Consider the following 138,547-nt stretch of genomic DNA (forward strand, 5'->3'; position numbering starts at 1 on the left):
TTTCAAGCCTAAATTTCCTGACTGACAATTTATATCCGTTTGTCCTCGTGTCCACATTAGCACTGAGCTGAAATAATTCCTCTCCTTCCCTGGTGTTTATCCCTCTGATATATTTAAAGAGTGCAATCATATCTCCTCTTATCCTTCTTTTGGTTAAAGAAAACAAACCGAGCTCCTCAAGTCTCCTTTCATACGACAGGCTTTCCATATGAACACACAGGCCTAAGATATATTTTGGCAGTGGAACCATGAACCCACCAGCAGCTGGAATTTGAGAGAGCAATGCAGTGATACCATGAACTCACCACCTGCTAGCTTAAGAGATATTTTGGCAGTGTTGCCATGAACCCACTGCCAGCTGGCCTCTGAGATACAGCAGTAGTAGTGCTATGAACCCACTGAATGATTGCCTCTGAGATACAGAAGCAGAAGTCCCATGAACCCACGACAGGGTGGCCTAAGAGATACTCTGGTAGTGATACCATGAACCCCCTCACCTGCTGGCCTAGGAGACACTCTGGCAGTGGTACCATGGCCTGCTAGCCCGTGAGAGACAGCGACAGTGGTGCCACGAACGCACTACCATCTGGCCTCTGAGATACAGCGCAATGATTAAATTAATCCACCACCTGCTGGCCTAAGAGATAGAGAGGCAGTGGTACCATGAACCCACCGCCTGCTGGACTGCGAGAGACAGCAACAGTGCCACCATGAACCTAACGCCTGCTGGCCTAAGAGCTATAGAGGCAGTGGTACCACTAACCCATCGGCTGCTCGCCTCTGATATACAACGGCCGTGGTGCCATGAAGCCCCTGCATGCTGGTCTAGGAGATACTCTGGCAGTTGTACCATGAACCCATGGCCTGCTAGCCTGTGTGAGACAGCAGCAGTGGTGATATGAACACACCACCGATTGGCCTCTCATAAACAGCAACAGTAGAGACATGAACCCACCGCCTACTGGCCTAAGATATACTTTGGCAGTGCAACCATGAACCCACTGGCTGCTGGACTGAGAAAGACAGCAACGCAGTGGTGCTATGAACCCACCACATGTGGTCCTCCGAGAAACAGCGGCAGTGGTTCCGTAAACTCATCTCCTGCTGGCCTCTGACATAAAGCTGCAGTGGTGCCATGAAGCCACTGCCTTCTGTCTTCTCAGATAGAGCTGCAGGTGCAATGAACCCACCGGCTGATGGACTGAGAGAGAGAGTAACGCAGTGGTGCCATAAGCCCAATGCCCATTGCCTTACAATACTTTGGCAGTGGTACCATGAAACCAATGCCGCCCGGCGTAAGAGATATTTTGGCAGGGTTGCCAGGAACCCACCAGATGCTGGCCTCTCAGATACAGTGGCAGTGGTGCCATGAACCCAATGCCTACTGGCCTAAGAGATACAGCGGTAGTGGTGTCATGAGCCCACCGCCAGCTAGCCTCTGAGATCCAGCAGCAGAGGTGCTATGAACCCACCGTAGGCTGGCCTAAGAGATACTTTGGGAGTGATACCGTGGACCCACTGCTTACTGTCCTCTGAGATACAGTGGCAGTGGTGCCAGGAACCCATCACATGCTGGCTTAAGAGACAGAGAGGCAGTGGTACCATAAACCCACCGGCTGCTGGCCTCTGAGACAGCAGCAATGGTGCCATGAACCCCCTGCTTGCTGGCCTAGGAGATACTCTGGCAGTGGTACCATGAAGCCACCGCCTGCTAGCCTGTGAGAGACAGTGGCAGTGGTGATAGGAACCCACCACCTACTGGCCTAAGATATACTTTGGCAGTGCAACCATGAACCCACTGGTTGCTGGACCGCGAGAGACAGCAACGCAGTGATGCCAGAAACCCAACACCTACTACCTTAAAATAAGTTGGCAGTGGTACCATGAACCCACCGCCTCCTGACCCTAGAGATACTTTGGTAGTGGTGCCATGAAGCCACCGCCTGCTGGCCTAAGAGATACTTTGGCAGTTCTACAATGAACCCACGGCCTGAGGGACTGTGAGAGACAGCGGCAGTGGTGATATGAACCCATGGCCGATTGGCCTTTGATAAACAGCGACAGTAGTGACCTGAACCCACTGCCTGCTGGCCTAAGATAGCAGGTCCTCAAGGAATCAATTTTGAAGCACTTAGAGGAAAGGAAAGTGATCAGGAACAGTCGGCATGGATTCACCAAGGACAAGTCATTCCTGACTAACCTAATTACCTTCTATGAGGCGATAACTCGGTCGGTGGATGAGGGGAAAGCAGTGGATGTGTTATTCCTTGACTTTAGCAAAGCTTTTGATACGGTCTCCCACAGTATACTTGCCAGCAAGTTAAAGAATTTTGGGCTGGATGAATGGACTATAAGGTGGATAGAAAGCTGGCTAGATCGTCGGGCTCAACGGGTAGTGATCAACGGCTCCATGTCTAGTTGGCAGCCGGTTTCAAGCAGAGTGCCCCAAGGGTTGGTCCTGGGGCCGGTTTTGTTCAGTATCTTCATTAATGATCTGGATGATGGGATGCATTGCACTCTCAGCAAGTTTGCAGATGACACTAAACTGGGAGGAGTAGTAGATACGCTGGAGGGTAGGGATAGGATACAGAGGGACCTAGATAAATTAGAGGACTGGGCCAAAAGAAACCTGATGAGGTTCAACAAGGACAAGTGCAGAGTCCTGCACTTAGGACGCAAGAATCCCATTCACTGTTACAGACTAGGGATCGAATGGTTAGGAAGCAGTTCTGCAGAAAAGGACCTAGGGGTTACAGTGGATGAGAAGCTGGATATGAGTCAACAGTGTACCCTTGTTGCCAAGAAGGCTAACGGCATTTTAGGCTGTATAAGTAGGGGCACTGCCAGCAGATCAAGGGACATGATCATTCCCCTGTATTCGGCATTGGTGAGGCCTCATCTGGAGTACTGTGTCCAGTTTTGGGCCCCACACTACAAGAAGGATGTGGCAAAATTGGAAAGAGTCCAGCGGAGGGCAACAAAAATGATTAGGGGGCTGGAGCACATGACTTATGAGAGGCAGAGGGAACTGGGATTGTTTAGTCTGCAGAAGAGAAGAATGAGGGGGGATTTGATAGCTGCTTTCAACTACCTGAAAGGGGGTTCCAAAGAGGATGGATATAGCCTGTTCTCAGTGGTAGCAGATGACAGAACAAGGAGTAATGGTCTCAAGTTGCAGTGGGGGAGGTTTAGGTTGGATATTAGGAAAAACTTTTTCATTAGGAGTGTGGTGAAGCACTGGAATGGGTTACCTAGGGAGGTGGTGGAATCTCCTTCCTTAGAGGTTTTTAAGGTCAGGCTTGATAAAGCCCTGGCTGGGATGATTTAGTTGGGAATTGGTCCTGCTTTGAGCAGGGGGTTGGACTAGATGACCTCCTGAGGTCCCTTCCCACCCTGTTAGTCTATGATTCTATTACTGTGAACCCACCACGTGCTGTCCTCCGAGACACAGCAGCAGTGCCATGAACCCACCGCCTGCTGGACTGTGAGAGACAGCACATTGCCACCGTGAACACAATGCTTGCTGGCCTGAGATACAGTAGCAATAGTGCCATCAACCCACCACCTGCCAGCCTAAGTGATATTTTGGAAGTGCTGCCAGGAACCCACCCCCTTATGAATTCTGATATACAGCGGCTAGGGTGCCCAGATGTCCCAGTTTTTGGGTCTTTTTCTTATATAGGCTCCTATTACCCCCCACCCCCGGTCCTGATTTTTCACACTTGCTCTCTGGTCACCCTAACAGCAGCATGGTACTATGAGCCCGCTGCCTGCTGTCCTCTGAGATACAGCAGCAATAGGGCCATGAGCCTGCCGCCTCATAGCCTCTGAGATACAGTGGCAGTGGTGCTATGAATGCACTACCATCTGGCCTCTGAGATACAACTTAGATAATTTTTCTTCAAGGTTCCCAAGACACAGACCAGGTTTTCATCTCGAGGCCAAAAGACCAATAATATCAATTGATCACGGCCTTGGATAGGCCAAGAGACTACTCACCCCATCTGAGCTCAAAAAGCATAGCACAATGAACCCACCTCCTGCTGGTCTAAGAGAGAAGATGGAAACGGTGTCATGAACCCACCGCATGCTGGCTGCTGAGATACAGCAGAATTGGCTCTCAGGGCCTTTTGCTGGCAGGCCACCTAGGTCCATGGCTTCCAGGCTTATGATACACAAGCATTGGCAGGGGCGCTGGAACAATTTTTATAGTGGGATGCTGAGAGCCACTGAACCAAACTGCAAACCCTGGATATAATGGAACCCACTTCAAGTCAGGGGATGGCGCTCCCCCCACACCTCTAGTGCCAGCATCTATGGGCACTGGAACCCAGGCTCCATCCCTGGCCTGCCTCGCAGAAGGGAAGGGTTTGGGGAGAGGCGTGGTAGTAAGAGAATCAGGGCGACCACTCCTCGCCCACTTCCCCAGCCCTCACCAGTCGCAGCGCACGGCTCCCCGCGCCTGTGAGCCGCGGCCCCGGGGCGGCTGGGGGTCACTCTAGCAGCGCGTCCTAGCGGCAGGATTGAGGGCGGAGCCAACAAACGTGTCAACAATATCGCGCCGTTTTAGAACGTCACCTATTTAAACGTTTTGCTGGTTTGGCTTGTTCCCTGGTCACGTGGTTTCGAAAACGATTGGGGTTGCCAGTCACGTGTGAGTCATGTGACTCCGTTCCATGGCGATGAGGTCATCAGCGGTGGCTCCTGATCACGTGATCACTGCCTACGCGCGGTGGGGACGGGTGCAGATGGCGGACGCAGAGGCCGAGGCGTCTCCGCGCCCCGATATGGAGCGGCCAGTGGTTGCGCTTCGTGCCCGTCTCTGGCAGTTACAGGCGGAGCTGCGTGAGCAGGAGGTTTCGGAGTCTTCGTCTCGGACCTACTGCCGGGGGTTCTGCCAGGTGGGAGCCGAGCCGAGCCGGGCCCGGCGGGCGGGCGGCCGGGCGGGAGCCGCGGGGCCCGGGGGTCCCGCGCGGAGCATCGCGGCCGGGGGCTGTGGGCCCGAGCACGCAGTGGCTAGAGTCCCTTGTAGAGCGGGGCAGCCTTCGCCTTAGGCCGCACAGCGCTTGTCTGCCTGGTGTGGGGCGGGAGCCTTCTGGCCGTGGGAGCGCGGCAGCTCAGCGGGGGTGTGTGGGGAAAGCCTGTCGCCGCCAGCGCTGCAGCGCAGAGGCGTCCATCCGGGCGAGTTAGGCGTTTAGAAATACCCCTTTTTGAGCTTTTGTGTTGGCGAGTGTAACCTTGCTTCCCAGCCAGCGGTGGAGGAGAAGTGTGTTGTTTGGAGTTTCTTCCTATTCTAATGCATGAGATACTTTGCATTTAAAGGGTTAAATTTGTGCGCGCAATTGAGCAGTATTGTTTGTGCGTGCTGTGAGGCTGTATTTTTGCCCTCGAATGGGTGCCCCCGAATGTAAGCTTTCTTTTAAGAGAAAGTGTTTCGCTTTTCCCTTGTCAACTTTAAGTGTGGCAGTGTTGTCTTAGTTAATAGTTCTGAGGAAGTTTTAAATCTCAAACGTACAATTTAAATGTCAACATTGTTAACTATTTTGGTGCTCATTTCAGGTGAAACATCTAGCTAATGCCATTACCTGTAATAGCTAACTGCATGCTTGGGTACAGAATTCTCCAGATGTTTCTTTGAGTATTAATGTGGTTGTGTTTGTTGTTACAACAATTTTGCATCATATTGAAAATGCAAGAACCTAGTAAGATGTTTTTAATATCAAAGTAATTAAATGAATTTTGTTCTCTTTGTAGTCAATATAAGTAAAATTATTTATTTAAAGAAAATTGCTACAGAATTTCTAGCCTGGCATCAGAGTGCTAGAGCACTCGGGCAATTTGAAGCAGAATACATCCATTTTGCTGTGGATTATTGCCTTGTCATCAAACCATAGCCAGCTTTTGATCTGTGAACTTGACATGACAAATAGTTTGGAGATGGCTGTGTGGATTTTGGAAGGTTCTTGGATCAGAAGATCAGAGATACTATTTCTGTGTTCAGTATCAATTCAAATTTTGTATTACACCTGTTGTAATTGGCAATGGTTAGGGAAAGAATGAGTCAAAACAATTCTCTAACTACTTTTGAAATAACAAATACCTATTTAAACCTTCTCACTATGCATTCCAGAATGTTAGTATAGTATAGGGGTGCAGTTACTTGATAAAATATATAGGTTCAAAGATTTTTAAGGACAGCAAGAACTATTGTGTTGATCTTTTTTGACTTCCTGCATAATGCGGGCCATAGAATTTCTCCTAGTAATTTCTTTAGCAAACCCATAATGTCATTTTGAAAGATACAGGGGAGCTTTGTCCTATAGAATTACTTTGTTATAACTACATCACTCAGAGGTGTAAAAAATAAATGTACCTGAGCGACATAGTTATACTGACTTATGTTCTGATGTAGACAGCACTGTGTCATTGTGAGAGCTGCTTCTGCTGACATAGCTCGCTTCCTTCACCATAGTGTGTCTTCATTAAAGCACTACAGTGGCACAGCTGCATTGATGCAGTGTTTTAAGTGTAGACTTGCCCACAGTCTCAGTTTAAAGACTTCAAGTGGAGAATCCACCACATCTCTAGGTAAATTGTTCCAATGGTCAGTTACCCTGAGAGTTAAACTTTGTACATTATTTCTAGTCCAAATTTGCTTATATTCAACTCTTAGTCTTTGGATCTTGTTCTGCTTTTATCTCATAGGAGAGAGCTCTTTAATTTGTCTTCTCCTCATGTGTCTGTATTTCTGTGGCTGGATCCAAGCTGTGCCTGCGCAGCCTCTTCTCCCCACAGACTGAGGAGATCCAACACCTGAGCACTCCGGATGGGGAGTGTGTCTGCAATGTGTAGCCAGTATGGTCAGTTGGGCAAACAGGAAATAGAATTTCAAAAATTCACAGGGCTTTAAAGTGGAGTAGTGTGTACCTGGCCATTAAGCAGTGGAGTTCAAAACAGTGACCAGAGCAGTCAAAGTGGGGCATTGAGACACCTCCTGGAGGCCACTAAAATCAATCTAAGTAACACTATCTAGATCTACACTATACTGCATCAACCTAACTATATTGACTACACCGCTCATGGAGGTAGAGTTAAGTCAGCATAGTGGGTGAGTTATGTCAGCGGGAGTGAAACTTTAGTGTAGGCACTTATGTCAAAGTAAGTTGCCTTGCATCCAATGAACTCTAGGTTTCAAGTTGGCTGTATTTAGGCTTTGGACTTTTTTTTTCTTTTTTTAATAATTTCAGTGGGTAATATCAATGTTTATTTTGAAGCTTTTTTTTATGAATTTGAATTTTCACAGTTGTGGCAGATTGTCAGACAAATATTTAATGACATTCAAAAAGTTAAAGCTTTATAATGGATAAAAGACACATCAACATCACGTGTTAAAATATACAAAGTAAATATCCTTAAATCAAACTCTTAAGTTCTCAAGCAGTATTTTTCTTTCTTTGCCTATCTGTAAATTTTGATTGTGTATATTGTGAAATCAATGTTTAGCAATAAATATTTACTCACTTAAAAAAACCCCAACCCTCTAATTGTGGTAGGCCTAGCTGTATTGCATTGCTCATGCACAAGGTGGCAGAGCTATGGATGCATGATTCCTCTTTGAGAAGTACCGCTTAACAGTGGCATCACTTTGGGTTCTATGATGATTCTCTACCAGTGACTTTGTATCCATTTTGTGAAGGTGATGAAATGTTTATACTATCTAATAGCATTGTAATCTTGCTCTGTAATTTTAAAGTATTTTATTTTGCTTGTGAAATCTCACTAGCAATGAAGATCCTGCTCTGTTACTCTTGGGTATCCCTGTTGACTTCAAAGGAGTTGCATAGTGAAGTTGAGGGCAGAATTTACCCCTGCTACTGGATCTTAGTTAACAGTTCTTCTAATTCATGAGTCACTATAGAATCTAGTTCACTCTGAAGTAGATAATTTGCCATGCTAACAGGATTAAAATTAGTAAAAGTAATTCAATGCTTATTTTTAATATTTTTTATCTTACGAGACTACATATGGAAAACTTCCGTTGAGCAAAAATTTGCCATTTTCCCAGTCACTTTTTATAGTGGAAATTTGTCTTTTCCGTGATTTTTTTATGAAGTAGTCTTAATATTGCTATAATGTATATTTTTGCATTTAGATATAAAATTTCATATGAAAACTTTAATAAAAAAACTTGTTTTCTTTCAGACATTATTACAGAATGCTGGAAACCGGGGTGCAACCGAACATATTTTGCCTTTTTTGGAAGTGTATCGAATCTCCATCCAAAGCTTTGCTAATGCACGACCATACTTGACTACGGAATGTGAAGATGTCCTTTTGGTACTTGGCAGGCTAGTACTGTAAGTTTTTAATTTGGTGTACTAATCTCTTAAAATGAGTACAAAATAGAATCTCATTACTTTGCAGATTACCAAATTTTGCAAATCTGTGAGTGAGCAATAAAAAAAAATTGTTCTTGTACTTAAATTTTAATTTGATAATTGTAGTTCTAATTATGCTCAATGTATTTCAGTATATTTTGCTAAATTAAGTATCTTCAACCCCCACCCCCAGGCCAGCTGCAGTGTCTCCCCCCCCCCCCCCCGCCCCTCCAGCACAGACACTCACACCCCCTACCCTCTTAGAGCCTAGCTATGGTTCTCCCTCCTGCCCAGACACTTATACCCCCTTTTCATTATTTCTTGTTGGTAGTGATTTTCACTTCCTGTCTGATGTGATGCGGTCACTAACATGAGGCTCTGATCTGAAGGGAGTTCATGTCTGTGTTCTTTCCCAGGTTTGCAAAAGGATGCTTGCATATGGCTGTTGCTGCAGCAACAAACCTGAAACTGTTGAAAATAGAGACAGGGGAATGCTTGTGTGTGTCTGGTGTGGCTACTGAGCTCACACAAGGGATAGGAAAAGCCTTCTAATATCTTTTTACAAAGAGATTTAAATGCTACATACATTTAAATGGAGGATCTTTACCTTTACAAAACCCCAAACTGACTATGACTTCACTGTATGAAGTGGAGTGCAGTTATTGAATAGGATAACATATTTTGAACAACTGTTTGTTTTTTAGTTTTGTTCATAAAGAATCATGCTTAGGCAGAGACCAAGTCTGGGAAATGTCAGCCAGACCTGAAGAAGAGCTCTATGTAAGCTCCAAAGCTTGTCTCCTTCACTAACAGAGTTTGGTCTAATAAAATGTTACCTCGCCCACCTTATCTGTCTAGCCTAAAAGGAGAAAGTGTGGGCAAGTTCTGAGCACTTCTTAAAACATAAGACTAGCCATACTGGGTCAGACCACTGGTCCATCTAGCCCAGTATCTTGTCTTCTGACAGTAGCCAGCGCCAGATGCTTCAGAGGGAATGAACAGAACAGGGCAATTATCCACTGATCCGTCCCATCGTCCAGACCCAGCTTCGGCAGTTGGAAGTTTAGGGACACCCAGAGCATGGTGTTGTCCCTGACCATGTTGGCTAATAGCAATTGTTGGTCTTTCCTCCATGAATTTATCTAATTCTTTTTTGAACTCAGTTGTACTTTTAGTCTTTACAACATCTGCTGGCAATGAATTTCAGTGGCTGACTGTGTGTTCTGTGAAGAAGTGCTTATACTGAGCCTTTATACTGGAAATAGTCAGGCAATCTTAATTGTAGCTGTTGCTTTGCGCTTCACGTATTTGCAAAATTGTAAGTGTTTTGGGTTTGGTTGCATGTAAGCATAAGAGTACCGGAGGCAGAGTTAAGTGTAGGAAAAACTACATTTTTTTTTTCAACTTTATCGTAGACATTTTCTGATTTTTTTTTTGATGGCTTAACTGTACAACTTTGTTAAATTCCCATAGTTTAATTTCCATTAAGTAATTAGAAGGGAGAACCAGATGTCACTAGTCCTCTAACAAGCACCAGCTAGCAAAGACAATAGATGTCTGTCTGATGATCTGTGTAGAAGTAACAGAAATCAAAGGTGAAACAGGGCCTTAGTATCATAGGGACACTTTGTATCATACACATTTCCTTCTCTATATGTTATGGATCTTAACTGCATACAACGTCTTGGCCCTTGGTCAATTCATTAGGCCTCTTGTCCCTTTCACCTGCTGTCTTCTCCCTTTCCTTCGCACATAATTTGTTTTAAAACAATTCCTTGCCATTTAAATAATCTGTGGCCTAGTTAGGGTATGTCTACACTACAAAATTAGGTTGATTTTCTAAAAATCAACTTCTATAAATTGATTTTATAGTTGATTGTGTATGTCCCCACTAAGCGCATTAAGTCGGCGAAGTGCGTCCTCACTACCATGGCTAGCATCGACTCACGGAGCGGTGAGCACTGTGGGAAGCTATTTGACAGTTCCCGCAGTTTCCGCTGCCCATTGAAATTCTGGGTTAAGCTCCCAATGTCTGATGGGGCAAAAACATTCTCGTGGGTGGTTTTGGGTACATGTCGTCAGTCTCCCCTCCCTCCATGAAAGCAACTGCAGACAATCATTTCGCATCTTTTTTCCTGGCTTACCCGTGCAGATGCCATAGCATGGCAAGCATGGAGCCTGCTCAGCTCACCGCTGCTGTTGAGAGCATTGTAAACACTTCACACATTATACTGCAGTATGTGCAGAACCTGGCTAAGAGATGGCAGCATGAGGACGATTGTGAGGAGCACATGGACACAGACGTTCCTGAAAGCACGGGATGTGGCAATTGGGACAACTTGGCGGCAGTAGGGCTGGTTGATACAGTGGAATGCCGATTCTGGGCCCGGCAAACTAGCGCAGACTGGTGGGACTGCATAGTGTTGCAGGTATGAGATGATTCCCAGTGGCTGCCACTTTCCTGGAACTCTGAGAGTTGCTTTCCCCCACCCTGATGTGCAGGAATACCAAGATGAGAGCTGCCCTGATAGTTGAGAAGCAAGTGGCAATAGCCCTGTGGAAGCTTGCAACACCTGACTGCTACCGGTCAGTCGGGAATCAATTTGGAGTGGGCAAATCTGCTGTGGGGACTGCTGTGATTCAAGTAGCCAATGCAATCACTGACGTTCTGCTATCAAGGGTAGTGACTCTGGGAAATGTGCAAGTCTTAGTAGATGTATTTGCTGCAATCGGTTTCCCTAACTGTGGTGGGGCGATAAACAGAATGCATATCCCTATCTTGGCATTGGACCACCTTGCCAACCAGTACATAAACTGCAAGGGCTACTTCTCAGTGGTGCTACAAGCACTGGTGGATCACAAGGGACGTTTCACTGACATCTACTTGGAATGGCTGGGAAAGGTGCATGACACTCTCATCTTTAGGAACTCAGGGCTGTTTGAGCAGCTGCAAGAAGGGACCTATGTCCCAGACCAGAAAATTACTGTTGGAGATGTTGAAATGCCAATAGTTATCCTTGGAGACTCAGCCTACTCCTTGCTTCCATGGCTCATAAAGCCGTACGCAGGCAGCCTGGACAGTAGTAATGAGCAGTGCAACTAGAGGCTGAGTAAGTGCAGAATGGTGGTAGAATGTGCCTTTGGACGTTTAAAAGCTCCCTGGCACTGTTTGCTGGCTAGGTTAGACCTCAGTGCAACCAATATTCCCATTATTACTGCTTGCTGTGTGCTCCATAATATCTGAGAGTAAAGGGGAGAGATTTATGGCAGGGTGGGAGGTCATGGGATAAAAGGGAAGGTCCTTTCATGGATTAAGAACTGGTTAAAAGACAGGGAACAAAGGGTAGGAATTAATGGTAAATTCTCAGAATGGAGAGGGGTAACTAGTGGTGTTCCCCAAGGGTCAGTCCTAGGACCAATCCTATTCAATTTATTCATAAATGATCTGGAGAAAGGGGTAAACAGTGAGGTGGCAAAGTTTGCAGATGATACTAAACTGCTCAAGATAGTTAAGACCAGAGCAGATTGTGAAGAACTTAAAAAAGATCTGACAAAACTAAGTGATTGGGCAACAAAATGGCAAATGAAATTTAATGTGGATAAATGTAAAGTAATGCATATTGGAAAAAATAACCCCAACTATACATACAATATGATGGGGGCTAATTTAGCTACAACGAGTCAGGAAAAAGATCTCGGAGTCATTGTGGATAGTTCTCTGAAGATGTCCACGCAGTGTGCAGAGGCGATCAAAAAAGCAAACAGGATGTTAGGAATCATTAAAAAGGGGAGAGAGAACAAGACGGAGGATATAGTATTGCCCTTATATAAATCCATGGTACGCCCACATCTCGAATACTGTGTACAGATGTGGTCTCCTCACCTCAAAAAAGATATTCTAGCACTAGAAAAGGTTCAGAAAAGGGCAACTAAAATGATTAGGGGTTTGGAGAGGGTCCCATACGAGGAAAGATTAAAGAGGCTAGGACTCTTCAGCTTGGAAAGAAGACGACTAAGGGGGGATATGATAGAGATATATAAAATCATGAGTGATGTTGAGAAAGTGGATAAGGAAAAGTTATTTACTTATTCCCATAATACAAGAACTAGGGGTCACCAAATGAAATTAATAAAAGGAAGTTCTTCTTCACGCAGCGCACAGTCAACTTGTGAAACTCCTTACCTGAGGAGGTTGTGAAGGCTAGGACTATAATAATGTTTAAAAGGGAACTGGATAAATTCATGGTGGCTAAGTCCATAAATGGCTATTAGCCAGGATGGGTAAAAATGGTGTCCCTAGCCTCTGTTCGTCAGAGGATGGAGATGAATGGCAGGAGAGAGATCACTTGATCATTGCCTGTTAGGTTCACTCCCTCTGGGGCACCTGGCATTGGCCACTGTCGGTAGACAGATACTGGGCTAGATGGACCTTTGGTCTGACCCGGTACGGCTGTTCTTATGTTAAGGTTGAGGCAAATCGCCTTGCTGCCAGTTTTGAACAGCTAGACACCAGGGTGATTAGAAGAGCACAGGTAGGCGCACTGCGCATCAGAGAGGCTTTAAAAACCAGTTTCATGACTGGCCAGGCTATAGTGTGACAGTTATGTGTTTCTCCTTGATGCAAAACCACCCCCTTCGTTGATTTTTAATTCCCTGTAAGCCAACCACCCTCCTCCCTTCAATCACAGCTGGCAAAGGAAATAAAGTCACTATTCAAGTATTAGGGGGTAGCTGTGTTAGTCTGTATCCACAAAAACAACAAGGAGTCTGGTGGCACCTTAAAGACTAACAGATTTATTTGGGCATAAGTTTCATGGGTAAAAAAACCTCACTTTTTCAGATGCATCTAAGAAGCGAGGTTTTTACACACACAAGCTTATGCCCAAAGTCACTATTATTTTGAAATTCCTTCTTTATTAAAAAAACGTGTGTGTGTGTGGGGGGGGGGGGGGGGAGGATAACTGATAAGGTAACCTGGGTGGGGTGGGGGAGGAGGGAAGGACAAGGCCACATTGTTTATTGTAGCCACACTACAAATCAAAACTGTTTTGAATGGCAGCCTTCTGTTGCTTGGGCCATCCTCTGGAGAGGAGTGGCTGGGTGCCCAGAGCCTCTCCGCTCCCGTCCCACCCCAGCGTTCTTGGGCGTCTGGATGAGGAGGATATGGAACTTGGGGAGGAGGGCAGGCAGCTGTACAGTGGTTGCAGCGGTGGTCTGTGCTCTTGCGGGCTTTCTTGCAGTTCCACCAGATGCCTGAGCATGGCTGTTTGTTCCCCCATTAGCTTCAGTATTGCATCCTGCCTCTTCTCATCACGCTCATTTAATGCTTTCCTGGACTCTGCCACTGAATGCCTCTATGCATTCAGCTGTGCCCTTTCCGTGCAGGAGAACTGCATGAGCTCTGAAAATGTCATCGCCAGTGCATTTTTTTCACCTTCTAATCTGCGATAATCTCAGGGACCGAGATGATAGGGGGAACATAGAAACATTTGCACCTGCAGGGGGATAAAAAGGGAGAGTAAAATATAAGATACATTTCTGAAAACAAAAGGGAAACTCTTTCACAGTGAATCAAGCAATTCACAGCAGACAGCACATGTGCTTTAGGTACAAGATCACATTTTACCTTTTTATATTGAGCGCCTGCCGGTATGGTGACACATCACACTCAGCTGGACAACAGAATTAGGTTTCCAGGCAGCCATAGTAAGCCAAAAGGTACATGGATTTGGCTTCCAACGCCTTCATAACATGTAGGAATGTTTTCAAACTGCAGCGCCCTCCTTTCCCATAGCAAGTAATGCCGGTTGGGTTTGCCATTTAAAAGGAGAGTGCACTTTTCGGGTGGATGTGCCACTCCTCTGCGTGGCTATTTGGGATGATCTCTTCACCCCTTCCCCCGCTGCATGGCTATTCTCAGAGATGATCCCTTTTAGCCAGGTGCAAACAGCCCATTTCACTGTGACTAGTTTGGAATGTAAGGCTGTGACCATACACTTCCCAGGTTATGGCTGCCTCTGCCACTTAGCTGAAGGCCTTAGCCTAAGAACAGGGCCTCAGGCTGTCACAGTAAGAGAAGGCACTTACACAGACAGACAGTGACTTTTTGATTCATTCTTTTATACCTCTATAACTAGCTTAGTGATAAGAATACACCTAAATTCTTAAAGGGGTCCTTTTACTGTTCCCTTACAAAAAATCCCCTATTTCAACCAGGTGAGCATGAATAATATCACTCTCCTGCGGCTAACACAGAAATATTGCTTGAATGCGACCAAAACCCAGGACCATTTGCTGCCATGCTTTGTGCTGCAATGATTCCAGACTACTTGCTACTGGCTTGGCGTGGTAAAGTGTCCTACTGTGGAGGATGAAATAAGGCAGCCTTCCCCAGAAACCTTCTGCAAAGTCTTTCAGAGTACCTCCAGGAGAGCTTCATGGAGATGTCCCTGGAGGATTCCCGCTCCATCCCCAGACACGTTAAAAGACTTTTCCAGTGGCTGTACTGGCCATGAATGTATCTCAGTCTTCAGGGCAAATCAAACATTAAACATTATTGCTTTTAAACCCTGTACTGTAGTTACAAATGTGCACTCACAGGAGGTGCCTTTTCCACCTTCAGGGTCAGGGATCCTTGGGAGGGTATTGGCTCCAGGTGATGAAAAGGTGCTGGCTGCCAGGGAGAACTGATTCACCACTTGCCTGCTGTGCATTCTCTTCCTCCTCTTCCTCATCCACAAAATCCTCCTCCGTGTTGCATGGGACTCTCCCCTTGCAGGTGTCCATGGACAGTGGTAGGGTCCACCCCAGAATGCTGTGCAGCTGATCATAGAAGCGGCATGTATGGGGCTCTGACCCAGAGCAAGCGTTTGTCTCCTTTGTTTTTTGGTAGGCTTGCCTGAGCGCCTCAATTTTTTTTCACGCGGCACTGCTGTGTGTCCCTGTTGTAGCCTCTGTCCATCATGCTCTGTGCAATTTTGACATATATATTATAATTTCTTCTTTTTGATCAGAGTTCGGCCTGCACAGATTCTTCTCCCCATACAGCAATCAGATCCAGTGTCTCCTGTTCGCTCCATGCTGGAGCTCGTTTGCGATTGTGGGGGGACTGCATGGTCACCTGTGCTGCGGAGCTCACCACACTGACCAAACAGGAAATGAAATTTAAAAGTTCTTGGGGCTTTTCCTGTGTACCTGGCTAGTGCATCGGAGTTGAAAGTGCTGTCCGAAGCAGTCACGTTTGGGGTAGTGCACACGCAAATTCTACCCAGCAAGGTCAATTTTAGCACTACTCCCCTCATCGGGGAGGAGTACAGAAGTCGATTTTAAGAGCCCTTTAAGAGCTTCTGACTAAGAGCCCTTTAGATCGATGGAACAGGGTTGCTTAGACCTAACACGGCTAAATTTGACTTAACCCTGTAGTGTAGACCAGGGCTTAGTCTGGTGTGGACATGAATTTTTCCAAAACAATATAATTGTGCATCAGTATTCAAATCTCCAGGTTTGGGATTTCATCACCATAAAGAATCTGGCAAATCACTGTGCCAACTGTGTTGTAAATGGGTAAAGGTGGGAGGTCGAAATAGAGAGAATATTTCTCTTAATTTGTCTTCCATGTTCAGTAGAATAGCTGTAGAGACTTGTCTGCTAAAGCCTTATTTACCCTTCTTGGCCTTTACCTCCATCCTTTCCTGTTGTTTTTTCTCTGCTGAATGGAATGACGAGGCTGCGGAGAAGCAGCTTTGAAATGCAGCAGTGGTGCTTCAAAAGGAATGAGCCAGGGATTCTTAAACTTAATTGCACTGTGACCCCCTTCTGACAACAAAAATTACTACATGACCCCAGGAGGGGGGACCGAAGCCTGAGCTCGCCCGAGCCCAGGGGGGCCAGAGCCCAAGCCCCCCTACCCCGGGCTGAAGCCCTTGGGCTTTGGCCCTAGGAAGTGCGGCTTGGGCTTCAGCTCTGGGCGGTGGGGTCAGGCTTGGGGTCAGTCTAATGCCAGTCCTGATGACTCCATTAAAATGGGGTTGTGACTCGCTTTGGGGTCCCAACCCACAGTTTGAGAACCAACTTATTTCCCTCTGCATCCAAGTTGTACTGCTCAGCAACAACTAGGCTGCTTTAAAGTGAAGTTTCCCTATGGGGAAAGGGAGAGGAATACAGAAGAAAAGTAACAAGATATAAGAGGGAAGAATCAGGGAGGCAATAGCAATTTAAAAATTCCCCCTTCTACCAGGAGCCCAGCTGTTCTTTCAGCAACTTTGTTTGCCCACTGGCCACTTTGTAGTTTTTACCATATGAGGTGATCTCATTGGGCTCCTGATATTTTCTCATTAGAAAATGAGAACTGAAAGTAATTGCTGTGCCACAGTCTGCTGCTGAAAGTATAGCCAGGGTTGTAGATGGAAGGAGAATGGGTCTAAATAGTGCAGATAGCCTTAAAAATTATATGGGGAGCTGGTAGCGGTCACTATATTTAGGTTCTCTAATACTTTCCAATGTAAAATATTATTGAAAGTTTTTTGAGAAGGTGTCAGCACCTCATTTGTATGCAACTGGTCTTTGAAATAATGCAGGAATAAATCCTTGGGGCTTTTTGCATGTCCTGTGAAACTTTGTTCAGGTTTGGCTGAGTTATAGGTCTTGTCTATATGACCACCTAATTCTTGATAAATAGGGGTATAAATCTACCTCATGTTAGCTTCACGTGAACTAAGTGTCTGTGTGGACCCTGCTGCCGCAAACTGAGAATTCTGTAGTGTGCTTAGATCAAAGCACCCTATGGAACTTTTAATGTGTAGTAGCAGGATCTACATGGATACTGTGTGTCCAGGAAGCTAGTGTGGAGTAGATTTACACCTCAGCCTGCTTGCAAGCTAAGCATTCATATAGCCCATACATTTTGAGGCCAGAATGGACTGTTGTGATGATCTAGTCTGACCTATATAACGTAGGCCCTAGATCTTCACTGAAAAAACTCCTCTTAGAATTAGAGCATATCTTTTTGAAAAATGAATCTTTATTGAAAGATTTCCAATAATTGAGAATCCACCGCAACCACTGGTAAGTTGGTCCAAAGGTTAATTACTCTCACTGTTAAAAATGTACATCTTATTTTATCTGAATTTGTTTACTGTCAATTTTTAGCCATTGGATCTTATTCAGTCTAGGGGGGTAATGTAGTAAAATCTCATTTTATGAGCAAGTTAATGAATGAAAGGTAAGTGGGGGTGTCATTTGATGCATAAAAATCTACATAATCATAATTTCAGTGGTGTCACGCTTTGCCATATGGCAGAAGGGACATGCTCACTGATTCCCCCCCCCCCCCCCAAATCCCTTTCTCCCCAGCTCCATGTCCTGCAGTTGGTGGAAATTTTGATAACCCATTTCCGATGACATTGTACTGAGTTTGGTATAATTTGAAAGCCCTTTGTTCTACGAAAACAATGATACCAAACATGACAAACCTAGAACAGTTAGGTAGATATATCTGTTAGGGGGCTTATTCCTTCACCCTCTCACTTCCCTGGTCCTTCTTGCATGAATAGAGAGCAACAATACCTGAAGTCTGAAGGTGCAAACAATTCGATGTTTGTTGGGGTGAACTAACAGCAAGCATGATTCCAATTTCCTTTCTCAGTGTCCCCTTTCCCAGCTCTGACACCACAGAGCCTTGCCTGTGTCCCTGTTCCCATTCCACCCCCTTACTTCCTGATTGACGGCAGATTATATAGTAAAACCTGAGTTCTGCTTAGCTATACCTTAACCAATCATTTTACTGAAATTTAACCAACCAATCCTAACACATTGTAGCATAATTATTTAACCAATTATATTCCACCACCTTAATTGGTTTACACCCAACAAAGTTAATTATACAATAGACAGAAACAGTCATAGAACCAGACAGAGATTATACAGACTAACAATAGGGAAATGGGGACTCGAGTGATAGAACAACAAAAAGATGAGGATTTCACATCCCAGCTATTGATAAGTGAGTTCTTGCCAGACAGGATGCTATCAAACTAAGTTTCCTTTTACATCTTCTAGGCTCTTCCCTTTCTCTGGCAGTGATAAGCATTATCAGGACAGGACTGTATTCCTAACAGCCCAATAGCACTTTATTTCACTGTGACTAGTTTGGAATGTAAGGCTGTGACCATACACTTCCCAGGTTATGGCTGCCTCTGCCACTTAGCTGAAGGCCTTAGCCTAAGAACAGGGCCTCAGGCTGTCACAGTAAGAGAAGGCACTTACACAGACAGACAGTGACTTTTTGATTCATTCTTTTATACCTCTATAACTAGCTTAGTGATGATAATACACCTAAATTCTTAAAGTATAGGCCTTTGCAGAAAGGCCTGAATATCTATATCCTAACAATATGTTCTAGGAAATTTAATACCAGTATTCTTTGCTTATGTAAAAAAACCCACATTGATCTTGGCTAATCCAAGGGAAGTTGTCCGTGACATGTAGGACTAAAAACACTTGTTTATCAAAGTCATAATTGGTGTCATAATCAGTAGGTCACCACTGCTAGACACACTATCACGCTGATCCTCATCCACGCTGCACTTGTACTCTCCGTACAAGGCAGGCTGCTGGCCAGACATTTGCAGGGTAGTGAGAATCTGGTCTTTGTACAGAAGCATTTGATTAGCTGAAGGATTGATTTGCGACCACATGGTATTTCACACATAACTGGTGTGATAAATCCATCCCTCCAAAACCCATTCATGCCTTATAGGGGAGGATAGTTTTGGATGTGCTTAATCATCCCTGACGTGTTCTGTTGCTTGGTAATTTGCCCTTCTAATGACAAGTATAAATTCACCCTATGTCGGTGGCATATTTTTTCATTTGTCTGCTTCTTGAAAAACATCCACCAGCATAGCTCTGCAAATGTTGTAATGTTGGTCTTCAAATGTTAAACTACATATGAATGCCTCCAGTGCATTTATGTCCTCATCAGTGACTGTCTCAGCTTTTTCCAAGTACCTTCAGAGTGAGAAGGAATCTTGGGAGGCTGAATCAAATGGCTTCCAGTAAGATAATTTGGTCTTTCCAGTCAGCCTTACAGTAATGTCACATCCTGAAGTGGAGTCGAAACCTGGCAGTATGGTTGCTTTTAACGGGCCAAGTGGTAGGACCAAACCCTGAGGGATATACAGTGATTCTGTTCCTCAGAACCAGGCAGAAATATGGAATCTTGTGGAACTCGTTGGTAGCATCTCTCAGAGAGCACTAGAACATCTGTCTTGTGCCAAAATCCAGAGTAAGCACCTCCCTGTTATGTTGATGGCATGCAAGATAATTTTAGTGTCAGCCTCCTTATGGGAGCTAAGAAGAAACTCCACTGAACAGTGTGAGGCAGCAGCTTCATTACACCATGCAGTGATGAAATTCTTTGAGCAATTCACTTGCTGGAGCATTTTTCTTGCAAGGCAGTATGTGGTTAACTCGTATTTGTGCATGCATTTCAGATGCATAAGGAAAATTAACTGAACTGAGCAACCAGGCGGTATGATTGGCATGATACGTACAAGGATAATTTATTCTGGCACCTTGCGTAATGCTGATGTAAAGGCTGACCATGCTGAAATGTACCTTTCTCCTGAAATGGTGTGGTATGATATTTCCTGGGTGTCCAGATCATTTGAGGAAATGCCTTCTGTCTCTTTAACAGAAGCCATTCTTAGTGATATTTTTTTTCTTTTTTTTGCCTCGAGTGCATCACACTTTTGTATAATAACAAAGCGAGGTCAAGGTTAGTGAATGTAAAAAGCTCTACTATAATCAGTTTAACTGCTGCTTCATTGAACACTGCACTTCTTGGCTCAAAAATTTTGGACCTTGGTAGGAAAGTGAGTTAGGAAGCTCCTTCTGGGAATGTTTCTTTGCTGGTCCAGACAGCACTCGAGGTTGGGACTGGTCCCTGTTAATATGCTCCTGATAGCAGACCACAAGAGTAACATGAAGGGTACCGTTGCTATCTGTTGTACGTTCAAGGAAGTCTAAGTTATTGGCAGCACAAAATGTAAACCTACCCATGGTGAATTCTGGGGAAATGTACAACCCTTCATTCAGTTCCATGGGGTGAAGAACCCCATTTGCAACTGCAGTCTCCAGGTTGAGTACTGTGTTGAAGTCAGTTGAGGAGCCAATGCTGTGGAATTTGCTGCAGGTTTTAGAATGAATTGTTAAACCAACAGCCACTTGTGGTAGATCACACACATGCCACACAGTTGTCATATATGTATTGGAAGCCTGACTTTCTTCAAGCACTAGTATATGAGGCATTGTGACAAGTTGGCAGGCTTGTATTCCACTTGCTTATCATACTTCCTGGTGCTGAAGTCACTGCAACCATGGATGCACTGCTTGAAGTAGTAGTACAGATCATGTGGCATTATCGTTTCAGGTTTGGCATCCACATACTGCAGGAGAAAATGCTTTTCTATAAAAACTTCACAGCTGCAAACAGTCTTCATATTACTGTTGACACTGGTGTTTTCTTCCACTTTTGATAGTGTCCTGTGATTTGTTTCTGAGGATAGTTTTTAGCAATCCTATGTCCCCATATCCTACAGTTCATCTTCAATAAGTGCTTTCAGAGCCTTTCTGCTGAGCATTTTTTCCTCCTCAAAACAGATATTTCTCTGTACTTGGCTTCTGCATTGGCCATTGCAACCACATTCCTGTCCCATCTTCAAGGCAATTTATGAACTCCAGCTGATTTGCACAGTTTGCAGTTGTAAAATTGGTATTTTTCTATTGCTTTTACCTTTTGGTACTATAAGTTCTCGGTGTAGCACTCGATATAATACACAATGTCATATGCATGGGTGTCTTGGGTCAATGCACTTACCTAACTTTACTTTCCATGCAACGTTCTCTCTAATATAGCTTCTCTTGTGTTAAAACAGTGCTTAATGGATGGCTGTGGCCTTACGGCAGAGGAAGCAGGTGTTCTTCTCGAAACACAAATGCTGTGGGACCTAGTACAAACCAAGTTTCACCCCCTACTGGCACTTGTCCTGGCATTTTTCAGCATTTTCCTGATGCTCAATGTACTTTGTCTCCAACCTTGCCAAATTTAGTTTGAGAGCACTTACAGCATGTAAGGCGCACTTGAGTGTTGTGTTTAACCAGGTCCTCCACGGTGTAAAAGATTCAGTGGCTAGTTATCTTCCCATTGATGCTTAAAAACGATGAAGACCAAAGTAAATGCAAGAATTAAAAAAAATTATTTTGGGATTGTAATTAATTGTCATGTAACTGCATACCATTTCTGGCTGGAAGCTGACGTCTTAACCAGTGCCTCATTATAACTCTTTTGGCGTAATAAACAAAGCTGATAATCAGTACCACTGAACTGCTTCTTTTTTGCTGATGAGGACAAATCAACTTGAAGCACTCTTTCCACTTGTAGTAGCCTGTAACATTTTAAAAAAAGTAATTGGATACGATGCAATAAGCAGCACTTTTAGTCCTGAGCACAGAAAGACTAAATAGACTTCAAGCCCTTATTTTACAAGAGGCCTTGGCAGCTAGACCTATTAAATCTGAGGTTTAAGTGATGTAACATAAGTATACTTGAAAGGATTAATTGTCAATAAATGTCTAAACGTTGATTTCACTGTACACTCAAACCGTGAAAAATATTTCCAATGATAACCAAAATGTACAGATAGGCAAAGTAAGAAAATTTTGCTTCAAAATTTATTAAAGTTTGGTTTGTATACTTTCACGTATGGTGTTGACAGTTTGAGTTTCAATGCTTATACAGCTTTAACTTTTTGAATCTGTGCCTACTGTCATTAAATAATTGTCTGAAATCCATAATTTCCTGCAACTGAAAATTTAAATAGGTAAAAATCTAAAAATATGCTTAGAAATAAGATGAAATCTTCCCATCTCTCTCTTATAAGAGAGCTTCTCGGATGCCTTTTTTCCACCACTGAAGACACCATTAGGTTCTCCTATCTCCTCATTCTGTTCTTCAGATGTTGTCATTGGTCACTTCTCCAATAATTTCTTTATCTGATCCAAGATTGGATTGAGTCAGAGCTACGGAGGTCTATTAGCTGCTTTAATCAAGACTTTTGTGCCTCCGAAGGCAGTCTAAAGTTCTCTCACCCCACAGGAAATGATACAGTGCCAGAGTTTGGTAGCTGGCAGGATTGGCATATGCCATATTTGGTGGCTTGATCATATTGGCCTTCACCTAGTCACCCTTTTCATGGAGAGCATTTTTCTATCCTAGTGCCTGATACGCTGCTAGAGGAGGAAGAAGAGTCTGTGACTCAAACTGATTATGTACAACAGATCAAGAAATAGAAGGGAAATGTTCCACTGATGAAAGTGTTGGTGTGGCAAGATCATTGAGTCTCTTACAGCCTTATAAAAGAGAGACTCCTGGTCCCATGTTCAAGTTACACAAATAATTTTATTTGCTGTTGTCTTCATCCTTTGTTATGGCTAGAGGAGAAAATATTAACAGCAACAAGTCATCAGAGGGATAAATACCTGAGGCTGAGGGCAGCCATATTGACTTTAACCAGGGGGCTACCATGCCCTTGCCGCATCCCCAGGATGACGAGGTGTACTTGCCCCACGACACACCCTTACAGAGGTTTTCATGTAGCATGTGAACAATGCATGACAAGTTCCTGAATCTTTCCTCTGGTGGTAATACACTGCCTCCCTAGAAATCTAGAATCACTCTAGAATGAATTTTTTGTTGGAAAAAGTATGGACTTCATTTATTAAGGAGCCTAGCCTCTTGAATAAGGAAGATGTAAACTAAAGTTTGTAAGACCTTCTCTGGCTTTGAGAAGCCAAATCGTCTAAACAGGGGTAGACCAAAAATACCATGCCTTCTTAAATGGGCTGCTACTGCAGACAGGCATTTGGTAAAAACCATAGGCACAGTGGGAAGGCCAAATGGTAGGACCTTGCTCTGAAAATGGTCTTGACTGAATGCATAATGAAGATACTTCTGGTGTGATGGTGTATAGAAACATGCATCTTTCAATCAGAACTGCAAACCAATCTAGGGTGGAAAGAAAGAGAATAATAGATGCAAGAGTGAACATTCTGAATTGGAATTTCATGTTCTAATTGTTGAGTTTCCTTAGATCCAGTATTGACTGAAGCCCTTCATCTTTTGGTATCAGGAAATATCAATAAAATCCATGGTTTCTGAATTCTCTTGGGACACCTCTATGCTCTTGCTTGCATCAGGGCACCTTTTTTCTACTTTTACTCTCATAGGAGGGATCCTTGAATAGGGAAGTATGAAGGGCTGAACAGAAGAAGAGTATCTAAATTGAATGGTTTTGTGATGTTACACTCCATATTCTTTATGGAAATATGCTTATGATATGGCATAACAGATATATTTTATGCAAGATGGGTCTTGTAAGATATCATTGGAAAGGTTATAATTTACTGAATATCACATTCAGTAAATTATAGCCTTTCCAATGATACGTTATCCAATTTATATGCATGTACCATTTCTGTATCTAAAGTTACGAATATTGACTATGTAACAATTACAACTGAGAGTGTGAGATCCCCCCCCGCCCCCACCACCACCACCACCACCACAACAGACCATGAGCCTTGATGGGCCATTAGAAAGAAACAAGGCTTTGAAGATACTTCCTGAGAAGCTTCCTGGGGCATTGCTTTGACACTACAAGGTCAGATGGTCATGTCAGTAGGTACTAAACACCACCTTGGACACTGCTGGTACTTTTCCATTGGAAACAATGGCTTCCTGCCTTATGTAAATTCTATTTAAGGATGGAGAGTAAGGCAAACAAGACTCTTCTCCACTATTCCTGCCTTAGAAGAAAGACTGCTGAAAGTATCTGAAGAGACAAAGGAACTGAGTGGTGGGAAAGGCAGGGGCTGAGTCCAGAGTAAGTCAAGAGTCTAGTCTGTGAGGAGAAATAACTGGAACTCTAAGCTACAGAAATGCTGCAGCTTGCCTAAAACAATATTTAGGGTGAGAAATTACCTCTTGAAAGCACTCTATAAGATCTTAAGCTTGGTATGTGTGTTTTGTTTTATTTTCTTGGTAATCTGCTTTGTTCTGTTTGCTATCCCTTATAATCACTTAATTGACCTTTTATAGTTAATAAACTTATTTTTTGTTTATAACATAACCCAGATTGTGTAATTCTTATCTGGATGGGGGCTGGGGCAAGAAGCTGTGCATAGCTCTCCATATTGAATTTTTATAAGCTTGCGCTGTGCAGATCTTGCTATACAGCACAAGACAATATTACTTTGGGTTTACTCCCCAAAAGGGGATGCGCACTTGAGTGCTGGGCAATTTCCTAGCTGAATTTCCCCATAGAAAGCTGCTGGCAGACTCTGTGTGATTCTACAGCTGGTGTGTCCCTACATGCGTCTGCGTGCTGCCAGAAGCCGGAGAGCGTGATTCAGCAAAACAGGGAGAGGGAGCCCAGGTTAGTGGAGTAGGCTGGCTCAGTGAAACCCCAGCACTTCAGGCGGCATCCTGGACAGCGGGGTGGGGGGTCCCACCCGTCACAGGTATACCCTTCCTTTATCTCTAAAATCCACTTGCCTAAAGTGATGGACATCCATTCATAGTAGAAATAAGACCGGTCAAAAAGAAGGTCAGGAAGTAGGTAATTCATGAATTGGCTTGCAACGCTTGATTCTTACGTCAAACCTGTGACCTAACATTTGACAAAGAGAGCATAATCAAAGGATGCTTTATCTTCATTTGAGGTTTGAACACGCTAGCTGAAACTATGAAGATCATAGAATCATAGACTTTAAGGTCAGAAGGGACCACCATTATGATAATCTAGTCTGACCACAGAATGCACACAATGCAGGCCACAGAACCTTATCCACCCACCCACTCCTGTATCAAACCCCTAAACTATGTCTGAGTTATTGAAGTCCTCAAATCGTGGTTTAAAGACTTCAGGGTGCAGAGAATCCTCCAGCAAGCGACATAGAAACATAGAACATCAAGGTTGGAAGGGACCTCAGGAGGTTATCTAGTCCAACCCCCTGCTCAAAGCAGGACCAATCTTCAGGCAGATTTTTTTTCCCCCCAGATCCTTAAATGGCCCCCTCAAGGATTGAACTCTCAACCCTGGGTTTAGCAGGCCAATGCTCAAACCATTGAGTATCCCTCCCCTCCTTGCCCCATGCTGCAGAGGAAGGCAGGAAAAACTCAGAGCTTCTGCTAATCTGTCCTGGAGGAAAACTGCTTTCTGACCTCAAATATGGCGATCAGCTAAACCCTGAACACGTGGGAAAAACTCACCAGCCAGCACCCAGGAAAGAATTCTCTGTAGTAACTCAGATCCCACCCCATCTAACATCCCATCACAGACCATTGGGCATATTTACCTGCTAATAATCAAAAATCAATTAGTTGCCAAAATTAGGCCATCCCATCATACCATTCCCCTCCATAAACTTATCTTGCTTCAAGACTAAGCTTGATATGTCTTTTGCACTCACACATCCCATTGGAACGCTGTTCCAGAACTTCACTCCTCTGATGGTTAGAAACCTTCGTCTAATTTCAAGTCTCAACTTCCTAGTGTCCAGTTTATATCCATTTGTTCTTGTGTCCACATTGGTACTAAGCTTAAATAATTCCCCTCCCTCCCTGATATTTATCCCTCTGGTTCCACTGCCAAAATATATCTTAGGCCAGCCACATGTGTGTTCATATCACCACTGCTGCTGTCTTTTACAGGCTACCGGGCCGTGGGTTCATGGTACCACTGCCAGAGTATCTCCTAGGCTAGAAGGTGTAGGGTTCATGGCACCACTGCCGCTGTATCTCAGAGGCCAGCAGTCAGTGAGTTCATGGGACCACTGCCACTGTCTCTCACAGGCTGTGGGTTCCTGGTACCACTGCCAAAGTATTTCTTAAGCCACCCTATGGTGGTTTCATAGCACTACTATTGCTGTATCTCAGAGGCTAGCGGGTGGTTGACTCATAGAATCATAGACTTTAAGGTCAGAAGGGACCATTATGACCTACTGCACAATGCAGGCCACAGAATCTCACCCACCCACTCCTGTATCAAACCTGTCTGAGCCATTGAAGTCCTCAAATCATGGTTTAAAGACTTCAGGATGCAGAGAATCTTCCAACAAGTGACCTGTGCCCCACACTGCAGAGGAAGGTGAAAACCTCGCAGAGCCTCTGCCAATCTGCCCTGTCAGCAGGTTGGGGGTTCATGGCACCACTGCCAATGTATCTGAGAGGACAGGAAGCAGTGGGTCCATGGTATCAGTGCCAAAGTATCTCTTAGGCCACTGTGTGGTGGGTTCATAGCACCTCTGCTGCTGTATCTCAGAGCCAAGCACTCAGTAGGCTCAGTGGACTACTCCTGCTGTATGTCAGAAGCTAGGAGGCGGTGGGTTCATGGCACCACTTCAACAGTATTTCAGATGCTAACAGGTGGTGTGCTTATGGTATCACTGCTGCTGGATCTCAGAGGCCAGCAGGCTGGGGGTTCATGGTTCCACTGCCAAAGTATCTCTTAGGCCAGCAGGCGGTGGCTTCATGGCACCACTACCAAAGTATCTCTAGGGTCAGGAGGCGGTGGGTTCATGGTACCACTGCCAACTTATTTTAAGGTAGTAGGTGTTGGGTTTCTGGCATCACTGCATTGCTGTCTCTCACGGTCCAGCAACCAGTGGGTTCATGGTTGCACTGCCAAAGTATATCTTAGGCCAGTAGGCGGTGGGTTCATGTGTCTACTGTTGCTGTTTATGAGAGGCCAATCGGTGGTGTGTTCATATCACCACTGCTGCTGTCTCACACAGGCTAGCAGGCCATGGGTTCATGGTACAACTGCCAGAGTATCTCCTAGACCAGCATGCAGGGGCTTCATGGCACCACGGCCGTTGTATATCAGAGGCGAGCAGCCGATGGGTTAGTGGTACCACTGCCTCTATAGCTCTTAGGCCAGCAGGCGTTAGGTTCATGGTGGCACTGTTGCTGTCTCTCGCAGTCCAGCGGGCGGTGGGTTCATGGTACCACTGCCTCTCTATCTCTTAGGCCAGCAGGTGGTGGATTAATTTAATCATTGCGCTGTATCTCAGAGGCCAGATGGTAGTGCGTTCGTGGCACCACTGTCGCTGTCTCTCACGGGCTAGCAGGCCATGGTACCACTGCCAGAGTGTCTCCTAGGCCAGCAGGTGAGGGGGTTCATGGTATCACTACCAGAGTATCTCTTAGGCCACCCTGTCGTGGGTTCATGGGACTTCTGCTTCTGTATCTCAGAGGCAATCATTCAGTGGGTTCATAGCACTACTGCTGCTGTATCTCAGAGGCCAGCTGGCAGTGGGTTCATGGCAACACTGCCAAAATATCTCTTAAGCTAGCAGGCGGTGAGTTCATGGTACCACTGCATTGCTCTCTCAAATTCCAGCTGCTGGTGGGTTCATGGTTCCACTGCCAAAATATATCTTAGGTCTGTGTGTTCATATCACCACTGCTGCTGTCTTTTACAGGCTACCGGGCCGTGGGTTCATGGCATCACTGCCGCTGTATCTCAGAGGCCAGCAGCCAGTGGGTTCATGGTACCACTGCTGCTGTATCTCAGAGGCCAGCAGCCAGTGGGTTCCTGGTACCACTGCCAAAGTATTTCTTAAGCCACCCTATGGTGGTTTCATAGCACTACTACTGCTGTATCTCAGAGGCTAGCGGGTGGTCGACTCATAGAATCATAGACTTTTAGGTCAGAAGGGACCATTTTGACCTACTGCACAATGCAGGCCACAGAATCTCACCCACCCACTCCTGTATCAAACCTGTGTCTGAGCCATTGAAGTCCTCAAATCATGGTTTAAAGACTTCAGGATGCAGAGAATCTTCCAACAAGTGACCTGTGCCCCACACTGCAAAGGAAGACGAAAACCTCGCAGAGGCTCTGCCAATCTGCCCTGGAGGAAAATTCCTTCCCGACCCCAAATATGGTGATCAGCTAAACCCTGAGCATGTGGGAAAGACTCACCACCAGCCAGACACCCAGGAAAGAATTCTCTGTAGTAACTCAAATCCCACCCCATCTAACATCCCATCACAAGCCTTTGGGTATATTTAATGCTAATAGTCAAAGAGCCTAATTTTGGCAATTAATTGGTATCTCAATCTCCTCCATAAACTTATCAAGCTTACTCTTGAAGCCAGATATATCTTTCCCCCCCACTGCTCCCCTTGGAAGGTTGTTCCAGAACTTCACTGATGGTTAGAAACCTTCGTCTAATTTCAAGTCTAAACTTCCCGATGGTCAGTTTCAGTAGCGTAGGTGGGGGGAGCAGGGGGAGCAGCCGCTCCCGCACTGAGCACAAGTGGCACCTTGTCAATTTCCTGGTGCCTTTGTACTCACCCAGGGGAACAATTTAAAAAAAAAAAAGGCGCCACCTGCTGCAGCACTTTTATTTTACTCACCCGGCGGTGCCCTGGGTCTTCAGCGGCACTTCAGCGGTGGACCTTCAGTGCCACCGAAGGCACCTAGAGCAAGTGAAGGGCTCGCCGCCGAAGACCCGGACCGCCGCCGAGTGAGTAAAAGTGGCGCAGCGGCTGGCGCTTTTTAAAAAATTATTATTGCTCCACCTGTTCCCTCCACCTGGCTACGCCACTGGTCAGTTTATATCCATTTGTTATTAATCCCTAAATGCATGACCTTGCACTTTTCACTATTAAATTTCATCCTATTACTATTACTCCAGTTTACAAAGTCATCCAGATCTTCCTGTATGATATCCCGGTCCTTCTCTGTATTGGCAATACCTCCCAGCTTTGTGTCATCCGCAAACTTTTTATTAGGACATTTTTGTGCCAAGGTCAGTAATAAAAAGATTAAATAAGATTGGTCCCAAAACCGATCCCTGAGGAACTCCACTAGTAACCTCCCTCCAGCCTGACAATTCACCTTTCAGTGTGACCCGTTGTTGTCTCCCCTTTAACCAGTTCCTATCCACCTTTCAATTTTCATATTGATCCCCATCTTTTACCTTTTGTAAAACCATGTTGTATTTTTGTCCCAATTACCATTAACCTCAATGTCCTTAACTACTTTCTCCTTCAAAATTTTTTCCAAGACCTTGCATATTACAGGTGCCAAACTAACAGGCCTATAGTTACTCGGATCACATTTTATTCCTTTCTTAAAAATAGGAACTATGTTTAGCAATTCTCCAGTCATACGGTACAACTCCTGAGTTTACCGATTCATTTAAAAATTCTTGCTAATGGGCTTGCAATTTCATGTGTCAGTTCCTTTAATATTCTTGGATGAAGATTATCTGGGCTCCCCGATTTAGTCCCATTAAGCTGTTCGAGTTTGGCTTCTACCTCGGATGTGGTAATATCTACCTCCATATCCCCATTTCTATTTGTCATCCTACCATTATCCCTAATCTCCTCATTAAAGACTGAGGCAAAGTATTTGTTTAGATATTGGGCCATGCCTAGATTATCCTTAACCTCCAGTCCATCCTCAGTGTTTAGCGGTCCCACTTCTTCTTTCTTTGTCTTCTTCTTATTTATATGGCTATAGAACCTTTTACTACTGGTTTTAAATCAGATCCCGGCGGTCTGTAGCACACCCCAAGCACTATCTCAGGGGAGGCTCTAGTAGCTTTCTTCCCCAGTGTGATTTTTGCCCAGACAGACTCTGTCTTATCAATTCCATCCCTTCTTATTTCTTTACAGTCTGCCTCATCTTTGATATACAATGCTACTCCACCACCTTTGCCTTTATTTCTGTCTTTCCTAAACAGCACATACCCTTCAATACCTGTACTCCAGTCATGATTACTATTCCACCATGTTTCTGTTATCCCTATAACATCCGGTTTCATTTCCTGCACCAGTAACTCTAGTTCCTCCATTTTGTTACCTAGGCTCCTCTTAATCTTAATTCTTGCTGTTTGGCTTCACTCACATTCTTTACCCGATTAGGCCCATACATTCCACTGCCACTATCACCTATTAGAATTGTATCTACAGTACTCTTCCTCTATATGTCCAGTCTCCTACCCACGACAGCATCCTTTCTTAAGAACATAAGAACGGCCGTACCGGGTCAGACCAAAGGTCCCTCTAGCCCAGTATCTGTCTACCGACAGTGGCCAATGCCAGGTGCCCCAGAGGGAGTGAACCTAACAGGCAATGATCAAGTGATCTCTCTCTTGCCATCCATCTCCATCCTCTGATGAACAGAGGCTAGGGACACCATTCTTTACCCATCCTGGCTAATAGCCATTTATGGACTTAACCACCGTGAATTTATCCAGTTCTCTTTTAAATGCTGTCATAGTCCTAACCTTCACAACCTCCTCAGGTAAGGAGTTCCACAAGTTGACTGTGCGCTGCGTGGAGAAGAACTTCCTTTTTATTTGTTTTAAACCTGCTGCCTATTTTCTTGCTCCATTTTCTTCCCTCTCAATGTTAAAATCCGGCGTGGAGATTACCTGGACATCTCCCAACCATCTCCCCTCAATTCCTAGTGTAAAGCTCTCTTAATCAGTTGTGCCAGGCTCCATCCTAGAAGTCTATTTCCCTCCCTACTCAGGTGAAGTCCATCCCAAAAGAACAGTCCTCTGTCCATGAATGCCTCCCAGTGGCCATACATCCCAAAGCCCTCCTTATAGCACCACTGCCTGAGCCATCTGTTGATCGTCATAATCTTGTCACACCTTTGTTGCCCTTCTCTAGGGACAGGCAGAATCCCACTGAAGATTACCTGAGCCTCAATTTCCTTAAGCGTCTTCCCCAGCCTGGCATAGTTTTCCTTGATATGTTCCAGCAAGAATCTAGCCGTATCATTCATTCCCACATGAACGACAATCGGCGGATTCTTTCCTGCTCCCATTAGGATCCTCTTCGGCTTCAGGTCCACATCCCGTATCTTAGCACCGGGCAGACAGCGCACCCTTATGTTCTCTGGATCAGCTCTGGTTACAGGCCTGTGTATTCTACTCAGTAAGGAGTCCCCAGTCAGGTAGACCTGCCTTTTCCTGGTGCGATTCTCCGGTGTATCCCCTGTTCCCTCTGGTTGCAAGTCCTCTCAATTCCTATTCACCCTTGCAATCCTCTGCAACCCATCCCATATCCTCCTGGGGCTCATGTTTGGTGTCATCTCCATTGACTCATCCCCTCTCCTTATAGAGCTAGCTGCTCTCCTCCTCTTCCTTATCCTCTCACCTTCAGCGACCACCTGCTGTGCCCCTTCTTCATTTTCCAACTCCGCAAACCTGTTCCTGAGTTCTATGGCTCCTTCACTAGGCCGTCTTTTCCTCTGCCTGGTTCGCTTAGTCACATGCTTCCACCGTCCACTTTCCTCACCCAGCAGTCTCCCCTCAGAGTTCTTTGGTCCTGCTTCCATCTGCAAATCTGAGCTTTTCCCTTCAGCCTCATCATGTCTTTGCTCCAGCACCCGCTCGAACCCCCTTCTAAACTCGACCAGAGTTTCCACCTGCATCTCCAATCCTCGGATCTTTTCTTCCATCAGCTCTATCAGGCAGCACTTCATCCAGACAAAACTCTTTTCAGGTACCCCCTCCTGGATCATGTACATGCCACAGCTTCCACATGCAGTCACCTTCATTGTGTCTTCTGCTGCTTGGATCACTACAACTGCTGCCTCTGTATCTCTCATAGGCATCCCACCTAAATCCTGTAAATCTGAGAAACACAAACCAACCCAAAACACCACCACCCACAGCAAAACAAACCCCTAACAAGCACCAAGACACTGCTTGCACACTCCCTTCAGTAGCCTGTGTTCCTCTATATGCCTCTTAGTCCTCCCCTTGTAAACTCCCACTCAAACGCCTCTGTTTACAGCTCTGTTTGCTGGCTCCTGTGCCACTGCAGCTGTCTATTCTTTGGTGAGCTTCCCAATGCACAGGCCTCTCTGCCTGCAGAGCTCGACCAGGTCCCGCTTAAGGCGGTGTTTATACATCTTCCTGCTGTTCCCAAGTTGCTGTGGACTCGCAGGCCTGTGTGCTCTCAGCTCCCCATGGTTTCCAGGAAAAACCCCCTACTGTGCCAGCCCTTCTCCAGGTCGCCACCTCTCTCCCAGGGTCAAGCTGCAGACTCCTCCGCCCCTGTAATCACTCACCAGGGGGACCCTGTTCCTGCAACAGCTCTTCTCTCTTCTCAAGCTGCAGACTCCTATACCTCTGGAATCACTCACTGCGGTTCCCAGGGGGGACCCCATTACTGCAACAGTCTTTCTTGCTGGTCACACACTCCCAGGGGTTAAGCGTAGCGCCTTGCCCCATGAATCTGCTCCTCGCTGAGCCTTCAGCAGGCCTGGTCCTCGTCAATCTCCGTTCATTTTACTGCTCCCCACTCACTCACTGCAGGAAGCGCCAACCACGGGGTGCAGTAGATCCCATCCCTACCACCAGTTCTCAGGGAGTGTGGGAGAGTCAGGGCCGTGCACTTCCTGCGATTCACCAGGACTCTCAGCCAGCCCTTAAAACAGAAAGTTTATTAGATGACAGGAACACAGTCCAAAACAGAGCTTGTAGGTACAGACAACAGGACCCCCTCAGTCAGGTCCGTCATGGGGGACAGGGAGCCTAGACCCTGGCCCTGGGTCTCCCTCCATTTTCCCAGGCAGCTCCAAACTGAAATCCCCTCCAGCAGTCTCACCCAGCCACACACCCCGGTTCTTCCTCCAGTCTTTGTCCAGTTTCCCAGGCAGAAGGTGTCACCTGGCCCCAGCCCCCGCCTGGTTCAGATTACATGCTCAGTTATTGTCCATCAAGTGAAGTCACACCCTAATATCCCATCATCAATGCAGACAGTACCAGTAAAACTCCCAGGCAACATTCCCAGAGCAATCCTCCCTACTCTGTCACATCCGGGCTGTGATCAATGGCTCAATGTCTCGTTGGCAGTCGGTATCAAGCAGAGTGCCCCAGGGGTCAGTCCTGGGGCCAGTTTTGTTTAACATCTCCATTAATGATCTGGATGATAGGATTAATTGCACCCTCAGCAAATTTGTGGATCAGACTAAGCTGGGAGTAGAGGTAGATACTCTAGAGGGTAGGGTTAGGGTCCAGAGTGACCTAGACAAATTGGAGGATTGGGTGGAAAGAAATCTGATGCGGTTCAACAAGGACAAGTTCAGAGTCCTGCACTTAGGAAGGAAGAATCCCATGCACCGCTACAGCCTGGGAACCAACAGCAGTTCTGCAGCAAATTCCTAGTTTATAGCTCTGTTAATCAGTTGTGCCAACCTCCATCCTAGAAGTTTGTTTCCCTCCTTATTCAGGTGAATTCCATCCCGAGAGAAGAGTCTTCTGTCCATGAATGCTTTCCAGTAGGTAAACATCCGAACATTGAGAGCCACTGATCTAGATTACATAGGCTGGATGCTAAAAGAAAGCATTGTCCCGCTATTTGAGTAGGACAGAGGACTTCACAGCCTCTCAAACTTTTCATTTCTTATGTAAGGAGTGGGCTGTTTTGGCCCAATTGCTGTCCAGATGGGTCAGACAATGCATAGAGGAGAGTTTTATAAAAATTCTTCCAATTTTCTCCTCTGTAGTATTAAAATGCACTCCCCTAGAGCAATGTACTTTTTTTAGCATGTCTTAGTGTCCCAATTGTTAGACTTGCAAGGCTGCTACTTGGAGATATACCCATGCTTGTATGAAGCATTATGCTTTAGATTTGTCATCTATCTCTGATGCTGTTTGAGAGATGTATTCCATGACACTGTTTACCAAACTATCCCAAGAGTTGAAATATGCACAGGGCACTTGGAGAAGAAATGGAGCTTACTTACATGTAAGCAGAGTTCTTCGAGATGGACTCTGCATATTCACCCTTCCTGCCTATCTTCATTTCTTTTATTGTTTTCTAATTAGTTCTTAACTCTGCAGTAGTGATGGAAGGAACTGATGCTGCAGGCAACACTTCACCCTCAGAACCTGCTTGAATGATAAGGGGAGAGGTAGGAGGGGCTATCTAATGGACACGGTTGCTGGGTTTCGCTGTCCAAACTGCACCTGTCAACACACCCCAAGAGTGTGACTATGCAGAGTCTATTTCCTACTCCATTTACCAGGTGAATAACCTCCATTCTTCTTAGTGATGGTCCCTGTTGAATTCCACTTAGGGTTATGCACATGTGCCTGAAGCAGGGGTGGGCAAACTTTTTGGGCCGAGGGCCACATCTGGGTATAGAAATTGTATGGTGGGCCATGAATGCTCATGAAGTTGGAGTATGGGAGGGGTGAGGGCTCTGGGATGGGATTGAGGGGGTTGGAGTGCAGGAGGGGGATCAGGACTAGGGCAGGGGGTTGGGGTGCAGGAGGTTGGCTCGGGGTACAGGCTCCAGGCGTGCTTACCTCAGGTGGCTCCCGGAAGCAGCTGCATGTCCCGCCTCTGGCTCCTACGCAGAGGCAGCTCTGTTGCGTGCTGCCCAGTCTGCAGGCGCTGCCCCTGCAGCTCCCATTGGCTGCGGTTCCTGGCCAATGGGAGCTGGGGTGGTGGTGCTTAGGGCGATGGCGGCAGCATGCGGAGTGGAGTCCTCTAGGTGCCCCTATGCGTAGGAGCCGGAGGGGGGACATGGCACTACTTCCGGGAGCCACACAGAGCAGTCCCCGTCCCTGCTCTCCGGCTGGAGTGCCAGAGCAGGGCAAGCCTCAGACCTTGTTCCCCAGTGGGAGCTCAAGGGCCAGATTAAAACGGCAGGCGGGCCATAGTTTGCCCACACCTGGCCTGGAGCCAGAGTTTTGGAAAGTAGTACTGTTCAGCAGTTGGCGTGTGTATTCCTGCATTGCCTCATAGGTTGAGCCACGTGTGTCCAGTTCCTTCTCACTGCTGCATGGCCCAAGTCAGAGCTTCTGCTATGCTCTCGTCCCTGTGATACATTTTTCAAAACTTTTAGAAAAATGGTTTTTATTTGTGTTCATAGTTCAGTTTTTATTGTTTGGGTTTTTTTGTTCTAAATTTTCTAGTCTCAAGTTGCTCTTATAGGATTAAGGAATTGGGAGACCGCTTCAGTGTTTTCCTGCCAAACATCTTCCCCCACCCCTACCCCAAAAACAAAAACAAAAAACCTCAGGCATGGTTAATGGATTATCCCACAAACACGAGTTTAAAACCTGTGCTTTCTGCCCTTGCTTATTTTCCATCAGTGACTAGCACCCATGCTATTTGTACTGCTTAGGGGAATTCCACCTTGCATCCAGGTGTGGTATCTGCCTCTTCTTCCCTGCCTGTATGCAAGAATATCAGGCTCTCTTCCTCAAGAAGCACCTCCATGGAGGCTACCATGTGGGACCTGAATCGGATACTGACGGGGTGAAGGACCGAAGTTCCCTCTGAGCTGTGCGGCCGCACAGCAGGCTATGAAGGGCCACATAGGCAGGAAGAGGCGCCCCTTCCCTCAGCTCAGCCCAGCCCCGCTGCCACGGCCTGGGGAGAGGTACTCTTCACCCAGCCCTGCCCGGGCAGAGCTGCAGGGGAGGGGGGTGTGGAGTCCTTTTTCCCTGCCACAGCCCCGGGCAGCCTGCATCCCAGAGCCCGCACCACCAGCCTTGAGCCCTCTCCCACACTCTGAACACCTTGGCCCCACCACATATCACCTCCATATTGGTGCAAATAACAAAATTCATTCCTCATGTGGACATAAAAACATAGAGAGAACATGGGGGGAACCCCCCAGTATATCTGCCTGAGCAGACTTGGAGTGCTACCCTTCTGTGGAGCCTCTATCGGGCTCCCCTGGTACCAGTGCTAAGGACACCATGCTGGCGCCTAGCCATAAGCGAAGGAAACGTACGCATAAGCATGGTAGAAAGTCTTCCAAGTCTAAGAAGGACTTGGTACTGTCCACAAGTTCTGGCCTCAGAGGATCCCATGAGTTCCAAGGGCCACAGGTGCGAGGAAAGGCCACACCAATTGCGGTGTCGGAGAAAAACTTAGTTCTCACTTTTTGGTTGGGTACAGCAAAGTCAGATACTTTATTCTGTTTAGCAGCTACAGCAGGGAGAGAGTGCACTAAGACATAGTCTCCCCTTCCTAGACAGGTCTCTCAATAGGTAAACAATTACAGCAAGCATTTATACTTTTGTTACAGACAATAATAAGCAACAGCTGCATTTTGTTTATACATAGGTCATCCTGGTGTCTTGTTTTTCTCCCTTCTAAAGAGACTCCAGTCTACATTTCGTATTATCTACACATTATCTACACAAGGTCGAAACAACTTCTCTCACAGTTCTTTTCCACTCTCCTCACACAATCCTCACTTCCACAAATCTTGCGTTGTTAGGGTTACAGTTAGCCTAACTCTTGCTAACAGAGACTGTCTTGCATTAAGATCCCCTACAAATCCCTGTCAGTTCTTTCTCTACTTCCACAGCAGGATCCATTGGTTCTGGTCATGGATACTGGTACACCACCTACTTCAGCTCTACTGGTGTTCCATGAACCGTTGGTTCCCAGAAAGTTGCCTCTACTGGTCCCAGACCCGTTGGCGGACCGGATACCACTCACCCCAAGGAGAGTCAGAAGCGCTGCGGGTCCCCACGAGCTGTGTGCATGGGAAGGACTGGGGTTTCCACGAACCCCATTCCGCTCGGTGGGCTGCTTCTCCTGCTATGTTTCTGCTACCCCCAGTTTCAGCAGCTCCAATGACACAGTCATTCATGGAGGTCTCTGGAAACTGGCCGTTATCTTTGAAAACTCATGGCGAACGGGGGAGGTCCCGGATGACTGGGAAAAGGCTACTGTAGTGCCCATCTTTAAAAAAGGGAAGAAGGAGGATCCAGGGAACTACAGGCCAGTCAGCCTCACCTCAGTCCCTGGAAAAATCATGGAGCAGGTCCTCAAGGAATCAATTCTGAAGTACCTAGAGGAGAGGAAAGTGATCAGGAACAGTCAGCATGGATTCACCAAGGGCAAGTCATGCCTGACTAACCTAATTGCCTTCTATGAGGAGATAACTGGGTCTGTGGATAAGGGGAAAGCAGTGGATGTGTTATTCCTTGACTTTAGCAAAGCTTTTGATACAGTCTCCCACAGTATTCTTGCCAGCAAGTTAAAGAAGTATGGGCTGGATGATTGGACTATAAGGTGGATAGAAAGCTGGCCAGATCGTCGGGCTCAACAGGTAGTGGTCAACAGCTCCATGTCTAGTTGGCAGCCGGTTTCAAGTGGAGTGCCCCAAGGGTTTTGTTCAATATCTTCATTAATGATCTGGAGGATGGCGTGGACTGCACTCTCAGCAAGTTTGCAGATGACACTAAACTGGGAGGAGTGGTAGATACGCTGGAGGGTAGGGATAGGATACAGAGGGACCTAGATAAATTAGAGGACTGGGCCAAAAGAAACCTGCACTTAGGACGCAAGAATCCCATTCACTGTTGCAGACTAGGGACTGAATGGTTAGGAAGCAGTTCTGCAGAAAAGGACCTAGGGGTTACAGTGGACGAAAAGCTGGATATGAGTCAACAGTGTGCCCTTGTTGCCAAGAAGGCTAACGGCATTTTGGGCTGTATAAGTAGGGGCATTGCCAGCAGATCGAGGGATGTGATAATTCCCCTCTATTCGACATTGGTGAGGCCTCATCTGGAGTACTGTGTCCAGTTTTGGGCCCCACACTACAAGAAGGATGTGGCAAAATTGGAAAGAGTCCAGCGGAGGGCAACAAAAATGATTAGGGGGCTGGAGCACATGACTTATGAGGAGAGGCAGAGGGAACTGGGATTGTTTAGCCTGCAGAAGAGAAGAATGAGGGGGGATTTGATAGCTGCTTTCAACTACCTGAAAAGGGATTCCAAAGAGAATGGATCTAGACTGTTCTCAGTGGTAGCAGATGACAGAACAAGGAGTAATGGTCTTAAGTTGCAGGTTGGGTATTAGGAAAAACTTTTTCACTCAGAGTGGTGAAGCACTGCAATGGGTTCCCTAGGGAGGTGGTGGAATCTCCTTCCTTAGAGGTTTTTAAGGTCAGGCTTGAGAAAGCCCTGGCTAGGATGATTTAGTTGGGAATTGGTCCTGCTTTGAGCTGGGGGTTGGACTAGATGACCTCCTGACGTCCCTTCCAACCCTGATATTCTATGATTCCTCTGATTTGGAGGATGTGTGTGTCCGATGTGACCCACCCCTCCTGTTCCAGAAGCATGACTACTGCAAGGTTCCAGCTGCACTGTGGCAGTTCCCCTCCTTGCCTTACCTTCAGAGGTGGTATATGGCCCCCTGGTCACATGCTCAGCAATCGCAGGATCAACGGTGTTGGCCATACTGGAGCTCGTGGCCATAGTAATCACCTTCTGAATGGTCCCGCTTGTTTCGGGAGGACTCACCTGCATTGCCACCACAACCCTCATCAAGTAGACGCTTAGAAATAGTGTTAGATGATGTACTGAACAGCCTGGTTCCAACAGGTTCGGAGAGGCTTCCCTCATCTCCTCCTGACATGGCCATCTCATCAATCCCTTCCTCTCCACCAGACAACTATTGCCGGTTCCAGGAACTGCTGTGGAGAATAGTCGATGCTCTTGAGATCCCATTAGAAGTAGTATAGGACAGTCAACACCAGTTACTTGACATCCTACAGACATTGGTACTGGCAAGGGTGGCCCTACTAATCAACGATGCCATCCTTCACTCGATCACACCATCCCCAAAAGGGGCTGAGAAGAGGTACTATGTCCCCTCGAAAGGGGTCAGAGTTTCTAGTCTCTCATCCTCCATCCCACTCACTACTCATCTATGCAGCATCAGAGCGGTCCAAGCAACATCTGTGCTCCACCTTGACAGACAGGGAGGACAATGGCAGGGAGATGGTATTGATGAGACCGTCACAGGAACTAGACACAGTATTCCAGTAAACACGTAAAGTTGACAAAAGATTCAGAGAAGAGCTACAGAAATTATTTGTCTGGAAAACCTGCTTTTACACTGACATGCTTAAGAAGTACAGTATATTTATCAAAGATTCTTGATCACAGCTTATAAGTACCTACTACATGGTGAGAAGGTTTCTGATAGCTATGTAACCTGGTGGACAAAGGCATTATGTGATTCAGTGGCTGGATGTTTGAGTTAGACCAATTCAAACTGGAAACAAGACAGTTGTGTGTTTTTTTGTTTTTTTTTAAACATGAATAAATAACCATTGGAGCAATTTACCAAGGGGTATGGTGTATTCTCCATCACTGTAAATTCTAAAATAAACTAGCTTAACCAGAAGTTATGGGCTTGATGCAGGAACCATTTGACTTTTTTTGACCTATGTTAGGCAGGTGTTGAGGCTGATGATCATAGTGACTTTTTCCTGTTAATCTAAAGGCTTGGCTACACTTGAAAGTTGCAGCGCTGGGAGTTACAGCGCTGGTCATCCAGCTGTGCAGGGCCAGTGCTGGTGTGTGGCCACACTCACAGCTACCAGCGCTGGTGTGTGGCCACATTTGCAGCATTTGCAGCGCTGTTGGGAGTGATGCATTATGGGCAGCTATCCCAGCATTCAAGTGGCAGCAACGTGCTTTTCAAAAGAGGGGTGTGGGGTGTGGCGTACTGTGACAGGGAGCGGGCGAGAGAGAGAGAGTGGATTTTTGGAGCCAACACTGTGTGTTACCTTCCTGCCTTGAAAAATCAGAACATGTTCCCGATCCCTTACCCTTAACTCTTAACTGCAAACAGCCTGCAGCCAACGGACTCCCTCTCTCCCCTCTGCCCCGTTTCTGTCAAGCAAACACTCCCTGCCTGCCTGCCTCATTATCTCATTTGATTGTTCACAGATTGATCACAGCAAACAGGAGCTGTGTTTGTAGATAAGCAGCTCCCGGATCAACGGAGCTCCGAGTTCACAACAAAACAAAGAGAGGCTGCATAACAAAACAAAGAGTAATTTATAAAAGCATTCTGGGATATCTGCTAATACCCTGGAGGCCAATAACAGCGCTGGTGTGTGTCCACACTTGACGAGCAGCGCTGGATCACCAGCGCTGCAATCGCTACACCCCAACCAGACCAGGTGTTCAGCCAGCGCTGCAGCCAGGGAGTTGCAGCGCTGGATGTGCCTTGCAGGTGTGGACGGTTACTAATTGCAGCGCTGGAAAGCCTCCACCAGCGCTGCAACTTTCAAGTGTAGCCAAGCCCTAAGTAGCAGCAGTGAATAGGTGTTTCACTGGGAGTCTGGCCCCTTTCCTGGTCAGTGATGCCAGTGATCTGTATTGCCTTTGTTAGGCAGCTCTAGGATCTGCTGCAGTGTGCACTGAAGGAATTCAGCTGCCTTAACTCTCCATTTCCTCAGGGAATTGAGTTGCAGCACTGAGGTCTGTTTTGTAGATCCACCAACCTTTGCTTTGGTCCCATTGTCTTGTGCAGCTGAGGATTGATTCTTCAAAGCTGAAATCTGCCCTTCATCCTCTGCTGTCCATGCAATCAAGATACTGCAGGGTCAACTGGACATTGCCCAGAATGGAATTCATACTAGCTAGGTCTTCTGACATAGCTTTGAGCAAAATATTTTCTTATGACCATGTTGCTGAAATTCCTTGTATCTTAATTTTCTCAATACACTTTGCCCCAGTGTAGATATAGAGGGTCTTATTGCTATCTGTGTAGTTAGAAAACCTTTTTAAAGGCTTTGGGTTGATCAGTTGCATAAAAAATCAGTCTGTGTGGAACTTGGTCACAGCTCTGTAGCAGACAGCCATCTTCCTTTTCCAATTAATGGGGAGTCATTAATGGGATGACAGGAAGAGCTGGTGCTGAAGATGTTTCAGGAGCATGGTCTCCAGCAGCTGCCCACGCTACTGACTATTGGTCTGATCTTTTGGCACAACTCTGACCCTCTATCAGTTGTCAACAGTTATCAGTTTGTCAATGATCAATAGCCAAATTATTGATAACTACATAATTGATAACATATTTAACTTTGATTATATTAGTTCAGTAATAACAAACCTTGGATAAATCAGCATTGATTGGATTTATTGATTAACAGTAAAGACAGCACATACCAGAGGCATACAGTTAGCAACAGCTGAAGAATACCTCTCCTATAGTTCACTGATAGTTTGTGGCTAGACTGAAGATGGTCTTACTTCCTCTGAGTTTGGGCAGTTATACCTTTGTCACCTTTATTAGGTATCATTCTGGTCATCTATTTTCTCTTTTTGATATGCACTTCTTATCTTAGGCTATTTCGAAGGTTCCTGTGCCATTGCAGTTCATTTTATATTTTGCTTTTAGTACATTGCTAAAACATCACCATTTTTGAAAATTATGCTAGGGTTACTGCTCAGTAAAATTCTGTTCTCTAAAGTTAGCTTCATCTTAACTACAAAGCATCATGGGAGCCTTGTTCCTAGGAAAGCCTTAAAAAATCTTTCTTGGCCTATATTAAGTGTCAAAACATCTCTTCCCCTGACCCTCCGTGCACACTCTGACTCCATTCTTTCAGGAGGCTCTTCTTGCAGCAACTCCAGCCTGTGGTTCCCTAAGTTCAGGCAAACTTTCTGTGGTGTAGAGCTGTTCTTGAGGCAGCATCACTCTATTCTTCTTCCTGCCTTTGAGTGCAGGAGGATGAGGGGGCATTTACCCCAAAAGCAATCAGCTTCCTCAGCTGGCAGTCCCCTTGTGGATCTCTGTCAGTGAACTGCTGGTTTGAAATGCTGCAGGAGGCTCATCAAACAGGCACTGCCTGTGGAAGGAACTTGTATTTTCTAATGCTAAGGGAAGTATTGAAAGAATCTCCTGGAGAAGGGGGCGGGGCAGGTATTTGCCTCAGATGACTGTAGATTAGAGAGGGGTGGCATCTCTACCTGCAGCAGTCCTGTAATACAGGAACTGCTGAGCCATGCTGGGTGGGCTGCCTTGCTTTGTGATTAACAGGAGCCTGGACACAAGGAGAAATCTTGTTTTGTTCTAGAGCAGGGCTGTGTGCTTTGGTATTACCTGCACTCTGGCTGTGCTCTTGCCTTTTGTCACTGCAAAGACAGGGCCATGTGCAGCAAACTGCCCGTGCGCTAAAGACCCAGGTTGTCCACAAGGGAAACCTGCCATGCAGAACTCAGTTGCTGCAGTACTGCTGTAGACAAAAGAACCTTTTCCCCAGACAGGAACCATTTCTGAAGGGTCCCACTTACCTCCCTCTGCCACACTCCTGTTTAACCCTACTTGCCCGCATCTTGCCCTACATAGAATGTGTCGGGGCCTTCCTTGTTCTCCATGCAGGTATCCAAATGCTACCCACAAGTTGGGAGGAGGAAGTGACTCTCCTTTGCCCAGGCAGTATTTGTGTGAGCGTCATGGGCCTTGTCAAGTCAATAATCCACTTACCTGCTGAGAGCAGCTCCTCAGAGAATTACAGAGCCCAGTACACACATACGTGTCAGAGGACGCCAAGTGTAATGGGGGAAGGCTTCTCTGTGAGGCTTCATGAAGAGTGGCGCAACAGACAGCTTACCTAATTGGCCATCTAGCTGTTGATTGCTGGGCTGGTGAGCCCATGACCAGGAACTCCATTATCACCTCTGGTACAACCTCTTGTAGTTGGTGTGTGTGCTTTCAGTATGCTGCCACAACTATGTGCAGATAGCCGACACAGCAGACCTTGATCAAACTGCCCAATAAAACCACAGAACTGTTTCAGTAGTGAAGGCACCCAACTATGTTTGTTGTTGACGAAGCACGGTCCTAGTATGCCGTATACTCGACAGGACCACTGCGACATGTACACCTGTAACAATGGACCAGCTCATTGAATGATGGGATTTTCCATTCCCGCCTCGGCTGGCGAAAGACAATTCCTCTGAGACCCCTCTTTAAACACCAGTACAGACAAATTACATATTGCCCCTCTGATGTGGTTAGTTATCACCTTTTATCTTGTACACGTTGATTCGACCAAAACATCTCTATCCATCACGCTTTCATCCTGACCTTATCTCTAAGAGAGGTGAGAGTGTTCCTGTTATTTTTGAGGAGTGTGTACCATATGGGTATCAGGGTGTTCTGATACCGTCCTTACAGAATATGCTTACATGAGTGTCCTGTGCCTAGCATGTCTTAAGAATGAGTGTATTTTGCAATACCAGCCCTGTTCTTAGCAGCTTCTGTGAAGTTGTGCGGAGGCAGGCCCTGACTTTTGCTAACTTAGCTTTATATTAGCAGGGCCTGACTGCCACTTTAGTTCAGGCCTCTACTACCAGGCCTCATGTCTCAGGCTTTCTCCTTGGACTACACCTCTTTCAACTCCCCCCCCCCCCCCGCTCCTTTATTCCCTGAGCTGTGGGACATCACTTGTGGCTAGAGGACGCTTCTAGACTATTAGCCCGTCCCCCCCATTCCTCCCCTATCCGCTTCCCTGATCATTCCACCCCCACACCACAATTGAAACATGCTTCTTCCAGAGACGCTTTGTTTTAGATTTCATTGTACTGTGTGGCAAACTTTCACACAAAGCACTTTAAGTGATATTAAGGCTCATGCCGGACAATAGTAACTTGACCTTAATTTTTCTCTTTAGTGATGTCACAAGGAGGGGGGGATATTAAATCTACTGTGACTCTTAAAAATCAGTTTAATGAAGCCTGGGATCACAAACACTAAAATCTCTCAGTCATGTTATGGTTATTTCATGACATCACTATATGGCAGAGTTATGGTTGTTTGAATGTCTTAACTGTGCATTTCTTACTTTTAACATAGTTTGGATTTCTCAGAAATTTAATATTAACTCTGAATTTTCTGGGTTTGTAATACTTGGTTTTGTGATGATTATTACATCCCTGTAACTTTTTTTTTTTTTTTTTTACTCTTAAGCTACTAAGACATGATTTCAACTATGGCTGCATCTTAATATAGTTTCATGTCCAGGAATAAAACAAGACCTGCCACTTCCTAATGCTGCTACAGCAGTGTTTTAGCTATCTTACTTATACAGCTCTTTTTTGTTACAGGAGTTGTTTTGAACTACTGCTTTCTGTGCCTGAAAGTGAATTGCCATGTGACACATGGTTAGGATTCCATCAGTCTATACAGGTAAGTGTATTTCCTTAAGTTGTAACAAGATCCAATGGTTGGAAGTTGAAGTAAGCCAAATTCAGACTGCAAATAAACCACATATTTTAAGTTAGGATAATTAACTATTGCAAGAAATTACTAAAGGTTGTGGTGCAGTCAGGCGCGGCTCTATGTATTTTGCTGCCCCAAGCACGGCAGTCAGGCGGCTTTTGATGGCACGCCTGTGGGAGGTCCGCTGGTAACATGGATTCAGTGGCATGCGTGTGGGAGGTCTGCCAGTCCTGCGCCTTCGGTGTACCCACTGCCAAATTGCTGCCGAAACAGCGGGACCAGCGGACCTCCCGCAGGCATGTCGCCGAAGGCAGCCTGACTGCCGTGCCGCCCCAGGCTCACACTTGGTGCGCTGGTGCCTGGAGCCACCCCTGGGTGGAGTCTCCATCACTAGAAACCGTTGGATGGATTTCTAAAAGATAAGCTCTATTTTAAACAGGAATTAATTCAGGGAAGTCCTGTGGCCTGTGTAATACAGGAGGTCAGATTAGAAAATCACAGTGGTCCTTTCTGGCCTTAGAATATATGAATTTGTGTATGTATAACAGAATAAGTGAGTTTATAGGTGGGACTTGAGTGAGAGGGTGGTGTCATGGAGAGCAGGAATTGCAGGTGCAGCATTATGCATGTGGGCATCATGGAAAAAGGCATAGACAGAAGTGAGTGAACTAAACTACAAGGCTGGCATCATTGGCTAGGGATGTGGAGATGCAGTAAGTCCAAGATGTAGGCTAGGGCATAGTTGTACACGGCCTTGTATTTGTGGGAGTTAAGTCAGAACTGGGAAAGTCAGTGGAGGAATTCCAAGATGAGAGTGATTTCAGCAACATTGGTTTGGATGGAGTGAGTGGGATTGGGCCATGTGACAACTAGGATTTGACAGGTGGATAACAAAACTTATTTTGCTTCAAGTATTCTAAGGCCTCTTTGTAAAACAGGGTTTTACACAAAATCTACTGAGAATAAATGCTTTATTTACAAATGTTGAGTAGTGGTGGTTAGTGAGAAGATGCTAAATCTTCCCCTGCAATGTTAAAATGTGCATAACAACACTGATCACTAGTGCTGAGAACAACAAAGTGGTTTATTGTGCAATCTAGAAGAAATGCAAAATTCTATAAAAGCAAAACTAACTAAATTTCAGAGTAGTGGGCAGTAGGAGTCTAATTTTTGTACTCTAGTCACTAGAGGGATGTAACTTACCTGCTTGCTGAAAAATAGATTGAAGGATTTTATGGTCTGAGAAAAAGGTTTCCCAATATTTCTTGTAAACTGCAGAGTAGAAAAGTTGTACTTTAGGTTGAGGATGTAGTTCCTCCATGTTTAAGGTTAATAGGTTGATAGATTGCAAGACAAAGCTTAAAAATGTGAACTGAAGTAGTGCTGTGTGCCTGAGTCTGCAGATAGCCTTCAAGTATGTGGCAGCACGGATTGTGCTGTAGGGGCACATGCATCTCATAAGCACAAGATCAGATTTTTTTTTTTTTTGAGTACATTGCATTTGATTGAATTTCATCCTATTTACTTCAGACGATTTCTCCAGTTTGTCAAGATCATTTTGAATTTTAATCCTATCCTCCAAAGCACTTGCAACCCCTCTCAGCTTGATATCTGCAAACTTTGTAAGTGTACCCTCAATGCCAGTGGTGCACAGACTGCGGGTGGGGGGAGTGCCCTCCTGGGGGGCACATGAGGTTCTCTGGGGGGGTGGGAAGAAACTAGGATTCCATTGGTCCTGCAGGACCCTCTGCCATAATAGTGGGAGCAGGATAAAAATAGAGTGGATATTTTGGGGCGGGACCGTAGCAGGATTAAAAAAATAGTCCTCCCATGCCACAAACAATGTGAACACCCCGGCCAGCAGCAGCTGCTCTCCAGCTGCCCAGCTCTGAAGGCAGCGCTGCTGCCAGCAGCAACGCAAAGGGGGCTACTTCACATTACAAGTAGTTTGTGTGTGTGGTGGGGGGGGGTTTGACAAATTCCATGAATGGTAAGGGGAGTGCAAATGGAAATGTTTGTGCACCACTGCTCTATACTATTATCTAAATCGATGAAGATATTGAACAGAATCAGACCCAGTACCAATCCCCATGGGATCCCACTCGTTATGTCTTTTCAGCATGACTGTGAACCACTGATAACTACTCTCTGGGAATGGTTTTCCAATCCGTAATGCACCTACCTTCTCTGTCTAGGTTTCATTTCCCTAGCTTGTTTATGAGAAGATCAGTTGAGACAGTGCCAAAGCCTTACTAAAGTCAAGATACATCACATCTACTGCTTCCCCCCTCCTCCCTATCCACAAGGCTTGTTATCATTTCAAAGAAAGCTATTAGGTTGGTTTGACATGATTTCTTCTTGACAAATCCATGCTGTTACTTATATCTTCTAGGTGTTTGCAAATTGATTGTTTAATTATTTGCTCCATTATCTTTCCAGATACTGAAGTTAAGATGACTGGTCTATAATTCTCCAGGTTGTCCTTTTTCCCTTTTTTATAGATTGGCATTATATTTGCCCTCCTCCAGTCTTCTGCAATCTTTCCCATCTTCCATGAGTTTTCAAACATAGTTGCCGATGGCTCCGAAATCTCCTAGGTCAGCTCCTTGAGTATCTAGGATGTATTTCATTAGGCCCTATCATGAGTCCTCTGCAGAGATCCATCACAGAGCGGATAGTTCATTGTTGGGTGTGGCGGAATGGCTTCCTATGAAGACAGGCTCTCCACCAAATGCCAAAACTTTTGTTCCACCGGGGTCATGAGCCTGGCGTCATCAACACACACCTTCCTTTTGCTGTGGAAACCAGGCATTCTTCATGCCCTTCCACACATTTGCCTGATCCCTAGGGTGACATCCAGAATCAAAAGGGACGAGGCCACAGTCATTCTCATACTCCTATCATAGTTGTGAGGTTAATGGCATCTCTGGCCCCCGAGACCTAAAAGTGCCCCTTTAGATCTCAGATCTCTTTCTGTGGGCAGGGATCCAAATTCCTATTCCTCCAGACTGGGGATTTAGGCTTGCAGTCCCCCTGAAATTTGCTATGTATCCCTCAGGTTGCTGAAGGGACAATGACAGTATCTACTAGTGACCAGCCAGCTTTCACAAAGCATAGTATACATTTATTTTAGGACAAAAGCATTACAGGTAAAACATCATAAAATTATATTGTTTTGATATTCCTGATAAGCTTAGCTGGTGTCTCTTATTTTCCACTTAAAGACCTTGGCAAGATCCAGTTCTTCAAACTCTTCTGGGCAGGGTTTTACCCCGTTAGCTACAATCACATCAATTTTTAAATCAAAATGAGGTTCATAAGTCAGTTCATGCCAGCCTGTTGTACCAGACGCCCGTCTTTGTCTGCTTGGCCTCTTGAACATGGTCTGAACCAGTATATGTAACTGACTCAAACTTCTCTGGAGTTGTTTACCTGATCTTGAATTTGCAATAATTACCTCCATTGATTTTTAGTTCCTGGCAAAAGTTTGGTAACCCTCTCCCTAGAGGAGACAGAACACAGACCCAAGCTGACAAAGATACATATAGCATTATAGACACAAAAGTTTGACTAATCCTTCGGCCCTTAACATTTGGCACATCTCACTATAATAGTCTTTTGAAGTTTCCACACTTCCAGGGTGTCTCATCTGTCACAGTATGCTACTGGGTAAAGCAGTTTTGGTTGATAGTCTGCCACAGATGTCCATTCAACTCCCAGGCGGCCCGGATCTGATTTCACAGCACCACAGTCAGATACTCCATTCACATTTGAAGTCCCTGTAACATCCAGGGTGTTGGCTGGTTAAGTACCATGGATGGGGATTGCTATAGGCAAGTCCAGGAGATCCTGATACAGAAGATGACTATATCCACCAGAAGGACGTATTTGTCTAAATGGAAGAGCTTCTCAATATGGGTGGCTCATCGTAGTGTGGACCCTGTGCAGGCTTGGGTTCGGAAGATCCTTGAGTATTTGCTGCCTCTGAAGTACTCCAGCCTGTCTTCCAGTACCTTTGTGGTATTTCTAGATGGTATCACTTTGGCCAGGAGAGAGAGTGCCAGCCAAGCACTCATGATGTTTCATAGGGACAATGTGGTGCTGAAACCTCCCCCTAAGATGGTCCTTCAGGTGGTTTCAGAATTTTGTGTGAATAGTTAACCTGCCTGTCTTCTTCCCAAAACCCACTCTTCATCTGGATAAAAGTTTTTAATCCTGGGAGAACATCTGGTGTGTCGTCTTACTACAGCGACAGTTCAGATTATTTTTCCCCCCCGCCCTCCCCCCCAGTTATTTCTAGCTCCAAAGACCAGGCCATCACATCACAAAGAATATCTAACTAGCTAATGCAATGTATCTCATTGTTACCAGTTGGCTGTGATGTTCTCCCACCGAACATCAAGACTTACTCTACTAGAGCTCAAGGGACATCCTCCACCTGCCTCAGAGATCTCCAATTTGCACTGCAAGGCAGTGACATGGAGCGTAACACTAACTTTTTGTCAAGCATTATGCATTGGACTTAGTTGCCTGAACAGATGCCAGGTTTTGGAGAGTAGTGCTATGATCCATGTTTGACTGATGCAGCTGATATGCCTCATCCCATCATCCAGAAGTGGTATTGCATGCCAGTCACCTATCATGGGGGTGATCCACACCAACACATACAAAAAGAGAGTGGTTACTTATTCTACAATAACTGTGCTGCTTCATGTTGTTGTAATCTGTGAATCCCATAATCTCACCTCTGTCCATGCTTTAGGAGTCCTCAGCTAACACGAGCTTTGAATTGGGAGGGAACTGAGGGAAGGTTATGATCTCATGCCCTTTATGCTCTCGCATGGGAGTGTGAGAAAGTTGAGTGCATGAATCTCCTGTGCACAAGGCACATGCACTCCTATAGTGGGATCTACAGTGTCTTCAACATCTCAAAGAACCACGATTACTACAAGGTAAATAGCTATTCTCTCTGAGATTGTGAACTGGCCCTACTCATCTCACTGGAGTGTTAACTCTGAAAGATGACAGTTTGAGCCATCTGCATTGTTTCTCATAAAATGGTCAAGTTAATGTCCTTATCCTACAATTCCCAAGCTACACCTCACATTTTATCTGGTACTAAAAGCCCCATCTATCCCTAATCTTCTGCCAAAACCTCCATCTTCTCCTCTGACAAATTCTGTTTAGTTGTATTGAAACTAGGAAAATTTGAGGCACGCAGAAAATGAAGAAATGGTGTAAACATATTTAATATAAAAATGAATAGTCTAGGGTCTACTGTAGGGACATGTCTTTTTCATTTAATTCAATAAAAACCTCTAACTGAAGCTGGCAGAATGCTGCAGAAACCTGAAGACCTAGCTGCAGAATTTAGGGCCAGCTTGCTAACGAGCAGCATTGTAGTGTCCCAACACAGCACAATAGAATTGAAGCATTCAGGAATGACCATAATGTAATTTGAAGGTGTTAAACACATTTTCTGGTGGTATAATGCTAAAACGGTAAAGTTGGTTGTTTCTTTCCGAAGTTAGATTCAATATTTAATCTTACTTAAAATTCTCTTAATGGATTTTGAGTTTGTGTTTTTGTTTGTTTTATAGGATTCACATGATGCTTTACTGGAATTTGGGAATAATAATCTCCAAATATTGGTTGACATTACTAGGGAAGGCGTGTGGAAAAATCCAGTTCTTCTTAAAATTCTATCACAGCAGCCAGTAGAAGCAGAAGAAGGTAAGAACTGAGATTCTGATTTATAACATATGGAGTTAAATAAACTGTTGGTACCCTTTGGTTGGGGACAGATACCTGTCAGTCCTGATTTGAGCTGCTCATTATTACATAATTTGGCAGTATTTCAGTTGGAGCTGTATGATGCTAGCCATGCAATAAACTGCATTTATCATGAAACTTTCTCACTGGTACTCTGTCCATTAATCATCTTTAATAATACATCTCAGCCCCAGGCCATTTCTGACATTGTAAATTTGAGCATCTTGAAAGAACCACCATTTAAAAAATCTGCCAGATAAATGTTTCATTCTTTTCCTGCCAATGTGGAATTTTCTCTCCTTCCCCAAAACTTTTCAGTAAATTGACTTGCATAACTCTTCACCACTTCTGACCAATGCGTGTGTTGCCAATGGAGAGAATTTCAAAGGTTACTTGAAAATGATAAAAATAAGTTGTTCGAGTGATGTCCCTGTGGGTGCTTCACTTTAGGTGATGGAGCGCTCTGTGCCTCTAGTTGGAGAATTTCAACAGCAGTACCTGGCTGGGCTGCACATGCACTCTCCCTGTCTCACACCTGTCATGGTAGCTGATTAATGCTGTGCAGCTGGGTTTTTCAAACCCCCCTCCCCCCCACTCAGTTCCTTCTCAACTGCCCCTTTGTCCAAGTCGGAGCTCCAGCAGTGTCTTCACTTGCTTTACCTCAGGAGTTCTTGTTAGCAGTTTTTGAATATAATAGATTAGTTGGTTAGGACTTCCTATTTTTCTTTATAACTTCACCCTGCCATGGGATATTCCCTTTGAAATGCCAGGATCTCCTAGGTTTAAACATTGCATCTCCTGCCATGAGGCAATTCCTATCTTTGATGGACAGTCACAATGTGTCAGGTGCCTGGGGGAAACACACATACCCCAGAAGTGCACTCATTGTCATCATCTGAAGGCCCATACAAAGAAAGCAAGGGACCTCAAATTTAAGCCTGCCTCAGACCCAGGAATGCAAGCTTCTGGTGATCAATTACTGAAGGCGGCAGCTTCTAACAGTTCCCCCTCCTCAGCTTCATGTGGGAGGGACCTGTCTCCTAAAAGACCTGCAAAGAGGAGAGCTTCCTCTCCTCCTATCAAACCTGCATCTAAGAAGAAGCGTTCCCCAGCTCGCTCTACTGCATAGGTACCACACTGCAGCAAAGTACCTTTGAGTCAGCAGGGACTAAAGCCAGAGACCCTAAGTGGGCAGGTTCCAAGAAGGAAGAAAAGACTGCCCTTTCCACTATGCACTGGCAGCAACAACAAAATCCTCGGTACCGAGTGCCTCTGCAGTTTCTAAGTCACTGGCACCGCCTCCTGGCTCTGCCGCACATCACTGATGCATTGGCATCAAAGCCTCCTTAGTCCTTGGTGCAGTCAACATCAGCACCTATCCCCATGGCACTGCACTACTTCTGGTACCTCAGCAATTCTCGGCATAGCAACAAATGCAAGTGCCTCTTCCATTACCGGGACTACAGCAGTTCCTTGCACCTAAGGGCCTGACAGTGAGTCTGGAATCTGGGTTTCCTCTCCTTGGTACTATCACTGGAGGGGGTGGTGGTGGGGGAGGGTCAGATGCAGCTGGTAGTATGCATGATGCTGAAAGCACAGATGCAGTGACAGTGGGAACTTTCTTCATTTCAGCATTCCTTGCCCCTGCAGACCAGTATCAGATCTGAGCCACAAGAACACGCTAGACATTATCCCAGACCAGACATACATGGGTGGTATGGGGATCCCCACCTGTGCCTTTCCCACCACAATGGTCAGTCTGGGACCCGTGGGCAGTATACAGGCAAAATTTTCCCAAGCCATCAAGCAGCAGGGAAATTTCTAGACACTCCTCACCAAAGCCACCTAACATCTAGAGAGGACCAAGCCATTCAGAAAAACTTCTAATCTGTTCCTCTCCAACGGAAAGCTCCAAAGGCAAACCCATCTCTAAGCAGAGACTTTCCAAATGGATTTCGGGCTGCATCCAGCTCTGCTACCATCAACATGGGCTACAACCTCCTTAGTGGGTCAGAACACACCCTACAAGAGCTGTACGCACATCAGTTGCCTTCTTGAATGATGTGCCTATTAATGACATATGCAAAGCAGCTACTTGGACGTCACCCAACACATTAATACAGCACTCTGTCATCGACCAGGTCTTGGCAGCTGACATTCGGCTGGAACACATGGTCCTATTGCCCATTCAGAATTAACTGCGAACCCCTCCTTACATCTGAGGAGCACTGCTCTTCAGTCACCTAAAGTGGAGCACCCACAGGGACATCACTCACCTTATGCAGTAAGTGAGGTTCTTCAAGATGTGTGTCCCTGTGGGTGCCCCATCCTCCTCCTTACTTCAGAGTTCTAATTAGTCCTCTGCGGTAGAGAAGGAACTGAGTTGGGGGCAGCTGTACAGCACTAATCAGCTATCATGACAGGGATGAGATTGGGAGAGCACATGTGCAGTGCAGCCCAGCCAGGTACTGCAGTTGAAATTCTCCAACTAAAGGCTCAGGGTGCTCAATTACCTAAAGTGGAACACCCACAGAGACACTCGTCTCAAAGAACCTCACTTACAGCACAAGGTGAGGAATCTTCTCTTCACACATGTGCTTGTTTGCTCCTTTAGGACAGTGTTTCTCAATGACCAGTCTGTGGACCGGCGCCAGTTCCTGATCTGCCTGATACAGTTTAGGAAGGCAGCAAGCCATTTCCTGGTATCAAAAAGATTGAGAAACACTGTTTGAAGATGTACAAAGAAGGCCTGAAAGTAATTTGCTTTTTTCCATTAGAAATTAGATCATACCTAGACTGTAAGCCTCCTGATATTGCAAGAGGCAAAAGAATGAAAGCTGAGTTCTTAAGAGGGGAAGGACATTTTAGTCAGACCTGTTTTTTGTTTGGTTTTGATACCTATTTAATTTAGATGCGCAAACATTTGACTAAAAATTTAAACCTCACCCCTTCAGTGAAGGTATTAAGAGTGCAAAATTATTTATTATTTATATTATCCATCATGCCTAGGAGCCCTAGTCATGGGCCAGTGCCCCATTGTGCTAGGTACTCTAATACAAAACAAAAAGATGGTTTGTGCCCAAAGGAACTTATAATCTAATTACAAGACAAAAGACAACAGACATATGGGGGGAGTAAAAGGAGACAGTGAGACAATATTGGTCAGCATGATAGGCAGTAGAACACAAGAAGCCTAATCATTCTAAGCATCATGGCAAAGAAGAGTTTTGATAGGGATTTAAAGGGTGAGGTAGCTTTGCAGATGTTTGAGGGGCACCTCCCAAGCATATGGGACAGCATGAGAGAAAGCACAGAGGTACTTGTTTGAAAACTTAAGTGGGCTGTGGAGGCTGGCATCATGGGCCAATTGGAGACGAGCATCAGAAACCTGATAGTGAACAAGAGATGATGGGTAAGGTAGGGACTGTACTTGAAAGTGAAGACAAGCAGCTTATGTTTGACACAGAAGAGAAAAACGAAGGCATTCAAGGAGAGGAATGACATGGTCAAAATCAGGGCCTCAGAAAATGATCTTTGCAGCAGCATTCTGAATGGATATGAACAGGCAAGACTGGGTTTGTCAGGCCAGAAAAGAGGATGTTGCAGTAGCTGAAATGTGAGGAGATGATGAGTTTGGACAAGAGTTTTAACGATGTGGGTGGATCAGAAAGGCTGTATCGTATAAAAGTTATGCAGAAAGAACTGGCCAAATTCCTCCTCGCTGTCACCTTGCCATTCCCCCCCATCTTTGAGCAGAGAACAGTCAGTGGTCAATGCCCATCCCCCACCTTTCTTTATGCTTTATGTTATGACTGAGATGTCATGTTCTTACCATTCTTAATCCACCAGTAAAGTAGCCCACTTTAGTAGCCAGGAGAATTTGAAACTGAAATTAAATTAATTTGATCACATCCCTTGGGATTCCAGATGATGGCTGAGGCTTTGCTATGTTTATTAGCACTAACATGTTTTTGTTACTGTAGTGATAACTGATGCTCTACATTTGACCGGGGGGGAGAAGGGGAGATGGGCGGACTTAATCCATGGTGGTGGAACATTGTACAGAAAGAGGGGAAGCAGAGAGGATGTGTTTGTGGACATGTACAGAGATGTGAATAGGGAATATGGTTGAATTTACCAGTTAGTTGAGCCCAAAATGAAGGTCACAGTTCAAAGGCAGTGTGTGTCATAGATGTGGTTGGTCTCTCCCTGTCAGCAGCCCATCAGATTGTTGATGGGACCCAAAGGCCAAATTCCTGGGTGTTCTAAGTACACAGGAGTCTGAACAGAGTCCAGTATCAGAGGGGTAGCCATGTTAGTCTGGATCTGTAAAAGCAGCAGAGTCCTATGGCACCTTATTCGTGGGTGAATACCCACCTCATCGCATGCATCCAACGAAGTGGGTATTCACCCACGAAAGCTCATGCTCCAATACGTCTGTTAGTCTATAAGGTGCCACAGGACTCTTTGCTGCTTGAACAGAGTCCAATCACTGCTCACTGTCTTGGGGTCCCTAGGCACACTTTTTTGTCTAGGACCCTCTCCTGAGAGCTGTAACCACCTGACCCAGCAGCCTAGTCTCTGAGCTCAGTGTTGACACCTCAGACTCTCCTGTAGTTTAAACAGACCTTCCCCCAGAATCTCACTTGGTGTGAGCCTTCTGGTTTACCTTTTCAAGGGACCATATATATATATAGCATATCACTTTGCATAGACATCTAACATGGTATTGCTCTTTACTTAAGCACGAGAAATACACAGAGGGCAGAGATGTAGAAAAACAAACATCCAGAACACAAAGCCCCTCACTCTAGATTACCTTTCCCTTGGGAGTCCTTGGGATATCATCTAAGTCCCTGACCTCTTCCTGCTCCTGCAGTAGCTTTCCATATCTTATACTGATGGGAAAAAATGGCCAAAAACACACTCTAATAAAGCCACTCCATTTCTTTGTAACTTTGCAGTCTCCTCTATCAAGTGATTCGTGATCAGCTTCAGTGATGACCTAGAGTCCTACCAGGTGGCTTTATTGCCAGGGAACCTTTCCCTGACAAACCAATTCTACAGGGTAGAAGCTAGTCTTTTGTCTAGGATGTTTGCAGTTCAGAGTAGACGACTATCCTGATTTATCAACCCTCTATTGTCATGTACCATTTCAGTCCATCGTGGAGTAAAGAGTCAACAGATAAGATAAAGAACCCCATATCCAGTAGGGAGTCTGCAGCCTGTCAGATGCATGCAAAGATCCCCCAGTATTAAACAGAGTTTATAAGCTGTGCAGGCAAATTCCACAAATCATCACAGGTAGGATGGGCATTTTGAGCAATGGGTGGCAAAACAGGACCTCTTTGGAGTGATGGCAAGGAAATCATGCAGGTAGACTTCAGAAATGAGGGGGGAGGAGCAAATGGGGGATATAGTTTCAGCTGGAAAAGTTCAGAGTAAGAAGGTAGAAATAAAATTGACTGGTGGTTTGACCCATCATTTCCCCCCTTCCTCTCGTACCTGAACTTCCTGCCTGATGACATGGCATCAGTCAGGACAATAGCAGTTGAATTTCGTAGCAGCTTTCCCCCAGCACTCCAGCCCTCTGCAAGACCAGGGAAGAATTGGTTGTCCAAATGTGAGGCACTCATTTCAGTGGCACATAAAGGCCTCAGCTAGGTAGTGGTATCCATCTGCAGCATCTTATCTGCAAGTACAGCACACACCTGTGTGCAGAGGCAGTGAAGGGGGAGGTGCATGAGTGTTGCATTGTTAAGGTTAAGATTCTGTCACAGGTATTTTTAGTAAAAGTCAGGTCATTGACAATAAACAAATTCATGGAAACCTGTGACCTGTTCCTGACTTTCACTAAAAATACCCTGAGGGTTTGGGTGGGGGGCAGAGTGGTGCCAGGGCTTGCAGCTCACCCCAGCCTTGGAGCACCTTCTGCTGGCCAGTGTCTCCCTACTGGTACCTGCTTCCTAGTCAATCTCCACCACTGTACTTCAGGCCCTGCGTCCCTCACCAGCCTGTGGTGCCCCTTCTCCTGGGTACTGCCCTGCAGCAGTGTCCCCACACATTTGGGGTCCTCCCCTCCCCAGGGAACCCAAATCCCACCTTGTCACAGTGACCCACTGCCAGTCTTCATCTAGCCTCTTCCCTCAAGGGCAAACTGCAGTCTGAAGTGGCCACTCATCATTGGCCAAGGGGGTTGGACCACTACTTCTTCTTTCCCTTGCTGCTTCCCCGCAGCCCTAGTATCTCCTCTGGCCCTGACAGCAAGGCCTCTGCCTGGGGTTTGCCAGGCTGGAGCTTCTCCAGCTCCTCCTGCCCTGTCCCAGCACTGCGCTGTCCAAGGTACCTGTTGCTCTTTCAGGTAGCCAGGTCCATCTCTCTCCAAGGCTGAAGAGAGACTGAGGCTGTGGCTACACTTAGCACTTCAAAGCGCTGTCGCGGTAGCGCTGCCGCGGCAGCGCTTTGAAGCGCTAAGTGTAGTCAAAGCGCCAACGCTGGGAGAGAGCTCTCCCAGCGCTGTCCGTACTTCACCTCCCTATGGGGAATAACGGACAGCTGGGGCTTTGACCACACTGGCGCTTTGCAGCGCCGCAATTTGCAGCGCTGGAGAGGGTGTGTTTTCACACCCTGCTGCAGCGCTGCAAATTTGTAAGTGTAGCCAAGCCCTAACTACCCCTTCTGATCTGCTCTCTTTTGTAATGGCTTGGCCAGCTCTGATTAGCTGCCTCCTGCCTCTTCCTGATTGGCGCTCAGCCCCAGCCCTCTCTGAGGGCTGGCATTTAACCCTTTCTGAGCCAGAGTGGGGTGACTGCCCTGCTACAGGGTACTTTACACTAGTGCGCTCTTATCAGTTTAGTTCTCTAGGGTAAGCAAGGTTCAGTCTTACTTTTACACAGCACTATTCTATATTTGACACCATGATATGATACATGTTATGGGTGAGAGTGATAGAGAAATCTCAGTTTAATTGAAGCCCTTCTTTTCTGTCTTCCTGTAATCAGTTACTTCTTTCGACATTCCCAAGACAGGTGGTTTACAGATGCACTTCTCAAAGGAGGAAAAAAAGGTTGCTTACTAGTACCTGGAGAGTTTAATATATGTTGCCTCTGCTCAGCTACACTTCCTACCTTCTTTTCTACAATTTCTTGGAGTGCTTTCTTTAGCACAGTGGTATCAAACATATGGCCCATGGACCAAGTAATGCAACAGGCCATCCTTCTCCAGGTCCTTCATGTGGAAGACTAGCAGCTGAAGGAAGGTAATTGGTCAGTACTGCAGATGTAGTTCAAACTTTGATGTCTAAAGTGGAGGCTCTTAATCCATAGGTAGGTATTTAAATGAGTGACATGATTTTCAGAAGTGCTGAATGCCAACAAATCTTATTGAAGTTAATGAGAGCTTCATCTGCTTGACATCTTTGAACATCAGATCTTTTAGGTGCCTAATAAGTATCACCCTTCTGCCAAACCGTAGTATATGTTGGGAGCATTATGAGTTTGTCACCTGTTCTGGGAAGATCTCAGCGATGCAAACGATGGGTATTAGTACTATTCATGGAACATAAATGGTTACAAATGACTTGAAGACAACCCCCTTTTTAGGGAATCTTAGCTCAGGCACCAATGGGTGTGTCTGCACTGCAACTGGGAACATGGATAGACAGACATGCAAGCTTCACTTGAGCAAGCACACTAAAAATAGCAGTATGGCTGCAGCGATGCAGGCCAGGGCTCAGGCTAGCCACCCAAGTATGTACCAGGGTGTTGTGTGGGATAGTACTTAGGCAGGGTCTCTGGGTAGTCACCTGTGCCACTGAAGCCATGTTATTTTGTGGTTTTTTAAATTGGGTTGGGCTCGAATCTGAATACAGGACTCCTGTGTATTTAGAATGCTTTTCATAGATTCATAGAGCAGAAGGGACCACTGTGATCATCCAGTTTACCTCCTGTGTAACATAGGCCATAGAACTTCTATAATTAATTCCTGTTTGAAGTCAAGTAGTACTTTCCGCCTTTCAGAGTGCCACAGAATTAATGTCAGAAAAGGACTTCTATATTTTGTAATTTTTTTGGTAGTGTTATAACTAGATTTTAGACACATTTCATAAAGCATGCTTTTATTTTGGCTGAACGTGTAGTGTTTAGTGTATTGTTTGAGATACTTAATTTTCTAGTCATGGATAGATGCTGTAGAAATAAAATATATTAAACTTACCCAACTTAAAGTACAGGAAAAAGTGTAGGTAGACAAAACCCAGTTACTAGATTTTTACCCTGATTGTCCTGGTCAAATTTAATATTTCTACTCATATGAAAAGTACTATAGGATCTGAGTAGTGCCATCGCTGTCAGTGTCTCCTAATGCTGTGCTGTGTCTATTGAGCCAAAGAGGCTACCGTCCCGTACTAATATACTAGCACTACTTTTGTAGCATAGCATTCCCTTATCGCTACACAAGTGCAGTGCTAGTGTGCTAATTTGTATGAAAACATCACTGCTTATTCATTACTGTCCATTTCTACTGCAACAAGGGTTTCATATCTCTTATCTAAACATTGACCAGACCTCAGCCTGTATCTTACAAAATCCAAGTGGTGTGAATGCAATGAGACAACTAAGTGCCAACTGTAAATTTGGTATATTCTCAAAGGTTTTTTTCTTTTCCTAGCCAATAAATTGGTTACGCGAGAAGGGCCTTCCTTTCTGCAGATGCGAGTAAAACACTTGATGAAGTCAAACTGCATTCCACAAGCTACTTTCTTGTCAAAATTCTGTGCAGATTCTCCAGAAATTTCAAATGTATCATCTTTTCGCCAAGCCTACATCACATGTTTGTGCTCTATGCTGCCTAATGAAGACTCTATTAAAGAGGTTAGTAATCATAGCCCCTATTAATGTGTGAAGTTTCTATCAAGTGCATTTCTACATCAATTTGGCTAATTTTCTTTTTTTAAAGAAAAACTAAAATGTAAAGACTTCAGGCCGCAGTATGAAAGTGCATTTAATGTTATTGCTACAGATACACATATGCATTATATACAGTCTATCAATGTGGGCTTATACATATGTTCAGCCATGCAAAAAAGGTTTGTGTGTGCTAGATCCTCATATGCCTCAAGTATAAATCTAAAGTCTTCCCTTCAGCTGCCCTGTGTATTGTGACGCTGTACTCTTCTGATGCAAAGGAATAAAATGACTGTTCTAATAGAGTGAAAACTAATGTAGAAAAGGAGCACTGGGGAGCCATGGGCAAACTCCTCTAGTGTCTAGTGGCCTGAACCTTTATGATCCTACTACTTTGATTAAAAAGTCTTTTTTTTTTTCTTTTTTCAATGTAGTAACAACTGTGCTAATAGTGAACATTGTAATCAAGGTTGCAAAACTGTTGCCACTATAACCCCACTTGTTACTTTTTATTGAATTCACTGTTTGGTCTGAAATCTTGAATGCTTGGTGTCAACTTGAATATAAGAATTTGGGGTGGGGGGGGAGGGAGAGAGTTTGAGCAAAATCTTTTAAGCCATTTTTGAGTGTGTGTGTGTGGGGGGGGGGGAGATGAGCAGGACTTTCCATTGTTTAAAATGAAATGTGGCGGAATAACTCAGATGTTTGCACTTCCCAGCTTCAAGAGAATAGGCCCCTAATTAAAGCCTCTCTGCTCAGTCTGGGGAAAAAAAATTAAGAGCAAACACATTATTTGGAAATGTGGTGTTGTGTATGTTAGCAAATCTGTTAAACATAGTGTCAGTGCTTTGCCTGGGAGTTAACTGGACAGCTGAGCTGCACAGACCCAATTACTTTGAATCAAGAAGTTGAGCCGAGGTGGCGAAGAGTGTTGCAAAGATGTGCCTTCTACAGTCTCTGTGAAAATCTGTCCAATTTTGGCCAAGTTGTAAGCCTTTGAAAGATATAGTAATTTGTACATGCTACTAAATTCTCTAAAGATCCCATCTGCTGTGGGCATGCTGCAGCCTGAGGTTGAGTAGGACTTTCCCTGCAGCTGCAACTCACACTGCAACTCACACTCTAGGTATTTTGCCGCCCCAAGCATGGTAGGCAGCTTGCCTTCGGCAGCTTGCCTGTGGGAGTTCCCTGGTCTCACGAATTTGGCAGCAGCCTGTGGGAGGTCCGCCGAAGCTGCGGGACCAGCAGACCCTCCACAGGCATGCCACCGAAGGCAACCTGCGTGTCACCCTCGCTTGGCGTGCTGGTGCCTGGAGCCACCCCTGGCTGTGGGCCCTGCATAGTCCAAGTTCACGCACCTGAACTGAGACAGGCAGCGTCTTTTTTTTTTCCTGTGCTGCTGGGCCCAGGCAGCATGGAGGAAGAAACCATCTGATTTACATGCAGAGTGGATAAGAGCCCAACCTTTAGTGGAGCATTAGATTGAGACAGGGAGACTGGTGTGACAGAACTGGTAATTTCCTGCAATATTCTGGACAAATCTTACTGAATTAAGTTTATTGTGGGCCAGGGATTGTAAGTAATTCCATGGGGGAGGGGGACCACATCCCTCCAGGAGCTAAGAATGAGGAGGATGACTAGGCAAATTCATTCAGATTGTAATACTCCAGAGAGCAACCAGCACCTGGAGAGGCTTGGATGTACTTGTTCAAACTGGACTCTCCAGAGGACCAACAGACTGTCAGGAAATCTTCTCCTTAATAGCCTGAGTTTAAATGGGCCAAGGGCCTATTTATCCAGCAAATGGATGGGGCATTCTGTCGAGAGAAATGCCATTCCTTCGGGGGAAGGGTTGGAAGAACTTGGCCTATTTATGGATGCTTGGTCTAAGCTAGCAGCTGTTATGAACTTGTGACATCAAAAAAAACCTCTTGATGGAGTTTGAAGAACAGATCACCTGTCAGAGCCCTTGTTGGAGTTGGGGTGATCCCAGATAAGCTTATTAGCATGTGTGTAGTGGTTTTTTAATTGTTTTAATGTTTTTTCTGTAATAATTTCATTTGAAGAATAAATGTGCTTGCTTAGAAAGGGCTGTGTGGTAACTTATACTTATGGGCAATTACACTGTTTATAGCCTCTGAGGAGAAAGCAAAGCAAGCCTGCTTAGGAAGGGAATTCTCAGTGTAGGCAAGAAAGTGCAGCCTGGAAAAAAAAACAATCAAGGGGGAGAGACGTGTCTCCATTGAGGTGATGGCCAGGGAGCTGGAAGCATGAGTGGGTGCCCTTGGTGGACCATAGAGGGGGAATAAAGGTACAGCTACTCTGATCTGTCACAACTGGGTGCAATTGGGCAAAGAGATTGGGACAAGAAACCATGGGGTAGTGGGAACTGACGTTTGAGGAGCTTGGGGGAGGTAGATTGGGACTGGGATCCAATCAGGACTGCAGACATGGGTGGGGTTGGGCAATTGGAGGCCAGGATTGGTGGGGAGAGACTGGGATGGTATGGGAAAAGGAGACTGGGACCAGAGAAGCTTGAGCAGTGGAGACTGGGAATGGGACTGGGACAAGAAGCCACAGAGGGGATGAGACAAGTCTGGGACAACCAAGTAGGAGGGGAGGAGGCAAGAGGGGTCACACTTGAGGGGAATGGGTAGACGACTGTGCCCACTAGACAACACTCTCCTCAAGAGCCTGGAATGGAACACAATATTCCTGAGTCTCACCATTCCTCTATTAGTCTACTGTTAGCAAATTCCTATGAAACTCACAAGCAAAGTGTCCCATTCCTCTCTCGTGCTGGTTCACATAGAAGATAGCCTATAACTTCTATCAGTTACTCCAGTAATTCAGATGATGGAGGTATGTTTGATAGATCCAAAGGTTCCAGTCCTGCTGATGACCCATGTGGGTATCTGTATGATGCCACAAGATATCATGTATGTCTTCACCGAGAAGTCTGAAGCAATGCCTAACATAGTGAATGCTAATGGAAAGGGGGTAGGTTTAGAAGATAAAATAAAAAAAAAACGAGTTAAAAGTCACTTAGAAAAGTTAGATGCCTGCAAGTCACCAGGGCCTGATGAAATGCATTCTAGAATACTCAAGGAGCTAATAGAGGAGGTATCCGAGCCTCTAGCTATTATCTTTGGAAAATCTTGGGAGACAGGAGAGATTCCAGAAGACTGGAAAAGGGCAAATATAGTGCCCATCTATAAAAAAGGGAAATAAAAACAACCCAGGAAATTACAGACCAGTTAGTTTAACTTCTGTGCCAGGGAAGATAATGGAGCAAGTAATTAAGGAAATCATCTGCAAACATTTGAAAGGTGGTAAGGTGACAGGGAATAGCCAGCATGGATTTGTGTTGTGTTACAGGAGGTGGAATTAATGGTGATGGAAATGTTTGTATACCAGGCGTGAAAGCTTCAGGGAGATGTCTTTCCTTCTTGTGGTGGGGAGGCATGGGTGCGCAGTAATGGGGAGGTAGCCAGATTGGAGGGGGAAATGCATTGAATGAGCTATGGGTATGGCTTGGGAGATGAGCTGAAACAGGGCTGATGAGGTGCAGCTGGGGATGGGGGAGTGGAGAGGATGGTTGGCTCAGTATGTTAATTGCAGGGCATGACATATACAACTGCCTTAAATGACTACCAACTCCTACCAACAATGTATCTTTTTCCTGTTTAAAAAAAACTAGGGAAATTGGCAAAAAAAACCACCCCACATTAATGCAGAGTTAAGGTTGTTTGATATGTTGTCTCCTTGCAAAACATTGAGTTGAGCAAAACTCAAGTTTCTGAAAACTAGGAAATGCACAGTTAATGTTATGTGGCCAACCACACATACCTTTACTATACTGACTCCATAGTTGCTGAAATGGGCAAGTTCTTCACCTCCTCTTACAACCCATTCGCTCTCACCCATAGATTTTATATAACACTGTTAAAGGACAAAAAAGAGAAGAGGGAAAAAGGTTGCCCATGCCACCTTTCCTCTGATCCCCTGGAGGTGGCAGTAGCCAGTGGTGTAATTATTTGAATACTCCAGCTGCAGTCAGTGTGTTTAAGTGTACACTAAATGGTGCACAGTGGTAGTTGAGCCTGCTTGGTAAAGGTGTGTTTGTGGTAGGAGGCTGTGTGGATTACTATGAGGTGTGAGACAGGGCTGCGATTTATATGAGATCTGTTTTCCGCCCTCATTTGTGTCTGGAAAGGGAAGCAGTACATATGTGCCTTCAGGATGCAGTATACAATTATTTCTATTCAGAATTTTGTAGGTTATGTCAATAGCAGGGCATAGTGCTGTTACTGTAAAGGATATTGTCAACAGTGAGGTGGAATATGAGAGGATTCTAATTGTTTAATGCTGGTTAAGTGAAAGTGAGATTGTATTCTGGGAGTGAGTGTAAGGGATTTGTGAAAGGCTGAGAAGTGGGTTCTTAAATTGTACATGCTTAGTATTCTTTCCTAGAAGTGGGCTAAGTGTGTGAGTTTATTCCAGGATCTGGAACCTCCTGAATCTTATCGTGCCAAAGGCCACTGTGAGAATGTGCTATGTGAAAACGGAGGCATTTCTCAGAAGGTAGAGGGAAGGTGACATGTGCAACCTTTTTTGTTGTTTGTCCTTTAATGATGTTAGATGGAATCCTGTGGATGAGAATGAATGGGTTGTAAAAGGAGGCTCTTCCTTGTATATTTCAGAAACTGGGGCTGGCAAGGTTAAGGTATGTCTGGTGTTAGGGCATATTGGGGCACTGCTGAAGAAGAGGAGAGTTAGGGTTGCATGGCCAGTCTTAACTCTGTATTTCCTGATTATCAGGAGCTTAATTTTTTTTAAAAATTTTTCCCCCCTTAACTCAGTGCTCTGTAAGGGGACGACATAGCATCAAGCAACCTTAAGTCTACATTAACTTGACTTTTTCCTATTGATAGTACTTTGAACATATAAAGCACAGCTTCCATTGACTTCAGTTGCAGCTGTGTGTGCACATATTCACCATTTACATAAATCAGACCCCCATTTTCAACTCAGCCATTCCGATAGTGAGAGGGACCATTAATGACCCCCGTGAAAAGTTTGAGCCTGGTCTATACTACAAAGTTGTGTTGGCATAGCTATGTCGGTCAGGGGTGTGAAAAAACCACACACCCTAGCTATGACTGGAAAAACCCCAGTGTAGACACAGTTTCTGTCAGCATAGCTAATGTTTGTGGAGTTGGTACGATCTGGGCAGAAAAATTCCTATTGACAAATACTTAATCTACACTAGGGGCTCTTCTGGGATAGATATACCAGGAAAGAATTTGTAGTGTCAACAAGGCTTTGATTTAAATGACAGGACCAGCATCACATAGCAAATCTGTGGCACAGGCAGGAATAGAATCCAGTTCTCCAAGGTGGTACTCAGCTGCCTTAACCACGAGATAATTGTCTCTTCCTGCAATCTCCTGCCCATTCTCATGGTGGTCCCTATGGGTCTGTCCTCCAGAGGAAGCCCTGGAAGGAGCAACAATTGAGCCAAAACTCAGGGCAGTGCTCCCTGAACTTGGAGGGGGCGGGAATCAATTTCACCTCCTTTCTCACCCTGCCATTTGTTGTTAAAGGCTTGCCCATATTCATTTGTACATCTTCCATATACTGTTGCCTAGTCCTTCTAGCTCCCCCGACTTTGGGAAAATACTCCTGGAGTAAACTTTATAATATACTACTACTTTCAGGAAGATCCTTACTTCAATGTGTGACTTTTAAGTATGAGTAGTCTCACTGAAGTCCTGAGTGGAACAAAGTGCCTGCAACAGATAGAGAATTTGGGTCAGAATGTAAACAAAAAGCATCTTGCATTAGAAGTTGTATGTGAATATCTAATTCAATAACTGCTTCCTTATTAATACAAATGATCACAGTCACCGCTGTATGCTGATAATAATACAAGATATACCAATGTCCTAGAACTGGAAGGGACCTTGAAAGGTCATTGAGTCCAGTCCCCTGCCTTCACTAGCAGGACTGATTTTTGCCCCAGATCCCTAAGTGGCCCCCTCAAGGATTGAACTCACAACCCTGGGTTTAGCAGGCCAATGCTCAAACCACTGAGCTATCCCTCCCAATTGAGATGTAAGTTTTTGAAAATTGCTCATGTTTGGGGAAGGGTATGGTAGCGGGCTGGCATTCCTACTGGGGCAGAGATCGGATTGTGGTAGGTTGTTTGTTTGTTCTATAGTGTTCTGTACAAACAGTTCCACAAATCCTTTCATGTATTAAGTCTCACACGCAAATCACTAAATTAAGCAATTATTAGGTTGGGTTAATAATTGTGGGTCAGATTGAACTGGTATTTGGAGGTATACCATACCAGCAATACTTTGTAGTAAAAATGATCCCTTACTGCTTTGTTGATGTGTATTTTTTTACTTTAATGACAAATAAAAACTTTACTGCTAGAGAGATGGAGATGGATTCTGTTCCATCTTGAGTTATCAATTGAATTGTTCTAGTCATGGACACCTGCACAACTGTGTCTTTCAAAGATGTCAGAGGGCATAATTTATTCCGGAGAATGTTTATTTCTAGCGATTACTCACAAGGTAGAAAGAATGCAGCATTGACTCTCAAAATTTGCAAAAAGAGCAGGAGTACTTGTGGCACCTTAGAGACTGACAAATTTATTTGAGCATAAGCTTATGCTCAGATAAATTTCTTAGTTTCTAAGGTGCCACAAGTACTCCTGTTCTTTTTATAGATACAGACTAACACAGCTGCTACTCTGAAACCTCTCAAAATTTGGGTTGACTTTGCAGTACTGGTGATTGGAAGAATATCTTTGCTAATAGTGTGCAGTTTCATTGTGAGACAAAAAAATGGCATCCCACAGTTACATTTTGGTCACTTCTTAAATTGATAGTCCTTATGGTTATAAAGAAATCCTGTAATTTGAACCAAGTGCTTCTGTCTTCCCAAGTCTGCAGAAAAAAATAGTTCTGAATTACCACATTAATCTCCATAATGGTTCACAGTCAAGCTAGAAGGATATATTGAGTGGGGTCCCACAAGGGTTGGACCTGCAACCAGTTTTGTTCAGTATCTTCATCACAGATTTAGATAATTGCATAGAGAGTACATTTATAAAGTTTATGGACTGTACCAAGTGGGGAGGGGTTGCAAATGCTTTGGAGGGAGGTGGGAAGGATAGCTTGCTTAGTGGTTTGAGCATTGGCCTGCTAAACCCAGGGTTGTGAGTTCAGTCCTTGAGGGGGCCATTTAGGGATTTGGGGAAAAATCTGTCTGGGGATTGGTCCTGCTTTGAGCAGGGGTTTGGACTAGATGACCTCCTGAAGTCCCTTCCAACCCTGAGATTCTATGATTCTAGGGAGAATAGGATTACAATTCAGAATGATCTGGACAAACTGGAGAAATCATCTGAAGCAGATAGGGTGAAATTCAATAAGGACTAATGCAAAGTACTCCACTCAGGAAGGACTGTCAATTGCACACATACAGAATGGGAAATGACTGTGAAAAGGGATCTGGGGAATATAATGGATCATAGAATCATAGAAGATTAGGGTTGGAAGAGACCTCAGGAAGTCATCTAGTCCAACTCCCTGCTCCAAGCAGGACCAACCCCAACTAAATCATCCCAGCCAGGGCTTTGTCAAGCCAGGCCTTAAAAACCTCTAAGGATGGAGATTCCACCACCACCTCCCTAGGTAACCCACCCTAGTAAAATAGTTTTTCCTAATATCCAATCTAGACCTCCCCCCACTGCAACTTCAGACCATCACTCCTTGTTCTGTCATCTGCCACCACTGAGAACAGCCTAGCTCCATCCTCTTTGGAACCCCTTTCAGGTAGTTGAAGGCTGCTATCAAATCCCCCCTCACTCTTCTGTGGACTAAATAAGCCCAGTTCCCTCAGCCTTTCCTCCTCATAAGTCATGTGCCCCAGCCCCCTAAGGATTTATGTTGCCCTCCGCTGGCTCCGCTCCAATTTATGCACATTCTTTCTGTACTGGGGGGCCCAAAACTGGATGGAGTACTCTAGATGTGGCCTCACCAGTGCCAAATAGAGGGGAATAATCACTTCCCTCGATTTGCTGGCAACGCTCCTACTAATCCAGCCCAATATTCTGTTGGCCTTCTTGGCAACAAGAGTGCGTATCTACCTCTCCCCCAGTTTAGTGTCATCCGCAAACTTGCCGAGGGTGCAGTCCATTCCATCATCCAGATCATTAATGAGATCACAAGCTGAATGAGTCAAAGTGTAACACTGTTGCAAAAGTATCAGCAAGAGTGTTGTAAGCAGAAGACAGGAAGTTATTCTTCCACTCTACTCTGCACTGATAAAGCCGCAACTGGAGTACTGTATCCAGTTCTGAGTGCCACATTTTGGGAAAGAGGAGGACAAATTGGAGAAAATCCAGAGAAGAGCAACAAAAATGATTAAAGGTCTAGGAAACATGACCTATGAGGAAAGATTGAAAAAAAAATGGGTTTGTTTAGTCTGGCAAATAGAAGACTGAGGGAGGACATAACATTTTTCAAGTACACCTCTACCTTGATATAATGCTGTCCTCAGGAGCCAAGAAATCTTACCGCGTTATAGGTGAAACTGTTATCTCAAACTTGCTTTGATCCACTGGAGTTCGCAGCCCTCTGCCTCCCCCAGAGTGCTGCTTTACCACATTATATCCAAATTCGTGTTATATCAGGTCGCGTTATATTGAGGTAGAGGTGTATATAGAAGGTTGTTACAAGGAGGAGGGAGAAAATTGTTCTCGCTAACCTCTGAGGATAAAACAAGATGCAATGGGCTTAAATTGCAGTGAAGAAAGTTTAGGCTGGACATCAGAAAAAATCCCTAACTGTCACGGTAGTTAAGCAGTGGAACAAATTGCCTAGGAAGATTGTGGAATCTCCATCATTGGAGGTACTTAAGAGCAGATTAGATAAACAGCTTTCAGGACATAGTCTTGCCTTTAAGTGTAGGGGTCAGGACTAGATGATCTCTCAAGGTCCCCTCTAGTCCTGCATTTCTATGATTCTGTAGTGTTTGTGTCAGATGGCTAATATTGGTGATTAATAGGCAATATTGAAGCTATTTCACTAGTGCTCATTTTTAAACATCTGACTACCTAGATTGTTGGTAGATCTTAAATAGGGTATTGTTTTTTTAATCTGATCCTGATACACAGTAAAATTAAAGAAATGTACACAACACAGTTGCTAACTTTCACACGGTAAATAAGCACCCTGACTTTTAACAAAAAGCCAAAAATCAAGCTAATTCCATTTCAAAACAAGGCAAAAACAAGCCGATCTCTAAGAACTCCAACACTCTATGTGACTAGATCCCTCCGCTGTTCAGTCTAGGACTGTGGTAGGCCCGCTGTGCCCCCCTGACTCTCTCCCCCTTTTGCCCCTGCTTGCCGGGAGCCGATTTAAAAATAAAAGCAGCAACAAGCTACTAGCCAAAAAACTAGCCAACAAGCAACTCACAAGGCAGTTAAGCCAAAACCAAGCCCAAATTCTGCATATTTCTTTTTCCGTGGGTTTGACATGTCTGGTACACAACTGAAGTGGTACTTTAGCTTAAACCCATTGGCAGTAGTGCAACAAAGGGTGTCTTGCCAAAATCTATTAAAGAGAATTAAAATATCAGGAAATGTGGGGAAGGATAAACAGATGACCATTGGAGAACATAAAAGAGAGGAAGAAAGGTTATGAGACTGGCTTACTCCTGGAGTAGTTATTCCTGGTTTTCGTTAAACCTTGAATTTCACATGTCTAAAAGAAGCTAGGAATATTTGCAAGTAGAAAAAATAATGTTAAATACAGTCTGTTAACATACATCATTTAGAAGATTTTGCAAAAAAAATCCCTGAAGAAACTTTGTTCTTTTTGACATGATAACATTGTTTTTGTTAGATTGCAAAAGTGGATTGCAAAGAAGTACTAGAGATCATATGTAATTTGGAATCTGAGGGGCAAGATAACACTGCGTTTATTCTTTGTACAACATACCTCACCCAGCAACTTCAAACTGCAACCGTGTATTGCTCTTGGTAAGTAATAAAAATGTGTGTGTGTTTCTCATGTATGGTTTATGAAAAGTGCAACAAACAGTTTAACATGAATTTTAAATGCCATTTTTTCATATTAAAAAAAGATAAAGTGATGACTAGACTAAAACCGGATGTTAAATTAGCTTTTCTACAGTATATGCAAACTTTAAGCATCATTGTTGTGTTAAGGAGAGATAAAGTGGCCTATCTGAAATCACACTTTTTCAATCTGTCAGGGTGAGGCATTGTCAGATAGGTATCGAAAAAGAGATTATGGTACGTCCTTGAGAAATTAAATCTCCAGAACTTGATGACATTCATTTGAGAATTCTAGAGGCAGGAAAAAGTCAAGTAGCTGAGCTACTAACCAGAATAAGTTGGTTCAGTTCATAAAAATATACATTTTTCTATGAAAAAGAGGTTATCTATGGGTAACTAACTGGAGTTCTTGGGGTTGTTGCTTCTGCACATTCATGCTATTGGGATTCATGACCAGTACCCTAGGATCACAGAAATATTGGATAAACTGCACAGGTACCCTGGTCTTGACATTGAACGTTTAGGGACCAAGGTTATAAGAGGCATGTAACTCAAGTGCTTCAGTTTCTTCCATTGAACCCCAGAGCCAAAGGTAGATATGGAACAAGTGAAAGTGGGTTGAGTAGAGAGAATGTGCAGGGGGAACGCCCCCGAAGAACTTAGTTTTTGTAAGAAACCTCTTTTTCTTTCAGGTGACCTCTTTACATTCCCACTGATGAAAATTTGGAAAGCATTACAATCCCCAGAATGCTGGGACTAGGCATTCTTAACTGAACAGTGATTAAAAAATACCCTTCCAATCCTAACATCAGATCTGCATGTCTAATTCAAGTAGAAGTGCACCCTTACATAACTCAGGCTATGGCTACATTAGCGCTTCAAAGCGCTCCCGCGGCAGCGCTTTGAAGCGCTAAGTGTAGTCAAAGCCCCAGCGCTGGGAGAAAGCTCTCCCAGCGCTGTCCGTACTCCACCTCCCTGTGGGGAATAACGGACAGCACTGGGAGCCGGCGCTTTGTAGCGCCGCAATTTGCAGCGCTGCAGAGGGTGTTTTTTCACACCCTGCTGCAGCGCTGCAAATTTGCAAGTGTAGCCATACCCTCAGTGGGAATGTGGCAGCAGTGCAGAGAAGCTGCTCACACTCTTGCTGAATAAACCCATAGCTATGGTCCAGGAACCTTGGCTAAGGTGTAGCAGATCTCTGTTCAAAGTCTGATCTGTTTGGATAGAAGAAAGGAAGTGCTGTTTTTCCTCTCATAATGATAGTAGTAGTAGTAGTAGTAGTAGTGTTAGTGTTCGTTTTCTATAGATAGAAGCTTACTCGTGGGGGAATTCTGCGTCAAATAATAAAAATCCTGCACACAATATTGCAAAATTCTGCGTATTTTATTTGTCAAAATAAGATTCTCTAATCATGCCAGTTTCAATTATTTTGGTAATTTATTTCAAAATACCTGTCAGCAAGTATGTAACACCACACACACTCACTCTCTCTCTCTCTCTTCCCCCCCCCCGGAGTAGAATTAAAGAAACCCCCACAACAACCCAGTTTCTCTTTCTCTGCCTCCTATACCCCCAGAGCCCAGCTGGGGGGGGGGGGCAGACACTCTCACCACCTTCCCTCCCAGATGCAAGCTGCCGGGCCACCAGACACACTCACTTCCTCCCCCCAGAGCCCAGCTGTGCCGTTCTTCTCCCTCCTCTCTCCCCCCCCCCCCCCCCCCCCCCCCCCCCAGATACTGTCACCCTCTACCTCCCAGAGCCCAGGGATCCAGAGGGAGAAATAGCCTGATGCTGGGTCCCAGGCTTGAATGTAGTTTCCTGTGTGCCACCGCCTCCTTCCTTCAGGATGTGCTGGGAACCCTCCAGTTCCCTCCCCCGGCTTTGTCTTCTGTTTGTGAGCTGAGCTCTACCGGGTTCAGCAGCCCCTAGTGGTGGCCAATATCTCTGCAACCCATTTCTGTGGGCGGGGGGAGGCAATTCTGCATGCACATTAATTTCTGTAAAATTCCGCATTGGGCATCTTTTCATTTTCTCTACATAATATTTTAGATACAAACATAAGAGCGGCCATACTGGGTCAGACCAAAGGTCCATCCAGCTTAGCATCCTGTCTTCCAACTATGGCCAATGCCAGGTGCCCCAGAGGGAATGAACAGAATAGGTAATCAAGTGATCCATTCCCTGTCCCTCATTCCCAGCTTCTGGCAAACAGAGGCTAGACATACCATCCCTGCCCATCCTTGCTAATAGCCATTGATGGACCTATCCTCCATGAATTTATCTAGTTCTTTTTTTAAACCGTGTTATTATCTTGGCCTTCACAACATCCTCTGGCAAGGAAGGAGTTCCACAGGTTAACTGTGTTGTGTGAAAAAATACTTCCTTTTGTTTCTTTTAAACCTGCTGCCTATTAATTTCATTTGGTGGCCCCTAGTTCTTGTGTTATGAGGAGCAGTAAATAACAGTTCCTTATTTACTTTCTCCACACCAGTCATGATTTTATAGACCTCTATCATATCCCCCCTTAGTTGTCTCTTTCCAAGCTGAAAAGTCCCAGTTTTATTAATCTCTTCTCATATGGCAGCCTTTCCATACCCCTAATCATTTTTGTTGCCCTTTTCTGAACCTTTCCCAATTCCAATATATCTTTTTTTTGAAATGGGGCAACCACATCTGCACGCAGTATTCAAGATGTGGGCATACCATGGATTTATATAGAGGCAATATGGTATTTTCTGTCTTCTTATCTATCCCTTTCTTAATGATTCCCAACATTCTGTTTGCTTTTTTGACTGCTGCTGCATATTGAGTGGATGTTTTCAGAGAATTATCCACAGTCACTCCAAGATCTCTTTCTTGAGTGGTAACAGCTAATTTAGACCCCATCATTTTATATGTATAGTTGGGATTATGTTTTCCAATGTGCATTAGTTTGCATTTATAAACATTGAATTTCATCTGCCATTTTGTTGCCCAGTCACCCAGTTTTGAGAGATCCTTTTTTAGCTCTTCGCAGTCTGCCTGGGACTTAACTGTCTTGCGTAGTTTTGTATCATCTATAAATTTTGCCACCTCACTGTTTACCCCTTTTTTCAGATCATTTATGAAGATGTTAAATAGGACTGGTCCCAGAACAGACCTCTGGGGGACACCACTATTTACCTCTCTCCATTCTGAAAACTGACCATTTATTCCTACCATTGTTTCCTATCTTTTAACCAGTTACTAATCCATGAGAGAACCTTCCCTCTTATCCCATGACTGCTTACTTTGGTTAAGAACCTTTGGTTAGGGACTTTGTCAAAAGCTTTCTGATTCCTCGTCCACATGCTTGTTGACCCCCTCAAAGAATTCTAGTAGATTGGTGAGGCATGATTCCCCTTTACAAAAACCATATTGACTATTCACCAACAAATCCTGTTAATCTATGTGTCTGATAATTTTGTTCTTTACTATAGTTTCAACCAGCTTGCCTGGTACTGAAGTCAGGCTTACCAGCCTGTAATTGCCGGGGTTGCCTCTGGAGCCCTTTTTAAAAATTTGGCATCACATTAGCTATCCTCCAGTTATTTGGTACAGAAGCTGATTTGAATGATAGATTACAGACTTCAGTTAGTAGTCCTGCAATTTCAAATTGAGTTCTTTCAGAACTCTTGGGTGAATACTGTCTGGTCTTGGTGGCTTATTACTTTTTTACTTATTAGATAGTTACTACTACTTCTTACTGTGCGGTAATGCCCAGTTCTCCTGGCTTTAAGCGCCGTCTGTCTTGCTGGGAGGCGATCCTGGTCAGTGACAGACACTCCCACAGTTTCTGTTTCCTCGTGGAATCACACGTTGGTCAGACGTGCAATTTTTCTCTGCCACTGAAATCAAGAGCCAGAAAAAAATAGAGCTAGCTTCATCTCATGATGGAGAGCACTCTACATCCGGTCTCGACCTAGGCCAAAGGGACCCTTCCTGTATGTCAGTCCTCCTGCAAGTCTGCTCCTTCAGAGCCCTTCAGTTCTGTGGCATCTAAGAGGAAGAGACAGGACTCCTCTCATAAGCCCTCAAAAGAACATTCTCTGGGCTCACCTGGTAGAGATCCTACTTCTAAAAAGCCAAGAACAACAGTTTTCTCAGCTAACCTGGCACCTCTGGCTCTTCAATCAGTTGCTGTTGAGGCTTCCACTTCCTGAGGTACTGAGGGTATGGTTAGACCACAAGGCAGGAAAGCCACGAGCCTGGAGAGACCATTAATAATATTGGGTCAAGGCAGCAAGAAGAGCTCTTTCTATGCTTCATCGGTACCAAAGAAACCGACTTGGGCTTCAACCACATTTTGGTGCCATCAGCAATCATGCTTCCCTCTAAGCGCCCAAAGCCTGCGGAACCCTCAGCAGCCTTACGCATGGCTACCTCAGTGCAGACTTCAGCCTTTGTACCAATCACCGTTCACCGTAGATCTCTCCAGGTGCCCCACCTTTCCTGAGTGAACATGAGGAAGAGGATTCAAGTGTCAGTTCTGGGCTCTCCTCCTCACTCCTTCGGAGGTCCCTTCCCAGAATCCTCCTGTGAAGGCACAACTGTTCGTGGCCTACGATTACCACCAACCCCTTGCTGGTATGAGCACCCTTGGGTGCTGCCTCCTATACCGTATGCACCTCCTCCATGGGCAGCTTATCGCCAATAATTTTCCAAGAAATCAAGTGCCCCCCACCATAGAGACGAGCAACCAGCATCACCTACTCCCTCCAGAGATCTGATGCTCCACAGGAATCCTTCAAGACAAGGGAAGCTAGAGCTGATGAAGGGATCTCCCCCATGGCCAACATCTCCTCTTCATTTCCTACTCCTGGGGAAATTGTGTGCATCTGTGGATGTGCAGAATTCCTCTCCTACGTAATTTTGTATTTTCCTGCATAAAAAACATTTTGCTTAATTGCTGCAGTTCTGCCTTTTGCCTACCAGCCAGCTGCGCTCAGGCTGGCTGTTCTAGTGCTACAGCAACCTCTGGTGGGCAAAAGGTAGAACTGCAGCACTTTTTAGGCAAAATATATTTTATTCAGGAAAATACAAAATTCTATGCCCAGTGCTGCAAAATTCCCCCAGGAGTAGAAGTTAATCACAGCACCCTGCCCACAGAGCCAGGTTAGGAAAGAGTGGAGCATACAGGGCTGCTGGTGGGGTCACAGACTGGGGTTCAGAATGGCTAGTGGGGGGACGACACACTGCAGCATGGGCTTAGGAGCTAGTGGGGTGATAGCATTGAGCATGGGGATGGGGGTCTGAAGAGACTCATGGGAATGAGAGGTGTGGGGACAGGGGCAGACATGCCTGACTGAAGGGAGAGGCTTGAGGTCAGCCAGGGTCTGCATGGGGGAGGCTTCCGAACACCCTAACAATCCCCCCCCCACCCTCCAGAAAAACCTCACACCCAACACCCTCCAGGATCACTCTTTGGCTCCTTCCCTCTCCCTCAGCTCCTCCATTACCCTGACTCCCCCAAGCCTTTGCACTGCTTCTGACAAGTGCAGGAAGTACAGTAGGGGATGGTTCAAAGTTGCTTGCAAATAGCACAGACGAGTCTCTGCAAACATTGAAAGGTTCTAGAGTGACCTATGTTTTCTTGATATCTAAACTCTGACCTAAATGAGAGAACTCAGCAAGTGTGAAACAGACCAGAGATCCCACCTCCTCCAATTCCTTATCTCCCAGAGGTCATATGAGCCATATCAGAGAAGACCAGAGATTTCAGAGAAGGAAACCATCCTCTTCTCAGCCTCCCGTCTTGCACCTATTCACCTCCAAGCAGCAATTTTGATGGGTTGGTCGAGGGTTTGACTTGCCATCCTCATCCTCTTCAGCTGCACCGATTTACCAGTCTTCCTCCCTTTGGCGACCACCTTCACTGCTTCAGGCAAGCCTGGGAGTCAGTCACTACGGACAAGTGGGTTTTGGAGATCATCTCCACAGGTTACACCATCCACTTTACTTCACTTCCACCAATGAACCCCTCTTTCCTGTCCCTCTTCAGGGAACTCTCTCACAAGAACATGCTTCATCAAAAAATACACACCCTCTTACATTTGAGAACTATAGAACGCAGCACAGAGGGAAGGAGTTTTATTCAAGGTACTTCCTGATACCAAAAAGAGCAGAGGTTGGAGACCCATCCTTGACCTGAGGCTACTCAGTACCTGTGTGAAGGCACAGAAATTCAAAATGGTGATGCTTGCAGTGATAATTCCAACACTAGAGCAAGAGATTGTTTCTCAGCCCTCACCTTCAAGATGCGTATTTCCACATTACTATACATCCATCCCACAAACAATTTCTCTATTTCTTTGTTGGCCAGAACCACTTTAAATGCCGAGTGTTCCCCTTCAGCCTAACTGTCTTTTTGATGGTCTGCAGAAAAGGTGTCTTACCTTGACAAATGGTTGCTGAAAGGCCACTCCCTGGAACTGATGTCTTGGGTACCTTCCGATGCTATAGACCTATTCCTCAAATTGGGCCTACAACTGAACATACAAAAATCCACCTTGACCCTGTGCAAAATTTGTGTTCATAGGGACCATCTTGAATCAGTGACAAGAAGTGCCTACCTTCCCCTGCACAGGTTTGTGGCTCTTTCCAACGTAGTAAACAGAATTCAGTTCAGCCCCTAAACCACAGTCAGGAGCTGCATTAAATTACTGGGACACAGGGACAAGCCTCTGTCAGCCTTGTGATCACCTTCCCTCTGTGTGATTAACGAGGGGTAGGACTGACCTAGGAGAGAAGGCCTTAAAAGCGAGAGGCTAAGTGACCAAGGGGAGCTAGCAAACAGGGGACCGCCAACAGGGGAGTTTGTAGGAGGAAGTTTGTAGGAAGTCACTATGGTTAGAAAGGGCCGCATAGCCAGTGCCAGTGCTGCTCCTTTCTCCTCCTCCTGCGCTTGTGTTCAGACAGCCTAACCTTAGATGTCTCTACCCAGATCCTGGTGTGAATTTGCAGAGACTGTGGCCTGCATTTCCCACTCACTGAAAGCCAGGTTGTGGGGGATCATCCAGTGTGAAAGGCGCCTGCTGGTGCAGTCTCTCAGGAAGCAGGTGGGAGAGCTACAAGAAGAGGTAGCTAGGTTGAGGAGCATCTGTGCCCACGAGAAATTCCTTGAGAATATTCATATGGAGTCATCCAAGGCTGAGAAAGCTATCCAGCTGCAGAGGATTCCTGTCGCACCACCCGGGGAGGAGGATATGGCTCTGTTACAGGGAGGACATTGGCAGCTAGTTACTTCTGGCAGCAGACAGTAACATCCTTTCCCCCCCCACCCCACAATGAGAGATGAGGAATCACCCCCAAATGTGAAGGAGGAGAAGCCATGTACCCCCAAGGCTGGGAGGATCGCAGCCACCGCTCCCCGGAGTAAACATAAGGTAGTAGTGGTTGGTGACTCTCTTCTGAGGGGGACGGAGGCACCCATCTCTCGCCCTGACATGGCATCCCAGGGGGTATGCTGACTGCCAGGAGCCCATCCGCAACACATTACAGAGGGATTGTCGAGGACCATCCGGCCTCTGACTACTACCCCATGCTACTCATCCATGTGGGCACTAATAATACTGTGAGGTATGACCTGCAGCAGATCAGAAGTGACTATAGGGCGCTGGGAGTAAGGGTGAAGGAGTTGGACGGTGCAGGTGGTGGTCTCTTCGATCCTTCCAGTCAAGGGTAGGGGCCCGCGCAGAGACAGATGCATCCTGGAGGTGAATGCCTAGCTGCAAAGATGGTGTTGCCAGGAGGGTTTCGGCTTCCTTGACCATGGGATGCTGTTCCTGGAAGAAGGACTGCTAATTGAGGAAGGGGAAGGGCATATTTGGATACAGACTGGCTAACCTAGTGAGGAGGGCTTTAAACTAGGTTTGAAGGGGGCAGGTGACCAAAGCCCACAGGTAAGTCAAGAACATGGAGACCTGGGAGAAGGTTCAGAATTTGGGGGGAGCATGGGCTCATAGACTCATAGATTTTAAGGTCAGAAGAGACCATTATGATCATCTAGTCTGACCTCCTGCACAAAGCAGGCCATAGAATCTTACCCATCCACTTCTATAACAAACCCCTAACCTATGTCTGAGGTATTGAAGTCTTCAAATTGTGGTCTGAAGACCTCAAGCTGCAGAGAATCCTCCAGCAAGTGACCCATGCCCCATGCTGCAGAGGAAGGCGAAAAACCTCCAGGGCCTCTGCCAATCTGCCCCGGAGGAAAATTCCTTCCCGACCCCAAATATAGCGATCAGTTAAACCCTGAGCATGTGGGCAAGACTCACCCGCCAGCACCCAGGAAAGAATTCTCTGCAGTAACTCAGATCCCATCCCATCACAGACCACTGGACATATTTACCTGCTGATAATCAAAGATCAGTTGCCAAAATTAGGCTATCCCATCATACCATCCCTTCCATAAACTTATCAAGCTTAGTCTTGAAGCCAGATATGTCTTTTGCCCCCATTACTCCCCTTGGAAGGCTGTTCCAGAACTTCACTCCTCTAATGGTTAGAACCCGTCTAATTTCAAGTCTCAACTTCCTAGTGTCCAGTTTATACCCATTTGTTCTTGTGTCCACATTGGTACTAAGCTTAAATAATTCCTCTCCCTCCCTAATATTAATCCTCTGATATATTTATAAAGAGCAAGCATATCCCCCCATAACCTTCTTTTGGTTAGGCTAAACAAGCCAAGCTCTTTGAGTCTCCTTTCATAAGACAGGTTTTCCATTCCTCGGATCATCCTAGTAGCCTGTCTCTGAACCTGTTCGAGTTTGAATTCATTCTTCTTAAATATGAGAGACCAGAACTGCACACAGTATTCCAGATGAGGTCTCACCAGTGCCTTATATAATGGTACTAACACCTCCTTATCTTGGCTGGAAATACCTCGCCTGATGCATCCTAAAACTGCATTAGCTTTTTTAACGGCCATATCACATTGGTGGCTCATAGTCATCCTGTGATCAACCAATAGAATCATAGAATCTCAGGGTTGGAAGGGACCTCAGGAGGTCATCTAGTCCAACCCCCTGCTCAAAGCAGGACCAAACCCAACTAAATACTCCAAGGTCCTTCTCCTCCTCTGTTACTTCCAACTGATGTGTCCCCAATTTATAACTAAAATTCTTATTATTAATCCCTAAATGCATGACCTTGCACTTTTCACTATTAAATTTCATCCTATTACTGTTACTCCAGTTTACAAGGTCATCCAGATCTTCCTGTATGATATCCCGGTCCTTCTCTGTGTTGGCAATACCTCCCAGCTTTGTGTCATCCACAAACTTTATTAGCACATTCCCGCTTTTTGTGCCAATGTCAGTAATAAAAAGGTTAAATAAGATTGGTCCCAAAACTGATCCCTGAGGAACTCCACTAGTAACCTCCTTCCAGCCTGACAGTTCACCCTTCAGTATGACCCGTTGTAGTCTCCCCTTTAACCAGTTCCTTATCCACCTTTCAGTTTTCATATTGATCCCCATCTTTTCCAATTTAATAATTCCCCATGTGGAACTGTGTCAAATGCCTTCCTGAAATTGAGGTAAATTAGATCTACTGCATTTCCTTTGTCTAAATAATCTGTTACCTTCTCAAAGAAGGAGATCAGGTTGGTTTGGCACGATCTACCTTTTGTAAAACCATGTTGTAATTTGTCCCAATTACCATTGACCTCAATGTCTTAACTACTTTCTCCTTCAAAAATTTTTCCAAGACCCCTTGCATACTACAGATGTCAAACTAACGGGCCTATAGTTACTCGGATCACTTTTTTTCCCTTTCTTAAAAATAGGAACTACGTTAGCAATTCTCCAGTCATACGGTACAACCCCTGAGTTTACTGATTCATTAAAAATTCTTGCTAATGGGCTTGCAATTTCATGTGCCAGTTCCTTTAATATTCTTGGATGAAGATTATCTGGGCCCTCCGATTTTGTCCCATTAAGCTGTTCGAGATTGGCTTCTACCTCAGATGTGGTAATATCTACCTCATATCCTCATTCCCATTTGTCATCCTTCCATTATCCCTGAGCTCCTCATTAGCCTTATTAAAGACTGAGGCAAAGTATTTATTTAGATATTGGGCCATATCCTTAACCTCCATTCCATCCTCAGTGTTTAGCGGTCCCACTTCTTCTTTCTTTGTTTTCTTCTCATTTATATGGCTATAGAACCTTTTACTATTGGTTTTAATTCCCTTTGCAAGGTCCAACTCTACATGGCTTTTAGCTTTTCTCACTTCATCCCTACATGTTCTGACCTTACTAAGGTAGCTTTCCTTGCTAATCCCGCCCATCTTCCACTCCTTGTAGGCTTTCTGCTTTTTCTTAATCACCTCCCTGAGATGCTTGCTCATCCAGCTTGGTCTACAACTCCTGCCTATGTTTTTTTTCCCCTTTCTTGGGATGCAGGCTTCTGATAGTTTCTGCAACTTTGACTTAAAGTAATTCCAGGCCTCCTCCGCCTTTAGATACACAAGTTCTTCAGTCCAATCCACTTCCCTAACTAATTTCCTTAATTCTTTAAAGTTAGCCCTTTTGAAATAAAAAACCCTAGTCCCAGATCTATTTTTGTTTATCCTTCCATCTAGTTTGAACTGAATTAACTCATGATCACTTGAACCAAGGCTGTCCCCTACAACTATTTCTTCTGAGGTCCTCACTACTCACCAAAACCAAATCTAAAAGGGCATTCCCTCTTGTTGGTTCTTCAACTACTTGGTGAAGAAATCCATCAGCTATCACATCCAGAAAAATCTGAGCCCTATTATTGTTACTAGCACTTGTCCTCCAGTCTATATCTGGGAAGTTAGTCTCCCATGATCACACAATTCCCATTAGTGTTTACTTCATTAAAAACATTAAAGAGGTTTCTATCCATATCCAAGTAGGATCCCGGTGGTCTGTAGCACACACCAAGCACTATCTCAGGGGAGGCTCTAACAGCTTTCTTCCCCAATGTGATTTTTGCCCAGGCAGACTCTGTCTTATCCATTCCATCCCTTCTTATTTCTTTACAGTTAACCTCATCATTGATATACAATGCTACTCCACCACCTTTGCCTTTTATTTCTCTTTCCTAAACAGCACATAGCCTTCAATACCTGTACTCCAGTCATGACTACTATTCCACCAGTAGTAGGGATAAAAGAGAGACAAGACAGAACTGGGGGTGGGGGAATCAAATCAGTATCTTAGATGTCTGTGTACTAATGCGAGAAGTATGGAGAATAAATAAACACAACTATGACATAGTTGGCATCATAAAGACCTGGTGGGATAATATGCATGACTAGAATATTGGTATAGAAGGGTACAGCTTGCTCAAGATGGACAGGCTGGGGAGGAGAAGAAGGGTGTTGCCTTATATATTAAAAATGTATACACTTGGACTGAGGTTGAGATGGAAATAGGAGACAGACTTGTTGAAAGTCTCTGGGTAAGGATAAAAGGAGTAAAAAACAAGAGTGATGTTGTGGTAGGGGTCTACTGCAGACCACGTAAGAAGAAGAGGTGGATAAGGCTTTTTTTAAACAACTAACAAAATCATCTAAAGCACAGGACTTGGTGGTGATGGGGGACTTCAACTACTCAGACGTCTGTTGGGGAAACAGAGCAAGGTACAGATTATCCAGCAAATTCTTGGAATGTATTGGAGACAATTTTTTTATTACGAAGGTGAAGAAAGCTACTAGAGGAGCGGCTGTTCCAGATTTGATTTTGACAAATAGGGAAGAACTGGTTGAGAATTTGAAAGTGGAAGGCAGCTTCAATGAAAGTGATCATGAAATGGTACAGTTCATGATTCTAAGGAATGGTAGGAGGCAGAAAGCAAAATAAAGATAATGGATATCAAAAAGGCAGACTTTAGCAAACTCAGGGAGTTGGTAGGTAAGGTCCCATGGGAAGCAAGTCTAAGGGGAAAAACAATTGAAGACAGTTGATAGTTTTTCAAAGAGACATTATTAAGGGCACAAGAGCAAACTTTCCCACTGCGTAGGAAAGATAGGAAGTATGGCAAGAGACCACCCTGGCTTAACCAGGAGATCTTTAGTGATCTAACACTCAAAAAAAGAGTCCTACAAAAAGTGGAAACTCGGTCAAATTACAAAGGATGAATATAAACATAACACAAGCATGTAGGGACAAAATTAGAAAGGCCGAGGCATAAAACAGTATCAAACTAGCTAGAGACATAAAAGGTAACAAGAAGACATTCTATAAATACATTAGAAGCAAGAGGAAGACCAAGGACACAGGGTAGTACTGTTACTCAATGAAGGGGGAAAAACAATAATAGAAAATGTGGAAATGACAGAGGTGCTTAATGACTTTTTTGTTTCGGTTTTCTCCAAGAAGATTGGCAGTGATTGGACTAATATAGTGAATACCAGTGAAAATGTGGTATGATCAGAAGAGGCTAAAATGGGGAAAGCACAAGTTAAAAATTACTTTGACAAATTAGATGTCTTCTAGTCATCAGCACCTGATTAATGCATCCTAGAATACTCGAGTTGACTTAGGAGATATCTGAGCCATTAGCAATTATCTTTGAAAAGTCATAGAAGACTGGAGAGATTCCAAAAGATTGGGAAAGAGCAACTATAGTGCCCATCTGTAAAAAGGGAAATAAGGACAACCCAAGGAATTACAGACCAGTCAGCTTAACTTCTTTACCTGTAAAGATAATGGAGCAAATAATTAAGCAATCAGTTTTCAAACATCTAGATGATAATAAGGTGATAAGTAACAGTCAGCATGGATTTGTCAAGAACAAATTGTGTCAAACTAACCTGATAACTTTCTTTGACAGCCTTGTGGATAGGGGGGAAATGGTAGACATGGTCTATCTTAACTTTTTAGTAAAGCTTTTGATGCTGTCTTGCCTGATCTACTCATAAACAAATGAGGGAAATGCAACCTAGATGGAGCTACTATAAGATGGGTGCAAAACTGGTGGGAAAACTGTTCTCAGAGTAATTATCAGTGGTTCACAGTCATGCTGGAAGGACATAACGAGTGGGGTCCCGCAGGGATCAGTTCTGGGTCCGGTTCTGTTCAATATCTTCATCAATGATTTAGATAATGGCATAGAGAGTACACTAACAAAGTTTGCAAATGATACCCAGCTGGGAGGGGTTGCAAGTGCAAAATGATCTGGATAAACTGGAGAAATTGTCTGAAGCAAATAGCATGAAATAAATAAGGACAAATGCAAAGTACTCCATTTATGAAGGAACAATCAGTAGCACACATACAAAATGAGAAATGACTGCCTCGGAAGGAGTACTGCAGAAAGGAATCTGAGGATCATAGTGGACCCCAAGCTAAAGATGAGTCAACAGGGTAACGCAAAAAAAAAAAGCAAACATCATTCTGTGATGCGTTTGTAAGGAAGACACAAAAAGTAATTCTTCTGCTCTACTCTGCACTGATTAGGCCTCAACTGGAGTATTGTGTCCAGTTCTGGGCACCACATTTCAGGAAAGATGTGGACAAATGGGAGAGAGTCCATAGAAGAGCAACAAAAATGATTAACGGGCTAGAAAACATGACCTATCAGAGAAGATTGAGAAAATTGGATTTGTTTAGTCTGGAAAAGAGACGACTGAGAGTGCACATAAGTTTTCAAGTACGTAAAAGGTTGTTAAAAGGAGGAGGGAGAAACATTGGTTTTCTTAACCTCTGAGGATAGGACAAGAAGCAACGGGCTTAAATTGCAGCAAGGTAGGTTAAGGTTGGACATTAGGAAAAACTTCCTAAATGTTGGAGTGGTTAAGCATTGGAATAAATGGCCTAGGGAGGTTGTGGAATCTTCATCATTGGATATTTTTAACAGCAGGTTAGACAAACAGCTTTCAGGAATGGTCTAGGTAAATACTTAGTCCTGCCATGAGTACAGGGGACTGGACTAGATGACCTCTCAAGGTCCCTTGCGGTCCTATGATTCTATGGCAGCCACTGCCTTTGTTACAGAATACGCCAAGCTTCAAATGCGCTGCCTTCAGGGGTGTCTCAGAATTGTCTAGTCACTTACCAGACAGTGTAAATATGCTTCTTTCCATACCTACCTTCATAAAACAATCCTTTGACTGGTGGAAAGACCATCACAACATGTGCAGAGTTCCATTTGCATGTCCTCCCCCAATGGTCATTATAGTAACAGACACCTCTCTGCTAGGTTGAGGAGTATATCTAGACACTTTCACAATCCAAGGCAAGTGGATGTCACAAGAGGCGATGTCACACATCAGTCTGCTACAAATCCAAGTAGTCAGATACACCTGTCTCCAATTCCTACCACTGATTAGGGACAAACACACAAAGATCATGCCAGACAGTATATCATGGATGTTTTACATTAATCTCCAAGGAGTAATGGTCAATGGCTCCATGTGTAGTTGGTAGCCGGTATCAAGCGGAATGCCCCAAGGGTTGGTCCTCTGGCTGGTTTTGTTCAATATCTTCATCAATGATCTGGAGGATGGCGTGGACTGCACCTTCAGCAAGTTTGCAGATGACACTAAACTGGGAGGAGTGGTAGATACGCTGGAGGGTAGGGATAGGATACAGAGGAATCTAGACAAATAGAGGATTGGGCCAAAAGGAATCTGATGAGGTTCAGCAAGGACAAATGCAGAGTCCTGCACTTAGGACAGAAGAATCCCATGCAGGGCTTAAACTGCAGCAAGGGAGGTTTAGGTTGGACATTCGGAAAAAGTTCCTAACTGTCAGGGTGGTTAAGCACTGAAATAAATTGCCTAGGGAGGTTGTGGAATCTCCATCTCTGGGGATACTTAAGAGTAGGTTAGATAAATGTCTGTCCGGGATGGTCTAGACAGTATTTGGTCCTGCCACGAGGGCAGGGGACTGGACTTGATGACCTCTCGAGGTCCCTTCCAGTCCTAGAATCTATGAATCTATATTTGCAGGAGAAAGGTTTGAAGATCCACTTTTGACAGGCAATTCCAGTATATAATGTAGACTTTGCTGGAATCCTAAGTATAACTGAGAGTAAGGCTGTGAACCAGAATAGGCCTTGCCTTGGGAAAATAGCAATGCACCATGTATTAGCTAACATTAAGCACATTCTTGAAAGGATGGTGTGATGGGTTGGACCCCTCTTTGGGATGCCACCTGTTGTACTGGGATTTCACTGAGTCTGTCTGCTCCACTAGCCTGGGCTCCTTCTCCTTGTTTTTCTGAATTAGGCTCTCTGGCAGTGCGCATGCACACACACACAGGTAGGGAGCATCAGCAGTAGAATCACAGAGGCTGCAAACAGCTCTCTATGGGAAGGTTCAGCTAGGAAATTGGCCAACACTCAAGTGCAGCTTCCCTCTGGAAAGTACACCCAAGATGATATTGTCTTGTGCTGTATAGAAAGATGTGCACAGCGCGAGCTCATAAAAATTCGCCCTCTCCCTCAATGTGAAGAGAGAGATGCACAACTTCTTGCCCACCCAGTTATAAATTGCACAAACTGGGTTATGTGATAAACAGGAAATAGGTTTATTAACTATGAAAGGTAAATTTTAAGTGATTATAAGGGATAGCAAACAGAACAAAGCAGATTACTAAGCAAATAAAACAAAACAAGCAAACTAAGCTTGATTCACTAAAGAAACAAGTTACAAAATATAATTTCTCACCTTAAATGTTGACTTGGGCAGGATGCAGAGTTTCTGTAGCTTAGATTTCCAGTTATTTCTCTTTACAGACTAGACTCCTGTCTCAGTCTGGACTCAGCCCTTGCCTTTCCTTCAGCTTACTTCCTTTGTCTCTTCACATACTTTTTAGTAGTCTCACTTCTTGGATGGGAAAGCAGTGAAGGGAGAGAAGAGTCCTGATGGCCTTGCCTCCCAGCCTTAAATAGAATGTATATAAGGCAGGAAGCCTTTGTTTCCAGTGGAAAAGTACCAGCAATATCCAAGGTGGTATTTACCATCAGGTGATATCACCTGACCTCTTGTAGTGTCAGTGCAGCATCCCAATAAACTCCTCTGGAAGGAGTGAGATTGGCATTTTCAAAGTTCTATTTTTCTCCTTAATGGCTTCTCTAGGATGATTGCTTACTGTCTGGTGGGCGTTCCCCCAAGTACACACACAGTTATAATTGGTACATAGTCAATATTCCTAATGTCAGATACAGAAATGATACATGCATACAAATTGAATAATCACATTCAGTAAATTATAACCTTTCCAATAATATCTTACAAGACCCATCTTGCAGAAAATATATCTTGGGTCATATTCATATCATAGCAATATTACTAGGAAGAATACGGAGTGTCACGCCACAGATGGTACTGGAACACCCACAGTTTTAAGTTACTGTGTAAATTCATTGCTAGAAGGTGGTACAAAGATACACAGACCCCTCATAAAATAAGGAGGAAATAAAATAATGGATGTGGATGTTTTGTTCGAACTAATAAATACAAGGTACAAAATACTAACGAAAAGCATATGAGGTGTAATACCTAACTTGTTTGCATCAATGTATAAAAGGCAAAGGAGGGGCATGTTTGAGCTAGCATTGGGGACAAAATTTGGTGTCCTGGTTGAACTGGTATCATTGTCATGAGCATACATGTGTTAGTGTACTTGTAGCTCTTACTGGGCATTAGTACTGTGCTTTGTCAACAGTATACTTGCCCAAGCACCTTTGCCACTGAACCGAGACCGTGGTCTTTCTTTATGAACAACATCAAGGTTGGCTGAATCGGAAAGCTGCATTCCCTGCTAGGGCAGCTGACATCAGGTGTCCAGAAGCCTCACTACTCCACAACACGGACATATAGAATATATAAGCTTCACCTCCAGTATGTTCCTCTGCCCCTGAATCCTGAAGTGTTGACAGTGAGCTCTCCAACCCAAGTTAGAGGCATCTAAAAGTGTTAATGTATCTGGTGATGGAGTTGTAAATAATGCCACTCTTAGAACATTTGGTCATTGCTGCCATCCTTTGAAATGGTCAGGGTATGTTTGGCGCTACACTCTCTCTCATTTAGCCTGTAGTTTTGAGCCAGGCAATTATGTAAAGGACTTATTCTCAAATGTGCAGATAGTTAAGTCATCAGCCCTTGATCTCTGAGACAAAATGTCCGTAACTTACTCAAGTTGACCTTAAGGTTCATATGGCTTGATGCAGTTTCAAAAATCTTGTCTCTGGCAAGAAAGCTATTGTGTGAAGAGTCCAGAACTACTGAAAGGAATGAAATCCTTTGCATTTTGCTTCTTCCTGTTAATAAAAAGGCCTGCATTCTGAAATAAGTTACAAGTTTTTTCCAAAATGTCTAAAGACTAAGACAAGTATTGAATCAGAGAGTTGTCTAAATACTGATGGACATAAATTCCTCATCTCATATGAGCGTCATCCACAATTACACACTTGAAGAATTTGGGTGCCAAGCAGAGACTGAAAGCTAGGAACTTGTATTATCAGAGCTCTTTAATGGGACCACTTGATGCTGACAGGGAAATAGGCGTTCTTCAGTTTGACAGCCCCAAATCAGTTCTGTTTGGAAACAGAAAATGGTGGAAGACTGAGCAGTTACTCGAAATTTGAACTTCTTGATAATCTACAGTTTCTTGAGCTCTGACTGGGCAAGCCTGTAGTCTCTAGTTGGAATGAGGAAGTTTCTAGGGTAGAAACCCTTCTCTCTCTGCTCTTCTGGATCCTCTTCTGTTGCTCCCAATGTCAACAAAAGTTTCCTTCATCTTCACTACTGTTTTGAGTGAGTGATCCCTGAAAGGTGATGGGTGAAGTTGGTTGAGAGGTAGCATGAAGTGGGGTGGAATTGCATTATGTAACTATTCAATGACTGTTTATACCCAACTAACAAAGTCCTCGGACTTACAATGCCAGACTTACGTTGGATGCCACGTATGACACTTTTCAATTGACTGCCCATTTTGCCCCTACGATATTTGTTTCGCCCTTACAATGAAAGCTGGCAGGGAGAACAGCACACATCACATGCTGAGCCTCAGCCAATCACTGATTTCACTGTTCAGGCTTTCTGATTGGCTGAACCCAGGGCTGGGAGCAAATAAAAAACAAGTGGCAAGGCTACCCAGCTACAAGCTACTCTGGCCATGGAAGCCAGTCAGACAAGCGACTGCAAGGGACTCCTTCCAGCTCCATTCATTATAACGCGACCACAAGATTTATTTACAAGCAACTCTGTAAAAAGCAAGCCCAATTCTGCGTAGTATGTTGCTGACATTCTGAGCAGCCTGCGTTGCTGGCGTTCTGAGCAGCCTGACTTAAGACGCCAGTTGCTGTTCTTTGTGGTTCTAATTTTTTTTTAAATGGCAGAAAAGTGTAAATCCAGTGCAGATGATGATGTTTCTTCTAAGAAACGCAGAACAGTTACTATGGAAACAAAAATGAATGTCACTAAGAGATCTGGAAAACGGGAGACAGCAACTGAAATCAGCAGAGCTTTGGATATCCCCCGAATGACTGTCGTGACCATCCTGAAAGACAAGGTTAGAATTCAGGAACATGTCAAGGGTCGGCTCCTATGCAATCAACTGTGATAACTAAGCAGTGTGTTGCACTCATTGCTCAGGTTGAGAAATTATTAATTGTTTAGCTGGAGGAACAAAATTAACGCCAAGCTTCTGTGAGCTTAGGCATAATTCAGGCTAGAAGTCTTTATGAAAAGCTAAAGGAACAACAGGGGGAGAGTATGCATTTTAAAGCCAGGGCCAATTTGCACAACATCAGGGTCTCAGGCAAAGCTGCCAGTGCTGATGAGGCAGCTTGTGCTTTTCTTGACACATTGGCTAAAATCATTGAGGAGGGTGGCTATTGTGTTTTTCAAGTTTTTAATGTTGATGAAACTGGGCTCTCTTGAAAAAGAATGCCATCAAGAACCTTTATAGCTGCTAAGGATAGGCTCGCTCTTTTGCTTAGTGCAAATGCTAAAGGTGACTTTAAACTCAAACCCTTGCTTGTTTACTGGTCAGAAAAACCCAGGGCTTTCAAGGGATATTCCAAGGCATTTCTCCTAGTGAAATGGAAATCCAATCCTAAGGCATGGGTCAACAAGAACATTTTTGAGTTGTTGAGATGAGCAAAGAACTCAGCTTAAATGTTGCACCAGAGGATGTTGTTGAGTTGCTGGCATCACACTGTGAGTAATTAACTAATGAGGATCTCATTGAATTGGAAAAGCAGAATGTGGCAGAGGAAGAAGATGCGCCCACTGCTGAGACTCCTGCCATAAGTTTTGGCAACAAAAGTGTTGGTTGAGACATTTCAACATTTGGAAGCTGCCATGTCCCTGTTTGAGGAACACGACCTCAACATTGAACGCAGTGCATCTGTGAATAGGGGCATATCCAACATGTACAGCTGCTAAAGAGAAATTTATAAGAAGATGAGGAGAACATCTGTCCAAACTTCCTTGGGCACTTTCTTTAAGACTGCAGACAAGACTCCAGAGAAACCTGCAGCCCAGACTTCATAGAAGCCCCCAGCCAAGAGCCCTGGAAAGTCATGGCATATGTGATTTTTATATGTTTTTTTTGAATGCTGTTAACCAAATTAGCAGGTAAATATGGCCAGTCGTCTGTGATGGGATGTTAGATGGGGTGGGATCTGAGTTACTACAGAGAATTCTTTCCTAGGTACTGGCTGGTGAGTCTTGCCCACATGCTCAGGGTTTAACTGATCGTTATATTTGGGGTCGGGAAGGAATTTTCCTCCAGGGCAGATTGGGCAGAGGCCCTGGAGGTTTTTTGCCTTCCTCTGCAGCGTGGGGCATGGGTCACTTGCTGGAGGATTCTCTGCACCTTGAGTTCTTTAAACCATGATTTGAGGACTTCAATAACTCCGACATAGGTTAAGGGTTTGTTACGGGGCGGGGGAGGCCTTCGTTGTGCAGGAGGTCAGACTAGATGATCATAATGGTTCCTTCTGACCTTAAAGTCTATGACTCTATAAATAAATACATTAGTCATCTATAATTCATTTAGTAGAAAAATGTGGTTTATTGTGGTGAAAATAGTGTATCAAACCTTGCTTCAGGAACCAGTCCCCTTTTCATACCATTGGGAAAAGTGGTTTAGACTTGAGTTTTGACTTACAGTGCAATTCTGGGGAATGAATTGTGTCATAAGTCTGAGGACTCCCTGTAACTCCACAAGGTATTGAGAGAAACTGACCCTAACAGAAGGTGAGGAAGTAAAGGAGAACATAACTGGTTCTAGGTGCTTAGATGCACCATCAAATTTTCAGCTTGACCAAAATATTGAATTTAGTGGACAGGCAGAATGTGGTGCAGGAGGCATAGCTGAGGGCTGAATTTGGCACTAAGAATAACAAGACAGCAAGTATTTCTGCTGGAATCTGAAATGAAGTAAACAAAATTTTTTATTTTGAGGTGATTTTAACAGTCCCCAAACAAGCTCCTTATTTAGTGCCTTTCAGTTTTTCCAGCATATTGTCAATCTGAGGTGAACAAACCCATCCCATTAAAGGGAAATTCTTCTGCAAAAACCCTGAATCCACAGATTATCCGTAATTGGCAAAGCCAACTGTAGTGTTGGGGTTATGTGCCTGAGCCACTGACCTTTCAAAAGCTGCTTTGAGTACATGCGTCACCACACTCACTCAGCTTTATAATTGGCTGTCCAGATACCTAATGTGTCCCCAAACTGATCTTCTGGCTATGTCCAGATTCTTCCCTTTATCAGAAAGTACAGAATGCAGGGACTTCTTGGCAGCACAGTTGAGTTTCGGGATAGAGTGGTGAAAAAGTACCCTAAAATACTGAGGTGCTTATTACAGCCTATCTTTCTTGGAGATAGAAGGCATGGAATTAGGCACTGTCTTTAGCAAGCTCTAGGACACCATCATTCACTGACAAGATGACTTTGCCACTCTCTATCTGAAGGTTTTTTTTGAGAGAGCGATACTGTGCATGAAGTAATATCTTTTATTGGACCAACTTTTGTTGGTGAGAGAGACATGCTTTTGAGCTCTCTGTAAGCTTGAAATGATGTCTCTGTTGTTAACAGAAGCTGGTCCAATAAAATATAAAAGATATTACCTTACCTGCCTTGTCTCTCTAATATCCTGGGACCAACATGGGTACAACACTACCTATTAACAAAAAAAAATTGGTGTACTCTAATATTGACATAGCTTCCAGGTTCAGAGCTCCAGCCATTTTGCTAAGAAGTTGCTCAAACTGCTTGAGATTAACTGTCAGAGATGTGGAAGATAAATGCACCCATTCTCTCTTCTGAGGAGCTTCATCCTAAGCTGTCTATCTGTACAACCAAAAGCACCCTCCTGATCTGGTGCCGCATCAACGTTCCATGATCTCTAGTCTTTACTATTACCCAGAGATCCAGGTGGATTTGGTATCTCCATAAGGATTAGACAAACTGTAAAAAGAGGAGATGCCTGTGTTTCATCCTGGGAGAGTCTGATGGGCAAGAAAATAGCAGGCTTGGCCTTCCTGTATTTACAGTTTGAAGGCTCTCTAGGGCATTAGAGATCCATCATCCAAGGAGATGTCAGCCCAATGACATTAGTGCAGGTTGTAATCTCCCACAACAAACCTGAGAGAGGCTGTAGAGGAAGCAGATCCCATGGGGAAATGAGGGAGTTCCTGTTCCGTAAGCAACCTCGTATGGTGGCAGGCTAACTGTACCGAACTAAGAACCAGAAGAAGAATCCTCCTTATCTGGATCTGGGAAGGATCTGAATGGAGCTGATTTGAAACAAGACGGCACTGGTACAGGGGAATGGTCTTAGCCTCAAAGCTGACATCTGGAGATATCCAGTGACACAAAAATGGGCTGATGGGGCCCATAGCACTGGTGAATCTGGATCAGCAACATAGCTTCCTGTGTCCCTGAATCTGTGCTGCCGCTGCTTTCTGAGAATAAACACATTCAGTGCTGGGGGAACTCAAAACATACCCTTGGCCTTATGCTTCAGGTCAGGGGAAAGAGGAGGCCTCCTGGTGTCTGAAGGAGGCGTGGCATCAGAGGCTGGGGAAGGACCAAAGGAATCAACCACTTCCAAGGAGCCAACATGGCAAAGATTCTTTAAGATCCTTTCACGGCTGGAGGAGTCATGAGGCTGTTTTCCAGCACCGATGGTTCATCAACACTGAAGAGCTCTCCTCTGACAGGCCCCTTGCTGTGGATGTGGTGGTGAGCACTGACTTTGGCACAGGTTTCTTTAGTTTAGCCCTCTGAAGCGGGCTTCAAAATTGAAACAGGTCTTTCCTGGCCTTGCCCAGATCAGATTACCTAATGTGAGTTGGAGCCAATAATATAGGCCTGAATACACAAAATATGTTAGGTGCCTACATCCTGGTGTTGGCAATTCCCAACCAACTAAACACTGTAAGCTCCTAAACCCACTAGGTGCCTAAAGTTTTGCAGTAAAAGTTCTTTAGGCACCTATGTTTCCAGGGCTGGCCCACAACATTTTGGCACCTGAGGTGGGGAGCTCAAATGACACCCCCATTCCCCCTCGCTTGGGCCAAAACGTTGAAAGTCTCAATTCTGCCTTCTTCCTGTTCTACTCCTCTCATGGTACTGCTCTGCTACCTACCCCAATAAAGGAGAACTAACAACTTAAAATGCTTTGTTCAAAAATTTTAAGTAACACTTAACTTTCAAACACCTGAACAGCAAATGTAACTTTTCTTGTCTGCACAGTAAACACTGGCATTTTTATCTGTTTGAATAATCAAAGTGGTGCTTTCCGTGCCTTCTTGATGGCAAAGATTTGAACTACTTCCTGAAGGTCCATGGTCATGCTCTATTGAGATGGTTGCAAGGCCGACCAGCCTCTCCTGTGTCATTTTCGAGCATAGATGTGTTTTTATTAACTTCAGCTTTGAGAAGCTGCGTTCTCCACTGGCAACTATTACAGGAAGTTTTAGAAGTATGCACTGAGCAACAAAAGCATTAGGAAAGAGGGTGGTCATCTTATTTGTGCAAATATATTCCAGAAAAGCCTTTAGAGTTGATCCTGCTGAAATGTAAGGGCTTTCAGTTCATCACCTAAATCACTCGCATCAATATCGTGCATGTCATCATGTGTCAACACTGTCTCTAGTGCCCTGCATTGCTGATGTAGGTCTCCTTCAGGTATAGTGAAGAGTTTTGGAATATCATACAACATCCCAAATATACTTCTGTGTTCCTTGAGCTGCATGAAATGTTCTTCAACTGACTGTATTTCACAAGCTAGCACCTGGTTAAAGAATTCAACTTTGAATTGTTGTTTGGGGTCTCTTATGGGATTATCCCGTGCCTCGTAATGAAAATGTTGTCATCTTCGTTGACTCTTGTATTCTTGAATGGGTGGGAAATTAGCTTCAGTGTGAAGTTCCTCTGCCAACTTCTGTGCACTCTTCAGAACATTTTGAAATCCCTCATCTGACCAGTAAGACTGTAGATATGACTTCGCTTTGTCCAATTGTTCCATTGCTCCAGATATATCAAGGCCAACACCTTGGAGTCTCTTGCTTACAACATTTATTTCAAACTACAACACTAAGCCACACAGAAATTTGAAGTTATATATGTTTCTAGTGATTCCATTTCCCTCTGCCACTGTTCGCCCACAAACAGTTCTTGTCATAGCATTATCCTCCATAATGGCAACTATGCCATCATCTATCTTCCCAATTTGGTGTTTGATAGACTTTATCGCCGCCACGCGACTTTCCCATAGTGTGGCACTCAGTGGTTTCAGTGTTAGTGAGAATGTTCCCAGATGTTGCTTCAAAATTTGCCATTGATGAGTTGATGCGGAGAAAAATACAGAGATGCTTTGAATTACATTAACAAATTCAGCCTCACTAGAAGCTGATGCTGCATCACTGACCACCAAGTTCAATGAATGAGAACCGCATAGGACAAAAAAAAGCTCGAGGGTTTAACTCTCGGATCCGTGTCTGCACTCCTTGGTGCCAACACGAGAGGAAAGAACAATTATCGTAGCCCTGACCTCTCATGTCAGCTATTGCAATTCCGTATCTTCCAGCTTTTTAAGAAGCACATTTGTCATACCTGCTCCTGTAGTATCATCAATGCCTTTTGACCAGGGCTGTTAACAGGGAGTTTCACAAGGGAGTTCTCCAGGTGAAGGAGGAGCAAATACAGGACCTTTGGGGGAGCTGTAGGAGAGAATGCAGGCAGAAACCAAGCAGCAGAGTGGGGGCTATCCAGTTTATTGCATTCAGTGCAGCATGTATGATTACCTGCCCTGTGGGCGAGTGGCATATGTGTACATTTGGTGCAGGGAGCTCCTGGCCCTCGGAGACCGCATATGGGCTTTGGAGGCCAGGGTGGCAGAACTGGAGGAGCTAAGGGAGGCAGAGAGGTATGTTGATGAGGCTTTCCAGGACATTGTAGAATTGTCTCACCTCTGGTCAGACAGCCCTTGCACTGTTGAGGAGGATGAAAGGCCCAGGGAAGTAGAGCAGTCAACAGGAGGAGAGGAAAACCCTCCTTCCAGATGATGCTGGGGTATCCTCTCCCACTGAGGTTCTCTCTGGGGAGGGAACTCTAGTCACTAGGAAAAGGTAGGTGTTAGTAATGGGAGATTTGATCATTAGAAACATACATAGCTGGGTTTGTGATGACCGGGAGAACCGTATGGTGACCTACCTGCCTGGTGCGAAAGTTGCAGATCTCTCGAGGCATCTGGATAGACTTATGTGTAGTGCTGGAGAGAAGCCGGTTGTCGTCGTACATGTAGGTACCAATGACATAGGGAAGGATAGGTGAGACATCCTGGAGGCCAAATTTAGGCTGCTAGGGAAGAGACTGAAATACAGGCCCCCTCTGGTGGCATTCTCAGAAATGCTCCCAGTTCCACGCACAGAGCCAGGTAGGTAGGCAGGCAGAGCTTCGGAGTCTCAATGCGTGGATGAGATGATGGTGTAGAGAGGAGGGGGTTTAGATTCATTAGGCACTGGGGAAACTTTTGGGAGCCTATGTAGGAGAGATGGGCTCCACCTAAATCAAAGTAGAACCAGACTGCTGGCACTTAACATTAAAAAAGTTGCAGAGCAGTTTTTAAACTAAGAGATGGGGGAAAGCCGACTGCTGCAGAGGAGCACGTGAATCGGACAGAGACTTCTCTTAGAGGAGTCTATTGATAGAAAGCGACAGAGTCCTGTGGCACCTTATAGACTAACAGACGTATTGGAGCATAAGCTTTTGTCACCCACAAAAGCTTATGCTCCAATACGTCTGTTAGTCTATAAGGTACCACAGGACTCTTTGTCACTTTTTACAGATCCAGACTAACACAGCTACCCCTCTGATCTATTGATAGAGATTCTCTAGGTTTTAGTCAGAAGGAGAGGATGGAAGAGGATAATGTAGGGGCCAGATCAGACGAGAAACCTTCACATAAAGAATGGGACACATCAGAAAAGGGCAGATAAATATACAGTGATGAGTTTTTAAAGTGCTTGTACATAAATGCTAAAAGTCTAAATAATAAGATGGGTGAACTAGAGTGCATCACAGAAACCTGGTGGACTGAGGACATATGTTCTTATGGAGCAGCTGGTGCGGGAACCCACAAGGGGAGAGACAACTCTCAATTTAGTCCTGAGTGGAGCGCAGGAGCTGGTCCAAGAGGTAACTATAACAGGACCGCTTGGAAATAGTGACCATAATATAACAACATTTAACATCCCTGTGGTGGGAAGAACACCTCAACAGCCCAATACTGTGACATTTAATTTTAGAAAGGGGAACTATGCAAAAATGAGGAGGTTAGTTAAACTGAAATTAAAAGGTACAGTGACTAAAGTGAAATCCCTGCAAGTTGCATGGATGCTTTTCAAAGACACCATAAAAGAGGCCCAACTTCAATGTATACCCCAAATTAAGAAACACAGTAAAAGAACTTAAAAAGAGCCACTGTGGCTTAACAACCATGTAAAAGAAGCAGTGAGAGAGAAAGACTTCCTTTAAAAAGTGGAAGTCAAATCCTAGTGAGGTAAATAGAAAGGAGCATAAACACTGCCAACTTAAGTGTAAAAATGTAATAAGAAAAGCCAAAGAGGAGTTTGAAAAAGGGGTAGCCAAAAACTCCAAAGGTAATAACAAAATGTTTTTTAAGTACATCAGAAGCAGGAAGCCTGCTAAACAACCAGTGGGGCCCCTGGATGGTCGAGATACAGAAAGAGCTCTTAAAAACGATAGTCATTGCGGAGAAACTAAATGGATTCTTTGCTTCAGTCTTCACGGCTGAGGATGTTAGGGAGATTCCCAAACCTGAGCCAGCTTTTGTAGGTGACAAAACTGAGGAACTGTCACAGATTGAAGTGTCACTAGAGGAGGTTTTAGAATTAATTGATAAACTCAACATTAACAAGTCACCGGGACCAGATGGCATTCACCCAAGAGTTCTGAAAGAACTCAAATGTGAAGTTGCAGAACTATTAACTAAGGTTTATAACCTGTCCTTTTCAATGGGCTTCTGTACCCAATGACTGGAAGTTAGCTAATGTAACACCAATATTTAAAAAGGGCTCTAGAGGTGATCCCGGCAATTACAGACCGGTGAGTCTAACGTCGGTACCGGACAAATTAATTGAAACAATAGTTAAAAATAAAATTGTCAGACACATAGAAAAACATAAACTGTTGAGCTATAGTTAACATGGTTTCTGTAAAGGGAAATTGTGTCTTACCAATCTATTAGAGTTCTTTGAAGGGGTCAACAAACATGTGGACAAGGGGGATCCAGTGGACATAGTGTACTTAGATTTCCAGAAAGCCTTTGACAAGGTCCCTCAGCAAAGGCTCTTACGTAAATTAAGTTATCATGGGATAAAAGGGAAGGTCCTTTCATGGATTGAGAACTGGTTAAAAGACAGGGAACAAAAGGTAGGAATTAATGGTAAATTCTCAGAATGGAGAGGGGTAACTAGTGTTCCCCAAGGGTCAGTCCTCAGACCAATCCTATTCAACTTATTCATCAATGATCTGGAGAAAGGGGTAAACAGTGAGGTGGCAAAGTTTGCAGATGATACTAAACTGCTCAAGATAGTTAAGACTAAAACAGATTGTGAAGAACTTCAAAAAGATCTGACAAAACTAAGTGATTGGGCAACAAAATGGCAAATGAAATTTCATGTGGATAAATGTAAAGTAATGCACATTGGAAAAAATAACCCCAACTATACATACGAGATGATGGAGGCTAATTTAGCTACAACGAATCAGGAAAAAGATCTTGGAGTCATCGTGGACAGTTCTCTGAAGATGTCCACGCAGTGTGCAGAGGCGGTCTAAAAAGCAAACAGGATGTTAGGAATCATTAAAAAGGGGATAGAGAATAAGGCTGAGAATATATTATTGCCCTTATATAAATCGGTGGTATGCCCACATCTTGAATACTCCGTACAGATGTGGTCTCATCTCAAAAAAGATATACTGGCAGTAGAAAAGGTTCAGAAAAGGGCAACTAAAATGATTAGGGGTTTGGAGAGGGTCCCATAGGAGGGGAGATTAAAGAGGCTAGGACTCTTCAGCTTGGAAAAGAGGAGACTAAGGGGGGATATGATAGAGGTATATAAAACCATGAGTGATGTTGAGAAAGTGGATAAGGAAAAGTTATTTACTTATTCCCATAATACAAGAACTAGGAGTCACCAAATGAAATTAATAGGCAGCAGGTTTAAAACAAATAAAAGGAAGTTCTTCTTCACGCAGCGCACAGTCAACTTGTGGAACTCCTTACCTGAGGAGGTTGTGAAGGCTAGGACTATAACAGCATTTAAAAGAGAACTAGATAAATTCATGGTGGTTAAGTCCATAAATGGCTATTAGCCAGGATTGATAAGGAATGATGTCCCTAGCCTCTGTTTGTCAGAGGATGGAGATGGATGGCAGGAGAGAGATCACTTGATCATTGCCTGTTAGGTTCACTCCCTCTGGGGCATGTGGCATTGGCCACTGTCAGTAGACAGAATACTGAGCTAGATGGACCTTTGGTCTGACCCAGTACGGCCATTCTTATGTTCTTAATGTCAAGAAATTCTAGAAAATGCCCTCACAGTCACCATTGCAGGGACATTTTCACTGGGTTCTGTTGTTACAAAACACACCATTAAAGTCATTTGTTCCGTATGGCTGATGTCAGGTGTGCAGTCCAGAATAACAGTAATATCTTGCTGACTTCAGATCTGCCACAATCTTCTGTTTGACTTTTGTTCCCAGTAACTGTATGATCTCATTTTGAATTTTTTCCAAGGTAGTGGTGTGTGTACATTTCTTGGGTGGTGACTCTTCTTAGATGCTCCTGGAGTACAGCACCAAACTCAGCCATCAGCTCCACAATTTTAAGGAAGTTTCCATTGTTTGGCACATTCAGCTGATCTGAAGTGCCACTCAGTGCTAGGTTTTGGGTAGCAAGCATTCTCACAATGGCAATGAGCCTTTTCAGAACATTTTGCCAGTAAAGAGATTCTGATGCAATCTTCTCTTGATCATCAAGCCTTTAACCTTAGTCTCATCTCAAGCTCTTTCCATCTATGGAATGCTCTCTGGTGATTTGCTGCCTTCTCATGGCATGCCAGATTTCTCCAGTCCTTTGTTCCTGTAGAACCCAGTGTGGCTGGAACATTAGATTGGAAGAGTTTGCAACAAAAACAGTATGCAGCATTCTGGGTTTTTGAGTACATAATCCATGGCCTCTCCACTTTGTCACCATTGGGGATTTCATGCCAGTAATGTGTTGGATGGAAACTTTTATTTTCATTGTCTTTGGGGAACATGAAGTTTTTTCACTTGCTGTGGCCCATGTAGTACAAGGAAGTCCCTCAGGCTACTGCTCAAGTGGGTCCACAGTCCTGGATCATCTAGACTTAAGGAACTAAACTCAGCAGCAGCTGTTTCTTGCGCCTTCACCATGCTCTTATCTGATCTACACTTTTCTTCAGGAATGTGCATGGTTACATCTATTTGAGATGGAGATGTGGATGCTGCAGTAGCTGCCAGGTCACCTGCACTCTGACTAACTGGAAGATCAGGCATCTCATCACTCGCATTCTCACTGGGCCGGAAGGCTCCCCATGAACATTTGTGCCTATGTATCTCAGGAGAGCTCCTTCCTGCTTACATAGAAAAGCTTCCTTTGCTGTCTTTCTTTTTCTGAATGCTGCCCCAGAGGAGCGTTTTCTTCTTTTACTCATGACTGCTGTTCTGTGCCCGCTATAGTGGCTGTCAACACTCAATTGAAGGGAACAAATACTCAGGCTGGTAGCAGAGCCTGAGTGAGGGAAGATATCAGCATCTTAAGGGCCTAACTGGCTCCTACTACTTCAGTTGACTGCCTGTTCTCCTCAAGTGGGTTCAGGGAAGCAGCAGGAAACAGGAAGCTCCCTGAGAAGCTGGTGTTAATCAGTCCAGGCTCCTGGGGGTGCTAAAGAGGTACATAAGAGGCTCCTCCTCTTTCCCTGCAGTTCCCTGTTATTCTTTCTCACTTTTTCTCCTGCCTTCTTGTTATGTCTCTTGTGCCCTCCTTCCTCCAGCACAGCACTCCACCATCTCTGTGCATCAAGAGCAGAGAGAATACATATGCACCAGCAGCAGCAGACACAATTTTCTACACTCTGGGTCCTAGCTGCGTAAGAGGAAAGGGCCTGATTAATATCAGGCAAAATGGATTTTTCCCCAGAAGTTACTATTGTGTCAGCCCTTAAAGCTACATTGTGGAGATTTTAGACAAATCTCACACAAAAAGAATAGGAGTACTTGTGGCACCTTACAGACTAACAAATTTATTTCAGCATAAGCTCTTGTGAGCTACAGCTCACTTCTTCGGATGCATAGAATGGAACACACAGACAGGAGATATTTATACATACAGAGAACATGAAAAGGTGGAAGTATGCATACCAATAGGAGGAATCTAATCAATTGAGATGAGCTATCATCAGCAGGAGAAAAAACCCTTTTGAAGTGATAATTGAGATGACCCATAGAAGGTGTGAGGAGAACTTAACATAGGGAAATAGACTGAATTAGTGTAATGACCCAACCATTCCCAGTCTCTGTTTAAACCTAAGTTAATTGTATCTAATTTGCATATTAATTAGAGTTCATCAGTGTCTCTGGAGTCTGTTTTTGAAGTTTTTTTGTTGCAAAATTGCCACCTTCAAGTCTGTCACTGAGTGGTTAGAGAGGTTGAAGTGTTCTCCCACTGGTTTTTGAATGTTATGATTCCTGATGTTAGATTTGTGTCCATTTATTCTTTTGTGTAGAGACTGTCTGTCTGGTTTGGCCAATGTACATGGCAGAGGAGCATTGCTGGCACATGATGGCATATATCACGTTGGTAGATGTGCAGGTGAACGAGCCCCGGATGGCGTGGCTGATGTGATTAGGTCCTATGATGGTGTCACTTGAATAGATATGTGGACAGAGCTGGCATCAGGCTTTGTTGCAAGGATAGGTTCCTGGGTTAGTGTTTATGTTGTATGGTGTGCGGTTGCTGGTGAGTATTTGCTTCAGGTTAGGAGGCTGTCTGTAAGCGAGGACTGGCTTGTCTCCCAAGATCTGTGAGAGTGAGGAATCATCTTTCAGGATAGGTTGTAGATCTTTGATGATGCGCTGGAGAGGTTTTAGTTGGGGGCTGTAGGTGATGGCTAGTGGCGTTCTGTTATTTTCTTTGTTGGGCCTGTCCTGTAATAGGTGGCTTCTGGATATTCTTCTGGCTCTGTCAATCTGTTTTTTCACTTCAGCAGGTGGGTATTGTAGTTTTAAGAATGCTTGATAGAGATCTTGTAGGTGTTTATCTCTGTCTGAGGGATTGGAGCAAATACGGTTGTATCTTAGAGCTTGACTGTAGACAATGGATCGTGAGGTGTGTCCTGGATGGAAGCTGGAGGCATATAGGTAAGTATAGCAGTCAGTGGGTTTCCGGTATAGGGTGGTGTTCATGTGACAATCGCTTATTAGCACAGTAGTGTCTAGGAAATGGACCGCTTGTGTGGATTGATCTCGGCTGAGGTTGATGGTGGGATGGAAATTGTTAGAATCATAGTGGAATTCCTCGAGGGCTTCTTTTCCATGAGTCCAGATGATGATAATGCCATCAATGTAGCGCAAGTAGAGTAGGGGCGTTAGGGAACGATAGCTAAGGAAGCGTTGTTCTAAGTCAGCCATAAAGATGTTGGCATACTGTGGGGCCATGCGGGTACCCATAGCAGTGCCGCTGACTTGAAGGTATATATTGTCCCCAAATGTGAAATAGTTGTGGGTGAGGACAAAGTTCAGCCACCAGGTTAGACGTGATATTATCAGGGATATTATTCCTGATGGCTTGTAGTCCATCTTTGTGTGGAATGTTGATGTAGAGGGCTTCCACATCTATAGTGGCTAAGATGGTGTTTTCTGGAAGATCACCGATGGATTGTAGTTTCCTCAGGAAGTCAGTGGAGTCTCGAAGATAGTTGGGAGTGCTGGGAGCATAGGGCCTGAGGAGAGAGTCCACATAGCCAGACAATCCTGCTGTTAAGGTGCCAATGCTTGAGATGATGGGGCGTCCAGGATTTCCAGGTTTATGTATCTTGGGTAGCAAATAGAATACACCTGGTCAGGGTTCTAGGCATGTGTCTGTACAGATCTATTCCTGTGCTTGCTCAGGGAGTTTCTTGAGCAGATGGTGTAGTTTCTTTTGGTAATCATCAGTGGGATCAGAGGGTAATGGCCTGTAGAATGTGGAGTTAGAGAGCTGCCTAGCAGCCTCTTGTTCGTATTCCAACTTATTCATGATGACGACAGCACCTCCTTTGTCAGCCTTTTTTATTATGATGTCAGAGTTGTTCTTGAGGCTGTTGATGGCATTGTGTTCAGCACGGCTTAGGTTATGGGGCAAGTGATGCTGCTTTTCCACAATTTCAGCCCGTGCACGTTGATGGAAGCAATCTATGTAGAAGTCCAGTCTGTTGTTTCGACCTTCAGGAGGAGTCCATGCAGAATCCTTTTTATTGTAGCGTTGGTAGGAAGGATTCTGTGAGTTAGTATGTTGTTCAGTGGTGTGTTGGAAGTATTCTTTGAGTCGGAGACGGAGAAAGTAGGATTCTGGGTCACCGCAGAACTGTATCATGTTCGTGGGTCTGGAAGGACAAAAGGAGAGGCCCCGAGATAGGACAGATTCTTCTGCTGGGCTAAGAGAATAGCTGGAAAGATTAACAATATTGTTGGTTGGGTTAAGGGAGCTACTGTTGTGGCACCTTGTGGCTTGTAGCAGTTTAGACAGTTTAGTATCCTTTTTCTTTTGTAGAGAAGCAAAGTTTGTGTTGTAAATTAAATGCAAATTAGATACAATTAACTTAGGTTTAAACAGAGACTGGGCATGGTTGGGTCATTACACTAATTGAATCTATTTCCCTATGTTAAGTTGTCGAAGAAAAACTTAGTTCTCGCTTTTTGTTTGGGTGCAGCAAAATTAAATACTTTATTATTTCTCCAGTAATTACCATGGAGGGAGAGAGTGCCATAGGACACAGGGTCCTGGACAGGTCTCTCAACTGGTAAACAATTACATCAAGCCTTTATATCTTTGTTACAGACAAGCTTAGACAATCATGGAGACAGTAAAAAGCAACAAATACATTTTGTTTATACATAAGCTTTTCTGCTATCTTACTAGAAAAAGCAAGACTGCACATTGCAAGGTCGTAATACTTTCACACAGTTCACTCTGTCTTACATTATCTTGCTTCTACAAATCTCACGTCATAAGGGTCACAGTATGGCCTGACTCTTGCTAACTAACATTAATTAAGATCTCTTCAAAACCTTGTTAATTATTTACTGGCTTCCACACTCCCCCCTTTTGTACTTCTAGTACAACAAACAATTTCAAATCTCAATTCGCATTAAACCATGGAGTTTAGATTCTACAGCAGATATGTCAACCTGAGGGGTTGTCAAGGGATGTAATGACAATGCATAATTAGCATGATCAGAAAAGGTATTATTACTATAATTATGTTTTTTCAAAAACAACAACAATAACATAATCCTAAACTAACTAACAACACGACAAACAATAACATTCCCATAGGAATAATATAATGGGGCTGTTGTACAATTTTGATCACAAAGCATAAAACATCATACCTAGTACATAAAGTAAACACTCTATAAGCTGTATGAAAGGCATTCTTTTCAGCTTAATATATATTCTAAAGCATGTGAATTTGCCCTTGCAATTCAGAGATTCTTTGAACCTTTGGTAACAATGAAAGCAAATTTTTTGAAACCGATCAGGCACTACCCTAGTCCAATCAAAATATACCTGAAATCTAAGAGCTACTTACAACATTCTATCTGCATTCTATCTGCAGGCCAGTAAATGATATAATTGCCTGCAGCAGTGGTAAGATCAATATGTATATCCCATCAGGTGTTATTTTAGGGGTACTGTCTATAAATCAGGTAGGTATACCAGGTGGTCTAATTTCCCAGATGTCTCGGTGAATAATTTAGTTCCACATGCATCCTCCCCATGGACCCAGCAGGATTCGGTATGTGGGAGCCCACACCCACCCTAACCGGTCCATATGCTTGGAAGGAGCACTGTGAATGTCCCCACTTCCATCCAGAAAGTGTCCAAGTATGTCTCCATGACCACAGATCAGATGGTACTCCTGACGCATCTGTAAGGGCAGTGGGCAAAGTCTAGTTTAGATCCCACTGCAATACCTTCCCAGCCTCAGTGATATTCAATACCATCTCTGTCAGTAACTTCTGGGTCATAGAACTAAGGGCTGAAATGACATGTAACTCACCAACTCCAGCCTGTACTTAAGATAGCTGAGTTTCAAGAATAAGGCTAGTAGCCTTTTCTAGTTGGCCCAATTTCTTATCATGTTCTTGTCTTTTGAGATATTGGCCCTAGCCCACAGGGATCTGCTCAATTCTCTTTCTCTCCAGAGGAAATAACCCAGGCCCTCTGTTGTGCTAATCTAATGGCAGCCCCTTGTGAGCAATCTGGGTATGTAGAAGTGATTTGAAAACTGGATAAGGGCAATGTCATTTAAAATCCAATTAGGGAGGGCAATACATACTGAAGGATTTATCCAAAACACAGGGCGCAGCCTGTAGATCAAACCCCAAAATCCAATTAATACCACATCCCCAAGCATGGGTCCCATAACTTCTTCCTGCCAGTGTACAAGTCTTCGTACAATTCTTTGTTTCTTCACCAGGGTCAGTTCTCAATGTCTTGTTCTCAAATTCCTGGACTTTGGCAATGTCAGTGGAGTGAGTGTTTCTTCTTCTTTCCCAAAACAATTGTGGTTTAGCATCCTACAGGGGAGAGGTTGCCAGCACATATCACCCTGTAATGGCTGTGCTTTTTCTAGAAAAGTCTAAAGGCACAGTTGGTCTGTCAGTGGACAAGGGAGAGGTTAACTAGCACGTCACTCTGTCCTTTTTCCCTGCTGTCCAGAAACACAGTAGAACTAGAAGCAGAAATAGGCTAATCATCAATAGGAAAATTCTTCTGATGTGGAGGGGTCTTTTTGCAGTGAGAATCCTGGGTCAAGGCAGTCAGTCTTTGGCACTTCACAGCGGTGTCGGTAGGCAGCAGGACTTGGAAAGGGCCGTTCCAGCGTGGAGCCAAGGCAGTCGTGCGTCGATGGATCTGTATGTAGACCCAGGCTCCTGGTTCTAACGAGTGGCAAGGTTGCACAGGATCCTTCGGTAGTGCTTCCATCACCTGTGTATAAAAAAAAGACCTAACACATTTCATTAGTGCCTAACAATACTTAAGCATTATGTTATCCAGCAAATGAATGTCCATCTGAGCTGGGGTTAGTGGGGATGCAGTTGGTAGTCGCATTGGGTGTCTTGTCAAAATTCCATGAGGGCCGAGTCCAGTCTTTCGATTGGGAATGGCTCTCATACACATCAGTGCCCAAAGGAAGGGCATCTGGCCACTTTAAGTGTGTCTCAGCACAAATCTTGGCCAGTTTATTTTTTTAAGTCCCGTTCTGGCGTTCCACTGTCCCAGCAGATTGTGGATGATGAGGGCAGTGAAGGTTGTGTTGGATCCGCAAAACTGCACATAACGCCTTTACAATCTGTCCAGTAAAGTGAGTTCCACGATCACTGTTGATAGTCACAGGGATGCCAAAACGTGGTACAAAATCTGTAAGCAAAGACATCTACTGTCCTGCAGGGAAAAGCTTCAACCCAAGTGGTAAATACATCAACTAAAACTAATACATATTCATAACCACAACACTTAGACATTTAAATAAAATCAATCTGAATATTTACAAAAGGTCCCCAAGGAGGAGAGGGGGCTGGCCGCTGCACACCAATCCCGTGTAACTGCAGCAACCATTTTCCCCCCCCCCCCCCTTCCCTTGGTAGGCAGCCAAGCGGTGTCCTTGACTGGGGCCAGCGCATGTTAGCCATTCTCTGGTTGTTTTTTTTTCCATTTAACCTACAAAGGAAACTTTTACTCTTCAATTATACACCTTTTTCATACCACGAACACATAAACAGTACTGTTATACAGTACAGAAGTATTATCATTCAATGTATGCCACATATACCCTTTCACTAAAATAACCTTATTACAGAACTTTGGAAGGACAAGCCAGGACAAGCACACCCACTTTGAGAAGTCCACTTAATATAACTTCTAGTCCAATAGCTATCTACCATCCCTAGCCCGCTGGCTAAAAGTCTGAGGTAGCCAGAAGGATCCCTTGTACAATATGGGGAGTGGGTTAACTTTTCATGTCCTTGCTTCCAAAGACTGTCAGTATGATTTTAACAACAATTCCCAATTAAAAGATTTGGCCATTGTAGTTTCTTTCTCTTACTTAAGAAAATGTATTAGACTTTAGTGTATCACATTTTTCTGATGTAACCAAACACTTTGTATTCTAAGTTGAACAAAACAAGTATCTGCATTTCAATTCAACACTGCTGCTTAATTTTAAATCAGACCATCCCATCAAAATATTAAACACAATAATTTTGGCCACGAGACAAACACCACAAGACAGAACATAGAACACAAAACATAATTGTTACTCTGTCAGTAAATGCATGATATGTTGAATGCTGTTCGGCTGGCATTAGTTTTCTTTGATTATCTGAAAGACAAAACAAAAGTCTACCCCTTCTGGGCAGTCAATCATTACTTAAAATATACAAATACTCTTGTTAATTCAGGAGAATTACCCCATATTTTCTTTGCCTGAATTTATTTACAAACATTTCAAAGACACCAAAAACTTTTCTCTTTAGCATTTTTACAAAGTTCAACTGCTGTTCCCTCCAGCAACTAAAGAGTTAACTTTTTTCTTTCCCTTAAAAATCACTTGCTCTCCCCTTAAATCACTTGCTTTTTCCTTCAGCAGCCACTTACCAATTCAAATCACCATTTCAAATATCCTCCTGAGTATTTGAAATTTCCATGCTTATACTCACTTACTCCTTCTCACTACACCCTTAAAAGTTTCCAACCTGTTTTCTCATCTCTCTGTTGCCTGCCCGCTTGGACCTGATCCTGCTTTTCTCGCTGAACCGTTCCTAACCTGGACACAAACTTATTCCACTACCAGTTTAGCTAGGAGGGTGGGCTTCACAACTAGCCCCCACCCTTCTGGTCTTTTCCCTAAAACATTTTTACTCCAAAACTACTCAAGTCCTCCCTAGTAAGGCTTGCCACCTGGGCAAAAATACATGGCCATTGGGTAAAGGCCATTTACTTAACACACAATCCAAACTCCTTTGGGGGTCTACCCAGAGACCCACCCATTTGTCTACTGACACTTAAACAGAAAAGAAAATTACACAGAGAGCAGAGAAAATTACAGTCTAAGCCAGATTTTTCCTACTTCAATTACATTGTCCGGTACGGGGGGGGGGGGGGGCAGGACAGAAAGATCTCAATACAACCTCAGAGCTTTATCGCACACATGGCTTCCACCCTGAGGAATTACGAACGAGAAGTTCAGTTCCGCCCACACACCTAACGCCCAAATGAACAGAGCAGAAAAACAACAGTAACCGGTTAAACAGAATAGAACCAGAACCAGATAGTGCACCAAAACTAGATAGTGTTTCCTTATTCTATTAGGGCTCACCTTTAACCATACAATCCTTATCATATAACACCAACAATGCCAAACAAAGCAAAAATAAAATAACAAGGGTAAAACAGATAGATGGTGTAAATTCTGCAGGGCTCCCCCATTATTAATTGCACACCAAACTGTGACAAATTCCTGTTACTAATTTATCCCTCATGTCAGGTGATCAGACTGACAGAGCATATAATCAAATTTTAAAGCTTCATTAAAAAATAATAAAACAACAATGGAGAGTATTGGGAATGCTCCCACCTCACACAGGAAAAACATGAATGCCCCAAGCCTTAAACCACTTTAATACTCACACATGTCTCACTGGGAAGTTAAGCTTTGCAAATATAATTCCAATTCTGTAACTTGTACTGCGTTTGGTTTGCCTCAGTTTCAATTTTCCACAAGTAGCTGGGGCTGAAAGTAGTTTTCTTTGCACTTAGCATAGTCCGCACTGATACATGACCTTGAACACAAAACAACTTCTCCTATCTCTGGGTGAAGCCGAATTTCAAATTAACCCGTTCCTAGACAAATTGCTCACACCGTGTCAGAGGCTTTTCTTTGTGATTAAAAGCTCCTCTTAGATATATGATCTTATCTAGATTGAAGGTGCCTTCTAATGGGCATTGTTTAAATGAATTTTCACGTGTGTACAGATTTCAATCATTTAAATACCTGCAGGTTTTAGGACCATAATGTACGTACATGTAATATGCTGGGGTACCCTTAGGGGGTAAGGTGGAATATTTAGACAGTCCCTTACCCATTTTCCACTCACACAGGAGAGACTCACAAGGAAAGGGGAGGGAAGATGGGTTCACACACTCCTAGACCCAGGCAGCTTCCTTGCCGGAGAATGCCTGGCCGAGTCAGCCCACCGTGGGTCGGATCTCCTAAAGATCCACTAGTTACCGGGCTAGCCCGGTAACAGCCACTCACACTGGTGTACACACACACACACCAAGGCCTCTTTTTCTTCCTTTTTCTTTTTTTTTTTTTAACCCTTTTTTAACCTTTTTAAATTTTTTTTTTTGTTTATTTTTTTTAACCACGATGCATCTTTACCTGGTCCGGACCATTACCATGAGGCGGTATGACAACCCCTCTTGAGGCGGTAAAAACCCCTCAGCACCGGTGCATTCTAATGCATTACCTATGCATTACCTTATGCATTACCTTATGCATTTACCTTATGCATTTACCTTGGCCAACTCAGCAGTTCCCAGTACTGCTATAAACTAACCTTATTGGGGCCTCTCCCCAATATCACTTTGCATCTGATCCTGCTGCACAGTCAATAAGTTCAGATGGCGTGAGCCCAACAGAGAGACAGACGTCCTCAGGGACAGTCCTCCTCCGATACCCCAATAGAGATTTCAAAAGGTCTCATACCTCTCATGTGGCGCCATGGGGTTCGAAGGGGAATGATCCGTAGTAGCCGTCTGTGGGTCCGTGGGCGTTGCCATCCCGGACGAGCCCCCAAATTGTCGAAGAAAATACTTTCACACAGTTCACTCTGTCTTACATTATCTTGCTTCTACAAATCTCACGTCATAAGGGTCACAGTATGGCCTGACTCTTGCTAACTAACATTCATTAAGATCTCTTCAAAACCTTGTTAATTATTTACTGGCTTCCACAAAGTTCTCCGCACACCTTCTATGGGTCATCTCAATTATCACTTCAAAAGGTTTTTTTCTCCTGCTGATGATAGCGCATCTCAATTGATTAGACTCTTCCTGTTGGTATACATACTTCCACCTTTTCATGTTCTCTGTATGTATAAATATCTCCTGTCTGTGTGTTCCATTCTGTGCATCCGAAGAAGTGAGCTGTAGCTCACAAAAGCTTATGCTGAAATAAATTTGTTAGTCTCTAAGGTGCCACAAGTACTCCTGTTCTTTTTGCGGATTCAGACTAACACAGCTGCTACTCTGAAATCTCACAGAATTTCCTCACCTTGCATTATGTTTACAATCTGCTTTGAACTCTTTTCACAGGGAGCTGACTCTGTTCTGGAGCAAGTTGCAAAGAAGAATCGATCCTTCTTTAGATTCTTTTTTGGAGAGATGTCGGCAGTTTGGCATCATAGCTAAAACGCTACAACACTTATTCTTCCTGATTAGAGTGATACAATCTGAAGTAAGTAATTTATGTTGCAGTCTGCTGATTGCTGTTAATTTCATTTTATTATTGAGTCCATGTACCAATTGCACCATAGAACATAACTTAATTTGTTGCTTTGCTATAACAATAAAATTTGAATAACTGAAGATTTTTAAAAAACATAATTCCAACCTAAATCATAATCATACTTTAGAATTATTATATACATTTGTAATGCACCTATCAGTGTAGTACCTGGGAACATTTCTCGTAGATTGCTCAACTAACGCTTCCTCAAACAAGCGCCATACTCACTAATGTTAAAATGTCGGTCTTCTTTGAAGTATAATTGTAATAATATAATTTTTAATTTTTAAAATGAGCATTGTTCCCTTTTTTCCCCAAAGCTTAATGGCTTATATACTATATACTGATGTTCAAAATGTGCAATAAAGAGCTGGAATAGGTGGTAAACAATGAGGTGTTAAAATTTGCAGATAAGTCATTTAGGTTAATCAAGATTAGAGAAGATTGAGGAACTTCAGACAGGATTTGAGTTAAAGCCAGGCAGCATGATGGTAGATACATTTATCAGCAGTGAAATCCAAGATAATGCATTTGATAATGCATTTGAGCTATGTACTTTGCTGAGTTCTGAATTAATTGTAAATCCCCACACACATACACATAAAATTTGGACATCATTGTGCATTACTCAGTGAAAACCTCTATTATATGTGCAGCGAAAGTCTTAAAAGCAAACAATAATATGATGTTTGTTATTTTCTGTCCCAATGGAAATATTGGTGTCATTATATAAATCAATGGTACAGCCTCACTTGTAATGTTATATTCAGCTGTGGTCACTATAACTGTAAAAAGTAATAGACGGATGCTAGAGGTGGGCAACAAAAAATTATTGTAGGCCCGGGAAGATTTCTGCATGAGGGGAGATGGAAGAGACTGGAATTGTGTAGTTTAAAGGTGACAAATATGGTGGGATACTATTAATAGGCAAAGCAGTAGTTATGCCTATAGTTAAGGTATCTTAATACTTTCTATTATAATCCTTTGTTTCCAAATGCTTATAACTTTTGACATATTTCAACAGTTTGGACTGAAATTTTCCATGCTTGTTCTTCGCCTCAGACTGGATTTTTTGTGGGGGAAGGAATTAGCAAAAAAATAAGTTAAACACTTTTGAGGACAAGGGTACGAAAAATAGGCTGATTGCTAATGGTAATGTTTTCTGACCATTTTTTTGAATTGCTCTAACATCTTAGTAGATTGGAGCAGAAAATTGAAATGAGATATGAGAGTTGTCCTGAGGTTAAAGATGTGCCTTTCCCTGTTCCTGTGAAAAGCCATCCAGTTTTCATTGATTTAAATGCTGAAAAGCAATCGTTTGCACATGCAAAGTAGAACTTGATACATGTATCTTAAGTTTCTGAATGTTCCAACTCACTGTGCGTACTCCCAGATTCCACTGAGTTTCCTGCATCATGTGGATATCTAGCACAGAGCTAGAACTCAAAATGGGACACAGAAAACTGCTGCTGCTACTGCTGCTTTTCCCCATTGAGATATCCTGTGGCCTAAGTGTTCACTTGCCTAGGAGCCAAGAGACCATAAATTGTAGCCTTCTCTCTTCCTTCTAAGTAAATTCTGTGCACATCACAACCTATTGAGTAGGCCTAAGAGGAGGAAGAGAAGTATCATTAGGGGGAAGTGACAATCTGAAGGGTTGCACAAGATGTCTTCTGACAGAGCTAAGAATAAAACCAGGGGCTCTGATATGGCTTACCCAAGCTTCATCCACTTAACCACAACACTTCTCTGAATGAATATGGTATGGCTTGTCTCCATTTTCTTAAAATGGGGCTATTCCTGCATTGCCCACCTTTGAGGTCCACACTTGTATAAGTACTATGTAAATGTAATACATTATTAACAAAGTGCACCCAGGAGTCCTATCTCTATTCTCTGCCCTAAGTGCTAGACCACATTCCTTTCCCAGAATTAGGAATTCCTGTAGCTGTCTAGAAAACACTTGTATAATCCACAGGAAACAGCTGGTGCAGATAGAGGATAAAAGCCTGCTAAACACTAGTAATAGTTACTCTTTCATCTTCAGTGTTAGAGGGTTGACATTAATATGAAGGCTCTAGGTTCAAATCATGGTAAAGTATGTGGTTGTTTTTTTATTCATTTAAATAAAACTAGGACATTCCTTACAAAAAGACATAATAAAGGTTGCAAAGGGAAGGACTCAGAAGTTAAGAAATGCCACATTTAGGGGCCTGATAGCCTGTACAACCTTAATTCTAATCACTTATCTGCGGGGCTGGCTTTAGGCCGATTCGCCCGATTTCCCTTTTTTAATTTTTACTCACTCAGCAGCGCTCCGGGTCTTCGCTGGCATTTCAGCTACTGGTCCTTGAGTGCCGCCGAAGACCCGGAGTCAGTGAAGCACCGCCGGGTGAGTATGAATAGGGCCCTGCTTATCTGCCTATGCATTACATTAGTCCTTAATTACACGGTCACATACTATTTTTTACACCGAACCCTGACTTATTCAGTACACAGGATGGACTGTACTCAAGGAATGAGACAGGGATGTAATAGTGTTGAGATTGTTATCTCAAGGACCCCTCCTCGTTAACTTCATATGGTGTGTAATGAAAAAGGCAGTGGTTTGCGAGAGGAAAATGCATGGTCTCATGGTTAAGGTGCTCGTCTGGGACACAAAGGTACTGTATTCTATTCTTAGAATCGCCACAGACTTCCTTTGTTTTGCTGAGGGAAGTAACTTACACAAGAATTTTCAGATGTGACTGCTAATAGTGTGTGCCTCATTTTCTTGGTGCCCAGCTTGAGATACCTGAGATTTGATTTTCAGAATGGATGAACGTTCAAAGCTCCTACTGAAGACAGTGGGAGCTTGAGGTATTCAGCACCTCAGAATAAGGGTCTCAAGTTGAGCACCCAAAATTCATGGACAGTTCCATAAATTTTGGCCTCTGTCTCTCTTATCGAGTTCCTCAGCTGTAAAATGGGACTAATATTTCTGTATCTGAAGTCTTGTCTGATTGGAAAAGTTTTACCAGATATAATGATGTAGACACTCCAATTTCAGTATAAGAGAGGCTTTTAAAAAAAATTCAACTTATATCGCTTGGGAAGTGGTTTAAACTAAGCTGAAAAAAGCCACTTCATATTAGGATAGGAGTGGCTATGTGTGGGTTGATACTGGTATAACTATAGCAGTTTTTAAATTCGCACCTTAGTTTATAGCAAAAACTTTCCAGTGTAGTCAAGGCTTGGCAGGTGTGTAGTGAAAGTAAATTAATATTTGTAGAGGCTCAGATACTACAGAGGGTAAGTGCAGTGTAGAAATCTAAAAATTCCTTTTTAAGTGCAGGGTTTGAATGGGGAGCAAATAAGGCCACAGGTTGGTTTATGCATTTGAAAAGAAATATTGAACAGCTGCCTCATTCACTGAGCATTATAGGGTCCTCATGGGTGTGGGGGAGAATAGAATGTGATCATATAGTTAGACACAAATGGGGGAGAATGAATGTCACACAGGCAATCTTCATCTGGGTATTTCCCAACTTTTGAGTTCTTGACTTTGCAAACTTTAATCTTCTAATAAGCTTTTGTAGGAAATAGTATAGAGATCAAGTATGACACAAGAATAATTTAAATATTTTAGTGTACATATATTTGTGTGTATGTATGTACAAATGTGTTTGTATGTGCTTAGAATTAGAGAGACAAGGTGGGTGAGGTAATATCTTTTATTGAACCAGCTTCTGTTGGTGAGAGAGACAAGCTTTCGAGCTTCTTCCGGACTCTCTCTGTAAGCTAAAAAGTTTGTCTGTCTCACCAACAGAAGTTGGTCCAATAAAAGATACTACCTCACCCACCATGTCTCGCTAATATTCTGGGACCAGCATGGCTAAAGCAACACTGCGATAAAACAGTACAATTAAATTACATCATTAACATTATCAGTTACTTGCTATCAGTATTTCTCTCTAATACATCTTATTGTAAATATGGTAACTAAGTGTAGTTAAGTACTTTGTACCTGGAAACACATTCTTATGTCAGTTTATGGAAACATTGTTTTTCATTTTTGTCTTTGTTGAACTGGAAATATACCAAATTTTAAAATCTGCATACAGATAAATTGTTTACACATTCTCACTACAATTTAACAATATCTTAAAGTACATTAATTGCTCTGAAGATACTGATTTGCTAACATTTGTGGGTGTTGCAGCAAAAATACAAAATATTTGCACTGCTACATAATGGACAGTCAAACATCAGCCACAGTCATAAAAAAAAATACTGTTTTACAGCTGTTTGCCATGTATTCATCTGAGAAACAACTGTGATTACTAGCATAATTATTTGAAAGGGGGAATGGGCCAGTGAAGATGCAGATACCTGGACTTTTTGACTAAATGGCCACAACTTTATTCAAAAGCGCAATTAGGAAAGGTAATTCCAACAAAATAACCTCAGACACCACCTGTCCTGACAACAGCTAAGAGGGAAGGTGGCCTGGGAAGGGCTGTTCCTAGCCTGTCCATAGCCCTTCTTTCCTATTGGCTTACATCCAGACACTCAAATTCCAGGGCATAACCAACCCATTTAATCACACCTGATGTGAGCCCTCCTTCCAAGGCCAAGATCCTTGGTATGCCACTACCCAGGAATTACCAGTAAGCCTCATAAAAGTGCTTGGGAATCCCTGCAAATCAAAATCCACCCCTTTGATGTGGGCGGGAGATCGATACCTTATTTACAAGAAGGCTGCTTAGTTCTTACCTACGAATCCTTTTCCGCATGAACCATGCCACTCCTAGTCACCCTTAAAGAAGGCAAGAGAAATGCTACATCCCAGCTATGAGGACCTACCACCCCAGATGCTGCTCCATGTATTTAACTGGCCTACCACACCAGGAAACTATTTTCTACATCTACAACTAAATATACATGTTTTCATTCATTTTTCTGTTACCCTTAATTAAACAAAGCACTGGGTAACCTCCAACTAAACACATTTTTAATAAATCTTGGAATACTGAGGAAATTCCAGAAGACTGGAGGAGTTCTAATGTTGTGCCATTATTCAAGAAGGGCAAGCGGGATGACTTGTGTAACTATAGACCTGTCAACCTGCTATCAGTCCCGGATAAAATAATGGAAAAGGCTGTTTGGGATTCAGTTAATAAAGAATTTAAGAATAGGATAATACCAGTCAACATGGTTTTATGGTTGAAGCGGGGAGCGAATCTTGTCAAAGCTGATTTCATTCTTTGGGGAGATTACTAGTTTGGTTGATAGAGGTAACTGCATATGTGTAATATGCTTAGACTTTGGGGCATTTGAGTTAGTACTGTGGAATATTCTGATTTTAAAAAATCAGCACTGTACACTATCAGTAAAGCACACTTTATTTGGATTATGAACTGGCTGACATCTCAAAGTCATCAGTGGAGTGTTTATAGTGGGGTTTTGAAGGGATCAGTAGTAGGCACAATGCTATTCAACAATTTCACTGATGAACTTCAAGTAAATATGAAATCACTTCTGATACAGATGACAGTTTGATGTAATGGTAAATAATGATGGGGACAGGGCAATCACACAGCCATCTGGATCACTTGGTAAACTGGGACTAGTCAAGTGAGTTTTAACACATCCAAATGCAGAGTTACATATCTAGTAACAAGGTACGTAGGTCATACCTACAGAGTAGGGAATATATCCTGGAAAGCAGGGATAATGAAAAGGATTTAGGGGTCAAAGTAGACAAGCAACTCATCAAGAGCTCCTGTTGAGTCAGTAGAAAAAAGGGCTAATATGGCCCTTAGATATATAAACAAGAGAGTAATAGTTAAGGCCATTATTTTATTTCTGTATCCAGCATTGGTGAGACCCCCATTTTAAAAAGGATATTGAAGACTTGGAGAGGGTGCAGAAAACAGCCTCAAAAACTATTCAAGGGCTGAAGAAAATGCCTTACAGCATGGGACTTAAACTGAACAGATTGAGTTCTTTATCAAAAAGGAGATTGAGATGACTTGACTACAGTGTACAAGTATTGTAATGGGTAGAAAATACCAGCTACTAAAGGGCTCTTTAATCTAGTGGAGAAGGGCATAAGAAGAATCAATTACTGGAAGCTGAAGCCAGACACATTCGCACTGGAAAAGAGGCACACATTTTTAACAAGTGACTATCCCATGGAAGTAACTACCAAGGGAAGTGGTGGATTCTCCATCTCTGATGTCTTCAGATCGAGACTGGATGCCTGTCTGGAAAACATGCTGCAGTCAAACACAAGTTATGTTTTAGCCCAGTGCAATTTATTGGGCTTAATATAGGAGTAACTGGGTAAAATGTAATGGGCTATAACATGCTGGAGGTCAGACGAAATGATCTAATGGTTCCTGCTGGCCTTGAACTCTGGTGACTGTTAATTTGAGTATTAAGGGCGTGCATCCTCTTGAGAGGAAAAACAAATGAGTGATTCACAGACTGGAGGATGTAAGGCTTGGGATGGCCTGCAGGCTTTCTTAAAAGTTTATACTGATGTAGTCTGAGGATGCCCGCTGACCTTAGTAGATCACAACTCCTCAATATCTCTCTTAAAAGGAATTGGGGGGGGGGGGGGCTGGAAGGGCACCAACATTACCAATTTCTATGTGCCAGGATCATACCCTGGTGCACAGAGCCAGTCTGAGGATTTTGGGGAGAGTTAGTAAAATGATTCTTTGCTGTATATGCAAACAAAATTGACTCTGCATATGTGAATATACATAATACCATATGGAATGGAGGGTGAACTTCAGGTGTCTATTATCCCCTGGCATTCCCTCCTCTCGCCCCCACCCCCAAAAAATCACCACTATCCCAGTTACTTGTCCAGTGGATCCCAGTTACTTGTCCAGGGGTTTACATAGTTGACAAAGCTTGAAAAACACTTGGAAGAAATTCAAAGAAAATCAACTAAAATGATTAAGGAGTTAACTTATAAGGAGAGAGAATAAAATAAATGTATATAATTTGACCCCAAACTACAATTTTACAAATATTAGAGTGAATTCTAAGGACAAAGAGGAATTGTTGTGTATTACTAGGAATAATGGAATAAAATTAGCCAAAGGAAAATTAGATTATTAGAAGAAAACAGCAGTGGAGGTGGGGGCCAGTGAGAGAGTTTGCCAAGAGCAATGGTAGAAGCTCAACATCTAAGTCAGAATTCTTAGATTCTCAGAATTCTCCACTGGGAATTTTTTCTGCTGCCAAATTGCCTATTCTACTAAGAGTTTTATAGTAGCTATCCTAAACATCACTTCTAGCTTTAGGCAGACTTCAAGATGTAGTTACAGTTGTTCCACAGTGTGTGATTCAGGGAAGAATGCATCTACCAACAAAATGAAAAATAACTTTTGTTTGTATTTTTCCACGCAGGCAGAAGAAGCAGGTCTTGCTGTGTCTATTTTGTTATGTGTGAGAGCGCTTCAGATCAGATCAAATGGAAATGATGAGATGAAGACATCTGTATGTAAAACAATTGCATGCCTTTTACCAGTGGATCTTGAAGTTAGAAGAGCATGTCAGCTCACTGAGTTTTTGCTCGAGCCAAGTTTGGATGGATACAATGTGCTGGAAGAGCTGCATTTGCAACCAGATCAGAAATTTGATGAAGAAAATGCACTGGTTCCAAACTCACTCCGTTGTGAGCTTCTGTTAGCTTTAAAAGCATATTGGCCATTTGATCCTGAATTTTGGGACTGGAAGACTTTAAAACGGCATTGTCTTAAACTCTTAGGGAAAGAAGCTTCTGATTCTGAAGACGATGTGAGTTGTAATGATATGTCAGTCAATGAAACTGACTTGTTAGAAACTCTTTTGAGTGATTGTGACGAGACTAAAGAACATAAATACTATGAAGGAGGAAAAGAGGCAGCAAATCAATCTAAAGAGAAAACAAGAGTGAAAAAGCCAATTGGATCTTCTGAAAGATACCAGAGATGGCTCCAGTACAAATTCTTCTGTGTGTTATGCAAAAGAGAATGTATAGAGGCTAGAATACTACATCATTCTAAGATGCACATGGAAGATGGTATTTATACATGCCCAGTGTGTACAAAAAAGTTCAAGAGAAAGGAATTTTTTGTACCACATGTAATGGAGCATGTTAAAATGCCACCTAGTAGACCATACCGACCAAAAAAGAAAATACTGTTGAAAAAAGAGAGATCACCACAAAAGACCAGTACATCCAGAAACTCTTCTGCATCACCAGAGGAAAAGCAGCAGCAACCACAACCATCTGAAAAAAACAAAAGTGACACACATGATAATGTCACATTTAGCCAATTAGAAAATTACCATCTGCAAGACAGAGACATATATCCATGTCCTGGCTCAGACTGCTCTAGAGTATTTAAGCAATTTAAATATTTAAGTGTACATCTAAAGGCTGAACATCAAAACAATGATGAAAATGCAAAACACTACTTGGATATGAAAAACAGAAGAGAGAAGTGTGCTTTTTGCCGACGTCACTTCATGACATCCTTTCATCTGCAGGACCATGAACGAGTGCACTGTGGTCCTCAGCCTTACATGTGTGTGTCTATGGATTGTTATGCTAGATTTGGGTCAGTTAATGAATTATTAAATCATAAACAAATGCATGAAGATCTACGTTATAAGTGTGAATTAAATGGCTGCAACATAGTTTTCAGTGACTTGGGGCAGCTTTACCACCATGAAGCTCAGCATTTTAGGGATGCATCATACACATGTAACTTTCTTGGTTGCAAAAAGTTCTATTATTCAAAAACAGAATTTCAGAATCACCTTGCAATGCATAATATTGCAATAGCAAATGGAGAAGTGAAGGAGACATCAGTTAAACTTGAAGAGCCTATTTCAAAAGACAGATGCAGTTATCTTCCTGAGTCTCAACTGGTTGATCAAGTAGATAATTTTAGTCCATATGAAAATCTTACTTTGTCTGTGGGGTCAACAAGTTCTCAAGAAATCCTACAAATTAAGGAAGAAACTGTCTCTGACAATGACGAAACTGATAGTGAAAGCAACTGTAGTGTTTATTTTGGGAGCCACAGAACCTCTACTGTAGTAACCAAAAAGCAGGTATCCCCTTTGATAGAAACAATAACTCAGAATCAAACAATTCCTAGTAGTCTAATATCCCAACAGGGAGTCTTTCACCCTTCCAGTTTAAAAGAACAATGCTCCCATGTGGCAGTTTGTTTTGATGGGAAAAAAATTACCTGTGGTTTTGAAGGATGTAGTTCAACATACAAAAATGCCAGAGGTATGCAAAAACATCTTCGAAGGGCTCATCCATACCATTTCAAACCTAAAAAAAAGATGGGGATCAAAGCTAAAGATATTTTTAATCTAATCAATGATAGTCAAAACAGCAGAACTACTGGAGATCTTAGTGCAGATCTTAGGCATAATTTTGATACGAATACTGACTCTCCAGAAAGTCTGTATTGTAATACAAATTCTAAAGGAAAAAATTGTCTCAAGGAAGAAATTTGTTCTTCCCCAGAAATTTCCTTTTATGAAGATTCTAAGGTGCCAAATACTGAAGATGCCATGTTGGAACTTCTGTTGGGCTTGAAACATTTAAGTTTAAAGTCTAACTTTACTGCAAATTCTTCCACTTCAACACACAAGCCTTTTTTAGGGTCATTACAGTCATATCCATCAAATGATGCCAAGTGTCCTCAATCAGTTGTCAATGAAACTACCTCAGAACTTCATTTTCAAGAGCAACAAGACAACTTACCTACACAGTATCTCACTCAACTGGCAGCTAAACCATTTTTCTGTGAACGGCAAGGTTGTAAATATGAGTTTGTGACCAGAGAAGCTCTCTTAATGCATTATGTTAAAAAACATAATTATTCCAAGGAAAAAGTTCTTCAGTTAAATATGTTTCAACATCGGTATTCACCATTTAAATGCCATATTTGTCAAAGATCATTTACAAGAAAAACACACCTTAGAATTCATTATAGAAACAAACATCAAATTGGCAATGAGAAGATAACTCACAAGCTGTTTGCTAATGAAAAATGTGAGCACATAGGTGCATGTGCAGAGGGCAAGCTAAAAAATAATGCAGCTTCAATGCCTGGTTGCTGTACTAATAGAGATGAAGAGCATACTGAACAACCTGAGCAATCTACTGAGCAGCTGTGCCACCCGAAGAAGGAAGAGTGTAGTTCTGAAACTGATTTGGAGTCCAGTGAAGACACAGATAGTAATGTAACTGGAAGACCCTCTAAAATATCCTCTCTAAACAGCCACAGGGAAGAATTGGAATCAAGAGAGGGGAGAGGAAGTAAAAGAACAGTTGCCAAAGGAAATTTATGTTATATATTGCATAAGTACCACAAACCATTCCATTGTATTCATAAAAGTTGCAACTCTGCCTTTACCAATCAGAAAGGCTTGATTCGTCACTATAGAACTGTACATCAGTATAACAAAGAGCAGCTTTGTTTAGAAAAGGACAAAGCAAGAACAAAAAGGGAACTTGTCAAATGTAAAAAAATATTTGCATGCAAATACAAAGAATGTAGTAAACGCTTTTTATGTTCTAAGGCTCTTGCTAAGCATTGCAGTGACTTTCATAACCTTGATCAGTTAGAGGATCAAAAAGTGCTTTCTGAAACTGAATCTGCAAGATTTCGATGTAACCAGCCTCAATGCCCTGCTGTATTTCATACTTTTAACAAGCTAAAACATCACTTGATAGAACAGCATGCTAGTGAAGAAGAACTAAACAAAGACTTTGAAATTCATTGTGACCTTAATGGCTGTGATAGGATTTTCACAAATTACAGCCATTACTCTCAACATGTATATTTCCGCCATAGTGAATATTATGGTAGTCTCTTTGGAAGTCATAAAGAGGAGCAAGATAATCTGCTTAATGATAAAAATGAACAAGACTGTTTGAAAGATCAGTATGATATAAATGAGAATGAGAAGCAGATAAAAGAAAAATCTAAGAAAATTGGTAAAAATAAAGAAAAACATTTGATTCATTTTAAAACAAAGGAGGAAGCCCTGAAAATGTGCAGAGAGCAATCTAACCAGACTCAGTACCCTTGCATGGTTCAAGGGTGTCTGTCTGTAGTAAAATTGGAAAGCAGTATTGTGAGGCATTATAAACGCACACATCAGATGACAAATATTTATATAGAACAACAGACTGAGAAACTGGTAGTTTGTGTTAAAAGTGGTACAATGGTTAAAAAGGAACCCTCTTCGGAAACAGAGCTATTGTTAAATAAAGAGGAAGCCAGAGAGTTTAAAAAGGAAAATACAGTGCACACAGACAACCTGCATGAAAATGGAAAACATTGTGTACCAAACACTGCTTATGATCATCAAGATACAGGCAATGAAAATCAAAATAGGAGTGCCGCAAATAGTGTGGTTTTTGACAGGGGTGCTTTTTTGTATTCAGGCACCTTAAAATATAACCATAGTTCAAAAACCAGTTGTTTTGAAGAATGTAGTATAACAGAGCCTTTGTGTAAAACTGAAGGTTTGCCTGAAAGTAGAGAAAACAGTTCTTATTTTAACAGTTTACCTTTGCAGTTACCAAGGGAGAAAGAGACAGAAGGCTGGCAACACAGCAATCAGAATGTTAAAAAAAATTCACTCCACACCACAAGAAACAAGTTTCAGAAGCATTCAGTGTCCAGACCATTTGATTTAAAGGCATATAAACCAATGGGATTTGAATCTTCATTTCTAAAATTTATTCAGGAAAGTGAGGGAAAAGATGATGATGATGAAGAAGAAGAACTAGATGAATGGGAGTCCCCAGAACAATTTCAAATAGGTGGTGTCTTACAAAAAGATAGAGACTTACAAAGGGGTGTTATAGTAGACAGCCTTGTGTGTGAAAACACAGAAGTAAGCATACCCCAAAATCATGGACCTACAGTGCATGGGCGCCTAACAGAAATACAGCCTTTATTATCAACGGAGTCGACATCTGTCCCTTCTTTAGAAAACTTGAGGGCCATATTGGACAAGGCACTAACAGACTGTGGAGACCTTGCCTTAAAACAACTCCATTATTTACGACCAGTAGTTGTCCTTGAGAGATCCAGATTTTCCACACCCCTTATAGACTTATTTCCAACAAAAAAGTCAGATGAACTTTGTGTAGGAAGTACATAAGTAGTTTGTTTAGAAACTGGCTTCTCCACTACTGCTACATGGGGAGAATTGCAAACTATTACAGAAACTGGTACAGTACACACACTGTTTAGGTTAGATTAGGCTGTTTTAATTCCATGAATGTGTCTGTCAAAAAGTATTAGCTAAGTTAATTTAGCTCCCCGGTTTCATTTTTTTTTAAATGAAATGTGCTGTTTTTGGTGCTAATTAACACCTCAGAATACTGGGGGCTTCCTCTTGCAAAGTAAGTGTGCATGATTATATATGAAACAAGTACTAGGGTACCAGGGTTTGGGGAAAGATGGAGTTCTTACTTGACTTGAATGTGCACCTAAGGGTGCGTTGTGTAACATATTGTACACTACAGCATCTTATATTTTTTGAGTTATGAGTTTCAATAAACTACAATTTTTCACCCGTATTTGATTTACCCTACAGTAAATCTTCATAGTTTTTTATTACAGAAGTTTTAATTTGGTTTACGTTTATTTGTGGTAAGTGAAATTGTTCAAACATCTGAATATAAGAAAATGAGATCACCAGCAAATGAAGTTGTTAATCAACAATAGTATGAACTATAGCCCTATTTTACACCTCAAGACTGCTCACTGAAGGGAATGAAACCCGGATAGTACTGCAGAATGAGGAATCAGAATTCAAAGTGAAATCTAGTAGATTTATCAAATTTACAATTTCTTTGACAAAAGAACTCAAGAAACAAGTGGTTAATTCCAGGATGAAATTTTCAGAAATCTTTATTTAAAAAAAACACTTTGGAAAAGAGACCCAAACAAGAACTATGTCACATGAGGTTTTCAAAAAAAGATGGTCTGCAGGGATGTAGACTAAATTAATGCTAGGCAAAGTAATTGAGAGAATAAAGACTGTTATAAATGGATAGGAACAGATAATAGACTGGTTTAATTAATGAGAAAGAGAGAAAATGGTGAGTGGCTGTTCAAAGCTGCATTTTGATTAGCTGGTTGGATATTTTATGTCATAGCTGGACACCAGCTCCCAACAGTTCACATCTGGGGCCTTATCACTGAATTGGACTGGTCTACACAAAAAGCTACACTGATTTTACTAAATGTGATATTTAAGTCATTTCAGTTAGAAGTCCAGCTTTTTTTGTGGACATCTGGAGTGGTTTAAACCCGCCTTACATCGGCCTAGATTGCCCCTGTTAATTAGCCAGTGCATGCTAAGTCAATATAACCAGTTTTTAAACTGATACAGTCCATACTGATGTTTACACTGGAATAACAGAAACATGTTTTTAAACCCATTTTAAATTAAACTAGTGCAATGTGTGTCAACAAGCCCATGCATGCAGAAAATCCCTTTGCTATTAAGGTAAATGAGTGAAGGAAACATGGCTGGGGAGGACAAGATAATAAGGGCCTCTGCAGGTATATGGGAGCTAGAGGAGAAAGTGATATCATTTTTAGTAAGCTGGGCACTTCTAGTTGTATTTCTAGTGAAACACTAAAATTAGGTGTTCAGTACAGTATACATCTGTTTACCCAAAACATTATTATCTGAACCTCTGCATTATCCGAATCCCTTTCTTGTCCCCTATGTATCTCATGCTGGGGGACAAGGAAGGAATTCAGCTAATATGGATGTTCAGATAACAGAGCAAAGATTCTGGGCTAAGACTTCAAGGAGGAGGAGGACAGACTCCTGGTCATGGGGGAGGCCACCCTGCAGCTGAATGACTCCTGCAGCAATACAGGGAGCCTCTGCTTTCATAGGAGTGAGTGAACAGAGCTACAGAGGGCTACTTCCATGGCTGCTAGGCTAGAGACACCCTATCCCTGCAGAAGAAGGATGTAGGGGGAAGGCTGCAGTCTTGACAGGGTACAGCAGAATCCTGGCCCTAGGTCTCTGCTTTTCCCAGCCAGGACTGTAGCTTGCACCTTGTGCCTTCAGGGATCAGGTGTCACCAGCCCTGCAGCTGAACAGGGAGCCCTCCACAGCCCTGCTGTCATGTGAGTGAGTGGGGCAGAGCAGAGCCCCTTGGCCAAGACTGCAAGAAGGAGCCGCCCCCGGCCACAGGGGAGACCATCCCACTGCTGAATGTTTCCTACCTTCTCGTTTATCCAAATTCCGAGTTATCTGACTGAAATCCATGTTCCCCTATGCTACTTGGATAATCAATAATATGCTGTATTCCAAATCTAGCTTTAAAGAGAATGAAAAACTAATTGTTCCAACTCCTGAGACTGGGAGCATGAGGAAGAAGAGCCATTGTGTTAGTATGGAAGGTTTTATGTCCTAATAATTTAAACTCCATCTTTTCTTCTATCTTTTATTCCTTGAGGGTTGCCTTGGGATACACCCTGTGACTGTAGCAGTTCATGCTACTTTGTTTTATAAATTAGTGACCTCACAAACCCATGGACAAATTAGAGAAAAACATAATGAAAGCTTTCCCTAGTCAGTGAGCATTCCCCTCTGATACTTCCATACTGAAAGAAACACAACTGCTTCAAGCAAGTCAATATTGCAGTTCTAACGAAGATCATATAAGCTGAGTGTGTGAGATTGAGAGATGGGAATTCTGTTTGCATTCCAAACAGCAGAGATGTCAGCAGGACCTGGAGCTAGTCCCTCACTTCCCCACCCCCATGAATGGAAATACAGAGCCACTATTTTTACTTTTAAAAATTCTGACAGTTGGTTCTGACAAAAATAATGTGAAAGTGGGTTTTCATAGACCATGATTCTAAAAAAGTGAACATACTAGAAAAAAAAATTCAGGTTGTATTTCAAATACAAAGGCTTGGGAAAGAAGTTTAAAGTAATTAATAAGCAACTGTATTCAAAGTAGAAAAATGTATTCTAACTTCTTCGAGTGATTGCTCATGTCCATTCAGCTTAGGTGTGTGTGCTTGCCACACTGGATGTTTTTCCCTCAGCAGTATCTGTAGGGGACCAGCTCTGGCACCCCCTGGAGTGGTGTGCATATGCCACGGCCTATAGGGCGCCACCGGCCTTCTCCACCCTCAGTTCCTTCTTGCTGCCAGTGACAGTGCTTTAGCTAGAGCTGTTGCTTTTTGTTTGTTTGAACTCATTTTCCTCTTGCAAATATTACTGTATATAGTTTCCCTCTTGTTCTTCAAGTGCTTGCTCATATCGATTCCAATTAGGTGATTTTTACCCTAACAACACTCGGTGGGTCGGCTGAGGTGCCCCCTGGAGTGGCGCCTTCATGGCGCCGGATATATGCCCCAGCTGACCCAGTGCCCCCTCCGTTCCTTCTTACCGCCTGTGACGGTTGTTGGAACCGTGGAGTGCAGCTTCGCTGATCTCCACTCTCCCTAGCATTCACTTAGTACCTATTGATAGTTTGTGATTAGTTGTTAATAGTTATTGATAGTTGTTACTAGTTACTTAGGATAGTTAGAATTGGTTTACTTAGAGGGATGGAAGAGGGTCTTCTCTCCTCTTCCCTATCCCAGTACCCGGGCCCATGCCTGGGTCTCCAGGCTTCAAACCCTGCTCGGCCTGTCTGAAGCTGATGCCAATGGGAGACCCTCATGACTCTTGCCTAAAGTGTCTGGGGGAATCCCGACAAGTGCCGCATTTGTAAAGCCTTCAAGCAGAGGGCTAAGAAGGAGCGGGACATTAGACTGAAGCAGCTCCTTATGGAGGCAGCACTTAGCCTGGTTCCTTCCTCCGCTCACTGGGACTCGGCACCATTGTCTTCGGTGTGGAGTGTCCCTGCGGCACCGACTGGCCCTGCACCACATTTGGACTCTGCTAAAGTCTCGCGGCACCAGATCTCCCCAGCACCTCCACCACGGCGCCGGTCCTTGTCTCCGGACCAGAAGAAGCAGCAACCCAAGCAGGTGCCGACTGCTCCTTGTTTGCCAGCTCGACAGCCACCGACGCTTCCCGCTCCGCAATCGGAGCCACTTCCTTTGCTGGAGGGCACAGGACAACCAATGGCTCCAGCACTGTTGACTCCGGCACCGCAAGGGCCATCGAGTCTGGTGCACGTAAGCTCTCCGGTGCACACCGCGGTTGAGCTGAGACTGCCCTCCATGCCAGAGACCTTCTCAACAGCGCGGGACCTGATTGCGTTCACAGAGCCAACTCTAGTGTGGACGGTGCTGTCGAAGGGAAAACGGTCCCTGATACGAACACCGTCGCCAAGTGAAGCAGGACAGCACCAGTCCCGGTCCCGATTGTGGTCCCGGCACCCGTCATGGCATCACCGCAGTCCCGGTACTGATCTCATTCTCGGCGCCGGTCATACTCGCAACACCCCTCCGGCTCGTGGAGATCCGAATAGCAGTATGGCCAGTACCAATCGGACTCCCGGCACCACTCCCGGTACCGATCAGAGCAGCACTCGTCCCAGAGCTGATCCTGGCGCCGATCTCGCTGGAGGTCACCATCGAGATCCAGATCAGGCTCCAGGTACTGATATGACCGAAGGCTCCGATCGCTGTCTTGATACCGCTCTGCATCACACCACTGGTCCTCGGCACCATACAGCACCAGGGGACTCAGCTCCATCATGTACGGCACTGCCTTGGCCATCTCGGAATCCTCATGCTCACAAGGTGGCTACCATGCGCAGGGTGAGGGCAGTGCAGGCCAGTGGCTGGAAGAAGGCCAGGGCCTGGGCCAGGAACCCCCACAGTGGTCCTTTTGCATCCCCTGGGCCTACCAGGCTTCCCGTTCTGCCCCTTCGGAGCCCTGAGTACCGGAGGCCACAGTGTCTCCCCACCCCACCCGGGGCGGGGGGGGGGTTCTGAGGCGAGTGCTCCAGTGCCAATACAGGCCCACACTCCTAGCGTGGTGGAACTTGAACAACAAGATCCTCCACAAGAGGATCTTAGTCCTGGGAGTATCTTCCTCATCCTCACCTGATGAGGCAGTCGCAGGAACTACGGTTTTAGGCCCTCCTCCTTTGGACCTCTGTGCTCACCAGGAGCTGCTCCGCAGGGTGGCATACAATATGAACCTCCAGGTAGAGGAGGTGATGGAGGTAGAGGACCTGTGGTGGACATTCTGTCGGCGGAGACGCCATCCAGAGTGGCCCTCCCCATCATATGGACTATACATGCCAATGCCAAGACAATATGGTGATCGCCAGCCTCTGTTCCACCTACGGCTAAGGGGGTGGAAAGGAAGTACTTTGTCCCCTCAAAGGAATATGGGTACCTCTACACACACCCCCAACCATGCTCCCTTGTTGTGGCTTCGGTCAACGAGAAGGAACGGCATGGTCAGCAGGCCCCTGCACCTAAATCTAAGGATGCTAGACGCCTAGATTTGTTTGGGCACAAGGTGTACTCGGCCAGAGGCTTGCAGCTCAGGGTGGCCAACCAGCAGGCACTCCTGAACCGAAATGACTATAATTCGTGGCTCTCTATCGCAAAATTCAAAGAGTTGGTTCCGCAGGAGTCCAGAGAGTAATTTGGGGCTCTAGTAGAGGAGGGCAAGAAGGTGGCCAGAACCTCCCTACAAGCCTCTTTGGACGTGGCGGCCAGGACCCTAGCCTAGGGCATAGCCATGCGCTGCATCTCATGGCTGCAGGTCTCTGGCTTACCACCAGAGTTGCAACAGACCCTCCAGGACCTACCCTTTGATGGCCAGGGCCTATTCTCTGAAAAGACAGACTTTAGGCTGCACAGTCTGAAGGACAACCAGGCCATCATGCGTTCACTGGGGGCATGCATACGTTGGTAACGCAGAGAAGGCCCTTCAGAGCGCAGCCTCAGAGATCCTACCCTCAGCCAAGACAGGTCTTCTTTAGAAGCCACGGCCGAGGTGGTAAAAGAAAACAGACTGGGCACCAAGCCAGTCAGGGCCAAGGCCCTCCCAAGCCATCAGCAGGGCCTAAGCAGAACTTTGGTGCTCCATCCTCAGGTGCACCTTCAAGTCTCCATTCAGGATTCTTCCCCGCCTTTCCAAAATCGTGTCTCCCACTTCCTCCGTGCATGGTCTCACATAACATCAGACCGTTGGTTCCTATGCACAGTAGAAAGGGGATACTTCCTACAATTTGCTTTTTCTCCCCCCTTCCACTCTCCTTCAGGGACCCTTCTCACGAGCACCTCCTTCTACAGGAGGTCCAATCACTCCTACATGTGCAAGCGATAGAGGAGGTTCCAAGAGAATCAAGGGGCAGGAGTTTTTACTCCCGCTACTTCCAAATCCCCATGGCCAAGGGCGGGCTTCTGCCCATCCTGGACCTACGCAGACTCAACAAATTAATGGTAAAGTTGAAGTTCCTCATGGTCTCACTAGAGACCATTATTCCTTTCCTGGAGACTGGTACACCGCTCTCGACATGAAGGACGCGTACTTCCACATTGCGATCTAACCAGTGCACAGACACTTCCTTCGCTTTGTGATCAATTAATAGCACTTTCAATTCACCGTCCTCCCTTTTGGCCTCTCCAGGCCCCCCAGGGTGTTTACCAAGTGCGTGGCTGTTGTGGTTGCCCCCCTTCATCGACAACAGGTCCAAGTGTTCCCGTATCTCGATGACTGGCTTATTCGGGGTCACTCCAGGAATCAGGTGCAGTCTCATGTTCAGCTCACCATGAATGCGTTCAATTCGGCTGGGCCTCCTGCTCAATGTCGTGAAATCCACTCTGGTACCAACCCAGAGGATAGAATTCATAGAAGCAGTCTTAGACTCAGGCCTAGCCCGGGCACTTCTGCCGGAAGCATGCTTCCAATCCCTGATGAACATCGTCCCTGGCCTGCAAAGCTTCCCGACCTCAACCATGAAAATGTGCCTATGCCTCCTGGGGCACATTGCCTCTTGCACGTAGGTGACCATGCATGCCAGACTACGATTAAGTCCACTCCAAGCCTGGTTATCAACAGTTTACTGACCAGGTCGAGACAGCTTGAACACGGTGGTTACCATTCTTCCAGGGATATTAGCCTCTCTAGACTGGTGGCTGGACCCCAAATCAGTGCATGAAAGGGTGCCATTTCACACCCCGCAGCTCTCCGTGTCCCTAGTCGTGGATGCGTCATCCCTGGTTTGAGGTCCCATCTTGGGAACTTCCGTACACAGAGGCTATGGTCAGCAGGAGAGTTATCCCTTCACATCAACGTACGGGAACTCAGAGCAGTGCGCTTGGCATGTCAAGCATTCCGAGAGCGCATTCGAGGCCGTTGCATTGCAGTCCTCACAGACAACACAACGGCCATGTTTTACATCAACAAGCAAGGGGGAGCCCACTCGATCCATCTGGTGGCGTCATTTCTCCCAGGAGTCTAGAACACCTTAGCGGACCACCTCAGCAGATCATTCCTGGCTCACGAGTGGTCAGTTTGCTTGGACGTCATCCAGTTTGTCTTCCAGAAGTGGGGCTTTCCCCGATAGACCTAATAGCCTCTCGAGAGAATCGGAAATGCCAGGTGTTCTGCTCTCTCCAAGAACGCGCCCCGGGTTCCCTGTTGGACACCTTCCTAATACAGTGGAAGTCTCATCTGTGCTATGCCTTTCCTCCATTTCCACTAGTCCACACGGTCCTGCTCAAACTGTGCAGGGACAGAGCCCGTCTGATTTTTGTCACCCCGCCGTGGCCCAGACAGCACTGGTATACCACTCTCCTGGAGCTGTCAGTGGACACTCCAATTCCACTTCCGCTGTGGCAAGACCTGATCACTCAAGACCACGGACAGCTCTGTTATCCCGACCTGCAATCTCTCCACCTCACAGCATGGATGCTGCATGGCTAACTCAATCTGATCTGTGCTGCTCTCACTTAGTACTAGATCCTAACTAACCTGTCACGCAGGGCATCATTTAACATCTCTTTAAATTCACAGTGTTCTGCTAGCTTTTTTAAAATTGCTACAAATTGTACAACTGTTTCATCTTCCTTTTGGTCTCTTTTGTGGAACCTATATCTTTCAGCAATTACCAGTGGTTTTGGGGAAAAATGGGACCCCAGAATTTTCACAATGTCACTGTAAGATTTAGTCTCAGGCTTAACAGGGTGTAGTAAGCTGCGTAGCAGGGAGTAGGTTTTAGCCCCTACAACACTTAAGAATATTGGCACCTTCTTCGCTTCTGTAATGTCATTTGCAATAACAAAAAGCTCAAAACGCTCAGTATACACATGCCACTGCTCTATATTCTCATCGAAAGGTTCCAGTGGCCTGGTCAGAGTAGCCATGATTTTTAGTTTCACTTTTACAGTCAGTGCAAACAAGCAGGTTTTTTTGTTTGTTTGTTCTTTACCTTGACTTCTACTTCCTTCTGTTACTGGAGCAGCACCGGAATCCCATCCATCGTCGCCACTTGTTATATCCTTGGGGGCAGCTGGTTTAAGAAGAAATCACTTGAGGCCAGACAGCAGACAGCTAACAAAACTACCATTTTATTTACAGACACAGAGCTCACCCAACCGGCCGAAGCTGGCTGGGCTATCCCCTAATAATCTAACTCAGTTGCCATAGGAACAAAAACCATGACAACCAAATACACAACAGCTCCCTTCTAACCCTCTCCTGCTGCCCTCTGGCCATGCTGTATCACATAATTCTAAACAATTTATTTTATAATTATATGGTAAAAATGAGAAAGTAAAGACTTTTTCTGTAATAGTGTGCTGTGACACTTTTGTATTTTTGTGTTTGATTTTCTAAGCAAGTGAAGTGAAATTTGGGGTATGCAAGACAAATCAGACTCCTGAAAGGGGTACAGTAGTCTGGAAAAGTTGAGAAGATTTGCAGTGGGGAAGGAACTGAGATGGTGCCGGACCAGCACAGCCCCTTATGCTCTTGGTGTGGAGAACAAGGAGAGCAGGGGTGCATGTGCAGATCCTTCTAGGAAGAATTCTCCAGCCTCAGGCATATAGAACAGGTGCAATTTGAAGTGCAATATGCATAGGGACAACACATCGCAAAGACCTCCAGTTACCACAAGATGAATAACTTTTCCTTTTTAATTTATTTCTAATATGAAAGTTTTGAACAGTTAGGTACTAAAGATCTTAAAAAAAAAAAAAGGAAGGGGGAAGCAAAATATGAATGTAAATGAGCATGGTGTCTGCTCTGTGAAACACCTAATGTACAGTAACTCCTCACAAGCATGTAAAAGAAGCAGAGAGAGATAAAAAGGCATCTTTTAAAAAGTGGAAGTCAAAGCCAAGTGAGGTAAATAGCATAAACACTGCCAAATTAAGTGTAAAAATGTTACAAGAAAAGCCAAAGAGGAGTTTGAAGAACGGCTAGCAAAAAACTCATAATAATAAAATGTTTTTTAAGTACATCAGAAGTAGGAAGCCTGCTAAACAACCAGTGGGGCCCCTCGATGATCGAGATACAAAAGGAACCCTTAAAGACAATAAAGCCATTGCGGAGAAACTAAATGGATTCTTTGCTTCAGTCTTCACGGCTGAGGATGTTAGGGAGATTCCCAAACCTGAGCCGGCTTTTGCAGGTGACAAATCTGAGGAACTGTCACAGATTGAAGTGTCACTAGAGGAGGTTTTGGAATTAATTGATAAACTTAACAAGTCACCGGGACTGGATGGCATTCACCCAAGAGTTCTGAAAGAACTCAAATGTGAAGTTGCGGAACTATTAACTAGGGTTTGTAACCTGTCCTTTAAATCGGCCTCTGTACCCAATGACTGGAAGATAGCTAATGTAATGCCAGTATTTAAAAAGGGCTCTAGAGGTGACCCTGACAATTACAGACCGGTAAGTCTAACATCAGTACCGGGCAAATTAGTCGAAACAATAGTAAAGAATAAAATTGTCAGACACATAGAAGAACATAATTTGTTGGGCAAAAGTCAACATGGTTTCTGTAAAGGGAAATTGTGTTTTACTAATCTATTAGAGTTCTTTGAAGGGGTCAACAAACATGTGGACCAGGGGGATCCAGTGGACATAGATGTACTTAGGTTTCCAGAAAGCCTTTGACAAAGTCCCTCACCAAAGGCTCTTACGTAAATTAAGTTATCATGGGATAAGAGGAAAGGTCCTTTCATGGATTGAGAACTGGTTAAAAGACAGGGAACAGAGGGTAGGAATTAATGGTAAATTCTCAGAATGGAGAGGGGTAACTAGTGGTGTTCCCCAAGGGTCAGTCCTAGGACCAATCCTATTCAACTTATTCATAAATGATCTGGAGAAAGGGGTAAAAAGTGAGGTGGCAAAGTTTGCAGATGATACTAAACTACTCAAGGTAGTTAAAACCAAAGCAGACTGTGAAGAACTTCAAAAAGATCTTGACTGAGCAAGAAAATGGCAAATGAAATTGAATGTGGATAAATGTAAAGTAATGCACATTGGAAAAAATAACCCCAACTATACATACAATATGATGGGGCCTAATTTAGCTACAATGAGTCAGGAAAAAGATCTTGGAGTCATCGTGGATAGTTCTCTGAAGATGTCCACGCAATGTGCAGAGGCGGTCAAAAAAGCAAACAGGATGTTAGGAATCATTAAAAAGGGAATAGAGAATAAGAAGGAGAATCTATTATTGCCCTTATATAAATCGGTGGTATGCACACATCTTGAATACTGTGTACAGATGTGGTGGTCTCATCTCAAAAAAAGATGGCACTAGAAAAGGTTCAGAGAAGGACAACTAAAATGATTAGGGGTTTGGAACGGGTCCCATATGAGGAGAGATTAAAGAGGCTAGGACTTTTCAGCTTGGAAAAGAGGAGATGAGAGATATGATAGAGGAATATAAAATCATGAGTGATGTGGAGAAAGTGGATAAGGAAAAGTTATTTACTTATTCCCATAATACAAGAACTAGGGGTCACCAATTAAATTAATAGACAGCAGGTTTAAAACAAATAAAAGGAAGTTCTTCAGCGCAAAGTCAACTTGTGGAACTCCTTACCTGAGGAGGTTGTGAAGGCATTTAAAAGAGAACTGGATAAATTAATGGAGGTTAAGTCCATTAATGGCTATTAGCCAGGATGGGGTAAGGAATGGTGTCCCTAGACTCTGTTTGTCAGAGGGTGGAGATGGATGGCAGGAGAGAGATCATTTGATCATTACTTGTTAGGTTCACTCCCTCTGGGGCATGTGGCATTGGCCACTGTTGGTAGACAGGATACTGGGTTAGATGGACCTTTAGTCTGACATTCTAATGTTCTTAATATTTGTTTTAAAAAAAATTATATTCTGTAACTGTGGACACTCTTACGTTGGAAAACAAGCACCATATTTTGAATTAGTTTACTTCACTTTGGAAGTCAATTTGAAATAAGGAACTCTTATTCCAGTATAAGAGCATCCACACACTCAACTATGTTGAGTTAATTCAACATAGTTAAACAGGAATTGCTATTGCAGACATGCCCTAAAATGTGTTTGAGTAAAGCATACCTTGCTGAAAGACATCCAGTCTTGGGGCTTGGCTAGGTGAATGGTTAGTGCACAGCAACCTAGTCTGTCATGCACTAACTGTCTTTGTGGACCCTGCTGCCACATGCTAAAAGTTCTCTACTATGTTTTCATCTATTTCCATTTCAAAGTGGGGAAGATCAATGTGCACTAGAGAAGTTGTGCATGGCAGCAGGGTCCACAGGGAGTTAAAAAAGTTACCAATTTTCAAATTTGAATTTATTTAGCTTCAGCTTCCGGTAGCCCTTTAGTATCTAGTATTTTCTCCCTGTGGAGGCACTTATGTATAAGTCAAGTCACTTCTTGGCCTTCTTTTTGGTAAACTAAGCAGATTGAGTTCCTTGAGTCTCTCACTGGCTGGCATTTTCTCCAGCCTTCAAGTCATTTTTGTTACTCTTGTCTGCATCCTCTCCAATTTTTTAACATGTGGACACCAGTAGCATAGGATTCTAGTATCAATCACATTAATGTTCTATACACAAGTAAAATTGTCTCCCTATTCCTATCCACGATTCCCCGAATTTACATGTCCAAGGATTGCATTGGCCCTTTTTGCCCCAGAATCAGTGGGAGCTCATAATGAGTTGCTTGTCCACTATGACCCCTAAATCCCTTTTGGAGTTGCTGCTTTCCAGGATACAGTTCCCCAATCTGTAGGTATGGCCTGGGTGTTTTGTTCCTCAGTGTATAACTTCACATTTGGCTGTATTAAAATACCTTTTGTCTGAATGTCAGCCAATTCACAAGCCTGTTAACATGTGTTATCATTAGTGTATAGTGCAAATTTTGTGATCAGAATGTCATGCGTTTCCAAAGTCTTAAGTATATTACATGTACACAGTTAACCAAACTTCCAATGTCTTCAAAGAATGAAATCTGGTTTGACAAGATTTTTTTTCCATAAAACCGAGTTGATTGTTCTTCTATGTTTATTTACCCAGACATCTGTTTGGGAAAACAATACAACAGGGCACAGATTATCCAAAAAGTTCTTGGAATGCATTGGAGACAACCTTTTAGTAAAGAAGGTAGAAAAAGTGACTAAAGAAGAGTCTATTCTGGATTTGGTTCTGACAAACAGAGGAACTAGTTGAGAATTTGAAGTTGGAAGGCAGTTTGGATGAAAGTGATCATGAATGGAATGAAGGGAAAAGAACAGAATAAAGACAGTGACTTCAAGAAGGCAGAATTTAACAAGCGAGGCTACGAGAAGAAAGAGTTCAGGTGAGTTGGGCAGTTTTTCAGGGACATGTTGTTAGACAAGAGAAACCTATCCCAATGTATAGTAAAGTGAGGAATTATGGTAAGACAGGAGATTTTCAGTGACCTGAAACTAAAAAAAGAGTCATACAAAAAGTGGAAACTAAATTAGTTTACAAAGGATAAATATAAACAACAGAACCATGTAGGGACAAACTTAGAAAGGCCAAGGCACAAACTGAAATTAAAATAGCTAGAGATATAAAGGGTAACAAGAAAGCATTTTACAAATACATAAGAATCAAGAGGAAGACCAGGGACAAGATAGGACCATTATTAAATGAGGAGGCAAAGACAATAACAGATACTGTAGCACTGGCCAAAGTGTTAAATACTTTATACCAAACTTTGACTTGAACCAGTTGCTTAATTTTCCAACAATTATTACAATATGGTAGGAATCTTTGTATATCGCTTTTATAATTGCAGTGGTCTGATCTGGAGCTCCAAAAAATCATTCCATAATGCCACTTTTCCTGGGGTGGGTTGCAGCAGAAGCATGGAGAATAGGGAGGACCAGACCTCCTTTTTCTCCATAACAAGTTACAGCTCATCCTGGGGGATTCCCCAGCATTCCCAGGCCAGCCAGGAGCATGTCCTGGGTCAGCCTCGGGCCCTCTGCCCAGTGGGGGCATCCTTATCAGGTGCCTGAACCACATCAACTGGCTCCTCTCAATCCGGAGGAGTAGCGGCTCTACTCCAAGGCCCTTCGGAATAGCTGATCTCCTCACCCTATCTTGAAGAGTAAGCCCAACCACCCTGCAGAGAAACCTCATTTCCACCGCTTGTACCTGTGATCTCATCCTTTTGGTCATTATCCAAAGTTCATGACCATAGGTGAGGATGGGGATATAGAGCAACCTGTAAATCAAGAGCTTCATCTGAGAACTCAGCTCCCACTTCACCACCACGTCTGCATCACTGCCACCACCGCACCGAACCACTGGTCAATCTCACACTCCCACTTGCCATCACTTATGAACAAGACCCTTAGATACGTTAATTTGTCCACTGAGGGCAGCTGCTGCCCTCACCTGGAGAGAGCAGTCCACTTTCTTCCAGAAGAGGGCCAAGACCTTTGATTTGGAGGTGCTGATTCTTATCCCAGCTGCTTCACACTCAGCAACGAAAATGTTCAAGTGCGCATGCAGAGATGCCACTTCCAAGTCCCCATACCAGATGACGCCATGACCGGGCTGCGCCTTGATATCCTGTCCATGAAAATCACAAAAAGGCCTAAATCAGGCCATAATCTGTTAATTACTTTCATTATAATTTTTCCCAGTATTGAATCATAGAACACATTAGGATTGGAAGAGACCTCAGGAGGTCATTTAGTCCAAACCCCTGCTCAAAGCTGAACCAACCCCAACTAAATAAGCTTGAGAATAAGCTTATACCTTTATAATATTTGTAACCCCACAAAACAGACCCAGGATACCACCACAATAGCTCACCTATTACCCCTTCCTGGATTTACCAGAGGTTCCCATCACTTGACTCATTTATCTGTTTTAGTAAGATGAAAGGGGACCTGCTTTAGAAAAATTGCCATGGTTTTGCAGGAAACATAGGAAAAACTTCCTGCTACAGCTTAAACCTGCTGCCTTTGGGAGGACACTGATACAGCCCTCGGATATAATTGATTGACCTCCTGAGGTCTCTTCCAACTCTAATCTTTTTTGATTCTATGACACTCAGGCAGTATTCTTCCAAAACAAAGTATTTTCTTTAGTTAGTGTAACCAACCTTCCTTGATACAATTGTGACATTCTATACCTTAGGACAGCATCCTGTTACCCCCATATTGATTAAAATTCAAAATGATCTGGACAAACTGGAGAAATGGTCTGAAGTAAATAGGATGAAATTCAATAAGGACAAATGCAAAGTACTCCACTCAGGAAGGAACAATCAGTTGCAGACATACAAAATGGGAAATCACTGCCTTAGGAAGGAGTCCTGTGGAAAGGAATCTGGGGGTCTTAGTGGATTGCATGGTAAATATGAGTCAGCAGTGTACCGCTGTTGCAAAAAAAAAACAACCAAACATCATTCTGGGATGTATTAGCAGGAGTATTGTAAGCAAGACACAAAAAGTAATTCTTCCACTATACTTCATGCTGATTAGGCCTCAACTGGAGTATTGTGTCCAGTTCTGGGCACCACATTTCAAGAAAGATGTGAACAAATTGGAGAAAGTCCAGAGACGAGCAACAACAATGATTAAAGGTTTAGAAAACATGACCTATGAGGGAAGATTGAAAAATTGGGTTTGTTTAGTCTGGAGAAGAGAAGACTGAGAGGGGACATAACAGTTTTCAAGTACATAAAAGGTTGTTACAAGGAGGAGGGAGAAAAATTGTTGTTCTTAACCTCTAGGAGCATTGCCAGCAGATTGAGGGAAGTGATTAGTCCCCTCTATTCGGCACTGGTGAGGCCATACCTGGAGTACTGTGTCCAGTTTTGGTTCCCCCACTACAGAAGGGATGTGGAGAAAGTCCAGCGGAGGGCAACGAAAATTATTAGGGGGCTGGGGCACATGACTTACAAGGAGAGGCTGAGGGAACTGGGGTTATCTAGTCTGCAGAAGAAAAGGGTGGGGGGATTTGATAGCATCCTTCAACTACCTGAAGGGGGGTTCCAAAGAGGATGGAGCTAGGCTGTTCTTAGATGACAAAACAAGGAGCAGTGGTCTCAAGTTGCAGTGTGGGAGGTCTAGCTTGGATATTAGGAAATACTGTTTCACTAGGAGGGTGGTAAAGCACTGGAATGGGTTACCTACGGAGGTGGTGGAATCTCCATCCTTAGAGATTTTTAAAGCTTGGCTTGACAAAGCCCTGGCTGGGATGATTTAGTTGGTGTTGGTCCTGCTTTGAGCAGGGGATTGGACTAGATGACCTCCTGAGGTCTCTTCCAACCCTAATATTCTGTGATAGGACAAGAAGCAATGGGCTTAAATTTCAGCAAGGGCAGTTTAGGTTGAACATTAGGAAAAACTTCTTAACTGTCAGAATGGTTAAGCACTGGAATAAATTGCCTAGGGAGGTTGTGGAATCGCCATCATTGGGGATTTTTAAGAGCATATTGGACAAACACCCTGTCAGGGATGGTCTAGATAATACTTGGTCCTGCCTTGAGTGCAGGGGACTGGACTAGATGACCTCTCGAGGTCCCTTCCTGTTCTGTGATCCTATGATTCTATATTCCTCATTTATATATAATTGTGATATTCCATGTAAAGCATGCCATGTGAGGTACCAGGGGAAAGGTTATGATCTGCTGAAAGTCATTGTTCTATCTAAATATGTATATCATTAATACATACAAAGTTATGAGAAAAGAACAGGAGTACATTATGAGAATGTTTTGTATGGTTGTCACTAAAATATGCTGTGAGTTTGGGAAGCACCCAGATACTAGCTCTCCAGAGACCATGACAAGGGAGGTAACCAACGCCCAGGTGTGTGCTGAACAGACATCACCAGCCATTGTCCCACAGAGGAGTTACAATTCACAGGAGTGACTCAGCAAGGTCCACGTGCCTGGACTCTCCAAGCACATGGACTAAGGGTATAAAACAGAACACCGTGGCCCTGTGCTTGGCCTTTCTCCTTCCCCCACCTATGCTGCAAGCAACAAGGATGTTGCCAAGCCTGCTCCCAGGACGCGTATATTGGCTTCTTTGTGTATGTAATTGACTATTCATTTCTTTAAGTAGCATGTTTCTTGTCTGGAGGCTTTTTCAGGGGTGTGGCTTCTGGGTTGTTGGTTGGTTGTTTTTTTTTTTGGTTAGTTTGCTTTTGTTTTGTTTTTTTAAATTTCCTGCCGGAAAGTGTGATTGCGCAACTGGGAGCCAATCTGCTAAAAAAAGCTTTAAAAGACTGTTTGCATAAAGTTTAACATTCATAATAAACACACATCTTTAGTCGCACAAACATATAGACACATACTCATTAATCTTATTTCTAGCTATGTTTTACACTATAGCTAGCGTGCTTATTCTTTTCCTGGCTCCCTATCTTCACTGACTTTTGCCTGCTGACTGCCTATTTTTTATTCAGTTTTCATCCGCCACTAGACCATTTCACATTGGCTCGTTTCCCAGTCTTGACGTTAACATACTCTATCCTCCAATCACATTTAGAGCCTCTTTGATTAGTCCGTTCTTATAGACCAGGAGTCGGCAACTTTTCAGAAGTGGTGTGCCAAGTCTTCACTCTAATTTAAGGTTTTGTGTGCCAGTAATACATTTTAACAAGGTCTCTTTCTATAAGTCTATAATATATAATTAAAATATTAAAATATAAATAATTAAAATATTGTTGTATGTAAATAAATAAGGTTTTTAAAATGTTTAAGAAGCTTAAAAGGCAGAACCCCCCCCCCCCCCGACCGGTGGCCAGGACCCGGGTAGTGAGTGTGCTACTGAAAATCAGCTCTCGTAATGCCTTTGGCACGTGCCATAGGTTGCCTACCCCTGTTATAGACCAACCATAACTGCTAAATGCCGTCTCTCAATCAAAGCAGTTGCACAACTAGCCTGAGTATTATGATCTGTTTACTATTATGGTCTGGTGACTCTTACCTAGTTTTGCACTGAGCATACCTGACTGACCCTTCCCTGCAATGGTGGAGTGACCTTTATCTGATCTCAGTTCACGTTTGTCTGCCTGCCAACAGACCAACTATATACTAAGGTCAAACTGCTAACTCATTTTTCTTGGCTATGCGCCAACATTCCACACACACCTTTTTCAGCTTTGGACATTAGTCAAAATTGTAAAATATTCTTTCTCGGCCCTGTGCTGATTAGATGTTTGCTCAAACAGCTTCCCCTCCCTCCAAGTCTCTTTAGCTCAGCTTCACTACACACCAACCCCTCCTAAACGCTCTTCTGCTTCCCCCTCTCCTCCTTTCCTTCCTTTGTCTTTCTATTTAGCTGATTCCCACCTAACTAAATCCATGCCCCCTTAAAATCATGGCACTGACATCACATTCACTGCTATCAGATTGTTCACCCTGCTTGCATGCCTTCCTCTACCCTGTATCTTCCTTGTCTATTTAGAAAATTTGCCTCATTATTTCTTTGTGCTTCTCCAGCTGCCTGTATCCATCTGTTGTCTCATACGTAGGGTT

The 138,547-nt window shown here is 43.9% G+C and overlaps 1 protein-coding gene across 1 annotated transcript; it reads left to right on the forward strand.

Moving 5' to 3' along the window:
* Nucleotides 1-4,716: 4,716 nt before the first annotated feature.
* Nucleotides 4,717-120,996, forward strand: RLF (RLF zinc finger). Its single transcript, XM_044997975.1, has 8 exons — nucleotides 4,717-4,901; nucleotides 8,203-8,357; nucleotides 44,358-44,439; nucleotides 50,073-50,205; nucleotides 58,912-59,114; nucleotides 69,074-69,210; nucleotides 108,403-108,544; nucleotides 116,003-120,996. The coding sequence occupies exons 1-8, from the start codon at nucleotides 4,749-4,751 to the stop codon at nucleotides 120,779-120,781; spliced, it is 5,784 nt and encodes a 1,927-aa protein (XP_044853910.1). The 5' UTR covers nucleotides 4,717-4,748; the 3' UTR covers nucleotides 120,782-120,996.
* The last annotated feature ends 17,551 nt before the right edge of the window (nucleotides 120,997-138,547 follow it).

Source organism: Mauremys mutica, chromosome 23, assembly GCF_020497125.1.
Source record: "Mauremys mutica isolate MM-2020 ecotype Southern chromosome 23, ASM2049712v1, whole genome shotgun sequence".
Classification (NCBI taxonomy): domain Eukaryota; kingdom Metazoa; phylum Chordata; order Testudines; family Geoemydidae; genus Mauremys; species Mauremys mutica.

Excerpts from the sequence above, each read along its gene's own strand:
- RLF (XM_044997975.1), top strand. The coding sequence starts at position 4,749 with ATGGCGGACGCAGAGGCCGAGGCGTCTCCGCGCCCCGATATGGAGCGG. Across the intron at positions 50,206-58,911 it reads GCCAGTAGAAGCAGAAGAAG|CCAATAAATTGGTTACGCGA; the intron begins GTAAGAACTGAG and ends TTCTTTTCCTAG. Across the intron at positions 69,211-108,402 it reads GCAACCGTGTATTGCTCTTG|GGAGCTGACTCTGTTCTGGA; the intron begins GTAAGTAATAAA and ends CTCTTTTCACAG.